This window comes from Miscanthus floridulus, chromosome 16, assembly GCF_019320115.1.
Source record: "Miscanthus floridulus cultivar M001 chromosome 16, ASM1932011v1, whole genome shotgun sequence".
Taxonomy (NCBI): Eukaryota; Viridiplantae; Streptophyta; class Magnoliopsida; order Poales; family Poaceae; genus Miscanthus; species Miscanthus floridulus.
The window spans coordinates 14,337,992-14,482,170 of record NC_089595.1 but is presented as its reverse complement, the minus strand read 5'-3'; the positions used below and the strand labels follow the sequence as shown (position 1 = coordinate 14,482,170).

Here is a 144,179-nt window from a genome sequence, read left to right as displayed (position 1 = left end):
GGTGTAAATATACACTGGCACTTGTTAATGCTTCGGGCATGACGAGAACATACAATCATTCCTCTCATTCTTTTGACAAATAACACTCTGTTTATTATTCAGACAAACAAACAAGTGACCGGTGGCCTGGAAAGGTGAAAACCAGCCTCTTCTGAGATGATTTTGATCAAAACTCTATTGTTTGGTGGCTAATTATGTCAAAACTCACAAAGCTTGGCTGGTTAGATGTTTGCAAACTCCACGGAATAGATAGGATTAGTCATATTCAGGTAGTCCTGCAGCTTCACTAGTCTAGCTGTACAGTATTTGCTTCTTGCCTACTTGGCCTCCTCAAGCACTACCAACAAGTATGCTATATTGTTTGCATCCCTCATGCAAATGGCACTGGAGTTGATGAAAACCATATAATCAATACAAGCAAAGCCTTATTTGCACTCCACTCATCAGCCCGTACTAGCAGGAGCAGCATGCTCTTCCTGATGTTGCCTTGGCATGATTGTTCTTCAGTTGCTGCAGGTGCAGGCATGCAGATGATTACTTTGGAGACTCCGTAAAAGGTTAATGCAGAAAACATCATTTAGTGGCGACATGATAACTTGTAAGTAGATTCCCTTTATGTTCATACAGCTTTTTTTATGATACAAAGCTCATGGTCTATGTGCTCAACAAAAAGAGTTAAGTTTGGCTCTGTAATGAAATGGAAGGTGCTTATTTGTTTCAGGGAAGAAGAAAATTGCTGTGTAACTACAGGTACCTTTGTGAATTGAGCTACCGTATCTCCATTCCTTCCTCGTAGTATTTGTATAGTCGTATGTGCTCTGTCTGAGGTTATCAGTATTCTGTTCCACAACATGCTGTCAGTTTTAGCTTGGAAATCTGAAAACGTACTTGCTGAAGTTTTGTTTGCTAGCATTTGGATTTGTTTGCATATGATGAGTAGGAAACAAGAACCGTCTTCCATCTGCTCATGTGAGACCTAGCTTTAGCAGTCTAATCTACCGAGATTAAGTTAGGGGAGGCTCTCTAAAAAAGAATTGATATGGTCAAGGATTGTGGGTTCCTTGGAGGGAGTTCTTGGTGTTGAAAAGGTACGTTGGGATATGCAATGCATTTAGCCGCTCAACGCGTCCTAAATCCGGCGCCGCGGTTCGTCACCCATATTCTGCCCAATTTACATAGATAATTTAACGAGGCGAGAACAAGCTTCGTGTCTCGAGGACAAGCTTTAGCAAAGGATAAACACTTGTCTCTTCTGATACTAGAATATTCTTTCTTTGTCAACGGAACACTTCAACCAAACTTTGGCACCTGCCATGGCACTATATTTCTAGTGTAAGAGGAGTATTTGCTAAACAAATGCCGGTGAAATTACACAGTCCTCAGTAATCCTCGAGATAGAATTTATTAAGTCTAATTAATCCGACATTAGCACATATATTACTGTAGCATCACATTGTCAAATCATGGACTGGTTAGGCTTAAAAAATTCATCTTATAAAGTAGTCGCAATCTGTGCAATTAGTTATTTTTTAGTCTATATTTAATAATCCATGCATGTGTCAAACATCCGATGGAAGAGTGACTAAATTTTAGGGGAGAAACTAAACGAGTCCTTGTTTATCCAACTGCCATGCACAGTTACTTTGGTTTGGAACATTGGACAAGTGTATCATCATAGACGTATATCTGGTAACATTAACACCCAGATATTGATTTGCAGAGAACATTTCAAGAACAAGCTGCAGTAAAGGATAGATATATAGATAGATAAATTTGTTGACTCCAAGCCAAAGCCAAGCCATCGGCTGTGGGCATGAAACCAGCTGAACCAAGATCCTCACCACAAAGCAAGAAATGTTGGCTCTAATCATGCTCCCATATCAAGCTATGAACAGCCTTAAGACGACACTGACATGCCCAAAAATGAAAAATGGAAGAGAACAGGAAAAAACAAAACCCGAGCAAGTGTGATAAAACCCTGCTATTCACATGGATCACATTATCATAATTCAGCATCTGACTATACTTAGTTACTTCTATGACTCAAGAACACTACTATGCAGTTAGCAGCTAAACCACCATGGCTTTGTGGAAACATTTTCACTCATCGTCATCAATAGAAGACGGTGGATCCCGCCGTCACTGGTGAGTGGGCCCACCACGTCGGCCGGCGACCAGAGGCTGTCAGTGCAGCCTCTGCCGCTTGGCGATGAAGCCCGGCGAGCAGCTGGCGGCGGGCAGCATGGGCGTCAGCGGGAGCATGGACATCGGCCGCTTCATGCAGGCGCTGGAGGCCAGCGTGACGGCGTCGGAGCCGGCGGCGGCCACGGGGGCGCCGACGTACCCGACGCGGGCGGCGCCGAGAGGGAGCGTGTCTGGGGCGCGCACCGTGGGCGGGTTGCGCCACCGAGGGAGTTGCCCGGCGACGAGCAGGTTCTGAAGCAGAGGCCCCGCCTCCATGACGGCGGCCAGCAGGCGGCCCTTGTGCGGCAGGGGCCTCTTGCTGGCGAGCATGTCGAGCACCGCGTCGGCCGCCGACCCGACGCCGCCGCCGCCGCCTCCGGGCTGGCACTGCCGTTTGGGCGCCACCGCCGGGGGAGTGGCGGGGCTGAGCTTGCCGCGCCTGTCGGCGGAGGTGACGGGGTCGAAGAAGGGGTCGACGGGGGACGAGACGAGGCTACAGTCGGAGTCGGTGACGCTGGAAGTGACGAGCGGCGGCGCGGGTGCCGCCGCCGCCTGGGCGGCCAGGAGACGGAGGCTCTGCAGCTGGTCCCGCGCGTCGTCGCGCTCCTTGGCCACCTCGCGGACCAGCTCGGCCAGCTTGGCGATGCTCTGCTCCTTGCGCTTCAGCTCCTCCCTCGCCGCCTCCAGCTCCAGCGTCGTCGCCAGCAGCGTCTGCTTCAGCTCCGCCACGCTCTGCTCCACCACCATTAAACGATTCAACAAGGTCAGTTCTTTCTCCCTTTTTGTACTTGCACAAGCAGTTTGCGGCATAGAAAAAATCGAAATTGGAACAAATTAAAAGGAAAATATGAAATCCATAAGCAAATCTATCTCCATGGCTTGGAAATTGCAAGAGAGAGACGTCGCGGAACACAAGGTGATGGGTGGACAGAGACATGGCAGCACGATCTAGAGAGCGAATGATTTGGATTCCTGCAAATGATTGCACCATACAACCACCTACTCAAGTCCGTTGGAGACTTGGGAGCACAAATCCACCCTCTTCTCCCCAAAAAAACCAAAACTCCTTAAAAAACAAAACTTTTTCTTAGATAAAAAAACAAATAGGCATAGGCATGCATCAATAAAAAAGGAGGAGGAAAAGGAAAAAGAAAAGCGTCTGAAATCAGAGTCACACACAGGGGCCCAAGGCAGAACAACACCATCATTGAACAGCATCTCGCCACAGTGCCCAGCCTTTTCTTTCCTTCTTTTCTTTTGGTTGAAAAAAAAAATAAAACAAGTGTGAACCAACCAACCCGAAGCAGACGGAAAGAGAAGTTTGGGAAGAGGAGGATGTCAGGAGGGTGTGATTTTTCCACGAGGCGAGCCGAACATGCAGGACCATGACAGAGAGAGATTAGGGAGGGGAGGAGAAGAATTCCACCACGGTAAACTAGTGTCAAGGCGTGTGCGTGGATGGAGCCGGAGCACCCCGCCCCCCTAATTCGCCGCCCGCCTGCCTAACCCCCCTTGACCACGGTAGCTAGTGGTAGTAAATGTGACGCTGGCGGTGCAAGGAGGTGAGGAGATCCCCTGCGGCGGCCATGCCCCACCGACATCGACCCATCGTCCCATGGCGGCCGGCGGCCACCGGCCAAGAAGAAGAACAGGGAAATGCGGCGGCGGCACAGGGAGTAATCTGAGAGGGATTGATGGTTGGCTAAAGAAAAAAAGAAGAAGAAAGAGTACCTCTTGCGGGGGCTGCTGCAGATCGTCGGGGAAGGAGGACCAGAGGGAGGAGAAGAGGGCGGCGTCCAGGCCGTCGCCGAGGATGAGAGGAAGTTCCATGGCCATCGCGCGCACGCTTGATCGCTGCTGCTGGTGGCGGCGTCCGTATGCGGCCTGCAGGAAGAGGAAGGGGGGAGCAGAGTCGAGGGCGAGAGAGAGATATATATATATACATGTATAGCAAGTGTTGGAAAGAAAGGGAGGTTGATAAGTAGTAAATCAGGAAGGGGGGGAGGAAATTAGGGGGTTAATTATATGGGATGTTCGCCGACCTATCATCTCTTGCCATCTGCTAGCTATGCTCCCCCCAATTTTTTTTATTTTTGCCTTTGCCTTCTTTTCTCTGGAGTGGGGCCAACCACTTCTGTGTCTCTTGTAGTCTTGTGTCGTAGTACTCCTAACCTTGGACAAAGTTTTATTGTTTTCTTCTTTTCTCCATTCATTCATGGCACTATCTAGGCCCGGTTTAGTTTCAAAAAATTTTAACCCAAAGTGTCACGTCGAATCTTACGGTATATGTATGGAGTACTAAATGTAGACGAAAAAAATTAATTGCACAGTTCTTGGCAAAATTACGAGACGGATCTTTTAAGCCTAATTAGTCCATGAAAAGCCTTACGTGCTACAGTACCCACATGTGCTAATGACCGATTAATTAGTATCATTAGATTCGTCTCGCAGTTTCCTGATGGATTCTGTAATTTGTTTTTTTATTAGTATCCAAAAACCTCTCCCGACATCCTTCCGACACATCGATGTGACACCTAAAAATTTTCATTTCACGAACTAAACACACCTTTTTGGCCAATTTTGCATATGGTCAGGTGCTCAGGTGGGTATAATTTCCCTATTGTAACAAACCAATACACAGGAGCGCAAATCACCTGCGACGCTGCATGCACACTTTAAAAGCAGAAGAAACTTGGACCACACACTTGAACTACGTATTTGTGAGCAGTATATATAATTAATTACTCCCTCCACTAATGAACTCATCAATCACCCAGCCAGCCATCTTCCCTCCAAAGTTTGTAATTTGAAAAATGATCTAGCAGTAGATTCAAATGTTAATTTGACCGGGTTAATTACTACACGCCCACCACCATCATTAGGCAATGACTTGGGTTTCTCTGCTGGAATGCATGCATGCATGCATCCTCCGCTCCTTCCCATCTACTCTAGGAGCCTCCCGTCTATCTACAATTAAATGCCTGGCTGTGGTTGGCAGGTGTAGTTCTCTGGTGTTTCCTTGAGCTGTATTTCAATTTTCAAATGCTAATTGGGTTAGCTTAGCGCTGGTTGATTCCATGTGTGCCCTGTTTTCCTTCCGTGTTTGTGTAGGGGAAGAAAATGGAACTTGCCTGTCCTTATTTTAATTTACAGCTGTCTCACAGCAAATCCTTGGATGGAAAGTGGTGTGAACATTGACTGCCATGTGTACTGGGAGGAGAAAAAAATGAGTCGGTTAAGCACACGGTTTCGTATCCCTTAGCTAGGAGCATGTCATTAATAAGACGTTGTAGCTTTCGCTATGCACTTATATATAAATTATGTCCATTTAAAAGCAATATGTCTAAAAAAAAACTAAAACGTTAGTGTATATATTTTGTAAATCAGTCCTACGTTGTTGTACATGAATGCATACATGATTCCTTACATGTACCTGTCTTTTTTAGGATCTCTTAGCCGGAGGTTCATCTCTCGAAGGCAGTATAGAAGAGTAAATCGTTGTCGACATGATTTTTATCTATTTGTAATTATATATATGCTTGTATGTACGTACTATGAAGCAGTTGGCATATCTGAAGGTAACTATTGGTTGTACAGATGCATATATAGAAGAAACCAGCGGCAAATTTAAATAGACCCAAACTAATTAAACATGGTATATATAGTATCTTAAGGTAAAGTAACAGTACCCAACGGTCTGTTTGGCTGGTATTAAAACCGGCTGGATTGAAACTAATTTGTTGTGAGAGAAAAATACTATAGATTCTGCCGACTCAAGCGAACATGCCCCAAGTAGTACGTACTATATACATTTATTTTATTTTGTTTGTGTCCATGTCCAGGTACGCTTAACGTCGTCCATGCACGAATATATTTATTTATATATAATATGGGACAGAAGAAACTAAGAAATGTGTGTGTGAGGTGGTAGTAGATTACATACTGTACCAGCTGTATATATATTTATATGATAAACCTGGAGACAATCATGAGGGTGAGGACAACCATGGGGTGGTTTTGGTTGCCCCGTGTCCTCATCACACTCACGGTCGCCATTGGCTGGACATGCATCATCCTTGTGTAGTCCCTTCATCCTAATTTAAATGTACTTTTGGCATTTGAAATTTGTTCCAAAATAAATGTGTTTTATTTGTTGAAACAAGAAAGGAATATAAATGTCAATATGGTGGATTTGGCAATGCGTAGTGTAGTCGACCAGAGAACTGAATGAATTGATGTGATCCAGTATTACTGTTTGTCGACATTGAAGGGAAAAAAGAGCTTAGTTAGCCATTCGGTGCAGAAATTTGAAAAAGGAAAGAAAAAAACAATTACTAGTGTACTCCCTCCATCCATAAAAGAATGCAATTCTTACATCTTAAGGAGTCAAACAATTCGAACTTTAACTAGAATTATATAGAAAAATACTAATGCTCCTAAAACGAAAATAAGTATCATTAAATTAGTTATAGAATATATTTTCATAATAAATTTATTTAGATATTTAAATGCTAATATTATTTTTTATAAACTTAGTGAAACTTAAACGACTAGCACGCTTCCTATAGCTATGTTTTTCTCTAGAGAGAGAGTAGGACAAGAGCCGAGAGGAAAATAATGTGTTGAGAGGGGGGGGGGGGGGGGGGGGGGGGGGGGGGGACGAGGAGTTGACGGACGGACGGAGCGAGGCTGAATGAAGCGTGCGTGAAGTGAAGCAGAGTTGACCTTGGAGCAACCAATAATCGTTGGTTGGTTGGTTGCCGGTGCTGTGCATGCCGGCCGTCTGCTCTGGTGCTGGTGGTTTCGTTTCTTCTGTGGGTGCATGGACACGTGTGCTACGTACGTACGCTGCGTTTGGCCAAAGCCAAGACGGCAAGCAGCAGAGAGCTCAGAACGAAGCGAATCAATGGGGCCAGAAATGGATCAAACAAAGCGAAGAATATATATATTTTTTATTTATTTTTAACACTTTTTTAAACTATTTTTAATTCTAACACTATTTTTTTCTTCAAAAGTAACATTTTTGGACGTGCTTGTTTGCATGGCGCGGTAAATTCACGCTGCCACGCCATGCATGGCGGCGTGGCATGGGACGGTCAACGGCCACGGCGACCGCTGACGTGGCGGGGCCGACACGCCGTGCATCATGGCGCGGCGAGGCTTTAGTTACCCGTTGCTGCGCTGGCTCCCTCCATCTGTCTGTCTGCCCGACTCGATGTGAGGCCGCTCGCGGCGCCCACGCCATTGCCTCCCGGCTCCCCCACGGCCGGCCACCGACTTTTCCTCCCTTGCCGGCCGCCTCTCCACCTTCCTCCTCGGCCTTGTCAAGGTAATGAAGCTCCTCCTCGGCCTCCACGGTGGATCGAAGAATTTGAATGAGTAGTTAGGGTATAGAAGAAAATATGAGTTCGTTAGAACGTTGGATTGAAGGATTAGGATTAGGATTGCCAATGTTAAGGTTAATTGGTTAGTTAGAATTATGATTACCATGTATTCTAATGTCAATTTTTATATGAATTTTGCTTGTTTGAGTTTGCATCTCAACTTTTATATGTGAATAAATATATAGACATACCAAATTTTATTTTTTAGTGATCAAAGTATAGTTTTTATATAGTTTGCATGTTTACATCTAAGATAGAGTTTGCACCAAAGTGTAGGTTATATTTTATTTGTTGTAATGCAAATGGTTCTCATTGACATTAATTTATGATGTTTTGATTTTGTTTGTTAAATTACAACCGTTTTGTTAGATGCAAGACATGTATCAGGAGGAGTTTTGGCGAAATCGGGGTCGTCCTATAGAATTATACCCCGACGCGTCTAGCAAAGATGCCTCCATCCCTCCTGACCTCCCTGTCCCTAACTGTGACTGTGGTTTCCCGGCCGACGTGTTTCAATCGAGACATCCAGACACAGCGACGCGTTACTTCTACACATGCAGTCGTTTTAATGTAAGTAATTATTTCAACTATCTTTTTTTCTTCATTTGTGTAAGTAGACTACTAATATTTTATTGGAATCTTGTTGTGTAGGCCCATGAGAGGTGCTTTTTTAGTGGATCGACTATGCAGACAAGTTTGACCCTAGGTACCTTCTTTTCGACGATTGATGTAGAGGGAGACATCCACGTGAGCACTTCAAGCGATGGGTTCCACCCCCTAACCCCCCGCTAATGACGGCTAAGGAGAAGCACCTAGCCACAGTTAGACGACTCGAGGAACCTCCTCTGTGCGAATGCGGAGATCGGGATATGATGAACCCTGAGAATACGTTGGAGTTTGTATGTCCGAATAAACACGAAGTAAGTGGAAAGTGTATCTGTTTAAATGTTTATATCTATATGTGTGTACTAATATATTCTCTTGTAGCGTTATAGATTTGTGAAGTGCCATTTCAATGAGTGGCTCTACAGTCCTAAGGCAATAATCCATCTACAAAAGCATTTCAGATTCATCAGGTCATCAAAATCATCGTGCGTACTAACTAACTGACTACACCTATACCAACTAACTATACTAACTAGTCTAATATTAATACCTATACCAACAATTCTAACTAACTATACTAACTAACTACACTAAACACATTAATATTAATACCTATACTTACTATACTAAGTAACTTTACAAACTATACATATCTAGCTAACTACAAAACTATACATAACTTATATTTACTAACTTCACTAAATATCTTTGCTAACTAATTATATAAATCTCTATCCACTCAAACTAAATTTGAACCCTAACCCTAGCAAAAAAATTGACAGAGATACATAAGAGCATTACCTCAACAAAGATTATGGGTCACCACAATCCACCGATGGAAAGGAGATGGCCACTGGCGGCAATGGCCGACCGGTAGTGGCCTACTTCTGGAGGGTGGCGACAATGGCCGGCCAGCAGCAATCCCCCTTCTGGAGGACGATGATGGGCAACGCAGCAATGTCCTTCACGGCTCGAGATAGTGTGGAGAGATGGAGGGGCGGCGACAAGGACGGGCAGCACGCGATAGTAGGGAGATGGAGGCGTGGCGGCGGTAGTAAGGGAGGCAACAAGACATAGGAGATGGAGATGGAGTGAGGGAGGACGGGCACACGGCGGCGGGCTAAAAGCTCTAGTTTAGTTTAGGTGAATTGATGAAACCCTAAGTGCTAACCTAGCTCATCTAAGTGGTCATGAGATAGGTAGCATTATTCCAAGTGGTGAAGCAATGGTGAAGATCATGATGATGGTGATGCCATGGTGATTATCAAGTGCTTGGACTTGGAAAAGAAGAAAGAGAAAAATAAAAAGCTTAAGGCAAAGGTGGAATTGATAGGAGCTTTTCAATTTAGTGATCGAGACACTTAGCGAGTGCTATCACATTTAGGATCGATAGCCATACTATTAAGAGAGGTGAAACTCATATTGAAATACGGTTATCAAAGTGCCACTAGATGCTCTAACTCATTGTATATGCATTTAGGATCTAGTGGAGTGCTAACACCCATGAAAACATTTGTGAAAATATGCTAACACATGTGCACAAGGTGATACACTTGGTGGTTGGCACATTTGAGCAAGGGTGGAGAAGTTGGTGAAGTGAAGGAGGTGATAGTCACTGAAAAACAGTGATCGGACACCGATCATGTGGTGATCGGACTCGGGGGAGTAGCGTCTGGTCATTTATAAAATCAGTGGTGTGCTCAGGCTACTCTCGGCCTGAGACTGGATGTAGGTAACCAGACTCTGGCTGAACACTGTTCAGCATCTGGTCCTGCTGATGTGGCGGCACGCAGAGAAGAGGAGGAGCGGACGCACTAGCGCGTCCGGTCATGGTGGACCGAATGCGTCCGGTCATGATTTTGCATCTCTGGAACCTTACTGGAAACGACCGAACTCCAGTGGTGGAGCGTCTGATCATTTTGAGCAGTGCGTCCGGTCGCAACTTAACACATGGCATGAAGCAGACTAGCCGTTAAGATCGGGCGCTCAACATTTGAGGCTGATGACACATGGCGAGCATCGGGCGACCAGATGCTGGGGTCCTGCGTCCGGTCAACCTGACCGGCGCGTCCGGTCAGCCCATGTTTCACTGGACAAAGGAGCCAATGGCTCTATTCATGGGTGCTCTATATTTAAGCCCCATGACCGGCTCAAGCTTACTATCTTGGATATTTGCATTGACATAGAAACCTTGTGAGCTTAGCCAAAGCCCTGCCACTCATCTCCATCTTTGATTCATCATCTTTGTAAGATTGGGAGAGAATCCAAGTGCATTGCTTGAGTGTTTGCATCTAGAGGCACTTGGTATTCGTATTTCGTTGTGGGTTTGGCTTGTTACTCTTGGTGGTTGCCGCCACCTAGACGGCTTGGAGTAGCGAGGATCATCGAGCGAAGGTTGGTGATTGTCTCCGGCTCTGATCGTGGTGATTATGAGGGGTTCTTGACCTTTCCCCAGCGAAGAGCCAAAAGGTACTCTAGTAAATTGCTCATGGCTTGTGTGATCCTCATCTTGTGTTGGTTGTGCGGCACCCTTTTGAGGGTTTGACGTGTGTTGCCAATTAGCGCGTGAACCTCTAAGTGAGTGAATCGTCACAACGAGGACTAGCTTGCCGGCAAGCAAGTGAACCTCGGTAAAAAGTTATTGTGTCATCATTTGATTCTATGGTGATTGGTCTTCATTGGTATTTATTCTTATGATTAATTAGTTCATTCATCAACCCGGCGGTATAACCATCTTGCTCTCTCTTTACATTGCCGCAAACTAGTTATCAAGCTCTTTAGTGTAGCTAGTCGTGAGAGCTTGTTAGTTTGGTTAGTGTGGCTCTTTAGTTAGCCTTTGAGAGCACACTAACTTAGTATAGTGATGTAGCCATTGTGTGGATAGAGACTATAGAAACTAGAATTGTGGTAGGTGGCTTGCATTTTTAGTAGGCTAGCGTAACACTCGTTTTGCCTCATATTTGTCTAACCGGCTTGCTAAGTGTTGTTGTAGAAATTTTTAATATGCTATTCACCCCCCTCTAGCCATTAGGACCTTACAAGTGGTATAAGAGCCATGGTCACCGTGATTTAAGACTTAATAACCTTTGGTGTCAAAATAGCTCAAATCAACAGCGCCAAGAAGCCACCCCAATTTGATGTCTCAAACTATCCATATTGGAAGGCTAAGATGACAGCATATATCAAGGCAATCAATAGGAAGGTTTGGAAAGTGGTGGAGACCAAGATTGAGATAGAAGATCCAGAGAATCCCACAGCCACCGAAGAAGTACTTCTCCAAAACAATAATATTGCTCTTAGTGCCATTCATAATGCTATTGATGAGAGAACATTTGAGCAAATCAAGAACATTGAGATGGCTTATGAGGCTTGGAAGAAGTTGGAGAAGTCATTTGAGTGTACTCAAGCAGTGAAGGGTGCCAAGGCATATATCCTCAAGGAGAAGTTTGCTAGTTTCAAGATAAAGGAGAATGAGAGTGTGCCAGAGATGTTCCATAGGCTTCAAGTGTTTGTCAATGATCTCAAAGCACTTGAAGAGAAGGTGGAGGACAAGGACTTTTCCCATAAGTTCTTGAGTTGCCTACCTCCAAGATTTGGCACATTGGTCACTATTCTAGTGAGGAGTGGTTTGGACACCATGACACCAAACCAAGTGTTAGGAGATATCATGACCGATGATACATATAGAGACAATGATGAGAAGGAAGAAAAGAAGAAGAAGAAAGATGAGAAGAAGGATGAGAAGAAGAAGAGTGTGGCATTCAAGGCCACATCATCCAAGGGCAAGGCAAAGCAAGAATCATCAAGTGAAGATGAAGACTTAAGCTTTGATGAGATGGATGATGAGAAGATGGCTCTCTTTGTCAAGAGATTTGGCAAGTTCATGATGAAGAAGGGCTAACATGCTAGAAGAAAAAAGTCTTCATCCAAGAACAAGGAAGAGTCAAGAAGGTGCTTCAATTGCGGAAGCAAAGATCATCTTGTTGCTCAATACCCATACAATAGTGACAATGATAATGACAAGAAGAAAAAGAAAGAGAAGAATGACAAGATGACCTTCAAGAAGAAGAAGAGTGGTTCATATATGGTCACTTGGGATAGTGATGCCTCCTCAAGTGATGATGATGATAGTGATGATGATAAGACAACCAAAAAGAAGGCACTTGCAAGCATTGCTATCAATGAGAAGCCTTCTCTCTTCGACACTCCATCATGCTTCATGGCTAAGGTCACTAAGGTATAAACTTATGATGATGGAAGCAATAAGGAACATGATAATAAAAATGATAGTGATGATAATGAACCAACTAAGGATGAACTACTTGACATGCTAGATGATGCTAAAGAACACTTTGACATTAAGAGAAGGGAATGCAAAAGCCCTTAAGCAAGCCTTTGGTGAGCTCAATGCATCTCATGAGAGGCTAGAGGAAGCCCATGAGAAGATTAGCAAGGCTCACAAGAAGCTTGAAAAAACTCTTTCCACTTTGCTTGATGAGCAAAATGAGAAGAATCATGTTGAGACATATAATGTAGGGTTAACTTGTGGCCTAATTGATGAATTATTATATAAGCCTACTATTGTTGCTCCCACTAACCCTTCTTGTAGCACTTCCACTTCCACCTCATCTAATAGTGATGGTTTCACATGTAATGCCTCACTAATGGTTGAGAATGAGACCCTCAAGAAGAAGGTCAATGAACTCACTCACATGTTGGCTAAGGCCTATGGTGGTGAGGACCGCTTGCTTATGTACTTGGGTAACCAAAGAGCTTCTCTCTACAAAGAGGGATTGGGCTATACCCCTAAGAAAGGCAAGGCGGCCTTTGCTCCTCACAAATCTAATGAACATATTAGATCTCATCTATCGTTATGACCAGTGGAGCATGAGGCAGAATCATGCAGGTCATAGAAACAACGATAAATTCGATGACCCTAACTTATTACTAATATCAGTGGGGCATAGGGCAGAATCATGCAGGCCATAATACAATAATAAGATCATGGGGCTAACACATCTTTCAACCTATCTTTACTTCAACGGTCGCATGATGTGAACTGCATATGTGAAAGGACTCGATATCGGCTAAAATAGCCAATTCAGGCATAGCGCATAGTTAAGGTCATGCCCTATTAGGAACAGATCTACCAAGTAATGATCTCCACTCCATGGTGCTAACAGTGGGGTGTGAGGCAGAATCACACAGGCCGTGATAACGAGCCATGAAACGGTTTTTGTTAGCTAATAGATCTATTCAAGACTAGACATGCCTTAACCGCACACTATGCACGATCAAGATTGACATAAAACAATCGATAAAACATAACTCATCATTTAAAGTGTTGATTAGATCTGTTTAGATTAATAAACGATGGGTTAAACATGATATAAGTCCGATCTAGATCAATCCCAATCGGGCGAAGTGATATTGTTGTAATTAAATAAATAATAAAAGCAATAAGCAATATCGGTAACTTAATAAATCTATCCAAAGGATGCCACCCTTAGATAGAGCCGATAACTTGACCTTAATCTAGTTTGAGCAGTGGAGGTCGACCGGATCGATGCAGCCGTACTTGAACTAAATAAGAGTCGATAACTAGCTTATACCAGAGTCACAGTGGAGGTCATCCGGATCGATGCAGCCGTATGAACAGAAGTATAAGCCATGATGGTACTTACAGACAAGCCAGAGGTTGGCCGGACCGATGCAACCCTACTCGCTAAAGAACTCATCGAGATCTACTCTACTCCTACTCCTAAGGGGTGACCAGAGCGAATAAAGTAAGTAACTTGTATTTGATTGATTGTGTCCACTTACAATAGTCAGGGTCCAATATTTATACCTGGAGCCTAAACATGAATTCTACTCGAGCATGACTCATTACAATCGTCGACATAGAAGAAAAGATTCATAATTTAAGATAACTTGGATCCTAATCTTTTCCTTTTTGTAGAGTCCGATATGTAGTTTCCTAGCGCCAACCGTAGATCATCATCGCTATCTGCTGACGTCGTCCAAAGAGATCCGATTCTAGAGTCGTATCTGAATCAGCTGATATCGATCCTTATGCAATCGATTCCTTGATCGACACAATTTTGGAAGCTTCGACTTCCCGTGTTTTTCTCTCCAAATTTTGGTGTAAACAATTATCAACCGCCGAAGCTGAATACATATCCGCCAGTAGTTGTTGTGCACAAATACTTTGAATGAAGGCCACTATGAGTGACTTTGGAATCAAGTTCAACAAAGTACCATTGCTATGTGACAATGAGAGAGCAATCAAGTTAACCAACAATCTGGTTCAACATGCAAGAACAAAGCACATTGATGTCCGCCACTATTTCATAAGAGATCACCAACAAAAAGTGGACATTTGCATTGAGAGTGTAGGCACCGAAGATCAACTTGCCGATATATTCACCAAGATATTAGATGAGAAAAGGTTTTGCAAGCTAAGGAATGAGTTGAATATATTGGATTTCTCAAATATGTGTTGATGCACCCCCACTTATATGACATGCCTCTCATTCGAGTAATCTAAGGTAAAAGTTGATTGTCATGGCATACATCCGTGCTAAGGACATGTTTAGAGCATCTAGTCATCTTTCACATTTAATAGGCTCATTCATGAAAATCAAATTATTTTCATGTTTGTATGGTACCAGTATTGCTTCTATGCTTAAATTGGTCTAGTGGTAGCAAATGACATGTTTGGAGGCCTGTAAACCTAGTGTTTGATCTAGAAAATAAGCTATAAGTGTTTAACTCAATATGGTATAAGATAACCCTTATTGGGAGGTGTGAAGAAGCTTGTCCTTGGATCAAATCGAGTTAAATATCTTTGGAAAATGTTCCAGATTGAACTAAATTTGGGAAAATGGTCCTCGCCCCATTGATTGACATTGATAATCTCAACCTATCTACATTTTAAACCTTTGTGGCAATTGATGACAAAGGGGAGAAATAGTATACAAAGATAGTGAAAAGACACAAGGGGGGGGGGGGCGAGAAATAAAGAAGTAAGTGATAGGGGAAGAATTTGACATAGAGGGAGAGATATGACAAAGGAAGAGGATCAATTAAAATTTTTGTAACACCCCTGGTGTTACGATCTCGTTTAGCACCGCGATTTAGGCCTAAGTAAAATTTTCAAAACGAGTTTCTCATGTTTTTAATTTAAAACATACTTGAGGCGATAAGCGAATCCTGTGTGACTTAGTTTCGTGGACTCAAATAAACGCCCAAGTTAATTACTCTGTGCGTAGAAATATTTAGAAATGTCCGACGGCGATTCTAACAAACGGTTTGTTCGGTTAGATTAAGCATAAAAATCAACTTTTATAAATAAAATAAAATCCATTAATAAATAGAATGATGCATATATATATAAAAACTCACGGGTTTATTTTGTTAAGCACGAACGGACGAGAAAGAGAGCGCAGCAGCTTCGTTTATTTTTCCGACGTGCAACGTACTCGCCTGGCATTACTTTTGATTACTGTCTCGTTCTCATCGTGGCCCTGCAATTTGCTGCATTGCAAAGTCTCCTCATCCATCCGCATCCATGCTCTCTGGTTTTTTTGCTTTGTTTCTCTCTGACTTTTACTTTTGTCTACATTTGCCGAGCCGCTCATTATTTTCCCTCCCTCACTGCTTGTCTCTGTTTCTCTGATTGCCTGTCTTGCTTGTCTCTGCGGCCGCGGTCTTGTCCGTGTCAACCGGCACACCCTGTCGGCCATGTTGGGCCTGGGCGTTCTGCCGTCGTGTTTAAAAAGTAACCAAGCCTGCACATGTCTCCTTGCTTGTTCGTCTTGAGCTAGTCTGCGAATGGTCTTCTCCTTCCCCCTTCTTAAGTTAATTAGCACACGTACACTCGAGTCCAAATCCATCATGAATCAACTAGCCCAGTTGACACGTCGAAAGACCAAAGACCACTCAAGTCCACGCGAAATCCAAACGCGGTTCACTGCATCTTGCAGCCTTGCACGTGGCACTGTAGCACGCAGAAATCACTGTAGCGCGAAGTCAAGCCAGGCCAGTGAGTCTTGCACGGTGTGCATCACGCAGGAATTACTGTTCATCCACAGAAAGTACTGTTCACCCGTAGAAAACACTGTTCACCCGAGCCTCGTGGCATGAACCAGAGGGCTTTATTACCTTTAAGCAAGCTAGTTAGCCGCTAACCTTACGATGCGTCGCTGTCGCGCCTTCACGTCTCCTGTCTTTAAAAAGGATACGCCGAGCTGCCGAGCCGTTCCGTTCCGCTGTTCACTTGTTTCTCTCAACTCCAGTTCGTCTGTTCTTGTCCGAGAAAGCCGCGTCTATCGTTTTCTCCGCAAGCTGAAATCGACCGAGGTAGCTAGCCTCCAAGAATTCCTTCATTCTCCTTCTCCATTATTTTTGACCCAACGGTGCAGTGTTTGAAAGGAGACCAAGCGAACATTAATTTGTGCATGGCAGCCAGGCATACAGGCTTGACTGACTGAGCTACTTGTCTTGCCCCAAAATTTTGATGGCAACGACTTGTCTTGGCCGAAACTTTTGACGAGAGGGCCAACAGAGAGTTAATACGAGAGATAAATGACGCAAGCATCCGTGCTAGTGCATTCAGCAGCCATGCAGAGGGAGAGGACAGTGGCATATGCAAATTGCTTCCTGTCGTGCACGGTGGAGTGCCCCGGTACTATGCGAAGGAGAGGAGACCAATTAGTCTTGGGTTCGTACATGAAAGCCAGCGCACTAGCAGCATTTTTATAGCACCAGCAGCCAAGCAACGCAAGCTGCATTAGGCCATTTCTTCTTCGTCTCCAACCACGCCCTGCACCACAGCACGTCGTGCTACTGCCACTGCACGCCGGCGCAACCACGCTCCGGTTGCCTCTGCACGCCCGCGGCATAGCGACGTCCACACGTGACTCCGTCTCTGCCGACCTGTTGCCCTGGCTAAGCTCCAACTTATCTCTTTCGTCTTTTAAATATCTTGTTTATGCATGTTTTCCTTAGACAAGCATATTGCAAAGATGTATACCATTTAGGAGCGATGGTGGATTAACTGGAATAACCAAAAGAAGGCATGATGGTGACCACACATCGACGGAGGAACGATGAGGGATCGTGGGATCAACTGGAGTAGCTGAAAGATGATGCTATGGTGATCATATCACGAAGATGGAATGCTAACTTTTGGTTATATTTTACCAAGGCAAGCCCCGGTGCATAACCCCTACTTTCTGCAGTTTAAATTATATTTGTGCATTAAGTTTCAAGGAGTTGAATGAAACCCACTTGCATATATATCTTTATTCCTATGAGTTTTACTAGTATGATAGGATCGTGTAGATTGCTATGCTACAGGACTCCGGTAGAAGTCGAGTGATTGTTTGTCACTCGCGAGAGATAGGAAATATATTACCAAATTATTATCACTTGGAAAATATAAAATGGTGGAAAGGAAAAATGGTGACCGGGCAGGGATATGGTTTGGGTATTGGTGGGTGTAAGAAGTTGTGTCGCCGCGGAGGCGGGTCATAGCTTGGTTACACCGTTTTTCCCTGTCTGGTCGGTTAAGGACCGATCGTTGCATATGACTCTAGGCAGGTCACAGACTTATTATCCCGAGCACATACTTGTGTATAGGCGCTTGGAAGACTTGTTGCTCTCTTGTCGCGGATCCGGCTCTTTCCGGACCGACTGTTAGGGTTTTATTTTGGTGGAGGAGGTCCTTGCACCGCACTGAGTTCGGGACTCAGGGGCGGGGGCTTGGAGTCCCAGTTTGGACGGGGACCTAGACACTCGGGACAGGAGAGTGATGGGTTGGTCCTGCTTGTGCCTTGGGTACAAGCGGGGCGTGTGTTTTCGGGGTACCCAGCTGGGGGCATTGATTCATGAATCGCCGGGCTATCCGGTACGGCTTGTCTGCGGTTTAGCATCGTAGTAAGAACTGAAGATGAAAGATGAAAGATGGAAAAGGAAATCTGATTGCTTACCACCTGCTTGAAAGTAGCACAGGTGCTTACATAGAATGGTTAGTTAATGAACCAATGCGGCTATTAATAAAAATCAAATATAAGGACGCACGCTTAGTAATGCTTCATGCAAATGCAACAAACCCACAAGCCAGATAGCCTTGCATATCCTTGGAGTCTTTTTTCCCCCTGTCGGCTAAGTCTTGCTGAGTATAATTGAGTACTCAGGGTTTATTCCCCCTGTTGCAGGTGACAGGTGGATGTTTGAGCTGACTATTGTGTGTGGATTCCTCCTGATGGGCTCAGCGAGGATTCCTTTACGCTGCGATAGTAGTCTTTATTTACAACTCTCACCAAATGCTTTTAGAAATGAAAGTTTTATAATATGTTGTCATAGTTTATATATCAATACTTTATCATATCGTGATTAGCTATTTATTTCCGCTGTAATTCTGATCACATGTTTATATTCCGCTGTTATATTAAATTGTTCATAACTCTGATAAGATAATTACATTCCGCTGTTATAATAATAAATGTTATACTTTGATGTACATGTAAAGTGATGTAAGAAATGGTTAAGAATGATGTAAGCTTTATTCTCTCATTTGTGATCCTGGTGGCAAAAATGTGGATTTTCGGGTTCTCCCTTGAGGTGTATCCGACGGAACCGAGTAATTTGGTGTTCTCCCTTGGGTGCTTAGTGTCTAATGGAAGATGAGCACTCCTGTGAGGCATTAGATTAGACGGTTCTGCCACAATTTTAAGCACATAAGTAGGGGGGCAAGCTCATGAACTTGTATGGTGCATTTGAATGTGCATTTCATATATTTGCTTGCATAGCACAAGTTTTAAATTTCAATATCCATGCTTCTGTGGTATATGCTAGTTGTAGGATTGAATGATGAAATAAAAATCTAGCATGCATAGGTTAAGAAACTAGACTTATATTCATTTTATGGAAACTAGACCCTTGGTTCTAATGTTGATCTCATGGGACATTCTAGTTTTTGTATATGTCTAGTTACTAATAGTGCTAAGGATGGTATTTTGGTGCACTTCGATTGGTATCACGCTTCAAAGGTCCATCTCTTATACCTTAGCATCATTTGGCAGACATTGTCTTCTATATTTCCTATCTAAACATATGTGCAAGCTACAATCCAAACTCTTAGCACATATATAGGGGGAGCAATTGCTACCATTCGGGGTTCATGAAACTTGTCCATATCCTTTTATACATGGTAAATATGATTGGGCAAACAACATGGATTCCATTAAATTTTAATTCATATCTTTGTGTAAGGGTTGTCATTAATTACCAAAAAGGAGGAGATTAAAAGCTCTAGTTTGGTTTTGGTGAATTGATGAAACCCTAAGTGCTAACCTAGCTCATCTAAGTGGTCATGAGATAGGTAGCATTATTCCAAGTGGTGAAGCAACGGTGAAGATTATGATGATGGTGATGCCATGGCGATGATCAAGTGCTTGGACTTGGAAAAGAAGAAAGAGAAAAACAAAAGGCTCAAGGCAAAGGTGAAACTGATAAGAGCTTTTCGGTTTAGTGATCGAGACACTTAGCGAGTGCTATCACATTTAGGATCGATAGCTGTACTATTAAGAAGGGTGAAACTTGTATCAAAATACGGTTATCAAAGTGCCACTAGATACTCTAACTCATTTTATATACATTTAGGATGTAGTGGAGTGCTAACACCATTGAAAACATTTGTGAAAATATGCAAACACATATGCACAAGGTGATTCACTTGGTGGTTGACACATTTAAGCAAAGGTGGAGAAGTTGGTGAAGTGAAGGAGGTGATAGTCACTGAAAAATAGTGATCGGATGTCGGTCATGTGGTGATCGAACTCGGGGGAGCAGCGTTCGGTCATTTATAAAATCAGTGGTGCGCTCAGGCTACTCTCGGCCTAAGACCGGACGCAGGTGACCGGACTCTGACTGAACACTGTTCAGCGTCCGGTCCTGCTGACGTGGCGGCACATAGAGAAGAGGAGGAGTGGACGCACCTGCATGTCCGTTCATGGTGGATCGGACGTGTCCAGTCATGATTTTGCCTCTCTACAACTTTACTTGAAACGACCGGACGCCAGTGATGGAGCGTCTGGTCATTTTGAGCAGTGCGTCCGGTCGCAACTTAACACGTGGCGCGAAGCAGACTAGCCGTTAAGATCGAGCGCTCAGCATTTGAGGCTGATGACACATGTTGAACATCGAGCGACCGGGTGCTGGGGTCCTGCATCCGGTCAACCTGACCGGCGTGTCCGGTCAGCCCATGTTTCACTGGACATAGGAGCCAACGACTCTATTCGTGGGGGCTCTTTATTTAAGCTCCATGGCCGGCTCAAGCTCACTCTCTTGGCCATTTGCATTGACATAGAAACCTTGTGAGCTTAGCCAAAGCCCTCCCACTCATCTCCATCATTGATTCATCATTTTTGTGAGTTTGGGAGTGAATCCAAGTGCATTGCTTGAGTGTTTGCATCTAGAGGCAGTTGGTGTTCGTATTTCGCTGCGGGGTTCGCTTGTTACTCTGGGTGGTTACCGTCACCTAGACGGCTTGGAGCAGCGAGGATCGTCGAGCGGAGGTTGGTGATTGTCTCCGGCTCCGATCGTGGTGATTGTGAGGGGTTCTTGACCTTTCTCCGGTGAAAAGCCAAAAGATACTCTAGTAAATTGCCCATGGCTTATGTGATCCTCATCTTGTGTTGGTTGTGCAGCACCCTATTGAGGTTTTGGCGTGTGATGCCAATTAGCGCGTGAACCTCCAAGTGAGTGAATCGCCACAACGAGGACTAGCTTGTCGGTAAGCAAGTGAACCTCGGTAAAAAAATATTATGTCATCATTTGATTCCATGGTGATTGGTTTTCATTGGTATTCATTCTTGTGATTAATTGGTTCATTCCTTGACTCGCTGGTATAACCATCTTGCTCTCTCTCTTTATATTACTGTAAATTAGTTGTCAAGCTCTTTAGTATAGCTAGTCGTGAGAGTTTGTTAGTTTGGTTAGTGTGGCTCTTTAGTTAGCCTTTGAGAGCACACCAACTTAGTGTAGTGACATAGCCATTGTGTGGATAGAGACTATAGAAACTAGAATTGTGCTAGGTGGCTTATATTTTTAGTAGGCTAGCGTAACACTCGCTTCGCCTCATATTTGTCTAATCGGTTTGCTAAGTGTTATTGTAGAAATTTTTAATAGGATATTCACTCCCCTCTAACAATTAATACAGTATATGGGCGCGGCGGGGGGCGAGGCGGCCGGGGTCACGGCGGCGGGAGCGCCGTGCGGGGCGCGTCGGTCGCGGGTGCGCTGGGCGGGAGTCGCGACGGCGCGTTTTCTCGTCTAAGGACGAAGACACTGAGAGAGGGAACAAGAGGTCTGCCGCGTCTATGATGCGTGGCATGGTAGGCCCGCCACGCCGTGACGGGTGGCACGTTAGACCTGCCATGTCAGCGGTTACCGCAGCCGTTGACTGCACCCTACCGCACCGCCATACATGGCGCGGCAGAGTGAATTAGCCGCGTCGTGCAAACATACACGTCCATAAGTGTTAGTTTTGAAAAAAAAATTAAACAGTGTCAGTTTTAAAAATAATTTAAAAAAATGTTTAAAAGAAAAAATGCAATATATACATACATAATATCTATATGCTCTTTTGCGTCATTGTACGTGCATGCATCCATCCATGCGTCCATCGGTCCATGCAGTAGTAACACGTTACACGTACCGGGAGAAAGAGAGAGGAAGGATGTAGTAGAGTGTAGTCCGTCCGTCCCAAAATATATAACGTTATGAGATATGAGTAGTTAATTTTTTTTTTAACTTTGACTAGATTGATAGAAAATATGTATACATTTATATTTTCAAATAACTTTATTATAAATATATGTTCAACAATTTATCTAATAATAGTAATTATGTATTATAATTATTAATATTTTATATATATAATAAATCAAAGTTTAAAAAATCAGACTTCTTAGAAAAAAAGAATGAACTTTTATATTAGGACAGAGGAGTACGTGCAGAAAGAAAAGAAAAGTGGCGAGGCGACAAAAGTTTGCATGGGAAAGGGCGCCATGTGGTGGGCCAGCAGCAGGACCTTGCTTTTGTTTACCGGCTGGGGCTATGGCTATGGCACGCGGTCGGGTCGGTTGCATTGCATGATCGAGGACTTAAGGCCGGTTTGGATAATAGGGTTAAAGTGTAGCCTACTCCTTTTAGTCCTCATAAATCTAAATAAAAAGGCTAAAAATAGGGGTCTAAATTTTAGCCCATATCTTTTTCATCGGCCACTTCAAGATGGGCTAAAGAGGACTAAAAGTGACCCCTTCATGACAAAAGACGCATATTATCCTCACCCACCCATTTTAGTCATGTGCGTGAGTATTAATTAGAGACAAATGGAGTCATGGTAGAATATGGCTAATCTTTAGTTACTGCATCCAAACAACCTTATGAACTAAACTTTAGCCCTTTTATTCTAATAAGGGCTAATCTTTAATCTTGGCTAAAGTTTACCCTTATGAATCCAAACAGAACTTTATTCTCAGCTCCACCAAAGTCCATCCACCACGGGGAGGGAGGAAGACGAAGACAATAGGAGAAAGATGAGGAAGGGTGCTAGTAGCTCCTGCCTGTGTGCTGCATTGCATGGCATGCTAACAATGAAGGCCCCGTTTGCTTGAACTTATCAGCCGTACCTTTTCAATAAAATACTAGTATTTTTTCTCACAATAAATATCAGCACCAGCATTTTTTCAACGAGCTCAACAGAGCCAAAATATGCTATGCGCCGCCGCGGCCGCGCCTACTGGAAACGACCAGTTCTTCTTGGCCAGCCTCTCGCCTTGTTTGCTGGCGCCGCGCGCCGGCCTGCATGCAGCAGCAACAACTCACCACTCGGCAGGCACCAACGGCCAACGCATGCAATGCAGTTCAGCAGCAGTTAGGAGGAGTAGAGTAGGAGTATGCAATAACCACCTCTCCGTCGTCTTTATACCCAATAATATAGTACAAGCTACAACGATCTTTGTTTTTAGCTCCGCCAGCGCGGCGGAGCCACGCGCAATGCTCCGGTCCGCTTCCGGCCGGCGGCTAGCTAGCTAGCTAGGACGACGCCGACGATCGACCTTGCAATAATGCTAGGTCCTTGTTTAGATTGCAAGTTTTTTTCACTCTCTCTTCGTCACATTAAATCTTTAGATATATATATGGAGTATTAAATATAGATAAAAAAATAACTAATTACACAGTTTAATTGTAAATTATGAGACGAATCTTTTGAGCCTAGTTAAACCATGATTGAATAATAATTATCAAATACAAACGAAAGTACTATAGTGCCAAATACTGATTCCTAATCTCAATCTAAATAAGGCCCAGCTTAGCTTCCTCTTGGTTTTATTTGGAAACAACTGCCGCTACTGCAATCTACTGCTTCTCCTTCCATCTCAAATTAATGCCGTAGCTAGTCTTGTGTTGGCACTACAAGAATTACGCCTCCCATTTATATTGGCAGCTAAAAAATTAAATCCGTTCATCATTGCTCTCCATTCAAACCCCACAAAAATAATTCTTAATCAATTCCCACGTGCTTCTCACCCTCTGCTCCCACACCAGAAGCACATCACTCCATCTGAGAACCAACGAGCTGGAGCTAAGAATTGAGAAGTAGATTGGAGCCCTACTAAACAGCCCCTAAGTAATTCTTACAAACATCATGTATGAAAGCATAAACTCAGAAACCTCCTTTTCTTTTCCAAATTCTATGGACCTTTGCACTTTGAATACACATATATCAACCTCATATATACTATCAACCATACAACCTTTATCTATTAAATGCGTGAGCAAAATGGCAAAAGATCCATTAAGTTCGATCGAAATGTTTCCTCTCACTACTACAGAATGAACTTGTTGTCCCGGCGGTAACGGCCTTTAGTCCCGGTTACCGCGCTGGGACAACGATCCCGGAACTAAAGGTGGAACCTTCAGTCCTGGGTCATCGAGCCGGGACTCAAGAGGGACCTTTAGTCCCGGTTGGTGTTACCAACCGGGACTAAAGGCCCTCCACCGAGCAAACGTGGCCGCACCCTTTAGTCCCGGTTGGTAATCCCAACCGGGACTAAAGGTTCCTTTTCTTTTTCTTTTTTTTTTGTTTAATTTGTTTTCAGTTCAGTTACACATATTTGTTTAATATATAATATGTTTTTATGTACGTATTCTACGCTGCTAATATAAATACACACACGCATATAATTACATCTAATTCTCATCTCGAGCATTATTATATTTGAATAAAGTATGAAACTATATATATTATAGATATATATGTATATATACAACACTTTCATAATCTTGTTCTCGAAAATAACGATATCAATAAACATTTAATTTACATCATTAGTTCCTTAGGATCAAAGTAGAACTCGCCGTTGAGATTTAGCACTTTTTCTAGAAGATATCCTGCTATTGACTCTTGAACTGCTTTCAGATGGTCTTTTTGCATGACCCTTCGTTTCAATCATTCAGTCTTGCATTTGAAATAAAAGGAAAAGTATTAATACATATATATATTCATTTAAAAATAAATAAAAAATTGATATATACGTACTCTAAGGACATCTTCAGGAGTTCTTCTTATGTGTGCAGTGATAAATTCACAAACATAGTATCCACATAAGTTATTACCTGGTTCCTGCCGCAAACACCACTGTACGAGAAGAAGATTATTCTCATCATCTCACACATAAATTGAAGTACGATATAATAATTAAACACGTGGGGAAGTATATATAGTACAACTTACTGGTATTTCAACTACATTAAGTGGTGGCTTGCAATCCTTGCGGTGTTGCCGAATAAACTCTTTCCAAACCCTGTGCGATCAATAATGTACGATCGTTAATAAATTATGGCAAAGTCTATTCAATAATAGTTGTGCGCGAGAGATCAAAATTACCCCTGTATAATGTCTATCATATCTTGGTATAGTGCTCGCTCTTTTCTCAATGAGTCCAAGATTACTAACTGACTTGAGTTTAACTCAATAACAATGAGTATCCAGTGAAACCTGCATTGGTTTATACACACACGTACATGCATATAAGTTGTATTGATATTACATAAAATGTGTAGACTACATTATTATTAACACTTACTCAAAGTTGTACGGGAAAAGTATTGTTGTCTTGTCGTGCTGCTTCACGAAGAACTTTATAATATTCGTCTGTGCTTCAGATACCCAGTGCTCCTTGACAATAATATCGGTTTTGAATACGATATAAGGATCAATGAAGCCAACACTAGTGTCTTGTATTCTTTGAAGCTCTGACATCTGGAATCTGTATATAAATATAAGTTACATGTGAGGATAATTATATACACGTACGCATGGAAGTGAGTTTATTAAATAAAAGTAAGAATCACTTACAAATAAAAGGAGCTAATGATTGATTTGTCCAGAGCGTCCAAGTGGTATAGTTGATGCAATTCTTCGAAACTAATATGTAAGATGTCATCGCCACGGAAGTAAGGATGGTCTCTAAATCTGACAAAGATCCACTGCTCACCCCTGCCACACGTCTGCATGTACCACTTGTTGAGCAAGTATATTTGCGTACCCAATTCATTCAGAGCCGCAAGGTTGTATAGACTTTTGCCAAATTTATAAGTCTTTCAGGTATCAACTTTTAGGTTCTGGATTAGAGCTTTGCCCGTCACTTGATCCAAGGTTAAACTAGTTTATTCAAAAAAAGCATTAAGGTCTTGAACCGACACTTCTCCAGAGTTGTTTGGTCGATAGACTTCTATGTTGAAACCATATTCATTAGCAACAACAAGATTTTGTATTGGTTGCTTCTGTTGTCTGAGCTGTGGGACATCCTTCCCTGATGCTCTTTTCCTTTTTTTATGTGCATCATGTGACTTCACGAGGGAGCGGTCATAGTCTGATAGTGGCGGAGGCTTATGAACTTCAAGCATCTTTTTCTTGTGAGCTTCGACCTTCTGCCTCAGCTGATCTCGTGGTATGTAAAAGTACGACTTCTCCTTAAGCTTCGCTTGTCTCTGCTTTTGGATATCTATAAAAAAATCTTTCACTTTTTTGTCTTCTTCAGCTGCTATTTGCTCATCAGTCTTTTCAGGAAGTATTTCTTGAGAAATAACTCTTTTTTTTGGGTCTTCTTTGCCGCTAGGACCTTAGACGTCTTTGTAGTGCGTCGCTGTGGAGGGGGTAGGGGCGGTGTTGGAGACCGGCGTGGAGGCGATGAGGCCGGTGTTGGAGTCCGGCGTGGAGGCATTGGAGATCGTTGTGGAGGTGGTGGGACCGGTGTAGGAGTTGGAGATCGTTGTGGAGGCGATGGGGCCGGTGTAGGAGTTGGAGATCGCCGTGGGGATGAAGTCGTCTCGCCTCCCGTGACGCTGTGATGAGATGGGAAATGAATGATTGGGTTAGGCTAGGGGGAGACCCTGATGAGGACATCACTCCTTTGGATGTAACAGCTGATCCTCCAACCGTCATGCGAGGTCTAATGATCCGGGCTCGAATGCGTCAACTCAATTTACAGGTGAGCTCGTTCTTAAGCGATCCTTTTCATACTTTTGAGAATAGACTACTACCTAATGATGTTATCTTGCTTAGGAACATTGGAGAGGGTCAAGAGGGACTAAGAGGACGTGGAGGAGGTGATGATGACCAGCAAGGACGTCCAACACAAGCCGGAGGCCCAGTCCAACACGAATTCGAGTCTGCCTCGGCCTCCAGGACCAGTCTGCCTTAAACTGGTTGCCCAGGACGCATCTGGACTCCGTTTTCGATGATCCACATATGGATGGAAAGCTAATTTGATAAGGAAGCCAATCCAAGTGGTTTCACATCAAAAGCTATTTGGAATCAACAGAAATCGTCGAAACAAGTCAGCGTCCAGAATCTGCCAGGGTGCTGCGACACCGTCTTTTGGTCCGTTGGACCATGTATCGAGTTTGGGCCCATTAGGGGCGCATCCAGGGGTCTTGCACGACCCTAGAGTCTTCATAAACAGCCACCGCCCCTCCATTAGGGTTTAGGTTTTGCTTAGATTATTCTGTCAAGAAACAGTTTCGCCGTTCTTCGGTTTGTGAGACCCCAACTCGTGAGATTAATCATACATCTGCAATTTGGTTGCGATCTTTCTTGTTCTTGCTTGTGTTCTTCGTTGCGTAGGCAGGGATTAGCCTTCTTGGCGAGGTCAATCTGGTCCGTGACTCGATTGATAACCAGAGGAGCTGTGGTGCTAAGATTGCAGGGTTCGATCTTTCGATCTGAAGCCAGATCGGTGTGTCATTCTCCGCCACAACGATAGTTACCATCACCTGACGGAAGATCGGGATCCCATCTCCATTAGACCCTGCTACAAAAACAAGTTGTGGGTCAATTATTTTTGAAGCCAATATAAAATTAATGAAAAATAATATTTCATTCACTTTCATTCGTACCTGCTCGATATCGGCGAGCTCGCGAGCGTTTAGGTTGCCGAGGATAGTAACATTTGTAGATGACATTTGTAGGTCTGAAGTTATCAAATATCCATCAAATTATAGCTCAAAAACATGTTTCAATAAATAACCATCCGTACTAGTTGACCTTGCTTATGTGATCATCTCGGCGAGCATTTCTCCACCGGACGGCACCGTACTTGGCCAAGGAAGAGCTCTGATTCTACGAGAAAGGGAATACGGTCTTCCACGACCGTTGCCGCTCTCCCTCATAGAATCAAAGCTCCTCCTTGACGTTCGTTACCGCTCAGCAGAGAACATGCTCGTCGAGCTGAACACGGTCCGCAAGTTCAACTAGTATGGATTTTCTACAATTTTCTAACTATTTTCTAAGTTTTTCATTTTATGGAAAAATTAATTCTAAGATCACGTAAGCCACCGGGGACGAGGATGGCGCGTGCTCCAATGAGGACGAGCGAGGCGTGATTTTGATGAACTAATTTAACTTTTATTTATCCAAACATATATGCAAATCATCATGTGATTTTGAGCTAAAAATGACATATAAAATCATAATAAAGTCCAACATATAAAGTTACACATGCATCTACATCGCAAAATGAGATAAGCTACTGATAAAACATAAGAGGATTAATTTTGTTACCTCTAAAATCGAAGAGCAACACCAATGGAGAGGGAGAGAGCAAGAACAACAGCAAGCTGAAGAACAGAGGCAGTGAGTTTGAATGGAATGGCTCGGGCTCGGGGAGGAAGAAATGAGCTGGTCTATAGGCCGGGATAATTAGTACCAGTTAGGGGGCCAAACCGGGACTAAAGATTAATCTTTATTCCCGGGGCATCAGTCAAACCGGGACTAAAAGCTTTAGTCCCGGCTGGTATTACCAACCGGGACTAAAGATAAACCTTTAGTCCCGGTTGGTAATACCAGCTGGGACTAAAGATCCCTGCCCCGCGGACGACCGTTAGGCAGGGACCTTTAGTCCCGGGGGCAAAATATGCCGAGGCTAATGCCAAATTGGGACATTGTTCTAAAGTCTGTTCTCTAGTAGTGTCTCTTTCAAAATACAAGGTGCCGTCTCACTCGGTTAGGTCTTCGAAAGAAAATTTATGCCTTAATTTCTCTTATACCGCAATGGGTTACATGAACAAAATCACAACCATAGGAAATTAATAAACACAGTAAAATACTTACAAATGCAAATTTAACAATACTCCCTCTATCCTTAAATAAATAATTTCTAAATTTATCATAAGTCAAACTTTCTTAAGTTTAGCCAATTTTATACGACAAAGTACTAAAATCCATGACACACAAAAACTATGGTACGGAAACACATTTCATCATGTATATAAAGTTGTACTAATTTTATGTCATAAATATTTATCTTTTTTCTATGAATTTGGTCAAATTTTAAAAAAGTTTGACTTACTACAACTCCAAAAGTTGATTTATATTATTCAGGGAGGAAGAGAGTATTATTATTATCTTCATACAACAAAAATTACATTTAAGAGTTTAATTATGGTCACCGTGTGCATTCTGTTGTGAACGTCTAAGTCTATACTGTGATTTGAAAAGGAAGTTTGATCGTTGATTAAATATTTGAGGTATGAATCTTGAAACAGCTGTATATATGAAAAGAAAAAGTAGATCAGAGAGTACAAGCTCAATCAAAACACACAACACTCAGCAGTACAACGCATATAGGACGGCTGAGTAGCTATCTATAGTCTTTATATATAAAGGTTGTCTCCATATGGAGAACGGTTACGCAACCAAATCTAAAATAGGTCTTCAATACAAAATCTATAACTTTCAATAGAGTATCTATATAAAAGATACATTTTATGTGTTAGGAGAGACATAACCCAAATCTAAGTATCCTCTCTCCTGAAGACTCATTTGCAGAAATGGTTATCTTTTGGGTATTATTATTGCAGAAAAAAATAGATATTAAATCATTTGTCTATAACGTTATCTAAAGGACGAATGATTGTTGCAGTCTAACTTACTGCCAGGGAAATCGTCCGGTAGCAAGTTAATGCACAAGAATAACAAAAGCAAACAGGTAATATAGTTGGTAGGGGGAGCTGTGGGGAGGGCCATATGCATGCATGTCCGTGGCTATGGCACTGTTTAGTTTCTAAAAATTTTCGCACATCAAATCTTACGGCATATGCATAGACTACAAAATATAGATGAAAAAACTAATTGCACAGTTCTCGGCAAAATTGCGAGACGAATCTTTTAAGCCTAATTAGTCCATGAAAAGCCTTAAGTGCTACAGTAACCCCACATGTGCTAATGACTGATTAATTAGTATGTATTAGATTCGTCTCGCAGTTTTCTGATGAGTTCTGTAATTTATTTTTTTATTAATATCAAAAAACCCTCCCGACATCCTTCCGACACATCGATGTGACACCCAAACATTTTCATTTCAGGAACTAAACACACCCTATATTCAATTTCCCAGTGCTGTGTGCCTGTGTGACTGCATCTGCATGAGAAGACGACAATGGCCGTGGGGGACACAAATCTCGAGGGGTCATGTACCTTGGATCTCCCCACCCCATCCATCCATCGCCGTACGCTTTCTTTGGGGGGGTTTTCTTTCAGCAATGCAGCACGTTGGTAAAGCGACGAGTGCCTTTCTTTCAAGTTTCAACCTTGCTGCATGCATATGCTGCATTCGCTCTTTTTCTTTTTCTTGCATCTTCTGTCCTCTCTCTCTCTCCATGAGTGCAGCATAAGCTAGCTAGGGTTCTGGCATTGGGACATGTTTGCTAGCTCTGGGTCCCAATAACCCATGGCAAATAATGCAATTATATGGGGGCATGGCCAGCAGGTAGTGGCCTCTTGGGCCCTCAGCAGCTCCTACTTGTTTTGCCTTTTTGCATTAGGGCACTCTGTGAGTGTGCAGCAGGGGAGAAAAGGCAGTGTGAGTGTGCGACCCCCTTAATAGTATATGTTTACTTATGGGATCTTTGCTAGTTCCCATCTTGCTCTTGTCCCATGTTATCTTCCAATTCTTTATTTTTTCGTTTCTTGTGTGATCTCGAGGTTCAACCACACAGCAGTGCAAAAGCTAACCTAGCTATATGTTGAGAGCGTAGATGTGTAACACTATATGTGCATCATTATTTTCATGCTCAAGCAAGTCAAGCGCAGGACCAAAAAGGGTGTGGTGCACACTACTAAAAAAAACATTTGTAGAGGCGGTTGGTAACCCTTTGTAGGGGCGGTTTGCCTAGCCACCCCTATGCAAGTGTCTCTACAAACCATGTATTTGTAGGGGCGGTTCCCAGGCCGCCCCTACAAATCGATTTGTAGGGGCGGCTCGTATTACCAGCCGCCCCTATAAATCGATTTATAGGGACGGCTGTAGTACCAGCCGCCCCTACAAACAGGTATTTGTAGGGGCGGTTTAATTAAGAATCGCCCCTACAGTACGTTTTCCCGCAAAAAAAATTCAAATTTATAATTTAAAATCACGTTGCCGAACGCCCCGCGACCAACGTTCCGAACCGCGTTCGCGTTGCCAAACGCTCCGCGACCAGCGTTCGTGTTGCCGAACGCCCCGCGACCGCGACTACAAGCACAAGAGTATTCTATAAACTACAATTACAAGTCCAATTCACAAGAATATATATAATCCATCATTAAATATATAAATTCCATATATATTGTTATCAACGTCCTAGAGCTAGCCTTTCAGTCTCACGAAAGTGTTGGTACTGAGGATTTGTACCTAACTCAGACTCTCGGTCATGGTAGGCGCCTCTGACGTGTACAATCTGGTCCAATATGAAGTTGTAAAGGTCGCTGACAAGCTCTAAGAGTTGGTCATCCTTGTATGGGTCTCTTTTCATTCTTTTGTCTTCTCTCCACTACAAGAGAACAAGTTTCGGTTTAGTATTTCATACCATGTACGGAGTTTTTATACTACAGGTGAAGAGGGATGTCTCCTGTAGGCACCGGTGTTACTCATCATAGAACATATATAGTATTCACAATGTACACTCCCAGGCCTCTGCTTGGGGCATTGTGTGTTTTGCATATGAAAATATTAAGTAATGCTTTTGACAGCCATGTAACGGAGTACTGAAGAAGTAAGTTACACTTACCACACATAGTGTTTTTATAGGAGAGGAGAGGGAAGATTTGGCAAAAAAAAAAGCAACAGCTGCTTAGCAAACATAGAGAGGAAAAGGTGTAAAAAAAGCAGCTGCTGCTTCCTAAATATAGAGGATAGGAAAAATAACCAAAAAACAGTTGACTGCTGCCACATGGTTGGAAGACCCCTGCAGATCAAAATCTGGTAACTTAGTAGAGGAGTAGAGTAGAGGAGGAGTAGAGAAGTGTAGCAGCCAGTAGTTAAGAGTAGCAGCCAGCAGCTAGGGAAGAGAGTAGAGTAGCAGCCAGCTAGTAGGAGTAGGAGTAGTAGCAGTAGCAAGTAGAGTAGTAGTAGTTCAGTAGAGTAGAGTAGTAGTAGTAGTTCAGTATAGTAGTAGTAGTAGTATATACAAATAGTTGTATCTAAAATAATCAGCTATAAGCACCAGTTCATTAAGAATTACAAGATAAAAACAGTGTCATCCTGGGAAAACATAGGTATTTGGAAACAATGAAGTGGAGTAAGTTCATTAAGAATTACAAGATACGTTTCAGCACACTAGTTTTAATTTTGAGTTAAGACCACATCATAGTACCTTCTGAAAGTAATATCAGCACAAGGTAGATACTATATGTTGGAGTACCTTTATTTTTGGGCTGCTAGATAAGTCACTGCCAGTAGAGATAGACATACAGGTCTGCGGCTATAGCTAGATGTAGTGATGTCATAATGTCTCTAAGTTCTATCTATATAAAAATGGCTGGATGTAATTATGTCATAATGTCTCCAAGTTGTATCTATATAAAAATGGCAGTGCAAAAAGAAGTCTTTAAATAAATAGGACTCCTAATATGTTTGTATATGGTTGCAGACCTAGTATATTCAATTCATACAAACTTACACATACTGACATACCTATATATGGAGACTTCACGAGCCAAACCATATGACTAGTGATAGAACTGCACGGTCTATAGCTAGATTAATGCCATAAATGTCTTTATAAAGGGCTAGATCGGCATCAATGAAAAAAAGAAATGAGTCCTATTTTATCTATAATTCATTACTGATGCTATAGATAGACATACATGGTCTGCTATAGCCAGACTGATATCAAGGTATCTTCAAGTGCTACAAAAAAGAAAGTGTAAAGAAATGAGTTTTATATATTAGTAGGACTTCTTAGAAAAAGATTCACAAACCAATCTACTACATCATGTGCTATATTTTCCATCTGTGTCAACATGACTAAAGGGGAATTGGTAACTGGTGGAGCAGCCATCCTTTAATTCCTCGATGTTAAAGGGGATTCCCCAATAACCAGTTTTAGGGATTTGAGGAAAGGAGAGTTGTTGGAGATGTTCAACATGACTAAAACAACATACAGGCAATGGCTTAGATCATCCACATGTCCTAAAAGACCTCAACAATCAATTAACTTCATCTATGCCAATGCTCATATACATATTAAGAGTTTAATTCTACTGATGAGCTGCTATCTCACACCCAACAATCCATGTGTGGTTAGATACAATTATTTATTCTAAAGGACACAGTCCACCCTCTTTGCCACAAGAAGTTTTTTCACTCATGATGAAATTCAGGCATGTCAATATAACAGAAAATTAGCTAGGAGCACAGATAATTTAGGTAAGCCAAGCACGGTGGGAATATGGAGTGGTTGTTGGGAGATCTTGGTCCTCATGAGTGTCGTCCACTACTGTTAACCATCGATTCAAATTAAACACCCTACAATCCTTGCTCTAAAAGAACTCCAATGGTTTGGGCCTTTGGGGCCGGCCATCTCACTTTTATGATGACCATCTACTCAATACTATGGATCAAGTCCTTTTCAGCAAATTTAGAAGGAAAAAAACAACACTCTGACTTCAAAGACATGTCTACTAAAATACTCCCTTCGTCCCACAATAAAAATGCATGTAGTACTGGGGCTCCCAGATTAGTGAAGCTGACAAATTACACTGCTGCCTCTGTAAAGATGTCTGATAGTTCAGAGGATTGTTCACATATTCAGAGAGGACAGTAGGCTGAAGTCATGGGCAGCTTTTGAATAGAGCCTCCGTTGATTTTTTTTTGTTTTCTTTTTTTCTTTTGATGGGATTTTCTTTTCTCGGTCCACCCCGAACTGGCGTAAAGTTGCTGCTGTGCTGTCACGCTGGGGCCTTAGTAGATATAGTAGCCTAGTATATGGCCTATATGTGCCCATTAATTTAGAAAAAAAATTGAATCACAGATACACTTTTATTTTGGGACGGAGGGAGTATTTAACAACATTTATAAAATCTCCCAAAAATCCCCATAAAAGCTACGGTAATTGTTTCCTAGTTCAAACAAAAGAGTCATCGAAAAAAAATACCTTGGCAGACCAACTTCGCACATCTCTACCTCCAAGATTCATGTTAGATCTCTAATTTATAGGTTAAATTAAAGCGGTCTAGATATTGATATCTAGTCCAAACTATAAATAAATAAATCATCTATATGTATCTCTAGCTAGAGACCTAAGATTTTTAGGTGCTACAAATAACTGAATTTCTTAGAGCTAGAGCTCGTTCAAACGGCATTCAGTGAACTGTTTAACAAATCTTGTATCTACTCATCGATCAAGTTTCTTATTGCTCACACGGTTGCCTTTCTTTCGAGTTGCAATTATGATCTTCAATACATCTATTGACTTAATATTTTATAGTTGTTTATTATAATTAATTTTTTTATAAGTCTTGTGTTAGGCTTTACAGTTATAGAAAATGACATATAGAAAGCATCATTTTTTTCTAAATGAGAAAACATGATTTTAAATGTTGTAAGACAAGAGTAATTAAAGTGCACTAGCAGCTCTTTAACCTTGTCCGATGATGTCATCTATCTGGATTCTAGACTGCTAAACTTTTACAGTGATATATGCCTAAACGAATTAACTGTGAAAGGTCCTATCTCTTCTAATCAATGGCAACAGAGTGAAGATGTCAAAATCTTCCAAAGAACACAGTCGAACCATCTATATAATCCATATGTCCACAATTATTTGTTGACCAACTTTCACATGCCTTTCTAATCATTGACATGCAGTTTTATAGAGTTAAATTTCAAGACAGATTTACACCTATCATTTTATAGAGTTAAATTTCAAGACAAATGACACGCAGCTAATAAGGAGTTTGGGTCAATGCCACCGAATACATATACTGGTTAAATTTTAGCTTTCCAACATAAATGAAAATTACCCAACAAAACAAAGACTAAACCCATCAAACTGTGCTATAGGAGATGATTAAGGACATTGAAGGGGGCCATCAGTGTACAAAATATACAGAAAACGGATCTACAGCACGTCATCACCGATGCCAGGTTAAACCAGCGATGGATTCAAGCCACAATGACCCTACAAAATCGCTGTGCCGGTGGCATAGATTGTTGTTCCCAAAATACACTAATAATAACATTGTTAATGCATAAATGCTAGAATGACCACCAGAAATGAGAAGCTAAGAATCATTGCCGTTGGGAAATGGAACCTAGCTACCAGAGTTCGTAGAGCAACCAGAGTTCGCAGAGCAAGCAGAGATCATACTTCATAGAGCAAGCAGAGTTCGTAGAGCAAGCAGAGATCTGACACTTACCGGTCTAGATGGATGCTGGCGTGCGAGGGCGGGACGCTGGGCGCCGGGGGCCGGGCGCGGGACGCCGGGGGTCGGCGCGCGGGGGTAGGCGCCGGGGGCCGGGTGCGGGACGCCGAGCGCCAGGGGCTGGTGTGGGCGGGCGCGGGACCAGTGGCGAAAACCGTAGGCGTCGGAGGAAGAAGACAGCGCCCAGACGATGACTCCCGTGCGCTTCTTCCTATTTATACTCGCTACTATTTATAGGGGCGGTTCCTGATCCAGCCGCCCCTACAAATCAAATACATTTGTAGGGGCGGTTCCTGATCCAGCCGCCCCTACAAATGCATTTTTAGGGGCGGTTCGTGATCCAACCGCCCCTACAAATATTTTCTATTTTTTAAATTATAAATTCTATATTTTTTATATCATAAAAACACAAAGTAATATAAAAAAATTGTGTATATGCACAAATATAATATTTTGTATTATTCTATATATGAAGAAATATATCACTTTGTCAGATGAAGAAATGATCAAAATAAAAGTTGTAGATCTTGATGAGTTATATAACTTTGGTATTTATCACTTTTTCAACTGAAATCATTTAATGATTGCAAATTTCGTTCGAACTTGTCATTTTTTTTAAATTTGAAAATTTGAAGTGCTCAAATTTTGTCAAATGAAAAGAATGACCAAATCAACATACTAACTTGATAGGGCAAGATTTTAGAAAATTTTAGGAAAAAAATCATCACATTTGGAGTTAGTATGAGGGAGAAAAACTAGTTACAAATTTTACCCAGAGATTAAAAAGTAAAAGCACAACTGTTCATGATGATCAATGATGAACAAGTGTGATTTCTCTTTTTAATCTATGGCAGAAACTTGTAACTAGTTTTTCTCCCTCATACTAACTCCAAATGTGATGGTTTTTTCCCTAAAATTTTCTAAAATCATGCTCTATCATTTTAGTTTCAAACCTGATTTTCAAACACTAAATGATTTCAGTTGTAAAGGTGATGAATATAAAAGTTGTATAACTCGTCAAGATCTCCTACTTTTATTTTGGTCATTTCTTCATTTCATACAGTGTTAAGTGATTTCATAAAGTTTTAGTAGTAATAGTGTGGATATTTAAATAGAGTCATCTGGATGTTGTAAAGGGTAGTCTCACACACATGCATAAATGTAGTCTCACACACATACAAAAATATATAGTCTTACATACATACATAAATATATAGTCTCACACGCATCCATAAATGAAGTCTTACAAACAACACTTATATAAATACTCCACGTTCAACAACTAACTAGCCCGCTGTAACGACTTTCCCCTTGACACCTTTTTGTTCCCATGTCAATATGTCTTTGGGGAGGTTTTTTTCCACAACACTGATCTTCTTAGGAAAGTCTATGAATAGCGGTATCTTATCGTAGTTATTGTAAGCTTCAACATCGTCCACACCATCAACTCCAATAATGTGCTGTTTCCTAGAGGCGACCACGTGCTTTGTCTTCTTCTTCGAGGGGAGGTTACTTTGTGGGTCAGACATATAGAAAACTTGTGCGACACGTGAAGCGAGCACCCAAGGGTCATCTTGGTAGCCTAGATTCTTGAGGTCCAGGACTATCAATCCGATCTCATTCAGTTGGTGTTGTTTGATCCAACGGCATCGAAATAGGGCCACCGTTATATCCCTTACATAGTCAAGTTCCCATATCTCTTCAATGATACCAAAGTATTGGATCTTTCGCCCCAATTCATTGAGAGCCTCTATTCGAACGCCGCTATTTTGGTTCACATATTTACTATCCTTTGTGTGGGTATACTACGTATACCCATTGATATCATAAGCATTCCAAGATGTCACCTATCTCGATGGCCCCTCTGCCAACCTACTAATGGTAATAGAGTATGTGGTTTCTTCAGGCGGTATGTTTTGGTCCTTCAACCATGTAGTTAGTCGTTGCTTGTGTTGTTTCATGACCCAATCATCCGAACGGCCATTTCTCTCCGCCATAATGATAGCCAAGTGTTCATCAATGTACAGTTGCATCAGTTGTGTACCCTGCAATACACTGTAATGCGCCTAACTCACCTCTTTGTAATCATGGTCGATGAACACTTTTCTACCACTAGTGCCCTTCTCAGCCAGCCTACCCTTGTGACGAGAATCGGGTTTACCAATCCCTTTCTGTACTTTTAGGTACTCTTGATAGCACTCGACGACTTCTTCAGTACTGTAACCCTCTATCATGGAACCCTCTAGGTATGCTCGATTATGCACGTATCGACTTAGAATCGACATGACCCGCTCGTAGGACCACATTTCATGCAAGTAGCAAGGGCCCATCGCCTGTATCTAATGAACCATGTGAATCATGAGATGTGGCATTATATCAAAAAAGCAGGAGGTAAACACATCTCGAGTTGGTTTTGTGTCTCCACCATAAATTCATGTAGGTCACTCTGCTCTTGCTTGCCAATCGTCTTCTATGAGATCTTCAAAAAGAAGTAGCACAAGCGGGTGATGGCCATTTTCAAGAACTCTGGCTTTATGACCCTGATTGCAATAGGTAGAAACACTGTCAGCATCACATGGCAATCGTGAGCCCTGCAGTGTGTTATTGACAAGTCCTTCATCAACACTAGCTTCTTAACATTTGCTGAAAACCCAGTCGGGACTTTGATCCCCCTTAGGAAAGTGCATATAGCTCTCTTCTCGTCTGGTGTTAGGTTGAAGCACACCGCAGGGAGAGTATATTTTCCATTAGCCTCAGGTACCGGGTGAAGCTGTGGCATCACGTTTAGCTGCACCATGTCTTTTCGTGCTTTCAGACCATCCTTTGACTTGCCTGTGTCCATCAAGGTAGCAATGAGACTCTCAAAGACATTCTTCTGCACGTGCATAGCATCAATGGCATGGGGGACCTCCAAGTCTGGCCAATAAGGCAGATACTGAAAGAAGATCGATTATTTTTTGAAAGGTACACCTTCGACAGGAGGTGTGCTTCTATCTCTGTTCGTCCCATCCGGATTCTTCTTTCCATAGACGACGCGTATGTTTTTCACTATTCTGTACACGTGTTCTCTGTTATGACGTCTCTCCGGAGGGGGTTTAATCTCTGGGGCATTGTCATAAAATCTAAAGAACAATTTGCTATGGTACTTGTGACTTGTCTTTAAGAAGCGTCGGTTCCTTAGGTAAACTATCTTCTTGATGCATCCAGGTACACCCATGTAGTACCATCTAAGCAAACCAAGCATCCCATCTTTCCTATGATCTGTCAAGACAAAGCAAACAACGCTGGGTAATCATTGGTAGTAACAAATATTATTGCTCTACATATGAAGTTCTCCTTTTAGAACGCATCATACATCTGCTCCCTATGCCTCCATAGCCTCTCCATTTCTTGCATCAAAGGCTCGAGGAACACGTCTATATCAATGCCTGGTTGTTTAGGACCAGAAATAAGAATAGTGAGGAAAAGGTACTTTCTCTTCTGACACAACCATGTTGGGATGTTGTACATGGTTAAGATCACTGGCCATGTGCTGTGGTCGCTCATTCTCTCATTGAAGGGATTCATTCCATCGGTGCTCAAGCCAAACCGTACATTCATTGGGTCATCACTGAATTCTTTGTGGTTCTCATCGAACCTTTGCCACTGACTACAATCAGTTGGGTGTGCAATCTTATCATCATCCACCTTGCGCTCATCATCCCACCATGTCATGAGTGCGGCTTCTTTAGGGTTTAGGAAGATATGTCTCAAGCGGTCGGTCACTGGCAGGTACCGTATTACCAAGGCAAGAATTCTTCTCTGCTTTGCATCGTTGCCTAATGGAGTGTCCTCTAGGGGCTGAGATTCGTGTACCACCTTTTTTTGTACCCTTCTTATTTCTCTTTTTCTCCGTGGAGGCTTCATCCCCACCGTAAAGGTTATTGTTCTTGTATCGGCTGGCCCCACATTGGGGATATTTATTTAGTGACTTGAATGTTTCACCATGAAAAAGTATACAGTGGTTGGGGCATGCATGTATTTTTTCAACCCCCATTGTCAATGGACTTAAGACCTTCTTCGCTTGGTATGTGTTGGCGGGAACTGAGTTTGGTTGTGGCAGCACCCATGACAGGAGATACAATAGATCATTGAAACTACAGTCTAACCAGCCGTACTTAGCCTTTAGGATGAGCAGCTCAAGCACAAAACGTAGCAATGTCCAATGTGTCGGACAGCCCTTTTCAACACCATACACAGTCTCCTTCGTTGCTTTTGTCACCCTTTTCAAATTTTCTAGACTTTTTGGGCTATTTAGTAAAATCTCTGGTCCAAGGGCTCGAATCATGTCCTCCAAATCATCTTCATCCCCGACACGTGCTCCACCATCATTATTGGCACCACCTTCGTCGTTACCATCCCAACCACCAGTATCACCACCTTGTTCATTGCTAAACTCGAAATCCATTCGTGCATCAAGCTCTACTGAATATTGGGACAGGGATTCTATGGTTTTGTCGTCGTATTCCTCCTCATCCTCGTCGTTAATAATAATTGTTTCACCATGATGAATCCACACTATGTAGTCCACAACAAATCCTCGCATAATCAAATGTGATCTGATGATAGTCACATCTATCTATGCCATATGGTTCTTGCAATCTTTACAGGGGCAAATAATTGTACCCTTATTCTGTTTCAATGTCATTGCATGCTTCTTTGCGGCTTCAATAAATTTATCCACCTCTTCACGGAAACCTACCTTGAACCTTAACGAACCATACATCCAAGAGGTCCTGTACTCCATCTTTGACAACAACAACAAAACAAACATTAAAGAAAAATAAAACAAATTAATAATTACTTGAGAATAATTGTATATACTTCAGATATATATGAATATAAATATAATATAATTACATGAAGCATACAAACACACCATGGTAGAGGAAAATTAATTAATGGCCCATTTATCTATAAATAATTAAAATACATATTTATTGATTAAAATAAACAATTTCAAAGACAACAATTAGCAACAATTATACTTTACCCAATATCTTTCATACAAACCCTAGTCCAATTTCATCAAACATAAATTTACAAAAATAAAATTAATAAAAAAACCAAACCCTAGATCTAGATCCACATGCACATGAAACATCCATAAAACTAACTAATTGTTCACTAAAATCAAGAAACATGGACCAAATAAGAGTACGATCTTGTTCCCCTCCCTAATTTACCCTAGTACAATTAAAACTTGGGTCTAATTTGTTTCATAAGTAGCTTAAGCACCATAGAAGAGAGAGAAAAACAAAACTCTAATTACTCACTAACCAACCATTAAAACTTCAAAAAAAAAGTGTGGAATAGCATTTTATTACCTTCTACAATCTTTCCATCAAAGGATTTGAGAGCAAAACCTTCCCTCCTTAGTAAAACAATTTTTGAGAGGTGCCCAAGGCCTCCCCACCTTTCTTTTACGGGTTGGAGTGAGTGACCCAAGGAGAAAGAAGGTACAACAGCTGTTTTATATGTAGGTCATTTGTAGGGGCGGCTGGTGATTGAACCGCCCCTATAAATCGGAGCTATATATATGGGGGCCCCCGTAAATATAGCTCCAATTTATAGGGGCGGCTCAATCACCAGCCGCCCCTACAAATAGCATTTTCAGGGGCGGCTGGTGATTGAGCCGCCCCTACAAATAAGACCCTATTTGTAGGGGCGGCTCGTAACACCAGCTGCCCCTACTGTTCCATTTGTAGGGGCGGCTGGTGTCTGGGCAACCGAGCACGCCACTATAGGGGCGGCTCCATCACCAGCCGCCCCTACAAAAAATTGAACCGTTGCTAAAAATCGTTTTTACGTAGTGGCAGTGATACTGGGTACCGCATGTGTCACTGTCTATCTTTATATTATTTAACTAGAGATCTTGATCGAATGAAGTCTCCACACATTTATTCTTATGAGATGAGCTTAAAAATTCTCACAATAATAAAAAACATCTTACTTTTTCGGTAGACTCTAATCACTATCACCAATAATAACCATTGCATCTATTCAATTTAAAAAAAAAAACCACCTATATCATTATGAAAAATACATAAAACAACCTCTAAATTAACCACTACAGCCATTATAAATATGAATTAAAATAATCCTATAAAGTTAGCATATAGATTACCCACATATATATTCTATTATAAATGACAATTTAAAATAACTCTCTAAACTTGCATCAAAATTAACTAGCTCTGCTACTGTAAAAGATAATTTTAAATATCCCTAAAGTTGATTTTCAATTAGCCACATATGCCATTATGAAAGCTGACATAAACCCCTTTGAATTGTATCTAAATTATCCACGTCTGTCATAATAAAAATAAAGTAAAATATCCCTCAAATCTACATCAAAATACCAACATAATTAAGTTACTATGAAAAAATAATTTCATAACCATGCTATATATGTGTTTTAGGCCGTGTTTGAGTACGGGTCGCTCGGCTAATATAAACTAATAGTACTCCTTGCATTTTCTAAACAATGTTTATGGCAAGCTAATGGTCATTATAAACTAACAAGCAAATGTGTCCATGCGTTGCAACTAAACTACATCTTGTTGCATGGTCACCTTAATATATGACTTGTGACTCAGAGGTTTATGTAATAGCCATGTCATTTATTCTAATATTATTTGAATCGGACTCTATACCGTCGCTGGATGATGCACGTACAACACGTGCGGTTCGAACTCATATGAGCACGGGTTGTGAGCCGAATCTAAGATGAGGTAAGGAGAAACACAAGGGCATTATGAAAAGTGAAAAAAATACAAGAGTCGTCTTAATATTAGGTATATGGATTGGAATCGAACTTCGTAACATCCCTGAATGCACAAATACGAACATCCCTGAATGCACAAATATGAACGGTTCTAACTCGCATGAACAACATGGATCATGAGTCGGAGATAAGAAGAGATGCAAGAACATTGTAGGAGGTAAAAGGACGCACGAAAGCACCATTTTGCTCTTTAGTATTAGATATATAGATATGGAATATCTAGTTTGTCCTAAACAAATATCATATATTTGAAAACATAGTAAGTACTATATGCGTACATATCTGAAACTCATAGGTGTATATGTACCCATACACCGCAGTTGACTTTTTTAGCTCTAAATGTAAAACACGACAAAAATTCTTATACGAAGATAAGGTTTATTGTGATTGAGCACCACACCATTTAGAGGAATCATGCATGTCCTGGATCATTTATTGTGATTGATCACCGCACCGTCAACAACAAGATAAGTTTTTTTCTTTTCTTTGAAACATTGTGTTGATGGCTTCCTTAGAAGTAAGCCTTATCTGTCAGTAAATAGCATTTTTTGAATGAGACATCCTGGTTTGCATCGTGGTGCCCTAGCTGAGCTGGAGTAGCCTCGCTCGAGTCAGGCTCTATGGCAAAGCACATGGAGCCCATATCCCGCGACCTAGATTTGATTGCCATTTTTGCATCATCCGAGACAGGCCGAGCTAGAGATGTAGTCATCCAACAAGCGCAGCTTCTCACAGCAGTGGCCAGGTTAAGCAACCAAACACACACGCACATGCATGCTATGATCTTCTTCGTGTGATGTACTATATGGATTATGTGTGGGTAGCTTAATTAGACCCATTTTCATTGCAAACCCAGGGGTCCTCTGCTTGCCCGCTGTAGCTTCACTAAATTGGTGGCGACGATGGATGATGATGTATATATTCCACACTCTCACCATGTAGGAATAGGATAGGATGAGAGTTACAGCAAGCACTGTGCCATATATGTGCACATCAGCACATGTCACATGTGTGTGTATGCAGACAACCTAACGATCACACGTACAGCTAGGCTCGTGCTAAACGTATAGGACGAGTACGTCATATATATGTAGCAGGCTGCTGCTGCTATCAAGGTTTGGATTCAGGGCGACGAAGGATGCATCACACTCACCCAGCGAAACATTCCGCCCGCATTTCCAAAAGACTAGACGCATGTACATCGATGCAGTAGTACTGGTGTTGAGAGGGGGAGAGAGAATTAAATATGTTCCTTAATCTTTGAACCAGGGATAATTACGCCTTATATATACTATAAGTAGAACGGATGGAGTATAAAGAAACGGCTTCAGTTCCACTTAGGCCTCGTTTAGATGCTGAAAAAATTTCAACCCGATGAATAGTACCACTTTCGTCTTATTTGACAAATATTGTCCAATCGTGGACCAACTAGGCTCAAAAAATTCATCTCGTGATTTTCAACTAAACTGTGTAATTAGTTTTTTTTTTACCTACATTTAATACTCCATGCAAGCGGCTAAAAATTGATGTGATGGAGAGAAAGTGAAAAAACTTGGAATTTTGATGGCATCTAAACAAGGCGTTATTCCAATCCTTGTAACAAAAAGAAAAAGGATAAATATATCCATATTTCTAAATTAAAGCAAACATACGCTAATAGATAATTGAGCAGAGCATGTCACAGCAGCGATGATAATGGAAGGAAAACCGGAGTTCGTCGGGGAACAAGGCGACCAGGAGGCGTGGACCTGGCTTTAGGCTTTACGCCAACGACGACGAGACGTGGAGACGACGACGCTGCCTGAGGCTCCGAGCCGGCGACCTCCCAACGGCTTTACCCGTCAAAACGACGAATCATAGTGGCCGGCCGATCGACGCAAAACCCCACACCCATTAATACCCCCTCCACTCACCTCCAAAGTTTCAGTTTCAGCTACCTGCTGCCTACCTACTAGCTATATACCACTATATACACACTTGCCGTGTCTTCACACTAGTACCTGGCTAGGGAGTATAGGCCTGGTTTAGTTTCGCGAAATTTAAAAATTTAGCTACGGTAGTATTTTTGTTTTATTTGTCAATTAGTGTTTAATCATGGATTAATTAGACTCAAAACGTTCGTCTCGTGATTTCTCATCAAACTGTTCAATTAGTTTTTTTCGTCTACATTTAATGCTCCATACACGTATCGCAAGATTCGATGCGATAGCTACTGTAGCATTTTTTGAGAAAACTTTTTGGAACTAAACAAGGCCATAGTACTTCTCTTCGTTTTAAATTGTAAATCGTTTTATTAGTTTACTGAGTCACGAAGGAGTGATCATGTCAAGACTCGAAGATGGAAACTTACTCTCAAGAAATCCGAAAGCTCGAAGACACGTTCGATGGTCTCCAAATCCATCGTGTCATTCGATGGGATAACTTCGCAGTAGATATACCTGCAAAGATTGGATTCGGTCGGGATCCCATACTGAATGGAGTTTTCTTGATGAACTCCAAAAAACCTCCATCCGTCCTAAAAGGAGGAGAACGAGGAGAAGCCAGAAAAAACCAAGCAGTAGTCACACAGCGCTTAAGGAAGAAGCTGTCATGGTTATCAACCCCGAGTGGACCGAGGCAGCTAGCCCAACCTGAACTACCTCATCGGAGACACCCTATCACAAGATCGATCTGAGGCAAGATGCCTCGCAGAACGAGCTAGGTCTTATGTCATGATCTAAAAAGAGTTGTATAAGAAGAGAATCTCCAAGTTCCTCGATCCAGTGGTGCATTCCACAAGATCAGGGAAGCAGGTGTTATATAATGTGGACTCAAGCGTATATGTTATCATGCATCATGCGACACCAAAGTCGCTCGCCGGGAAAGTCTTTTGACAAGGTTTCTACTAGCCGACTGCAATCGTAGACACTGATCAGATTCATGCACCCTTGCGAAGATCGACACCGGCAAATACATGTGCCTGCTTAGAAGCTCCAAGCGATTCCCATCACTTTGGGCCTTTGCCGTGTGGGGCCTTTTCATCTCGACGGAAAAATTGATGAGGTGGATAAAAGCGAAGATAGTTACCAATATCACCGCCGATCAAGCGGGCCAATGACTTCGGCCCTGTTCGGCAGGACTGTTGCGGCTGATTTGTAGTGCTGATTTATTATGAGAAAAAAATATTATTCTCATAGCTGAAAAGTAGGACTAATTCTTGCCGATAAGCTCATGCGAACAGGACCTTCTTCCTCGACGACGTCGTACATAGATTCGACATATATCCCAAATTGCTTCCTTCATTTAATTTAGTTCATGGGGAAGGCTGGCTTTCCTCAACGTCTTTTAGGTAGGGATGCACTACTAGAGAACAGACTTTAGAACGATGTCTTAATTTAGCATTAGCCTCGATATTTTTTACTCCCGGGACTAGAGAGGCATTTAGTCCCGGTTGGTGTCTCCAACCGAGACTAAAGGTCCATGCCCAACGGCTAAACCGAGACTAAAAGTCCTCCAACCTTTAGTCTCGGTTGGTAATACCAACCCAGACTAAAGGTAGACCCTTTAGTCCCGGTTGGTAACACCAACCCGGACTAAAGGACCCTTTAGTCCCGGTTGGTATCCCCGGATGGGTTAGTTCAAAAGAAAAGCATCCCATTCATTGTTAGATGTGTTGTGTAGGTGGGGTAGTAAACTACGTGCGAGGCAGTGCATGAGGTCTTGAGTTCGAATCTCATGAGGCACAGCGGTGGGAGGCATTATTTTTTTAAAGCTGGGAGGATCTCTAAAGAACAACACCTTTAGCCCCGGATTGCTAGTCCCGGTTGGGAAACCGGGAGTAGAGCTAGTTCCCAACCGGGACTAGATCTCATTTCTGTAGTAGCGATGAAAACGGTACGGATATTTTTCGACCGTATTCGAAACCGAATCCGTTTAGAGGGGTTGAGATCTGTCCGTATCCGAGTCCAGATATCCAACATCCGATACCGTATCCGTATCTGAATACTCAAATCGCATATTTATGATGTCGATATCCAATCGTATCCTATCCGACATAGTTGACACTATCCGTATTCGAATTCGAATCCGAACAAAAATATAAAAATAAATATAATATCGGTGATATCCCTTTCATGAATTCCACATTGGAGTCAGCTGGGTCATCATGGCACATCCATCCATGGACGAACAACCATTAGACTCTTGGAGCACTTGTTGCAGAGTCGTACCGGCGTCGCGAGAAAGAAAAGAATTGCAGAGTCGTACCGGCGTCGCGAGAAAGAAAAGAATTGCAGAGTCGTACCGGCGTCGCGAGAAAGAAAAGAAGCAGTGCTACTCTACACTACTCCTACCGTAGTGGATAGAGCAAATAATAAAAAAAAGAAAAAGAAAAAGGAGGAAATGTCGGTGGGCCCGGCCTCTCGCGGCGCCCGACGCGGTTGTCGTATTCGCCGCGATGCTCCCCGCACGCACATGGCCTCCTCCATCCATGTGTACGTGCTGTGTGGCGCCTGCGGCCTGCCTGCTGCGTCTCCCCGGAGTCCCATAAATGCGACGATGGAGAGTACGTAGTACGATGAACGACAAGGGAGAGAGGGGCTAGATGCGAAGAACCAGCAACCACTCTGCCAGCGACCGGCGTCGCTAAACAACCCGTTTCACATGAGAGCGATGCCCTTCTGCCACGCACGTACTTCACGTATATACATGCATATATGTAAACCATAGCTGTAGCAGCATGTATACTCTACTTGCCATTGACTGATTAATTAATTTGGTTATTAAGCACAGATGCATGCATGATGATTGGCCAGCTGCTAATCATTGAAGTGTCTTGCTCAAGAGATTTTGTTTTATACTACTACTAGTACATACTCCAAGCACCAAAGTTTGGACGGTACAAACTACATATATGTATATTCTTATAGTATCAATGTACTTTCGACAAAACAAAATATATCTATAGTCGCAAGTCGTTGGATTCTTTACTATCAGCTCTAGCACATATAGTAAAATACACCACTAAAAAAGTATTTATAGAGACGGCTGGTAAGTCTTTGTAGGAGCGGTTTGGCCAGTCGCCCTTACCGAATCATCTCTACAAATCATGTATTTGTAGAGGTGGTTCCCAGGCCGCTCTTGTAAATCGATTTGTAGGGGCGGCCGGTGTTTCTAGCCGTCCCTAAAAATCGATTTCTAGGGGCGGCTCGTATTACCAGCCGCCCCTACAAATACATATTTGTAGGGGCGGTTCAATCTACGTTTTCCCACAAAAACAATCAAATTTACAATTCAAAATCGCGTTGCCGAACGTCCCGCGACCAACGTTCCAAACCGCGTTCGTGTTGCCGAACGCCCCGCGACCAACGTTCCGAACCGCGTTCGCGTTGACGAACGCCCCGCGACCAACGTTCCGAACCGCGTTCGCGTTGCCGAACACCCCGCAACCACGACTACAAGCACAAGAGTATTATATAAACTACAATTACAAGTCCAATTCACAAGAATATATACAATCCATCATTAAATATATAAATTCCATATACATTGTTATCAACGTCCTAGAGCTAGTCTTTCAGTCTCACAAAGGTGTTGGTACTGAGGTTGTACCTAAATCAAACTCTCGGTCATGGTAGGTGCCTCTGACGTGTACAATTTGGTCCAATATGAAGTTACAAAGGTCGCCGACGAGTTCTAAGAGTTGGTCATCCTTGTATGTGTTTCTTTTCATTCATTTCCCTTCTCTCCACTACAAGAGAACAAGTTTCGGTTTAGTATTTCATACCATGTACAGAGTTTTTATACTATGGGTGAAGAGGTTCAAACTTACCCTTAAGGGATGTCTCCTGTAGGCACCGGTGTTACTCATCATAGAACATATATAGTATCCACAATGTACACTCCCAGGCTTCTGCTTGGGGCACTATGTGTTTTGCATATGAAAATGTTAAGTAATGCTTTTGACAGCCATGTATCGGAGTACTGAAGAAGTAAGTTACACTTACCGTATATAGTGTTTTTATAGCCAGCTTTTCCTTCCTTGCTGGATCATGCCTTCCGTGATGATTAGTGACATAGAACCTAAATGTCCTGTTCGAATTATTTTAGCAAATACAACTTGTTAGAATCCAAAAGTGAATGTTACAAGTACGTATACAAACATATAAGCTAATGAGGATTGTCGATATGTATACGTCTTGAGAATCGATATGAAGTCTTTGTATGTCACCGGGTCCCTATCTATTGAATCGAAGACCCATGCCATGCTCCTTCCGATATTGACGGCTATACAAATCCAGTGGTTGCTGCATGGATTTAATCATAGAACTAGATAAGCTCTTTTGTATCGAATAAAATATATTGAACAAAGCTTTAAGTATAGAGTTAAACTTACTCGAAGTTGTATGGTAGCCATATAGTAGAGTGTTGTTGGAGATTTTTGAAAGCCAAGGCAATGTATGCCGCAACCTTAAGGGACTGTTCCCTTAGTTTTGTCGTACGGATGCACTCTTTCTCCCGAAGAGTCTTTGCAGTAGCTAGCTCTTTGGCATCTAGTGTCCACCATTTAGGGTAATTAAAATTTGTTTGGACTATAGCTTGAGGGTCTAGATACCCGGCTTTCACACTCGACATTTGTTTGACAATGTGCACTTGCATTCTACAAATCACGGCGTGTGTTAGTTACAACAAACTTTAAAGATTACATTCATATCATATTGGGAGGACAAGGACTTATAGGCACCACGTACGAATTAGATTCATCTCCATTTCTCCCAGGTGAAAGCATGTGTGCATGTCATTGAAGTCAAAGACAATTTTTCTGGCTGGGCTTCCAAATGTGCCGGTGGGGAAGCATGCTTGTATGAGATCTATGCTCGTTGGGAGAACACGCAAGTACCAATCATGGAACCTTCTCATTCCAAGTGATAGGCGCTGGATGTCCCGGTTTGGTAGGAAGGGCTTGCCTCTTTCATATGTTTTTGGGCAATCCTTTGACCATTCGATGGCATCAATATTTGGATAATGCTTTATAATTTGGTGGAGTTTGCTAGTGACGGCCTCCTTAGAACCCTGTGATGGAACTTTTTTAACTTGGTTCTCAGGCTTGAACTGGTCATGGGAAAACCACTTGGACATCGACGAGACGTCTTTGATCAGAACATAAACTGGCCTTATGGTGATTGGATGCTTCTTTTGAAGTTCCCATTCAGGCACGTCCTAATCTTTTTGTGCATCACCTTCTTCAGGAGGCACTCATTGTTCATGTATCGGCTGTGCTTGTTGAGAAGACTATGGTATCTCATGATGCACTTGCTCGGTACGAGCTAGAGAAGGTTGTGGCATCTCATCAGGCACATGCTCGCTAGGAGGCGGGGAAGAATGTGGCATCTCAGGAATGTGGTGGTCACGAGACGGTAAAAATATCTCCCCAACCTCAACAACTCGCTCCAAATTTAGGAGAGAGGGAGGCGGCAAAGAAGCAGTCAATATAATGTCCCGTTTGTGCCAGAGGATGAACAACCCCATAACATCTCCGAGTAACACCAGCCCCTTGGGAGTTGCGTAGTCTATCCTCCACTACATGAACTCGGGCTTCACTATATGCACCTCGACCCTAGTGTAGTCCGACGGTATCTTATTATTGTGGTGTAAGCCACCGGGATGATGTGCCACACCCGTTGCCACCTCCATCACAGTGTTTTGTCGGCCGCTGAGAAACACCAAGGTGCAACTAGTTGGTTCCCGTATGCGATCGACGGGGGTTGTGGCTGCAGTGGAACCTTGGCCGCTAGGAACTTTTGGAGGGCTGCCAACTAATGCCAGTTCTCCCGGCGGCGTCACTAATATCCATGGCTCAGTAGACAGTCCTTGCTCCTCCAGCGCCTTCGCAACTAGAGCCTTCACTTGGAGCTCAAGGCTAGTCTCCTGGTCTCTGCCATGTTTCTTGTACATGTGCCTGTCCTCTTCAAATCCTTGCTTCCATGTCGTCCTTTTCCCTAGCCCCCTAGTGCGGCCTGTGTGCTCCTTATTTCTCAAGCCAAGGCTAAGCTCGTCCCTCTCTTTGGAAGGATTGAATGAGCTCGTCTCCTTGTCTTCAGCATATTTCAGTATCCTTGATACTGCCTCTTGAGTCTCTAGCTTATCAAACTTAAGATTACCGCTGGATGATTTTGTACTCCTCGCATATATCGAATTCCTTGAGCGTACCTTCAAATTCATCACATCGATATTCCCAGCAGATGCGGCCTCTTCGTCCATCTTCCTAAACTGCCCTTCCTTGGCATAGTAGCCATCGGGGCCTAGATGATGGTGGTGTTTGTTCCTCTTCGCCAGCTCGGTGTTATGGGCACTGAGCTCCAATGCCTCCAGTGAAGTCTTTTGAGCCACGAGCTCCTTCCATTGACTAGGAGTTATTTTGCTGAACTCGTTGAAGGGAGTTAACCCCTTTTGGATATACTTCGTGTTGAGCTCGGACCTCCAACGTCGGAATGACTCTCCCATCATCCTGAAAGCATTTTTTTTACCAGTTCGTGCTTATCCTCCGAAAATCTAAAATTGAACTTCAGCTGCCTATCCCATAGTACATTCTTTGTGTTCTCTGATACCTCTTTCCAGTTAGGGATTGCTGGGTTCAATTTATCTCTTACTAGGGCCCCGATCGCATTACGAAATTATCCTCTTAATTTCTTTGGCTCAAGGATCTCTCATGCTGGCCCGACCTCCGTTATCACATAGCATGCCTTATCTGGATATAGATTTCCTTTTCTATCCCCTTGTTTCCTCTTAGGCTTGGTAGTTGTGGTTATGTCTTGAGGTTGTGGAGTAGAGGCATCGTGATCCATCTCTATGGCTGTTGCCTCTGCTCTCCTTTCCTCTACTCTGTCTTGTCCAGCAAGATGTCATGGACGTCGATGTCGTCTTTTCGGTCAAAGTGTTAGCAGAGGTAACACAGCCAAAGCTTTAGCAAAATTTATAAGCTAAGGCTTTTTTCCTACCTTCTCGTTCAGGTCAAAATCCTTATCCAAATCTTCCTCCGTTGGCCTCCTTCTGGCTTCACGTGGGAAAGGATCCTCAGGACTTTCATATCCCTCTTCATCATCATCATCATCCTCTTCTTCTTCGCCTTCAGCAGCCTCTCCTACTCTTCCTTCTGCTCCCCCTTCCTCCTCGTCACACTGCTCCTGAGTAAGCATCACTTCTAGATCCTTTTCTAACTCATTATCAAAATGCTCCTGAGTTAGCTGGTCCTCTAGTGCTTGCTCCTCATAGGTTGGCTGCTCATCATGCTCGGGGTATCGGGCTGCACTATCTGGTGTCTGCGGCATTATTTCATGCTTTGTTCTAATAGATGCAAGAAAGTGTGCTTTAGGTACGCGAGAAGATATAAGAAATAAAATGGTCTATAAACTAAAGTAGTCCTATAAAACAACAATATATCAAAAAAATGAGTAGTAGCAGTAGTAGAGGCCTCAGAAACATGTCAATCGTCATTTGATCATGAACTTGGAGCATCAAGGCATCATAACAGAGAAGAGAGGAGAAGGTAATGTAGGGGCGGCTGCTAATGATGCCAAGTTCCTCACAAGTTCTTGATCATCAACTCATATTCCATTTAATGTATGGACTTGGACAATTTTATCATCGGCAAAACAAAGGAGAGGAGAGGAGAGGGGAGATTTGGCAAAAAAAGGCAACAGCTGCTTAACAAACATAGAGAGAAAAAGGTGTAAAAAGAGCAGCTGCTGCTTCCCAAACATAGAGGATAGGAAAGGTGGCAAAACTAGAGGAGAGGGGAGAAGTGGAGTGGAGTAGAGGAGAGTAGTAGTAGAAGTAGCAAAAAAAGCAACAGCTGCTTAGGAGAGGAGAGGAGTAGAGTGGAGTAGAGGAGAGTAGTAGTAGAAGAGGAGTGTAGAGTAGTAGAAGAAGAGCAGGAGGACAGTATAGTAGTAGAGTAGTAGTAGGAGTAGCAAGTAGTAGTAATAGGAGTTGTAGGAGACCAACCAGCAACCACTAGTAGTAAGAGTTGATAGAAAACAGAAGATAATAAGTAGCAATAGTAGTAAGTAGAGAGAGTAGTAGTAGAAGTAGCAAGTAGTAGTAGCAGCCAAAGAGAGACAAAGAGAGTAGTAGTAGTAGGAGGAGTAGCAAGTAGTAGCAGCTAGCAGCTAGCAGCCAAAGAGAGAAAAGCAGCCAACCAGCAGCCAGCAGCCAGCAGCCAGCAACAAAACTGTTCATGGTAAGTTGGTAACCTTGACACACAAAAATAATCTAATTCTGAATATAACAAGCATATTACTTAGAGAAAGGCCATATAAAAATGTGATATAAATTCATAGGAGGTATTCGAAAGCTTGTATAGAATAAATACAGCTACTCAGGCTCATATCAACATTAAAAATGGCATGTAGATGAAGGAGGCAGATAAACAACATAAACATATTTGTTTATTTATATTTGCTCTCAAATCAGTGGGTTGCTGCACAAGGCAGCTTTCCAACGCTTGTTGGTGATTTCGGATCATAGACGAACGTGACAGTCCGCCTTAGCAAATTATAGGGTTTTTAGATAAAAGATTAAATGCCTAGAAAGACAACAATATAATTGAGGACCAGGTTACTAAAGTTTTAGAACAGTACACAGATATTAAAAGTAACACAGGTTTTTTTTATTACAGTAACACAGGTTATATGCTCACAGGTTTAAGTAACTGATCAGCAAGTAATCAGTTCAACAGTAGAGATAAAAATACTAGGCAGGTAATAAGACAATGCTGAAAATAATCAACACTCTAAAACCCTTGGCTGTCACGTTGTCTCGCTACACCGCATTGTATCATCGAGCAATTTAATCCGCCCACACAATTGCAATCACACCCAAGTAACACAGTACTAGTAGATTGCACATATGTAAATATCTGAACTGAAAACCGAGAGGGGCAACTATGATAGGGCTAGCCCCATCCATTTGATAAGTAAATTTAATGCATAATTCACATGTAAGACAATGTTTTAGACAATCCCATTACGTAAAATGGATGGGGCTATACCTGGATGTACGTGCTGCATTTAACTTAGTGCCAGTAGAAGATTGCAGTCATAGATTGAATAGGTTGATGGCTATGTAGAAATCATTACTAGTAGCAAATGAACCAAACAAGTGAAGCAAATGAACCAAAGAAGCGAAAGAGATTTACTTCAGTTGTTAATGCATAAAATATAGAACAGGTGTTTTCGTTTTTCCACTTTCATATTTATCATTGCTTACTTAAGTTGAGAGGAACTCATATTTCTTAGTTATTCATGCATCAAAATGTATATATCATTACTGTAGTTGGATGTTTAGTCAGCTAGCTCTCCTACTCTGCTCTCTTCAGTTCAGAAGAGACACAAAAGATTTTGTTCAAAGAAATAAGTTGTTTAGAAATATTTCACTGAGGGCAGATTTATTTTTGTGAGCAGTCAACTTATGGAACAAGAACCTCATGGTACCATTTGGGGAACTTGTGCCCTGAAGATCCCACTCAAAGGTCAGGACATACAAAAGAACAACAAAGGAACACTGAAGCAACCTTTCAGCATTGACGCTTGATGCAAAGCGCTTGCTGATATGGTTATAATTGATGAGATGCCTTTTAGAATAGTTTCAAGAGATATTCCAAAATGCTACAGCCCCAGTTTCAACCACCTTCTAGAGTCATAGTACCAAGGGATTGTTGGTAGTGATATATTGAAGAAAAAAAACCCAAGTTGAAGAAGGTTTTGGCAAATCAAAGAATCTGTCTAACAGATACTTGGACATCAAATCAAAATTTAAATTATATGTGTGTCACTTCACATTAGATTGATGATGAATGGAGGTTGCAGAAATGACAGTTCTAGATTATCATAAAGGAGTAACCCCTAGAAAAAGAGTTGAAGAATGCTTGCTGGAGTGAGGTATCAATCATTTATTCACAATCACAGTTGACAATGCGAGCTCCAATGATTGGTTGATTCTATATTTGAAGGGAGTGTGTAAAGACTGTAAGAGGGTTGTGTTAAATAACAAATCCCTTTCATGTAGGTGTTGTGCCCATATAGTCAACCTATTTGTGAAGAGAAACAAAGATTTTAACTTATTAAATTATTGGAAAGTACCCTATATCATCTCTTCTAGCAAAAGATGTGCTTGTTGTGCCTACTTCTACAGTGCCTTCGGAGTCGGTTTTTAGCATGGGTGGGAGGATTATTGACCCACATTGGTGCAACTTATCAATTAGCACAGTTGAAGCCTTAATTTGCACACAAAGTTGGCTGCATACATCTCATAGCAAAGCAAGTGTAAGAGAGGCGGTTGAAGACATTCAATCCCATTACGTAAAATCGAAAGAGTGGCAATCAACACAAGTAGGCAACATTAGAAATCCTACAACAGGCCCATGAAATTTCTAGATTCCAATACAAATTGATGGCCAAAGGATAAGGTATGCTATGACCCAATCAAAAGTAGCACTAAATCAGCATGAATACATAAACCGATGCAGATCATAGCAATGATTCGTGATTAGGCAAGCCAAACAGTGAAGAAGGAAGGGGAGAGAAGGGAGCGAGCATACCTGGTGGGTGATCGTCGCCGGTGAAGAGGTGGCGAAGTGGGGCAGGGTTCGCCCAGCCGTTGGAGGGGGCGCACAGGTGCAGAGATGGGGCACGCGGGTGCGCTGTCGGTCGGGTGTGCTGTGGCAACTCAAGCTCAGAAACCCTAGCTCGGAGGCCGCCCGCCGGTGGAGGTGTGCGGACGTCGGTGGAGGTGCGCGGAGGCCACCTGCCGTTGAAAACCCTAGGGCGGGGAGCAGGCGCGCGGGTGCAGGTAGGGGGCGCATGGGTGCGGGGAGGGGGGCGCGCGGGTGCGCCGCGGCACCTCAACATTGGAAACTACCGTCGTCGGTCGGTCAAAAACCCTAGGTGGGGAGGAACAGGCACGTAGGTGCGGGAAGAGGCCACGGGTGCGGGGAGGGGGCGCGTGGGTGCGGGAAGAGGGCGCGGGTGCGGAGATGGGGCACGCGGGTGCAGGGAGGGGGCGCGGGCTGGCGTCGGTGGGGCAGCCTGACGGCGTCGGAGGAAGAAAACAGCGCCCAACAGGTTGACTCCCGTGCGCTCTTGTATTTATACTTGGGACTATTTGTAGGGGCGATTCCTGATCCCGCCGCCCCTACAAATGCATTTGTAGGGGCGGTTCCTGATCCAACCGCCCCTAAAAATTCATTTGTAGGGGTGGTTCCTGATCCAACCGCCCCTACAAATATTTTCTACTTTTTAAATTATAAATTCTATATTTTTTATATCATAAAAAATAGAAAGTAATATAAAAATTGTGTATATGCACAAATATAATATTTTTTATTATTCTATATATGAAGAAATATATATATAAACAATTGTAGTCAAAACAATATAGAAAACAAAAAAACAAAAATTAAAACTTCGACTATAATTTTATGACATTAAATGAAATAAAATGAAAATGTTGTAAACATAAAGGTTGTATAACTCATCAACATGTACAACTTTTATTTTGGTCATCTTGTCATGTCACTTTGTTTGAACGATTCAAATTTTGAAATTCAAACAATTTCAACTTTAAACAATATTTTCAAGGAGTAAATGATTTCAGATGAAAAACTCAAGAATACCAAAGTTGTAGAACTCATCAATATGTACAACTTTTATTTTGATCATATTTTCATTTGACCAAATTTGGACAGTTGAAATTTTGAATTTCAATAAATGGCAACTTCAAACAAGATTTTCTAACCTTAAATGATTTCAATAATAAAAGTCGTGAACATAAAAGTTGTTGAACTCATCACTACCTACAACTTTTATTTGGTCACTTCTTCATGTAATAAAGTATTAGTAAACATTGTTCATAAATTCACGTATGACTCATAGTTTCATGAACTATACGAGAAATATGTTGATTTGTGAACAATGTTTACTATCACTTTATCAGATGAAGAAATGATCAAAATAAAAGTTGTAGAACTTGATGAGTTATACAACTTTGGTATTCATCACTTTTTCAGCTGAAATCATTTAATGGTTGAAAATCTCGTTCGAACTTGTTATTTTTTTAAATTTGAAAATTTAAAGTGCTCAAACTTTGTCAAATGAAAAGATTGCCCAAATCAACACACTAACTTGATAGGGCAAGATTTTAGAAAATTTTAGAAAAAAAAATTATCTTACAAACACGCATGCAAAAATATGTAGTCTTACACACATAAAAAAATATGTTGTCTTACACACGTACATAAATATATAGTCTCACATGCATGCATAAATAAAGTCTTACAAAAACACACTTACACAAACACTCCACGTTCAACAACTAGCTAGCCCGTTGTAACGACTTTCCCCTTTACACCTTTTCGTTCCCATGGCATTATGTCTTTGGGAAGGTTCTTTTCCACAACACTGATCTTCTTAGGAAAGTATGTGAATAGCTGCATCTCATCGTAGTTATTGTAAGCTTCAACATCGTCCACGCCATCAACTCTAATAATGTGCTATTTCCCAGAGGCAACCACGTGCTTTGTCTTCTTCTTCGGGAGGAGGTTACTCTGTGGGTCTGACATATAGAAAACTTGTGCGACACGTGAAGCGAGCACTCAAGGGTCATCTTGGTAGCCTAGATTCTTGAGGTCTAGGACTTTCAATCTGATCTCGTTTAGTTAGTGTTGTTTGATCCAGCGGCATCAAAATAGGGCCACCGTTATATCCCTTCCATAGTCAAGTTCCCATATCTCTTCAATGATGCCAAAGTATTGGATCTTTCGCCCCAATCCATCAAGAGCCTATATTCGAACGCCGTTGTTTTGGTTCACATATTTACTATCCTTTGCGTGGGTATAGTACGTATACCCATTGATGTCATAAGCATTCCAAGATGTCACTTGTCTCGATGGCCCCTCCGCCAACCTACTGATGGTAATAGAGTCTATGATTTCTCCAGGCGGTATGTTTTGGTCCTTCAACCATGTAGTTAGTCGTTGCTTGTGTTGTTTCATGACCTAATCATCTGAACGGCCATTTCTCTTCGTCATAATGATAGCCAAGTGTTCATCAATGTACGGTTGCATCAGTTATGACTCTGCAAGACACCGTCATGCGCCCAACTCACCTCTTTGTAATCATGGTCGATGAACACTTTTCTACCACTAGTACCCTTCCTAGCCAGCCTACCCTTGTGATGAGAATCGGGTTTATCAATCCCTTTCTGTACTTTTAGGTACTCTTGACAGCACTTGACGACTTCTTCAGTACTTTAACCCTCTATCATGGAGCCCTCTGGGTATGCTCGATTATGCACGTATCAACTTAGAACTGACATGAACCGCTCGTAGGACCACATTTCATGCAAGTAGCAAGGGCCTAGCACCTGTATCTGATGAACCATGTGAATCATGAGTTGTGGCATTATATCAAAAACAGTAGGAGGTAAACACATCTCCAGTTGGTTTTGTGTCTCCACCATAAATTCATGTAGGTCACTCAGCTCTTGCTTGCCAATCGTCTTCTGTGAGATCTTCGAAAAGAAGTAGCACATGCGGGTGATGGCCATTTTCAAGAACTTTGGCTTTATAGATCTGATTACAATAGGTAGAAACACTATCAGCATTACATGGCAATTGTGAGCCTTGTAGTGTGTTATTGACAAGTCCTTCATCGACAATAGCTTCATCACATTTGCTGAAAACCCAGTCGGGACTTCGATCCCCCTCAGAAAAGTGCCTATAGCTCTCTTTTCGTCTGGTGTTAGGTTGAAGCACATCGTGGGCAGAGTGTATTTTCCATTAGCCTCACGTATCGGGTGAAGCTATGGCATCATGTTTAGCTGCACCATGTCTTTCCGTGCTTTCAGACCATCCTTTGACTTGCCTATGTCCATCAAGGTAGCAATAAGACTCTCAAAGACATTCTTCTACATGTGCATAGAATCAATGGCATGGGGGACCTCCAAGTCTGGCCAATAAGGCAGATACTGAAAGAAGATCGATTGTTTCTTGAAAGGTACGCCTTCGACAGGAGGTGTGCTTCTATCTCTATTCGTCCCATCCAGATTCTTCTTTCCATAGACGATGTGTATGTTTTTTACCATTTTATACATGTGTTCTCTGTTATGACGTTTCTCTGGAGGGGGTTCAATCTCTGAGGCGCTGTCATAAAATCTAAAGAACAATTTGTTGCAGTACTTGTGACTTGTCTTTAAGAAGCGTCAGTTCCTTAGGTAAACTATCTTCTTAGATGCATTCAGGTACACCCATGCAGTACCATCTAAGCAAACCAAGCATCCCATTTTTCCTTTGATCAGTCCAGACAAAGCAAACAGCATGGGATAATCATTGGTAGTAACAAATATTATTGCTCTACATATGAAGTCCTCCTTTTGGAATGCATTGTACATCTGCTCCACATGCCTCCATAGCCTCTCCATTTCTTGCATCAAAGGCTCGAGGAACACGTCTATATCAATGCCTGGTTGTTTAGGGCCAGAAATAAGAATAGTAAGAAGAAGGTACTTTCTCTTCTGACACAACCATGTTGGGATGTTGTACATGGTCAAGATCACTGGCCATGCGCTGTGGTCACTCATCCTCTCATTGAAGGGATTCATTCCATCGGTGCTCAAGCCAAACCGTACATTCATTGGGTCATCACTGAATTCTTTGTGCTTCTCATCAAACCTTTGCCACTGACTACAATCAGCCAAGTGTGCAATCTTATCATCATCCACCTTGCGCTCATCATCCCACCATGTCATGAGTATGGCTTCTTTAGGGTTTAGGAAGATATGTCTCAAGCGGTCGGTCACTGGCAGGTACCACATTACCAAGGCATGAATTCTTCTCTGCTTTGCATCATTGCCTAATGGAGTGTCCTCTGGGGGCTTAGATTCTTGTACCACCTTTTTTGTACCCTTCTTATTCCTCTTTTTCCATATGGAGGGTTCGTCCCCACCGTAAAGGTCATTGTTCTTGTACCGGCTGGCCCCACACTGGGGGCATTTATCCAGTGACTTGAACATTTCGCCATGAAAAAGTATATAGTGGTTGGGGCATGCATGGATTTTTTTCAACCCCTATTGTCAATGGACTTATGACCTTCTTCGCTTGGTATGTGGTGGTGGGAACTAAGTTTGGTTGTGGCAGCACCCATGATAGAAGATGCAATAGATCATTGAAACTACAGTCTGACCAGCTGTACTTAGCCTTCAGGATGAGCAGCTCAAGCACAAAATGTAGCAATGTCCAATGTGTTGGATATCCCTTTTCAACACCATACACAGTCTCCTTCGATGCTTTTGTCACCCTTTCTAAATTTTTTAGACCTTTTGGGTGATTTAGTAAAATCTCTGGTCCCAGGGCTCGAATCATGTCCTCCAAATCGTCTTCATCCTTGACACGTGCTCTACCATCATTATTAGCACCACCTTCATCATTATCATCCCAACCACCAGCATCACCACCTTGTTCATTACCAAACTTGAAATCCATTCGTGCATCAAGCTCTGTTGAATATTGGGACATGGATTCTATGGTTTCATTGTCGTATTTCTCCTCATCCTCGTCGTTAACAATAACTGTTTCGCCATGATGAATCCACACTATTTAGTCCTCAACATATCCTCGTATAATCAAATGTGATCTAATGATAGTCACATCTAACCATACCATAAGGTTCTTGCAATCTTTATAGGGGCAAATAATTGTATCCTTATTCTCTTTCAATGTCGTTGCATGCTTCTTTGCGGCTTCAATAAATTTATCCACCTCTTCACGGAAACCTACCTTGAACCTTAATGAACCATACATCCAAGAGTTCCTGTACTCCATCTTTTACAACAACAACAAAACAAACATTAAAGGACTACTTATTTAGATATATATAAAAATGAATCAAATTAATAATTACTTGAGAATAATTGTATATACTTCAGATATATATGAATATAAATCTAATATAATTACATGAAGCATACAAACACACCATGGTAGAGGAAAATTAATTAATGGCCCATTTATCCATAAATAATTAAAATACATATTTATTGATTATAATAAACAATTTCAAAGACAACAATTAGCAACAATTATACTTTACCCAATATCTTTCATACAAACCCTAGTCTAATTTCATTAAACATAAATTTACAAAAATGAAATTAATAAAAAAAACCTTCCCCCCTTAGTGTGGAATAGCATTTTCTTACTTTCTACAACCTCTCCACCAAAGGATTTGAGACCAAAACCTTCCTCCCTTAGTAGAGCAATTTTTGGGAGGTGCCCAAGGCCTCCCCACCTTTCTTTCACGGGTTGGATTGAGTGACCCAAGGAGGAAGAAGGTGGTGCAGCTGTATTATATGTGGGTTATTTGTAGGGCGGCTGGTGATTGAGCCGCCCCTACAAATCGGAGCTATATATACGGGGGCATTTGGAGGGGCGGCTCAATCCCCAGCCGCCCCTACAAATAGCAACTCCAGGTGCGGCTGGTGATTGAACCGCCCCTACAAATCAGACCCCATTTGTAGGGGCGGCTCATATCACCAGCCGCCCCTGCTGTTCCATTTGTAGGGGCGACTGGTGTCTGGACACCCGAACACGCCACTGTAGGGGCGGCTCTATCACCAGACTCTCCTTCAAAAAATTCAAACTGTTGCTAAAAATTGTTTTTTTACATAGTGATATGATCGTTGAAGAGAGGAGCAATATCTACGTATTATAAAAGGGACTAAATTAATTTACAAGCTGGTCTCTCTGAACCAAAGTGCCTTCATTGAGAGAAGAAGCATCCATGACAACTTCATGGTCGTCCGCAATGCAACAAGGCGTTTCCATAGAAACAACACTCCAGCCCTTTTTTTAAAATTAGACATCAAATAAGCATTTGACTCGGTGCGCTGGGAGTATCTACTCAACCTCATGCGAAAACTTGATTTTCCTTCTAGGTGGCGAGATTGGGTTGCTGCTTTGCTCTCCACTTCGTCATCACGGGTTCTACTCAACGGAGTACTGAACGTGCCAATTAAACATGGTAGTGGTCTACGGCAAGGAGATCCGCTCTCTCCCTTGCTCTTCATGCTTGCCATCGACCCTCTTCAGAAGCTAATTGAGCTAGCTAACCTAACATAGGCAGAGCATGGCTCCCGACCCCCCCCTCGCTCCACCACCACCCACCGCCACTGCCGCTCCAGGCGTCGCCGCGCATGCTCCTCCGTGGATTGGCAGCGTCTTGCGCTGGTCCGCTGGTCCCCATCCATAGCCGCCTACTGGAGCTAGAATTAGATGAAGACAACGCCGATGAGGTGCTGGTGGTGGATTCGCTGCCACTGCTGGCCCGGTCAGGCACCACCCAAGCGCCGCCACCACCAGAGATGCTGCCCAAGTTGCTGCGCCATCAAATAGAATGGTCCTAGGTGACCTAGAACTTTCAAGTTAAAAAATTTCGAGGTGGTGTTGCCGGACTTCAAGGAAATTGTGGAGTCATCCTGGTGCACCATGACTGAACATCACAAGCCATTTCACATCCTTCATCACAAACTTCTGGTCACCTCAAAAAAATTGAGAGCTTGAGCAAGGAAATTATTTCTAATGTTAGAAAGCAGCTCCACATGCCCCATGAAGTCGTTCTTTGGCTAGACATATCACAGGAAAATAGAGTTCTCACTGAGGAGGAGCTTAACCTCAAAGCCAAACTCAAGAAAAGAATCTAGGGGCTAGCAGTAATCAAAAGGGCCAGAAGTAAGCAAGCCTCATGGATCACTAATATCAAGCTGGGAGATGCAAACACAAAATATTTTCATCATAGGGTAAATGCGCGGAGAAGAAAAGATCACATTCAAAGACTTCGCAAAGGGCATGGCTAGGTGACTGCACATGATGAGAAGGCACTGGTCGTCTAGGATCACTTCATAGAAGTAATGGGCCGACCACCACAATGACAAAAGCGACATTAACTAGGAAAGCCTCTAGTTACAAACACATGATCTGAGTGACCTGGACGTGCCTTTCACAGAAGAACTCAAAGGCGCCATACAACAAATGCCCTCGGATAAGGCGCCTAGGCTTGATGGGTTCACCGGTGCCTTTTTTAAGCAATGTTGGGACATAGTCAAAGCAGATGTTCTAAATGCTGCAAATGCCTTCCATTTGCTAAGAACTACCAACCTGCCCCTATTGAACTATGCAAACATCATCCTGCTGCCCAAGAAAGATGGTGCAGACTCCATTAGTGATTTTCAGCCAATCAGTCTCATTCATTCCTTGGCCAAAATAATCACTAAAGTACTAGCGTTGTGACTTGCACCACATATGAACAAGCTGGTCTCTTCGAACCAAAGTGCCTTCATTAAGAGAAGAAGCATCCATGACAACTTCATGGTCGTCCACAATGCAACAAGGCGTTTCCATAGAAACAACACTCTAGCCTTTTTTTTAAATTAGACATCACAAAAGCCTTTGACTTGGTGCGCTAGGAGTATCTACTCAACCTCATGTAGAAACTTGGTTTTCCTTCTAAGTGGCAAGATTCGATTGCTGCTTTGCTCTCAACTTCCTCGTCATGGGTTCTACTCAACAGAGTACCAAATGTGCCAATTAAACATAGTAGAGGTCTACGGCAAGGAGATCCGCTCTCTCCCTTGCTCTTCATGCTTGTCATCGACCCTCTTCAGAAGCTAATTGAGCTAGCTACTGAACTTCAAATGTTAACAAGGTTGCGCGGTAGGATAGCCACCATTTGTACTTCAATGTACACTAATGACATGGTGATCATTGTCAACCCGGTTAAGGAAGATGTCACCACCCTAACCAACATTTTAAATAATTTTGGTGAAGTATCAGGCCTCCAAACCAATGGTGAAGTATCAGGCCTCCAAACCAATTTCCAAAAGTCAATCGTTGTCCCGATTCGCTGCGAGGCCATTGATCTTAAGGATGTCCTTTCAGAACTTCCAGCAAAAAGAGATCATTTTCCAATCAAATATTTGGGTTTGCCCCATTCACCTAGAAGGCTCAAGCGGGTTGATTTCCAACCTCTCATTGACAAGGCAGTGAATAAGCTCACCTTCTGGAATGGGCGGGACATCAACCATGTTGGACGCATGACCCTCGTTAAATCTGTCCTCACCTCATAGACTATGTACTTCCTCACCTCCTTGCAGGCACCAAAAGCAACACTAAAGGAAATTGATTGCAGACGGAAACAATTCCTTTGGGCTGGGTCAAAAGCATTAACCGGAGGCAAATGCAAAGTGAATTGGTCGCATTTCACCAGACCCAAAGACTCTAGAGGGCTTGGAATTCTGCACTTGGAGAAATTTGCTAGGGCCCTGCGTCTTCGATGGTTGTGGAAAGAATGGGACGAAGAACAACAATTACAAATTGGGTCGGATAACCCATGCACAAATAATGACAAGCTATTATTTGCAGCCACAACTTCAATTATTGTGGGAGACAGCGACAATATTTCCTTTTGGCATAGTGCATGGTTTCAGTGTCTTCGCCCTTGTGATTTTGCAACCAGTGTCTACAAGTTATCTAGAAAGAATAATAGATCATTGAAAGGTGCCTTAGACAACAACAACTGGATCTATGATATCAACCTTCAACACCTAGGTTTTACCGCCCAAGTCTTCACTGAATATACGCAATTGTGGCGTGCAGTTGCGCAGGTGCAGCTGCAACCAAACTCAAGGGACGGAATCACCTGGAAGCTAACCAAAGATGGGAAATACTCAACGAGCTCAGCTTACAAGGCTTAATTTCTAGGCTCCTGCAAGACAAATTTTTGCTCCCTTATTTGGAAGACTTGGGCACCACCAAAATGCAAATTCTTCAGTTGGTTAATTTTACAAAACAGAGTTTGGACGTCGGATCGCTTTGCTGCCCGTAATTGGCAAAACTCCGGAAATTGCCCATTGTGTTGTCGTTGCAAGAGTCCAGCTTGCATCTTTAATTTCCAAGATTGTCGTTTCACTAGACGGTTGTGGGAAGGCATTGCAATGTGGGTTGGTGTACCTGGTCTACTACCTGTCAACTAGGTCCATGGTGAAAGTGTCCTCGAATGGTGGAGTAACATGGTTCGTATTCACTGTGCGGACAGAAAAGGTTTGCGGTCTCTGATCATCTTAGTGTGCTGGGAAGTGTGGAAGGAAAGAAATGCAAGAATTTTTTAGCATAATGGAGCAACAATTCAACAAGTACTAAGCAAGATTAGAGATGAAGCGAGGCTTTGGAAAGCGGCTGGAGCAAAACATTTGGCAACTCTTCTACCTTTTTCTTATCCTTTTCTGGGTATATTTTACTTTGGAGGCGTGACAGGCTAAAACGCCTTGTATAGTGCTACTGTGGCCGTCTTTGGCTTTATCCTTTTTAATATAACAGGCAGCTCTCCTGACGGTTCATTTAAAAAAAAGTATATATCTAATGCCAATCAATAATAGAAGGGGCAACAACACAGGCATAGATTTTTAATCTCAGTTGAGCTAAGGCCACAAGCCTATAAGAAACGAGTGCCTTTTAATTAATTTAGACATGCATGCAACACCTGGATTTTGAACCATTACATATGCAACCAACATGACAGATTCAATGCAACCGGTGATGAAAGGAAGATATTACTCCCCCATTCCAAATTATAAATCATTCCAACGATCTTGGAGAGGCAAAGCATCTCAAGTTTGACCAAAATTATAGAGAAAACTACAAAAAATTGTTACATCAAATAGGTGTACTATGAAAATATACTTAATGAAGAATATAATGATACTTAGTTGGCATCATAAATGTTATTATCTTATCATATAAATTTGGTCAAACTTGAGATGCTTTGACTCTCTAAGATTGTTGGAATGACATAATTTGGGATGGATGGAATATTAATTAAAGCACCTTAGCACACAGGCAGTGGGGGAGTAGGGTTAATTCATGTAATTGAGATCTAAACACCCATGAATAGTACTAGCATTTTTGTTTACTCAATGAAGTTTAAATTGAGCACGGGGGCCATGGCCCACCTTGGTCTCAACTAAGCTTCACCCCTGAGCACAGGGGCGGACCTAATTTGATGCACAAGTAGGATGTGCCATATAGCCTAGGTCTAGCCCTGACAAAAAAAAATACTATAGTAGTATAAATTCATCCTATTTGCCTATGCGCGTCCACTCCATATTACGAAATTTATGGCCAAATCATTCTAATTTTTGTGAGAATTTCTAGCATGTCTTAGGAGCATTAACGTGAAGGCACTATTGAAGACCTCTAGTTAGCAATACCAAGATATGCGTTTTCATGTTTTTCATTGCACCCAGCGGCGGATCCAGGAAATATTTCAGGGGGTTGAACAACACTGCTGCTCGATCTTAAGTCTCAGCCCCCTACACTATAGAACTTTGGCTGCTCGATCTTAAGTCTCAGCCCCCCACTATAGAACTCTGGCTAAAAATTCATGGGTGCTCCACAGGGGGTTCCACTGTTCTGGTATGGGTAGGGGGGCTCGAGCCCCCCGCCCCGCCATTGGATCCGCCCCTGATTGCACCATTGTGGGGGCTTCATTATCTGTTTAGTTAAAACATAAGGTTCAATTATATAGGTCTTGTTGCATCCGTTTCTGTGATATCATAAAAATAAATTCTAGCTTTAAACTTTTGATCTTTTAGTTGTTGTAATACTTTTATCCACTAAAACCCTAGTGCTTATTATATTTTTATTCAAGGTTTTTTCTTTTGTATTTAATTTAAAAATGTTCTACTCCCTCTGCCCCAAAAAGAATCAATTCCTAGCAAGTTTCAAACAAATTAGTATAGCTGCCAAATGACAATATTACCCTAGATTAATTTGAGTTCCACCATTAAGTTGCACACTAATCGGTGTTTGGGTTATGCGCTGGTCGCATCATTTACTACTCATCCGGCGAGTGCGCGGGCGAGCATGCGGTCGACGTCTTTGGGGAAGGAGGTGGAGCAATCAAGCGGATGTGCGCGTGGCGACGGCGATGGGTGGCATCGAGCGCGGAGTTCCGGCACCACAACATGGCCCTCTTCCTCCGAGTCCAGCACAGTCTTCTTCTTCCTTCAAGTCCGGTACAACCTCACTGTCTTTGATTCTAGGGCTCCAAGCCTGGATCTTGGTTGCTTTGGAACAGGTTGTGGCCGCGGGCTGCGTCCACGTCCATGACGACTGATGCAGCCATGCATGCCTAGATCCTATCGAATCTGGGAGCTTGGAGCCTAGATCCCGATGTTGCCACCAAAGTCGGTGTTGCCGAGCCCATCGTTGCAAGCACGGCCAGGGGCGCCGCCGCCACGTGCATGCTCTGGATCTCCTTGCTCCATTGTGCCACCGTGGGGAGATTTGGGGAGATTTTGGATTGGAGAGTTGGGGGCGGTAGTGGGGAGAACGAAGATTTTGGGAACTGTGGAGATTTTGGATTGGGCAGCGGTGGTGGGAGAATGACGAGTACGTTCCGATCAAAGCAAGGAAGAGGAGAGGGAACGGGTGAAGGATTTGATTAATGCAGAAGGGAGAGGCGCGGGGATGCATGGCTTCCCGAGGCGGGCCGGTGGAGTCTACACCGTAGGAATCGATTCTTTCACGGACAAATTTTTGGCCTAGGAATAGATTCTTTCAGGGACAAAGGAGTAGATCACAAAAGTATACTCTTAGTTACTTCAAGGGCATGAAGAATCATTTTAGCCTACATCATGGAGTCAAGACGTTGGGCTTGTCATTGAATTTGCCATATTGAGGGATGGCATTTCATAACTTATATTATTCAATTTTTAGGGATGGTTTTAAAACCGTTTTAGAAAGTAACTTATTTTTACAATCAAAATGACAAAGTAGCGGTTCTGTTGACCGGCTCTAAATATCGTTTTAACCATCTATAAAAAACGTTTGTGTAGCTAGTAGTAGGTAGAATATACCTACCAAACATATAAATTGGAGAGGATCTTTTGTCTGACTCCCTCCCAACTCATGCGAATTAGGGCGTATGAGCCGTAATGCAGCTAGGCAAGCCCTAACGGCGGCAATCAACGTAGTACGCACATTAATTTCATGTCAAGTCGTGGCGTCCAAATCAAAGACCCCAACGCAAAATTGAAAGGAAAGAGGGTACTGCTACGTGCGTGCGCCGTGGGCCTCTCTAGCAGCTTGCGCTGAGACCTCCAGTCTACGAAAGTGATCACATGTGGGGATGTCTGGGTTTTTGGCATCCGACATCACAACTTGCTCGAAACCTTGTCAATTTTTTACCATAGCCTCCACATGCGATAACACGACGCCTCGACAAGTTTCGTGATTTTCGGACTTCGTTTGCATTTTATATAATTTAAAATCACATTTCCGGCAAGTACCTCGACATGTTACGTAGACGAGATGCTTGAGATTTCATGTGAGTTCCTGGATACGGCCTAAACATACCCTAAATATCATGAGTATCAATTTTTGGATGACCAAAGTCCATTATTCCATGTACCTGCGGTTCAAATTTGAAATATCCCAAAAAATTCGACGAAACGAAATAAACTAATGAAATATATCAAAAAAGTCAAAATTGCCCCAAATTTTAAAATAGAGTTTGAAATACTGTCACAAGACCCCAGAAAAAAATTTGGGCCCAAAATCAAAATTTTTTTTTGCCAAGTGCCATGGGGGGCACTCAGCAAAGTGGGCTTTACTGAGGGCTGGCCCAGGGGGCACTTGGTAAAGTTGAAATAAAAAAACTGGGCACTAAAAGCCCACCGGTCCAACCCCTGCGTGGCCCAACCCTAAGTCACGCCCCAACCACCTGCCCGCTCCCCCGCGCCCACCCCAGCCGTCGCCGCGCCCACCCCCACTGCTGCCGTGCCCTCGCCAGCGAATCACCGCTACCGGCGAGCCCCGCCCCCGTGCCCATCGCTCGTCGTGCCCACCCCCATCGCCGGCCATGCCCCGCCCCTAGCCGCCGGCCGCGCCCCACCCCGACAGCTCCCCGTGGCCCAGCCCCCCTCGCCTCGACCGCCCAGAGGTGGCTGGCTGGTGCCGGCCGGCCATTTCCGACAGCGACAGCCGTGTCCCGGCCGTCCCTTCCCTAGCCGTGTTGCCCATAGGAGCAGGGGAGGTAGGAGGAGTAGGGGAGGAGAGAGAGAAGGGAAGGGGAGAAGAGGAGGAAGAGAAGAGGAGGAAGAAGGGAGAAGGGAGGAGGCAGAAGGATGAAGGAAGAAGGGAGGGAGGAGAGGAGAAGAGAGGAGGAAGAAGGAGAAGGGAGGTGGAGAGGAGAAGGGAGGAGGAGCCCCGGCCGCTGTTCACGCCTCGTTAGCGGTGGTGCCATGCCCTCGGCACCCCGCTCCTAACTCCGCCCACCGTCGACGAGCATGTAACAGAACCGACCAATTATACGAAATTAAGTAAGAAAATCATCCGCCGGAGCAGATGATTTAGCAAACTTAAGCCCGTATAACCCGGTAGTCTGTGAAATCATGAAGGATTTCAAACCAACTCACATCCCAGCCAAGATCGTAATAAGTTTAGCGGTCACCATCACATATTACATAAAAGTTCGCATCACAGATACATCAGAGTTTAAACATAGTTATTACAAAATGAGTTCAAATAGAAGTAGCGGAAGCCATTTGTTCAAAACCACACACACTGACATGGAGTTCAAATACAGTGCCAGCTAATGATCATCTCCAATAAAAGCATCAGATGAGATGTAAGGAATGACCATGCCCATGGTCCTAAACATCACCCATCGCAGGATAAACGCAGTTGATACAGTAGCCGTAATACATCTGTCCATCTACAACAAGTGGAAATAAAACCCTGAGTACGAGAAGGTACTCAGCTAGACTTATCCGACATAACCGAAAATAAGGGACACCAAGGATTATGAAGGGTTTTATAGTAGTGCAGCTGACTCATTTGCAAAAAGAAGTATTTTGAGCATTTCAAGAACCTTTCCAAAAGCATTATTGTTAAGTTAATTATTATTAACCTGTCGACTAGATTTGCACCTATACTAGAGCAAATATGTGATTAAGCAAATAATGATAACCCATGATCATCAACAACTTCCATAATGTCATATTCATTATAACTGTCCAAGTGTTCCATTAACATTACTACGATGAAGTAACTCAAGTCAAGTGCTCACTATCTAGGAGCGATGGCGATTCGAATCGATTCCTAACCAGCTGGTGATTTATTCCTTACACAAACCTCACTCACCCGCTAAAGTGAGGTATCGGTCACCGAATCAACTATCCAGGAATCTCGAGTTTGCTAGGAACCACATGTACCCAGGGGCCGACCGACTGCACTTTGGTCTTATCATCTCGCCCCCGTGTCCTACCACACCTGCTCCGACACAGTGCGCTGCAGGCAATCTACTTGGCCCGAATAATCTCCTAGCTTCGCGGTCGAAAGGTACTTTATTCGGCCAGCTAAATGTAAGGCATGCGTTCAACATGACTCGAGGCCCAACAACGGTCAGTCCTTAATCGACACAGATAGAAAGCACTACAGTCCAAAACTCTATAAGTCTCTATCCGGTCTCAACTTCATTTAACACTTAGTTATACCCTGCCTACATAGTTATCCAAGAAGATCCAAGTAACCACCTATAGCTCGTAGGTGACAAGAAATCACCCGACTTCTACCGGTCTAAGCCAGCTAAGCATTGACTCGACTGTGGATACTAGGGTAATAAGGATATAGTATAACAAAGGTAGACAAGGTATAATGCAGCAATGGTTGCAAACAACTCCTGAACATAATGCATCAATTAAAGTAAAGCATTTAATTAATAATTGCAAACCGGGGGGAAAATGCTCTGGGGCTTGCCTCTCTCGAAGGAGCTCGGGCGGTGATCGGGGCACTCCGGAAGTTCCTCAACGTCCTCCTCATCGGCTTCGGTCACTTCCTGCGGCTGCACCTCGAGCTGTTCCTCGGGCTCCTCGGGTATGACGACTGGGTTCTCGGTTTGTGATCTTGTATGATGCATGTGCGTAAGTGCTTATGCAAAAAGTGCATCGGGTGAAATGAATACAATGGATATGCTTGAATGCAAGGTAGTCAACATCATCCAAGAATATGTACTACTAGAACATGTCATCTACGGCATTCTCTTCTACTACTAATATGCTAAGTCAACTTATCTCATTAAATGCTTCAAAGATACACCAAAGCTTCACTAATTTCTTAATCATACATAAAGCAACACTTGATTAAACCCTAATTAATAATAGGTTTGAATAGCAACATCTATTTTTATTGCTTAGAAAAATCTTAGAAAATTACCATAGCACAGTACTACCCTAAGTAGTCTACCATCAGATTTTATGGCATTTGGATAAGTCGAATAGCCTACACAAAAATGACAAGCTTGGACCTAATTATGAACATGAAAATACTTTGTATTATGAAAAGTGTCAAACAACAGAGGAAATATTTTTCCTATGTTCTACACAGCAAATAATCACTGTACAAAAATTATCACATGCATGTTTTATACAAATTTTGCTTTCTAGCAAAAATAACAAAAATCAGCCATTAAACGCACTTGAACTACATCTCACAATTTTTCTACAGGACATGCATGGCACATATTTTTCCTAGGAAGTACATTACACAAGAAGAGTAACAAACTTGGAATCATATTTTTCTGATACATATAGGATTTATTAACCATTTTTCAAGATATCAGCAATATCAAGAATTAATTAAAGCTCTGCAGCAAAGTATCTCAAAAATGATATTCAATATTTTTATCATGTAGATCTGGTGACAAGGAACCTAGCAAAATTTGTTTCAGCTAATTTGGAGCAAATTTGAGCAAGTTATAAATTTCCAAAGTATTTAACAGAATTCTGAAAAGCATTTCTTAAATCCATTTCAAAACCAGCCGACACAATTACTGGGTGCACCCGGTGCTGTGCACCCGAAACTTCCACCGCCCATTGTGGCTGGGCCCTGCAGCCCCATGGGTCAGTGACCCGAGAGCAGGGGAGGAGCTCCGTCGACCGGTGCTCACCGGCGGCGAGCCCTTCCGGTGGCGCGGGCGGTGCCAGCGTGCACACCACGTTGAGCCGCACCGACTGGGAGGGTGGCGTTGGCCTAGCGGCATGACAGACCATGCGACCATGGCAGCGCGCTCGCCGAAGAGGAAGGAGGCAGCCAAGCTCGGCCCTTACCTCGACGACAGCGGCCACGAGCGAGCGCAGGCAAAGCAGGGACCCAAGGCGGAGCTACTGGCGGCAGGAATCAAAGAATGAAGGCGTGGAAGGAGGGTACGTCACCGGTGGGGCAGCGGCGGCGTTCGGTGGTGAGAGCGGGCGGCGCTGCTGCTGTCGCGGCTTCTAAGAGAGCGGGAGTGCGAAGTGGGGAGCGCAGCGGGGGCAGTAGATGAAGGCGAGCGCGTGGAGGGCAAGGCAGGCCAGGGCTACCGCGCGGCGTGCGTCGCCGGCGCATGGCGGCCACGCGGCGAGCGCGTCCTGACGCGGTCGGATGCGGCGCGCGGGAACGGCGCGGCGCAGCGTTGAGGCAGGCCGAGCGAGCAGGCCAGCGCGGAGGCAGGCCAGGCGCGCGAGTTGGGCTGGGCCGCAGTGAAGGCGCTGTGCGGGACGGCGTGGAGCATGGGCCAGCTTCGGCTAGCGGGCCAGAAAGGAGGCGGCGGCCCGCGAAAGGAGAGAACCCTTTTTCAAATTCTATTTTCAAGAAATTTTCAAATACCAGTTTTCAAATATCATTTTGAGCAAGAAAATGACATCTTTTGAAAATGTCCCAAAAATAAAAGTTGCTTAGAATTTAATCCTCTACAACTTTGCTTTAGGGACCAACTAAAAATTTTGCATAGATTTTGAATTGGGAAGCAAAAGCTAAAATGGAGAATTTTTTACCATTTTCAATAAAGATTTCAAATGCATATTTTGTCAAAAGCTTGAATACAAACTTTGCCCTTCCCTTTCTATTCAAATCGTGCAATGGATGTCGGCCATTGAGCCCTTGTTAGTAGTAATAGTTGTTGTATGTGGTTTTTGACCATCGAGCCGTTGTTTGTGGATGTTGGCCTTCGTGCCGATCTTTTTTGTAGGTTTTTGAAACCTCCCCGTGTAGGGGAGGTTCTGTAAAAATTTTCAATTGTCACTAATGTATTGCCTTTTTATGCAGGAGGAGGCCCCGACGGAGGGACCTCAGTGACCCCAATTGTCTTCGTTAGCGTTGCGGGTCTGCCTGCACCGCGTCGCGGCGCCACTGCACCGACTCACCATGGCCCCGCTAGCCTGACCTCATCGGCACCCTAGGTATAACCCCTCTATCCATATCATGGTCTTAGGTCATTGATCCCAGTTAGGCGTCTCCCGTCCGAAAGAGATACGGTCGGAGTTATGCAGATCTTTGCATATCTACGAGCGTTTCTATTTCGGATTGTCCATGTTTTTTGGATAGCCCATGGATGCGTAGATGGGTTAGTTTCCATGGTCTACTTCAGTCCGAGGCGGTGTTTCGGCATCACCCCCCTGTTGTTCTCCGGATACACACTCTCCCTTGCAGGACATGTATCAGGAGAATAGCGGGGAGGTGCTGCCAAAATTTCATCTCGGATAGGAGCGGAGCATGGAAACTAACCTCATCTATGGATCCGTGGGTGGGATTAGGACCTATCCTCGACACCGCATAGATGCAATTGATGGTGACTCATATGTGCTGATACATCTGTTAAAGGATGGAGGACCATGAGTGGATGTACATGCTCTGGAGAGACGAGCACGATTATGACTTGCTGTTTATAGTCAAGGTCGAAGAATTCTTACAGCATGCATTTGGCGAGAGTGCTGGAGGCCATTCTCTAGTGGTTTGTCCATGCAGCGGTTGTGAAAACAGAAGAAGGAAAGATAGGTTAACCATGGGTAAACATATTGTGAAGTTTGGATTTACTCCAGGCTACCACCGGTGGATCCACCATGGTGAAGCCGATCGTATCAGGGAGGAGGTGGTGAGACCACGGCTCGAGGCTTTCGATGATGATGCCGGGGTAGCAGACATGCTGGATGACATGCACCAAGCTCAGTTCGTTGAAGGACGTGACAAGGAGGAGATGGAGGCTGTCGTAGATGCCTTCTACCTGATGTTGGACTCGGCACAGAGACCCCTTCACAATCATACTAATGTTTCTCAGCTGGATGCCATTGGTCGCGTAATGGGGTTGAAGGCCGAGTTAAACCTAAGTCGAGAAGGCTTCGACAAGATGGTGGCCGTGTGGAGCGATATGCTACCGAAGACACACATTATGCCAAAGAACTTGTACGAGTCAGAGAAGCTCCTTCTTGCACTTAAGATGCCTATGACAAGATACATGTGTGTCCGAAGGGGTGCGTCCTATTTAGGAAAGAACATGCGGATGCAAAGTACTACCCGAAGTGTAAATCCTCCAGGTATGTGGAGGTAGACTTAGGCGATGGCCAGAAGAGGCAGCTTAAGATCCCCATGAGAGTCCTACGACACCTTCCGTTCCTACCGAGGCTCCAACAGCTATTCATGACCGAGGAATCCACAAAACAGATGACATAGCACAAAAACGGCACACGGTACAATCCTGAGAAGATGGTACATCCATCCAATGCTGATGCATGGAAGTACTTCAATTCACGGCATCCTCTCAAAGCAGAGGAGGCTCGTAATGTATGTGTCGTGTTGGCAATAGATGGGTTCAATCCATATGGCATGATGGCTGCACCATACACATGTTGGCCTGTGTTCGTCATCCCCTGAATCCCCCCCCAGCGTCTCCTTTCAATGGCATACCATGTTCCTATCATTGATAATCCCTGGACACCCGGGGAGTAATATGGGTGTCTTCATGGAGCCTATGATAGATGAGTTGATCGATGCTTGGGTCAAAGGGGTGTGGACATATGACCGAGCTATGAAGACTAGCTTCAAAATGCACGTCTGGTACCACTACTCCCTGCATGACTTCCTGGCGTACGGGTTAATGTGCGCCTAGTGTGTTCTGGGGAAGTTCCCATGCCCAATATGTAAGGAAGCTGTGAGGTTCATATGGTTGAAGAAGGGTGGCAAGTATTCATCGTTCGACAAACATCATCAAATCCTCCCTCTTGACCATCCATTCAGAGAAGACGTCAAGAGCTTTATGAAAGGTGTCAAAGTGACAGACCCTAGACCACGCTTGAGGACTAGGGCAGAGGTTCGTGCTCAGATAGATGCTCTCGTGCCCAACGAAGATGGTGGTTTCATGGGATATGGTGAGCAACATATGTGGACTCATAAGTCTGGCTTGATGAGGCTCCCCTATTTCGATGACCTTCTACTACCCCATAACATTGATGTCATGCACACTAAAAAGAATATTATCGAGGCACTTTGGGCAATGCTCAAGGACACTGACAAGTCTAAGGACAACCCTAAGGCTAGAGTGGACCTGGCGACGTTGTGCGATAGGCCAAACCTAGAGATCCGTCCTCCTGCAACAGGAAAGCAGTGGAGAAGGCCTAGGGCCCCCTATGTCTTGAAAATCGATCAAAGGAGGGAAGTACTTCGATGGATCAAGAATTTAATGTACCCTGATGGGTATGCAGCAAATCTGAGCAGGGGAGTGAACTTAGAGACTCTGCAAGTCAACAGGATGAAGAGTCATGACTACCACATATGGATTGAGCGGATACTTCCATCGATGATTCGAGGCTATGTCCCTGAGCATGTCTGGCTAGTGCTGGCAAAGTTAAGCTACTTCTTTTGCCAGCTTTGTGCCAAGGAGCTATCTTCGACCATCATTACAGAATTGGAAACTATGGCACCTGAGTTGGTCTGTGAGCTTAAGAAGATCTTTCCACCTGGCTTCTTTTTGCCAATACAGCATCTGATTGTGCACCTCCCAACCGAGGCACGATTGGGGGGGGGGCATGTAGGCCCGTTGGTGCTATCCAATCTTGGTGCTATCCAATCGAGCGATGTCTAAAGACTCTTCGCAAGAAATATACAAATAAAGCCAGAATTAAGGCTTCCATTGCAGAGGCAAGCATTCGGGAGGAGGTTGCAAACTTCACGACATCCTACTACAAGCTGAACCTTCCTAGCAAGCATAATCCACCCCCTCGTTATAATGCTGGCAAAGTTAAATCGACCCTCAGCCTTTTCAAATGCCAACTAGGTAGCGCAAGTGGATCGACCCCCAAGAGATTAGATCTAGAAGAGTGGCGCAGAATCACGCTATATGTGTTCACCAACCTTGTCGAGGTTGCGCCATTCATTAAGTAAGTTCTCAACGAACTTCTTTCAATATGACGTCACTATTCTGTATCAACCCCATTGATTCTCTTTGGTACAGGGAATTTGTTCGTCAAGAGTGGCATCAATCAAGGGATCCTACCCCGCACGGACATGATACCCTTCTTTCAGAGGGTGTGGGAGTTGGGAGGCCTGATTTCATTTCTTGGTTCAAACAAAAGGTCGTACGTTCATCGATATTCCTTAGTAGCTCGTACATTCTAATAGTATAATGATGTATCATGCTTGAGCTTGCAGGCACAAACCAATGCGTCCATGAGTGATGAGTTGAGACAGGTTGCAAATGGCTTCAAGTTAAGGGTGAAGTCATATACCAGTTATGACGTGAACGGATATCGCTTCCACACGTCAAGACACGAGCAGACTCGACCCGATCAGAAAACCACCAACAGCCAAGTTTTTACGCCGGGCACTAATGGCGTCGAATACTATGGAATAATTAAGGAGATCTATGAACTTGAATATGAGGGCCAGGTACCTCTTACTCCTGTCATATTCAAGTGCCACTGGTTTGATCCTGGACGAACGAGACGGACCCCTCATCTTGGGCTAGTCGAGATTAGGCATGATTCCGTCTATAAAAGAAAAGATGTCTATATTGTGGCTCAACAAGCCGTGCAGGTGTATCATACGTCATACGTGTGCCAAGACAAAGACCATCTTAAGGGTTGGTCTATTGTGCACCAGGTATCTTCGCATGATAAACTACCTATTCCAAACGATGAAGATTACACCTTCGACACAAACATATATGATGGAGAGTTCTATCAAGCAGATGGGCTACAATGGAGCTTTGAGATAGTCTTACCCGGTGTGACGACCGCCATGGAAGTAGACAATGAAATGGTTGATGATGAGGACCCTGGAGATGTAGTGCTAAATCCGAAGGACATTCAAATGCTTGAGCGATTCCATTTAGGCAAAGACAATGAAGCAGACACAGAACCTTCGGATAGTGTTGCCCATTTGGACAATTTTGACAATGATGATGAGACCTATGACCCCAATCATGAAGATTATTCCTAAACCATGTAATACTATGTTTTTTTATTAAATTTTGTTATGTTTATTCATTTTTGAACTATTTGACATGTATGTACTAACGCTTGTTGTTCATTCTTTGTACATTGCAGGTGACAGAACAAAGATGGTGGGCAACCGTTCACCGAGGCAAGTGCTCTCGGTGTACCAGAGGCTACGCCCTCCTGATGGAGGCGAGGGGGTGTCTTCGCCCCCAATGGTGAGAGCAGGCCTGGGTTGCCCCAGCATGGGGAGGGGGAGGGGGAGGGGGAGGGGGAGGGGTCACCCCAGGAAGGACCCGCCTCCTCCCCCAGCTCTCGACCAGCCGGAGGACCCATCTCCTACCCCAGAGGACCATGTGGCGGCCACGGGCATGACCACAGACACTCTGTCGGGGGACGAGGGGGCTCAGCAGACGGAGGATAGTTCTGCTTAGTCGGCTCCCTACCTACGAGGTCCCACAAGCCTTCCTCCGGTTCTGCTTCCTGACCGACGCCCACTGGTTTGTCCTGTTTGAAGAAGGTAGGTAACTATAGATGTTATCACTAGTACTTCATATGATACGTTGAAAATCAAAAGAGAAACTGATAATTTTTCTTAATCACTTATGCAGGGGCTGGCTAGTTCTATCGAGTGCTCTTGACCCCCCATGCACCCCTGCTACTGTTCTAGGATGTCTGTGCAGGAAACACTTCCCCGGCCTTGTGGACTTGAAAGAGAGGAGGTGGGAGTCGGCCTAGTCGTGGGACAGGTACAAGCTCGGCTTGGATGACGAGCAGGACAACAAGCAAGAGCGGGTTTTGGCGGACTTTTGGGTAAGTGTCTCACAACATAGCTCAATACATCTCCTCCATTGGTTAAGTCTTTTATTGAAATAATGAATGGATACATCGTGTTTGTATGCAGAGGTACTTCAAGGCCGAAGAAGGTCGAGAGACCCTAGCGGATCAGACGGCACACAGAGCCTGTAAGAAGTACGTCAGCGACATGATTCACAAGGCGCGACTCTAGGCCCACGTCGACTACTACAGGTCCATCAAGAAAGAGCCCCTCAACAAAACCGGTGCAAGAAAGGTGGCGCTGACTAAGGAGCAATACCTTCAGGTAGGTGAATAATATTGATTCGTTTTGAGATTTAGTAGGTCCAGAATTGATCTTCTTATATGTCAAACACTTGATGATGTGTAGGTGCCGGCCTCGTGGTGCATGTCGCATAGATCGGCATGGTCGAGGATCATGGACAGGTACCTTGACCTAGTGTACATCGCAAAGCACGAGCAAGGCAAGCGGAAGCAGGCACTGAGGACCGGTCCAAGTCACCACCAAGGCAACCGCAACCTCCCCGCATTCAAGCAGGCACTTGTATGAGATGTCATTTATCTATTCTAACGCTCAATTTTGCCTTATTTCTAATCATCTTGACGTCTTTCTCGCAGGAGGTGGCACACCCGAACGTGCCGGTGTCGGAGTTTGGGGCATGAGCTGTGTCCCACATGGGCCCAGTGAAATCCGGTGTTGTCTTCAACCCGGATGCCACTGCTCAGGCTTACTCTGACCTGAGCGTCCACGCTAAGGTCAGAGACTACGCGGAGGCGGTTAGGGCGCTCCATGGCTCAGATCACAATCTGAGCACTGAGCCCCTTAAGACAGAGGTGATCGTGAGGCTGGGGCAAGGCAGGAAGCACAGGCGGTTGTGGATTGCAGACGGCGCCGACTCCTCGAGCTCTGCACCCTCTCTCTCCGATGTGAGGGCACGGAGCACGGCCAGAAGCCTTCCCATACGTGCACGGCCTACTCCAACATTGTCGCGGGTCGACGAACTTTAGGTAATTTCAGTTTTACTCGTCGTACATTGAACGTTACACACATTGATCAGATTTGCAATACTAAAACATGTGATTGAAACACTACAGGCCGAGCTGGCAGAGACAAGGGAGATGTAAGCGTACCTGACCGCAGAGCTGGAGGCCACGAAGAAGCAGATGGCGGACATGTATCAGATCATGCAAACCATTGGGCAAGCATCGGGTGTCCAAGTGCAGTTGCCAGCTCCATCTCCGGTTCGACACTTCACTCATGTGAGTATGAAAGTTTAATGCGTTCGTGCCGTTGGGATTGTCGGCCTTCGTGCCGTTGTGATTTTTGGCCTTCGTGCCGTTGGGATTGTCGGCCTTCGTGCCGTTATGATTGTCGGCCTTCGTGCCGTTGTTTCTTGCAGGTTGGAAACCTCTCCGTATAGGGGAGGTGCTGCCGAAATTTTCAATTTTGAGTCTAACACATGCAATCTCTTCTCTTTTGTGCAGCCTCCGTCGATGGGTTCAAACAATCCCGCTACCGTGTCATCGACGGCTGATCGCGTCAACCCTTCGCCGCAGTTCGGGGGCCACACCTGCGGTCTCCGTCGCCGCAGTAGGGATGTTGAACTTGTAATAATAAACTTGTGATGTTGAACTTTATTGCATTTGTGATGGATTTATTAAATATGCGTGTGCTTGTGATATATAATGCATGTTGGTGATATATATATATTGTCTGTTACAATGGAATGTAAAAAAATTATAATTCTCGGGGTCTTTGCCGAGTGCCATGGACAAGGCACTCGGCAAAGATTTTTCAAAAAATATATATATAATTTCTTTGCCGAGTGCCTTGCCGCGGCACTCGGTAAAGTATTTTTTTAAAAAAAATTCAGAAATTCTTTGCCGAGTGCCTAAACAGGAGCACTCGGCAAAGAAATTATTTTTAAAAAAATAAAAAAAAACTTTGCCGAGTGCCTGGGCAGGGGCACTCGACAAAGTAATTTTTTAAAAAAAATAAAAAAAAACTTTGCCGAGTGCCTGGGCAGGGGCACTCGACAAAGTAATTTTTTTAAAAAAATAAAAAAAAAACTTTGCCGAGTGCCTGGGCTGGGGCACTCGGCAAAGTAATTTTTTTAAAAAAAAAATTGCCGAGTGCTGGGTCGGGCACTCGGCAAAATAACCGTTAACGGCCGGCGCCGCAACGGCCGAAAATATTTTGCCGAGTGCCGCCCCAAGCACTTGGCAAAAAAATTTTTATTTTACCGAGTGCCCAGATAAAAAGTACTCGGCAAAGACCTTTTGCCGAGAAAAATTTTGCCGAGCGGACTTTGCCGAGTGCTACACTCGACAAAGCCTTTGCCAAGTGCAAAGAGCTCTTTGCCAAGTGTAAAAACACTCGGCAAAGCCGTAGCCTCCAGTAGTGATCTCCATGCCGCCCTGGTGACCAGCTGAGCAGGGGCCATGCACGTCGCCATCCCCGCCCCCCACATATTTATAAAATAAACAATAAATCTACAATATACAGGGAGAGGACAGAGAAAAATCAAAACCTAGCTACACAATAGATTTATTATTTTCTGCACTTTACTGGTTCTTTTCCCTCCTTTGCCCCTTCAAAAGTCCTTGTGTTTTTCTTTTCATTGTACTGCCTTGCTCCCTCCCCTTATTTATATCATTAATTAGATGTCCTTCTACTTGCCTCACTCACATGGTTTGTTTGTTATTTTTTATTATTATTCTAGGAATTACTATTGCACTACTTATTTTTTACCCTATTCATTCTAAATTATATGTTGTTTTATTATTTTTTATACACAATTTTTATTATATATCTAAACATATCATATATCTAGGTCTATAGAAAAAACTATGTACCTACAAAAGCCAAAACGGCCTATAATGGTATTACTTATCACACAAGCATGCATTCTTTTAGTTACATATGAAGATGCAACTGTACCTTATACTCCCTATACCTAACTTTAATTATGTGTTAACTGAAACTCATTTTAACTCTGGCCAAGATTATAGAAAAATAGACCAACATTTACAAAGTCAAGTTAGTTCCATTAAACAATTCACGAAATAGATTAGCAAAAAAGAAATACTCCACAAAATATGTTTCAATTATAGATGCCAATATATATTTTAACCAAAGAATTCGTAAAAGTTAATTTTTTTATTAACTTAGGATAAATTTAAAGTGAACTATAATTTGGAATGAATGCGGCATTATATTTTGTAATGCAGGGAGAGTATATATATTCGTGGTCCATGCATGCATTCTTCTTGTGGCATTGAAGCCTGCTGAACGGAAACCAAATGATATGTATGGACCAGGGATATGCTCATATGCACCACATAATCAAAACTCATTATTTATTTCTTTTGGATAAGGGTCAGGCTGAAGATCGAGATATATATACTCCAGATGATATGATCATGTACGCATGCATTAAATGGAGTTCTTCATCTGCTCCATCTCCTGCACGTCGCCTTGTCTGCTCCCTCTGCTGGACCACCCGGCCGGCACCCGGCAGCCGACTGCTGGTAGTTGCTAGCTAGCTACCATACGACAATTGTCCATAATCCAATTCCATCAGTCCCGGTTCCCTTGGTTTTAAATTTGCTGGTTAATTTATTTTTCTCTTTTGTTAATTTTTGGCCGAAGGACTACTACTTGATCTCTTTTTACGAACAAGCATGTATAGAAATAATCCTAATTTTGTTTCATTGATGAAAAAGAGTTCCACAATGTTCAAAAAAAAAAGGGGAAAAAACAACGGAGATTGTTTGGAACACAAGGGATTCACCGGAATCAGTTCAATTTCACGAGAAATCAGGTCGTAATTAGCCCCTACTTAGGTAACATAGTTAGAGCCTTTTTGACATGGTTTCTTGTGCCTCTGGCTTCCCAAACAACAGTACTGTAGCACATTGGTTCACAGGAACATACTGTTTTTCTCTCTATTCGTGAAATGAACGTGGAGTCGGAAGAAGCTGGTTCCTTCAGCATGGTTGCGAGGAACCGGAGCCTAGCCAAACGGAGCCTTTTGGACGTGGGCGCACCGCAATGTGTGTACTGTAGCAAAAGGTTTTCTCTCTCTCAAGCTCAAAATATACTGTGAAGATGGAGAAGATTGTGAAGCCAGGATTTAGAGGCTTTATCGGCTTCTACTATCGGCCTGTTTGCTGGTTGGTTTCTGGGCTGGTTTGGGCTGGCTGGTGCTGGTTCGTTGTGAGAAAAAAACACTGTTGGCTAGCTGGTTTGGGCTGGCTAAAACCAACGAGCGAACAGGGTGTATATATATAGTGCACTACAGTACCAGACAGTGGTGAAGCTGAAGCTAGGCAGCATAAACCTTGCCAAAGAGGTCCTTAATAGTAATGACAAAACGTGCTTCCAACAGTCTATTAGGTAGGTTATATTAGCCTCGAATGCATGCATGCACGCACGCATGTATCAATCCAATCCGGGCCGGGGAGCACGCAGAGGACCACTGCATGCACACCGTACCCAGGGGGATTTGAGAAAGGATCTGAATGAAAAGGATGCATGCTGTGGACTGCAAATAATGGATGCGTGCCGTCTATCGATGTATACATCCATCCACAAGATTTGTGGCGTATGTTTCACCAACGTACGTACATCATACCCTGCTGTATGTATGTATGTATGTATGTATGTATGTATGTATGTATGTATGTATGTATGTATGTACAGGGGCGAAGCTACATAGTAGCTTGTGGGTGCCCATGCACCCACAGAAATTTGAAAAACCTTTATTAGGAACAAATTTTTATCATGATTGTAGATCAAATTTTCACACCTATAACAGAAAGGCACCCCCCTCTAATGTACTCTAGCTTTGCCGCTGTGTATGTATGTGTATGTATGTATGTACACACATTATTCAATTCCATCTACATTTATTCGACACTGTACACATGCAGCACCATACACATCTCTTCGATCACTTGGTCTGCACTGCACCTCCTGTTGCCATTCATTCATCGCGTGCCCACAATGCTCAAGCAAGTCACGTCTCAGGTACTATACAACTCCCTCTGTTCTAAATTATAATTCGTTTGATTTTTTTTACCTTGATCACTCATCTTATTCAAAAAATTTATAAAAACATAGTCCAATTTAAGTCATTCTTGAAGAACTTTTGTTAATAAAACAAGCCACAGCAAAAGAAGTGATATTTTGCACAAATTTTTGAATAAGACGAATAGTTAAACTTGGGGCCAAAAAGGTTAAACGAATTATAATTTAGAACGGCTTTAGGATTTCCCTTCCCCATGAAACTAAAAGTTTTAATTTTCATCGTCCTAGAATTTGGGTCTCTCTTAATTAATGTCTGATGGTTGTGCAGAAAAATTAATTGACGAGCCTATATATCAACTGGAGTACGTAGCTTTGAAAATAAAGGTGAAACCGTGGAAGTTAAGTTTCTCCAAGAAGTGACAAAGTCTTCTTTTTTCTGATGCTGCTCCTTCCGTCCTAAAAGACAAGATATTAGGTATTTAAAATTTGTCTCAAATTATAAGATTTTTTGGAATTGCTCAACCCCATCCATGCGTGTCTGCAGTGGGACACTCAGGACCCAGCATGTTAGTTTTTTTGCTAACTGAACTAATTAGTGAGGGGTAATTAAGTTTTCTTTACTAGGCTACTACTTATCTGGCCTTAAAATAATTTGGATATCTTGTATTTAAGGACGGACAGAGCAGTGATGAAATATGTTCAGTTTGGGGCCAACAATAGTCTACTGACGGTTCACATCAGTAATAAGTCGCTGTCTACCGAATGATAAAAAACGGCAAGTCAAAATACTAGAGTTGTCTGTTTTAACCGCTCATGCATATGCACCTTTCTAATCTCAGTCGATCATAGGAATAATGATATGATCTCGCTTTCAGCAGCATGCATGCGGCAGCCGGCAGGCCTCATTTCCTGTCAAAGCTGACTACTACGCGTTGCTAATTAAACAGAGAGACTGTTCAAAGCATACAGGTGATGAGGTCCTGATCGACCAACCTGCAGGTAGACGAAGAAAGATCATCATCAGTCAGACAGAGGATCTCATTTCTTCTTGTGTCTTTGTTTCGGTGTGTGCTGTTTTTAGGCAGCAGGACGACCTAGCTGCTGCATGCACAAGCAGAGGTTGGGTAGTTAGTTAAGAGGCTGCTGACTCACTCATGACTTCTTCAAGTCTCTAGAAGCTAGCTAAGGGCATGTATATGTGTAGAGCCAAGTTGGACTCTGATGACTTCCAACCATCTTCCAGCAAGTGAAAACATATAGTTATTCTGATTTAAAATAGGACTCTCTGATGACTTCCAGGCCTCATTATTTAGGATGGGTTGCATAGTAAGAATAGTCTAACTATGCCATCACAAGCAATGCTATTGCTGTTAGGCCTAAAGCTTAGTTAGTTTACTGAATTATACATCTGAGAAATCAGAGTGTTGGTGTGTGCAAAGTGGCAGGAGAGGATGATTTAAAATAGGACTCTGATGACTTCCAGGCCTCATTATTCAGGATAGGTTTGCATAATATAATATGAGAAATTTTGCATCTCAGAAATCAGTGTTGGTGTGTGCAAATTGGCAGGATATGCATATGCCCCCCGAATGGTCCATCCATGATGCGGGGGTTTTCCCTTTTTTCTAAGGGAACATCCATGATGCGAGTGGATGCATGCGATTGAGAGCCGGCGGCCCAGAGGATGATGCTGTCTGCACTGCTTCACATCAAATTTATGGGCCTGCGGCCCAGCCCAAACTGATGTTTCGAAATCCTGTAGGCCCAACCAGCAACCGTCAAAGTAATAATAATGATTATAATACTACTTACTGTATATGAAATGAATACTACTTCTGAAAGCATCTGGAACTATAGCGCGACAAATAAAGACAAATGAGAGAACGCGCAACAAAAAAACTCAGTTAAAAGTTTAACGATGGCACATAGACCAGACAAAATATGAGCCACCACATACTCAACCAACCAATAGGTTACATATACACACAATATAGTTCAGACATATAATAGTTCGTTACAAAAAATTATTCTCGGAAGGGGCTCTCTACACTTCTACGATGAAGAAACACAACACCCTAGGATTTTAGTTTGCTCATCTAGTAGGTGCGGTACATATGGCGGATCAGGTCGATCACACGGGTGCTGGGAAGAGATGAAATGAAAAACAAGTTAGGATTTAGAAATTGAAGTGCACAGACAGAAGCCCTAGCCAATGCCAGATATATAACACTCAGTAGAGGCTACTAACCTGTATCCCCACTCGTTGTCATACCTTGACACAAGCTTCACGAAGTTGCCATTCAAAGCAATGCCGGCCTTAGCATCAAAGACGCTAGACCTGTGAGTGAGAGAGACAGTTACCAAAAAAACATTGTAAGTAGGCCGAGGGACCTAATTAATAGTTAACAAATTATTATCACAAAATGGTAAAGATTATTAGATCATAGTATGTATAATACTAATACCTGTTGTCACCCAGGAAGTCAGTGGAAACAAGGTCCTCATCAACATAACCCAAAATGCCCTTGAGGGTACCCTCTGCCTCGGCCCTATGAAGAATAATGGAGATGTTTGTACGAACATCAGAATGACCATCTAAAACAATTCAATGTGCATTTGAATGTTGGCCAAATACTGGGCATTACGTAAACTAAAACTCACTTTATCGTAGCCTTGATCTTGTCATAGGTAGCTGACTTCTCAAGCCTAACAGTCAGATCAACGACAGAGACATCAACGGTAGGAACACGGAAAGCCATTCCAGTCAACTTCCCATTAAGGGCAGGAAGCACTTTGCCAACAGCTTGCAAGAAATTAAGTAGTCAGAAACTAAATACATTAAATCCACAAAACAGAAGTGATTCTAACAAAAATGTAGGAAGATGTATTTCTATTTTTAGAAACTTTGAAACTCTATATACACCATTTTACATTACACTACTTTTCTTTTATGCAAAGCATGAAGGTAATAACATTGTAGCATATTGTGTAGTACACAAGCAAAAGAAACAAGTTCAATTTCCTAACCTTAGCAGCTCCGGTGTTGCTGGGAATGATGTTGAAGCTAGCAACCCTTCCACCCCTCCAGTCATTAGATGAGGGTCCATCAACAGTCTTTTGGATAGCTGTAAGATTCACATGTGCCCCATTACATAAAGACAAGAAATATATAACTACACAAATTTCCCTCTTAACCTATTCAAAAATAAGCTTACCAGTGATGGCATGAACGGTGGTCATCAGACCCTCCACAATGCCAAACTTGTCATTGATGACCTACATGGAACAAAAACAAATGACCAAGGTAAGATGATATATATAGGATCCCAATTAAATAGCAGTTTATGTCAGCGGTAAAACATCATAACAAGAAAGCACCTTAGCAAGAGGAGCAAGGCAGTTGGTAGTGCAGCTAGCATTAGAGACAATGTTAATGTCAGACTTGTATTCCTTCTCATTGACATCGACGACGAACATGGGCGCATCCTTGCTAGGAGCAGAAATGACGACCTTCTTAGTACCACCCTGTAAAAGAACATAGAGAAACCACCAGATCCTTTCAACACTTAGGAAGAACTAATATATAAGAACCTTAGAATAATGAAGCACTAAGAATAAATAAAAAATATACCTTCAAGTGAGCCGCAGCCTTGTCCTGGTCAGTGAAAATGCCAGTAGACTCAACAACATAATCAGCGCCAACCGAACCCCAAGGGATCTCCTCAGGGTTCCTACAAACATGTCGTTAGCGATTAGCCCACAATGGTTGAATTAGGTATGAAATATATTAATAACGAAAGGAATGGTAACAAACCTGCAGCCAAACACAACAACCTCATTGTCACCAAAAATAAGGGTCTTTGAGTCCTTCACCTTGACATCATGGTGCTTCCACTGTCCATGGACAGTGTCATACTTGAACATGTAGGTCTGCAAGAGCAAGATGAGACTCAATTGGTGTAGGTAAGCTAATCAAACTTGCCAAATGTAGGAATAAGAAGATTCAGAGAATTCAAGATCTACAAAAAAACATAGATTTAGATACTTTGAACCTATAACATCAACAATGGAATATATCTAATGTAATTCGTTCAGATCATAAAATTCGGATGAACCTTAACATGGATCAATATAGTGCACAACCCCAAATATACACCCCCATCTAACAAGGTCCAAATCATATAAAATGTGCATATATACTACCATCGAACAAGCATGTAGGTTCAACAAATCAAGCTCCACGCACTCCCATAAGTAACAAAAGAAGCAAAATATTACAAAGACGAAACATACCATGTAGTCGGTGCTGATGAAGGGGTCGTTAACGGCGACAAGCTCGACATCGTTGCTCTGCAGAGCCACCCTCGCCACAAGCCTACCAATCCTACCAAACCCTGCACAAAACCAAAAATCCACACCAACTAAGAACTCAGATAGACCAGCAAAACTGATCAGATTTGTAAGAGGTTGTGAATAGAACTCACCATTGATCCCGATCTTGATCTTCGCTGCACACCGGACGGAGCAAATTTAAACAAAAACCAACCAAACCAAGAAACACATTAGATCAACGACAACCGGTATAATTTTCGCAACACCTTGGACCTTGCCTTTTCTGGAAGCTGCTTTTCTGGAATGAGCTGCTTTGGCACATTATAATTTTCGTAGCACCTTAGACCTTGCCTTTGGTGTTTGGTTTTCTGCTATTCCAAATGGGTGGAAATAGAGCGATGTTTTATAGCTGTTTCAAGGGAGATAAAGAGAACGGACAGTTTTCATAGTTGTTTTAACCAAACAATCTAGAAAATTTTAAGGTGTGTGGCTCACAATCTTTTTTTTTCACAGCTCATAGTTCACAATATTTTTGTTACGGCTCACCGTTCAACCAAAACCCTATATTAACCTCATGTAGGCAGGCATGAATGCATGCATATCATTCTGGCCACCCATCGTTCCGCAGCAGGGAGCACTATGCACGCACACAGACCTAAGAGGGACGTAATTTGAATAAACATCGAGCTGCAAATCCTAAGATGACCATGCAACGAGATTAAGGACAACAGGTATATTTGCTAGTATAACATCTGGTGGCTACGGTCTACACGTCACAGGCAAGGATAGGTTTGAAGCAAAGGCCATGCCTCGAATGGCCCAGCCCTCCTATGCGGATGCATGCGAGTGCCCGGATCCATGGCGACGTGTGGCCCAGCCCAAATTGACGTTTCGAATGGAGGCCCAAAGTTTATATACCCATGTTCTGATGACAGCAGTTTTGTCTCCTTTTTCTTTTCCTTTTCCTCGTTTAATTTTTCAAAGCATGTTTTAATCCGCTAGAGATTGGTCTCATATATAATAATGGATAAAGTACACTTTATATAACATATGCGGAGATTATTAGATCAAATTATTTTTTGTAAAAAAATAGTATTCATGTCTATATGTGTGCACGCGGTTTTTTTTTTCCTGAACCTGTATCGTTACATGTGTAATCGTGCATCGTCGTGTCGATTTATACCTACTGATTCAGTTAAATAAACATTTAGATCTATTCACATCTTCGGATTTAAGAAAACAAAATTGTACGGAAACTCGAACAGTAAAGCCCCGTTTGGCACGGTTTTTCCACCGACTTCATGAGCTGTTCGGAGTCATTTTGTGTGAGACTGGGTAAAACCAAACGACTTCATTTTTGGGAGTCCCTTAAACATGCTCTCGCATGAGTTTAAGGTGGGATGGAGATAAAAATAATGGTTTTATTCACTCAGCTCCAACCCGTGCACGTGGACCCTACCATGCGGGGGTGCCAAATTTGCCCTAACTTGGGAGGGGCACGTGGGTGTCACGCGTGTGGCCACCAAGACGCGCAATCACCGAGGCGAGGCCGTCACCGTGCGTCACGACCATCTTCTTGAGCTCACGAGCAGCGGGGTCGATGCGTGGGCATGCGGAGGAAAGAGAAGTCCCAGGAAAGAGAAGATGGGAAACACAGGAGGAAGAGAAGGGTATAATAGTCAATTTAAAGTTTAAAAGCTGTTTTTTTAACCTGTGGAGCTGTTTTGCCAAATTTGGTCTAAAAACAGCTTCAGCTCCACAAGAAGAGTTGTTCGTGGAGTTGAAGCTAAAAAAACGACTTCCCTAGTGAAGTGGAGACATGCCAAACGTGACCTAACTCTAAGGGCCTTTTTGGCCGGGCTCCTTTTGGCTCTCTGGCTCCGTGCTACATTGGCCAAGGAGTCGGAGTCGGAGGATCTAGAAATACTAGCTTCTCCTACTGGCTCCTATTTCATTTGAGAGAAGAGAAAAAAATGACTTCGATGAACATTGACATGAATGATACACAATTACTCCCTTCGTCCTTAAATAAATCAATTTCTAAAATTCGTGCCAGTCAAACTTTTTAAGTTTGATAAATTTTATAGAAGAGAGTAACAACATTTATGACATAAAATAGAACTTTATGAAAATATATTCTATGATAAATCTAATTATACTAATTTAATACCATAAATCTTAACGTTTTTTTCTAGAAATTCAATCAAAGTTTAAAAAGTTGGACTTATCAGGGACGGAGGGAGTAAGTTGAGAGTTGGAGCCCCCTGTAGCACGTCTGTCATGTACCATCTATCGGCCTATTAAGCGTCAGCTGATTTAGCTTCCTTGTGAAATCTACGTCTGTGCTTTGCAAAAAATATAAAAAAAATGGGCTGAACCTTTTTTTATCACTTTCCAGTACCACAGAAAGTGGCAAGAATAATAGAATCCAAGATGTACAGATAATCGGCGGGAAAGATGGAACTTATTCAGCTGTTGTGTGAATAGCATTAATTTGAAGAATAGACAACGTACATGGCCGTATTTTTCACGCCATACTTTTTATTATCTAACGCATATTTATTCCTGAATAAGTTATTTCTTTGGGGGCAAAATAAGTTAATTAACACTAGGCAAGCTAGCTAGCTAGCTAGCTTTTAATGTAACGATGAATTAATGAACTAGTTAAACAGAGTTCGTTGTAGTGAAAGAAAAGAAAATGCCAATTAATTTGTTTCATATGGGAATAAATTATAAAAAACAAGAAAAATAAAGGTCAACGGTCGAGAATTCGAGAAGAGCTGGTCAATGGGGAACAAATATTTAACGGATGTGATGTGATGTGATGCGATAAGCCGATGGTGCACCATGCATCCGTGTCCGGGCCTGCTGTCCGTACGTGTCCATGCACTCACGCGCACTAAACAAGGCTAGCTGTGTGGTGAATCCACCACTAACACTGGTGGCTTTTCTGCTAGTGGATGTAAATTTTTTTACGATGATGATAATGCTAGGTTAATCGGGATTGGGCCAAAAGGTAGGCATGCATGTCTATATATAAGGAGAATATATTCAGTAGCCAACTATAAAATAAATTATTCTGTAGTCATCTCCATTTACGATAATTTTATATACTAATTTACGATAATGTCAATACATATTTACGATAGTTAGACTACTATAACACATGGGGATATTTACCATAACGTTACAGTAAACCACTTAGTAAAGAGTTACTTGTCGGTGTTTCGGACCGGGGGGTCCTCTACCAACCAGTGAATTTATTCTGCGTGCTCCTAATTCCGGATGGTGATGCAAAGAGACACAAGGTTTATACTGGTTCAGGCAATCGAGGCCCTACGTCCAGTCTGAGAGGTCGATCTTGTATTCCTTGCACCGAAGTGCTCGTAGTAGGGGGTTACAAGCTAAGGGAGAGAGGGAGCTGGTCCCAGGTCCCGGCAGGGTGTCGTGCGGGCCGCTTGAGGCGTTGCTCTCAGGCGGTAGGGATGTGCGCGCGTGTGTGTTACAAGGTGTTCTCCTTTCTTCCCCAAAACGACTCAAGTCCTCTCCTTTTATAGCCTGAAGGGAGGACAAGGGCGGTACATGAGCTAACTATACGGCGTCGTGTGAACAGAGGCGGCGTATCCGGGCCCTGTAGCCTGTTCCTGTGGCGGCGTGGTCATCGGAGTGGTCCGTCCTTTGGAGCACTGGGGCGGCGTGGACGTCCCATCAGATACTGTGCGTCGTGGGAGCCCCGGGACTGCCTCGGAGTGGGTGCGGCGGTGAACGTGCAAGCCATTGTGGACGGACTGTGCGCGAGGCCGAGACTTGGTCGGTGCCGAGGCTGCACCGCGGTGGAGGGGTCTCGGCAGGCACGAACCCCAAGATAGCAGAGACCTTGATGTACAGTGCCGAGGCCTCGAGTGGGCGGCTGATCGTGGGTACAGCATTAGGACACAGTGGCTGGTAATCCCCGCCGTACCCTGTCCCAGCCGGTATGGCGCTGATCGTGGACACAGCGTTAGGACACAGTGGCCGGTAATCCCCGCCGTGCCCTGTCCCGGCCGGTATGGCGTTGATCGTGGACACAGCGTTAGGACACAGTGGCCGGTAATCCCCGCCGTGCCCTGTCCCGGCCGGTATGGCGTTGATGCGACATCGGGTCCCATCGGCCATTCTATGGCGTTGAGCCATCGTCCGGCTGAGATTGCGGGAGTGGTTGAAACATTAATGAGACATGACGCGCTGTCTGAAGGGTCGGTCGAGGCGGGGGGTGACGGGCTGCGGACGACCTAGCCTCGAGCGATACGGAGAATGAGGCCTCGCGCGAGACGGAGATCGGGCTCCTTGCCGAGGCCTTGCGTGAGACGCCTCGCGCGATACGGAGAATGCACCCCCTGCCGAGGCCTTCCGTGGAGAGCCTCGGGCGAGGCGGAGACGGCGTTCCCTGCCGAGGCCTTCCCTGAAGAGCCTCGCGCGAGGCGGAGTTTGCGTCAGGATGCCGAGACCTCCTGCTCGAGGCTCGAGGCAAGGAGGAGGAGGACCCCTCGGGCTCAGTCGTGGTGGGTGAGGGGCCCACGGCTTACCTTCTAGCTTTATTTTTTAGATGGGACTTGAGCGACCCATTTGATGTTTGCTTGGGGTACCCCGTTCTAAGGTACCCGACAGTAGCCCCCGAGCCTCGAGGGGAGTGCGTGCACTCTCCCTAAGGGTTTACCGAGGCTGGGTTCGTACCTGCTCCGTAGGAATTGGGGTTTGTTTTTTTTAAGGTTCCGGTGGGTGCGCGCGAGCGCACCCGCCGGGTGTAGCCCCCGAGCCCCTGGAGGAGTGAAGTTACTCCTCTAGGGGCTTTCTCCGTTTTCGCGTTTGAGCGAGTAGTTCTTATCGCATTTGCCGAGCCCATAAGCGCAAGTTCGGGTTGCGGGGGCCTCGGCGAGGCTACAGGAAAAAAAGCCCTCTAGCCTCCGCACGGAGCGAGAGGTTCGTCAGGGGCCCCCTGACTTTGGGTATGACCCTCACGCTTCCTTTCGCTCGGAAGGAGGGGTGGAATGTGCCAGGCTACCCTCGATGGGCGCGAGCGTGGACACTTCCGGTGAGCTGTTATCGGGTAGTCTGAGTGGAGGCCCGAGCCCCGTTCGCTAGGGGACGGCTAGCGGTCCAGAGACGCACTCCAAAAGTACCAGAGGGTTTCTCTAGTGGGTGCCAAGTCCGTTCGCTGGGCCTCGGTGGCTCGGTGCCTCCCTACGATGGGATCCCATTCGGATACTTCCCTGTCGGTCTCGGACACGACTTAGGACGCCCCGAGCGACTGTTCGCTCAGGCCTGGGCCATTCGTAGGCTCGCCCCGAAGTCGTCCCTGACTCTGTTGCCCTGGGGCGGCTGTCGAAACCTCTTGGAGGCCCAACCTTCAAACCCCTAGACCGTAATGGGCTCGGCGCCCTTTATCATGTTTTGTAATGAAACCTCTAGCATGGGCTTGGACCGTTTGTTTTGGTCTTCGGGTGCAAGAGGAGCCCCCGAGCCTCCGCCTGGAGCAAGAGGGCGGTCGGGGGTCCCCTGACTTTTTCGTCCGCCCCTCACATATCCTTTTCGTTCGGACGGAGGGTTTGTTTGCCGAGCCCATACTGGTCTCGGCAAGGTTGCAGGAAGAGCCCCTAGCCTCTATGCAGAGCGATAGGGCCGTCGGGAGTTCCCCTGACTTTTTATACGCCCCTCGCGCGTGAGGGTTTGTTTGCCGAGGCCCCTTTTGGGCGTGAGCCCGAGTTGTGGGGTCTCGGCATATTTGCAGGAAGAGCCCCCTAGCCTCTGCACAGGGTGAGAGGTCCGTCAGGAACTCCCCTATCTTTTTGTACGACCCTCACGCTTCCTTTTCGCTCAGAAGGAGGGTTTGTTTTGCCGAACCCCTTTGAGTGCGAGCTGGGGTCGCTGGGTCTCGGCAAGGTTGCAGGAAGAGCCCCCTAGCCTCTGCATAAACAAGAAGGCCGTCAGAGGTTCCCCTGACTTTTTGTGCGACCCTCACGCTTCCTTTTCGCTCGAAAGGAGGGGTGAAATGTGCCTCACTACCCTCGATGGGCACGAGCAGTGGCACTTCCGGTGAGCTGTTATCGGGTAGTCCGAGTGGAGGCCCATACCCCGTTCGCTAGGGGACGGCTAGTGGTCCAGAGACACACTCCAAGAGTACCAGAGGATTTCTCTAGTGGGTGCCGAGGCCGTTCGCTGGGCCTCGGTGGCTTGGTGCCTCCCTACGGTGGGATCCCATTCGGAGACTTTCCCCCGGTCTCGGACATGACTTTGGGCATCCCAAGCGTTTCGATTGCTTGGGCCTCAGCCCTGTATAGGCTCGCCCGTGGTCGTCCCTGACTCTGTTATCCTGGGGCGGCTGTCGAAACCCTTTGGGGCCTAGTCTTCGAACCCCTGGATCGTAATAGGTTCAGAGCCCGGTTCCTTCATACGAAAGGAATAGGCCACAGGGAATATCTTCCCTATTGGCTTGGCACGGGCGGCGTGCCTTTTGAGGCGGTTTCATGGGGAGTCAAAATGATGCCTGCTGCCATAGTGGCCGAGCGTGACATGGTGGATGGGACATAACTGTCCTCGCATTTAATGCGGGAGACGTGGGCGCGTGGGTCGATGAAATCGGCTCGTGGTTAACTGCGCCGGACGGGGGGAAACCTCCCTGATTTCGTCGCCCGTTCGTTTTGCCTTCTCCCTGCATAAATACCCGAAGAGTCTTGCCCCTCCTCATCTTACCTTGCCTGCATTAGCACCGCCTCCGTCGAGCCGTCGCTAGAGCAGCGAGTGCCGGAAAGAAGAGGAGAGAGGAGCGAGCCTAGGGAGAAAGCGAGACAAAAGCGAGAGCGTGGGAGAGAGAAAAAACTCACCGTCGCCCTCGATTCCTCCATCGCACCCATGGCCGGCGACATCGTTGTTGTCGAGGCGGACCCCTGGGATCCGTCGGACGTCACCGAGGACATGCTCTAGTCGCTTGTCGACGGTGGACTCCTCCGCCCGGTGACAGATCCTGCTAGGCCAGAGTGGATTGCTCCGTACGGCGAGCCGGAGCCAAGGCCTCGCGATGGCTACGTCGTGAGCTTCGTCTCCTTCCACGAGCGTGGCCTCGGCGTCCCGGCGAACCGGTTCATGCGGGCGCTCCCGCACTACTACGGCGTGGAGCTCCATAATTTTAATCCCAACTCCATCGCTCAAGCGGCTATCTTTGTTACCGTCTGCGATGGGTATTTAGGGATTGCTCCCCATTAGGAGTTGTGGCTCCATCTGTTCCGGGCGGGGCATACTACCAAGCCAACGGGCACGTCGGGTAAGAGGAAGGTGGCGAGGGCCGGAGGCTGCACTCTCCAAGTGCGTCAGGACCGCCTGCACCTCTACATCCTGGCCCAACTCGCGTCCTCCAACCGCCGGTGGTACACGAGTTGGTTTTACCTCCGCAACGACGACGGAGGGTTTCCCCCCCTACACTGGGCGGATTGTGGGGAGTTGCCCGGAGAGATGGAAGTGGGGTGTCCCAAAGGTCGACCAGCCCAAGCTGGAGCCGCTCCTAGAGGGGCTGGCGAGGCTGTGGGGCCATGGCCTCACCGTGGCCGTGGTCGTGGCCGCCTTCCACCGCCGGAGGGTGCTGCCGCTGATGGCTCAGCGGCGGCGGCTATTCGAGATGAAGCCGGGTGAGCCCATTGAGGGCACCCGGATGTCCTCCTCCGCCCTTTTCGATGAGAAAATTCTTCGTCGGGTGGGGGAGACAGTAGAGGCGAAGCTGAGGGGCAGCAACTTGACCCCTATCGCGATGCGGCCGTCGTGGGGGTTCCTATCACTGGTAAGTCGTGTGCCGCTGTAGCATCTGAGCCTCCTTAGTCTCCCCTTACCCCTTGTTCCCTTATGCATGTTTGTCATTCCTTCAGGAGATGAGTGACGTGCGCTCCTCTCCGCCGCCCGTTCCCGAGGACGCGGGGCGGCAGGCGATCAACCGCGCTCACGCCGATGCGCAGAAGAGGCGAAAGGACGCCAAGGCGGCGAAGCGCACGAAGCACATCCTCGCGCGCGAGGAGCTGGATAAGCGCCGTCGTCAACAACGGAAGGATGGTCTCCCGTTGGAGGAATCCCCGTCGACGTCGTTGTCGACGGAGGCCTCGGACAGGAACGACAAGGGTGAGGGAGGGCGAGGTCCCCTGGACCACCTTCCTGATGTCGTGGAGGTGGCGCCTGGGGTGTCGGCAAGCAGCCCGGCGCCCCCGAGAGGGGGAGGAGAAGTGGACCCGGGGCCGGTGGTTGCCCGCTCCGAGGCCAAGGCCGACACGCCCGAGGCGCGGGCGTTAGGCAAACGCGCCGTCAGCCCGGTAGGCTCGGCGGCCGTGGTGGAGTAGGTGGCGGTGGAGGCGATGCCACCGCCCCTGCAGAGGACCGAAGGGGCGCTGGGATCCGCTGAAGACCGACTGGCGCCGATGGATACGGAGGCGACGCCTCTGCCACCGCCTCCACCGCTGCGGATGAGGTTTGTCGTGGTGAAGCGGTTGCCGCCCCGTTCAAGGCAAGTGTATTCTTGGCAGGGTCATAGTGTCTTCCATTCGCTCTTTTGGTTTCACGCTGACCCTGTAGGTTAATTTTCCTTAGTCGGAAGCGGCCTGCGGACGACCTTCCCTTGGCGCCCCTTAAGGCGCTTAAGCGAGCCCTGGCTCCTCCGCCCACTGGGTGGCGGAGGCACAAGCCGCCATCCACCGTGGCGCGCCGTCGGCGAGGGTCGACCTGAAAGAACCGGCCGCCCAAGGAGGGGCTGCCGAGGTGGCCCCTACACCGACGAGAGAGGGACCGCTCCCATCCCGCGAGGGCGAGGCTCACGAGTCGGATGGGGCCGGCGTGCCCTTGGTTGCCGAGGCCCCCGGGGTCTCCGAGGCTGAGGCAACGGAGGACAGGGTGCCCAAGGCCGTCGAGACCGCAGTCCTCCGAGGCCACGATGGCGTAGGCTGGAGCCCCCGAGATCACCAAGGTCGTCGTAATGGCGGTAGGGCCGTCCGTCTAGGAGGCAGAGATGAAGGCGGCGGAGACCTCGGTGGCGCCCTTGGCTTAGGGGCCGCCGTTGTTACGAGAGAGCGCCCGGGAGGTGGAGGTCTATCCGATCTCTTCCGACGATACCTCCTGAGCGCGGGAGGTGGTCGACGCCGAGGACGCCGGTGCCGTGGAACAGCCGGCGCCAATCTTGGACGAGGAAAGTTCGGCCCTCATGCGGGCACGACCCGAGCCTTGTGGGTGGGACCACCCGCGGGTACTGTGGCGGAGCCGAGAAGACCCTGAGGGGAGCCTCTGTTCGCCCTCGAGGACGCAGCCGAGGGCGGGCGGTGGGGCACCTTCGAGCAATACCGCCAGCTGGCGAAGCGGTCGCTGTGGACGGCCTTGTCTGTGGTGGCCGATGAACTGCCCAGAGTCGCCCAGGTTCGCGTTTTCCTTTCTCGCGTGACGTCGTTCTTTTCTCGGTTTTGTTGCAATCGACGACCTCTGTTCTGTTTCCTCAGGAGCTCGAGACCCGGTCCCTCGGGAAGTCGGTCTTTCTCCGGCGGGAGAGGGGCATCTGGGACCAGCTTCAGCGGCAGAAGGGCTTTCTTGCCGATGCTAACGAGCTTCTGTCGGTGCGAAGCGTGGAGGTGGAGGACCTCCGCCTTCGCTGTGTCGACGCGAAGGTCAAGGCAGCCACGGCCCAGACGTAGCTTGCCCCTTTGGCGGCGCGGGTCAAGGAGCTGGAGGAGGAGCTTACCCGCGCGGTCAGCTATCAGGATGCCTTCCGGTCCCGGGCCGAAGAAGCGATGGCCTCGGGCAAGGCCCTTGCCGAGCAGCTGGGGGCAGAGGAGAGTGCGCACCGGCTGACAAAAGGCGCTCTGAACGAGGCCCTTGCTGTGGTTGAGGCCTCACAAATCGAGGCTGTGGTTTTGAAGGGGGTGGTCGAGGGTGAGTTCCAGTCCCCTTGTTTTGTTTCCTTTTCCTTATGTTCGCTCCCTGACTTCCTTGTATGACGCAGAGCTAGGAAGTGAAGCTTCCAGGGCGGCCGAGGCCTCTAGGGTCGAGGCCCAGCGGTTGAAGGAGAAGGCCGAGGCCTGTCAAACCGAGACCCAACGCTGGGAGCAGAAGGCCAAGGGTGAGTTCCGTGGGCTTCCGTCCCTAACTTAGGTTGTTCTTTCTCTCGCTCGACCTCATTCCATTTTCCACGGTGCAGAGTCAGAGGCGGAGATCATTCGGGCCGTCGAGGCTTCTAGCATGGTGCAGACGATGCTCGAGACCGAGATCGGGGAGCACGAGGCGCTGAAACGTGCTGCCCTTTCCGCCTGTGAGGCCTTGGAGGTTGAGGGGGTTCAGTCAGGCAGCTCCCTTGGGAGCCGCTTGATTACGCTGAGCAGGCAGATGCGCGAGCGGCTCCGAGGGGCACTACACACGGGTGTCAAGCGGGCGTTGGCCGTCATCTCCTCTCACTACCTTGGCATCGACCTCCCGGCCATCAGTGATGGCTATGTTCTGCCTGATGATGACGAGGAGGCCGACGCGGCGGTCGTGAAGCTGATGGAGGCGGCAGAAGGCCCTAGCATGGCGCTGGCGACACTCTTCGAAGAGGAGGTGGTTCCTTCCCTACCATCTACCGGTGCTGAAGGCCCTGAGCCTTGATCTGGGCCCCGGGGGCTATGTAAAAATAGAATAGGGGTTATTTTTTGTATCGTAACGCTTATGGCCATCGAGGCCTTTATTTTTGAAGTACTTGTGTTTCTTAGTTGTTTTTCTTATGTTTCCGAGCCTCTGCCCTCTGTTGCTCCTGATCGGATTTTGTTTGCAAAACACCCCCTTGGGGCCTAAGCCGTCCCTTGAGCGAGAGGTAGTGAGGGAGTGCCATAGCCCGAAGGCGTAGGCCGTCTCGCGACTCTACCGGCCTCTTGCTTAGGAAACAGACCTTGGTCCGAGGAGTTTTTACAACTGATTCGTCAGAGCCTGCTAGGGACTTGGCGTAGGAATTTTTGCGAAAAACAACTGAAGAATGGTGCATGGGACCTAGGGGACACCTAGGGGGTCCCTATCTCGCCCCCGAGGGAGGCTTGGTTCTGCCGAGGCAGAACCGAGTCTCCCTTGCCATGTTACTGTATTGCCGAGGCCTACGATGGGCTCAGGGGGGTTTCTCGAAAAGTTAGACCAACTAAAGAACGCTTTTTAATTGTATTTCGAGAAACGACATATACAATGCTTGAAAATTTAGGGATAAAAGCGACGTAGCTGTTCTATGTTCCAAGCGTTGGTGAAGACTTCGCCCTTTCTCGTTGGCCAGCTTGTAGGTCCCGGGCTTCAGCACTTGGGCGATGATGTACGGTCCTTCCCATGGCGGGGTCAGCTTGTGGCGACCCTTGTTGCTCTGTGCTATCCTCAACACTAGGTCGCCCACCTTCAAGTCTCAGCCTCGGACGCGTCGGGCCTGATAGCGCCGCAGGCTCTGCTGGTATTTGGCCGAGTGTAGTAGCGCGACGTCTCGGGCTTCCTCCAGTTGATCAAGGGCGTCCTCTCGGGTGGTGCGGTTACTTTGTTCGTTATAGGCTTGCAGCCTCGAGGAACCATATTCCAAGTCGGTGGGGAGGATGGCCTTGGCCCCATAGACTAGGAAGAAAGGCGTGAATCCCGTGGCTCGGCTTGGAGTGTTCCTCAGGCTCCAGATGACCGACGGGAGTTTGGCGAGCCATTTCTTGCCAAACTTTTTCAACCGGTTGTGAATCCTTGGCTTGAGGCCTTGTAGGATCATGTCGTTGGCACGCTCTACTTGGCCATTGGTCCTTGGGTGTCCTACGGCCGACCAGGCCACACGGATGTGGTGATCGTCGCAAAACGTCAGGAACTTTTTGCCGGTGAACTGCGTCCCATTGTCAGTGATGATGGTGTTGGGGACCCCAAACCTGTGGATAATGTCAGTGAAGAACAGCACCGCCTGCTCGGATTTGATTCGATTGATCGGACGAGCCTTGATCCATTTAGAGAACTTATCGATTGATACCAATAGATGGGTGAAGCCCCCGGGGGCCTTCTGCAGAGGCCCGACCATGTCGAGCCCCCATATGGCGAACGGCCACGTGATGGGGATGGTTTGCAGGGTCAGGGCTGGGAGATATGTCTGCCGGGCATAGTACTAGCATCCTTCGCAGGAGCGTACTAGCTTGATAGCGTCGGCAACTGCCGTCGGCCAGTAGAACCCTTGGCGGAAAGCGTTCCCTACGAGCGTCCGAGGCACCGCATGGTGTCCGCAGGCGCCTGCGTGTAAGTCCCGAAGCAGGGCTTGGCCCTCCTCGGCACTGATACACCGTTGGAGGACACCTGAGGGACTTCGCCTATACAATTCGTCATTGTAGAGGGTGTAGGTCTTGGCTCAGCGCGCAAGCCGTCGCGCTTCGGTTCTGTCATCAGGAAGCTCCCCCCGATCAAGCCAATCGAGGAATGGAGGCTCGACGTTGACTTCCATGACCTCGGGCTCGGTCGAGGGGGTCTCGGTAGTAGAGGGGGCGTCGAGCTTTGCCGTGGGTTCCACAAGTGGGCCCTCCTCTGTTGCCGAGGTGTAGCCAATGGAAGGTTTGTGGAGATCTCTGGCGAAGACGTTCGGGGGGACCGGGGCCCATGCCGAGGCCATCTTTGCCAGCTCGTCGGCGGCCTCGTTGTACTTCCGCGCGATGTGATTTAGTTCGAGACCGTCAAACTTGTCTTCTAGGCGTCGTACCAACTTGTAGTAGGCCTCCATTTTGGGGTCGAGGCAGTTTGACTCCTTCATCACTTGATCTATGACGAGCCGCAAGTCGCCTCGGACGTCGAGGCATCGCGCCCCAAGTTCGATGGCGACTTGTAAGCCATTGATGAGGGCCTCGTATTCGGCCACATTGTTGGAGGCGGCAAAATGGAGCCACACCATGTAGCGCATGTGTACTCCGAGGAGCGAAATGAAGAGCAGACCCGTGCCTGCCCCGGTCTTCATCAGGGATCCGTCGAAGTACAGGGTCCAGCACCCCGTCTGAATTTGAGTAGGTGGTAGTTGGGTATCTGTCCATTCAGCCACGAAATCGGCCAAGACCTGAGACTTGATCGCATTTCGAGGCGCAAAGGTCAAGGTTTCCCCCATAAGCTCGACAGACCACTTGGCTATCCTGCCCGAGGCCTCCCAGTTATGAACTATCTCGCCCAGGGGGAAAGATGATACCACAGTCACTGGGTGCGACTCGAAGTAGTGACGCAGTTTGCGCCGGGCCAGGACCACGGCGTAGACCAGCTTCTGGATGTGGGGGTAGCGTGCTTTGGTCTTGGAGAGCACCTCGCTGATGAAATAAACAGGTCGTTGGGTGGGCAGAGTATGCCCCTCTTCCTGCCTCTCTACTACTACGGTAGCGCTGACCACTTGGGTCGTTGCGGCGACGTAGAGTAAGAGGACCTCGTCCATGGCCGGGGGTATCAGGACGGGAGGATTCGTGAGCAGTGCTTTGAGTCCGTCGAGGGCTTCTTCGGCCTTGGAAGTCCAAGAAAAGCGCTCGGATTTTCTCAAGAGTCGATACAGAGGCAAACCTTTTTTGCCGAGGCATGAGATGAAGCGGCTCAGGGCCGCAAGGTATCCCATGACCCTCTGTACTCCCTTGAGGTCTCTGATTGGTCCCATGCCGGTTATGGCCGAGACCTTCTCTTGGTTGGCTTCAATGCCGCGTTCCGAGACTATGAATCCCAAGAGCATGCCTCGGGGGACCCCGAACACACACTTCTCGGGATTGAGCTTGATGCCCTTCTCTCTAAGGCATTTGAAGGTTATCCTCAAGTCATCGACGAGACCCTCAGCCTTTCTAGTCTTGACCATGATGTCGTCTACGTAGGCCTCGACGGTCCGCCCAATGTTGTCGCCAAAGACCTGGGTCATGCACCGCTGGTACGTGGCACCTGCGTTTCTGAGGCCGAAGGGCATCGTCATGTAGCAGTACATGCCGAATGGTGTGATGAAAGAAGTCGCAAGCTGGTCGGACTCTTTCATCTTAATTTGATGGTAACCTGAGTACGCATCAAGGAAAGACAGGGTCTCACACCCTACAGTGGAATCAATGATTTGATCGATTCGAGGTAATGGGAAGGGGACCTTTGGACAGGCTTTGTTCAAACCGGTGTAGTCTACACACATCCTCAATTTCCCATTTTTCTTCTTGACTAGCACGGGGTTAGCCAACCACTCTGGGTGGGACACTTCCTTGATGAACCCGGCCACCAAGAGTTTATGTATCTCCTCACCGATGGCCCTACGCTTTTCCTCGTCGAAGCGGCGCAGGCATTGCCTCGCGGGTCTAGATCCGGCCCGGATGTCCAGGGCATGCTCAGCGACCTCCCTTGGTATGCCCGGTATGTCCGAGGGACTCCATGCGAATATGTCGGCGTTTGCACAGAGAAAGTCGACGAGCATGGCTTCCTATTTGATGTCGACGGTGGCGCTGATCCTCAGCGCTCGGTTGTCGGGGCAGGCGGGATCGACCGGGATGAGTTTGATGGTTTCCGTGGGCTCGAACGCCCCCACGCGACGCTTGGAGTCAGGCACCTCACCACCGAGTTGGTTGAGGTGGGCGATGAGGGTCTCGGCCTTTGCAAGAGCCTCGGCGTACTCGATGCATTCAACGTCGCAATCGTATGCATGTTCGTACATGGACTCAATCGTGATGACACCGCTAGGGCCTGGCATCTTGAGCTTGAGGTAGGTATAGTTGGGCACTGCCATGAACTTGGCGTAGCACGGCCGCCCCAGAATGGCGTGGTAGGCTCCCCTGAACCCGACTACCTCGAAGGTGAGGACTTCCTTGCGGTAGTTGGAGGGGGTGCCAAAGCAGATAGGAAGGTCGATGCGCCCGAGGGGTCACGTGCGCTTCCCTGGCACGATGCTGTGGAAGGGTGCGATGTCGCCTCGGAGCCTCGATCGGTCGATCTCTAAGAGCTCCAGGGTGTTAGCGTAGAGGATGTTGAGGCCACTGCCTCCGTCCATCAACACCTTGGAGAGTCGGGTGTTGCCGATGATCGGGTCGACAACCAGTGGGTACTGCCCGGGATTCGGAACATGGTCAGGGTGGTCATCTCGATCGAAGGTGATCGCCTCTTGGGACCAGTCGAGGTACTGGGGGGTGGCCACCTTGACCGAGAAGACTTCTCGGTGTTCCCTCTTGTGCTGCCGCGCCGTGAGGCATGCCAAGGGCCCACCGAAGATCATGAAGGCGTTGCGTACCTCGGGGAACCTGTCGTCCTTGTCCTCATCCCGGTCGCTGGCGCCCTTCTGCTTGGCGTCATCGTCGGGGAGCCCGAGCCTGGCGTAGTAACGCCGTAGCATGGTGCAATCCTCGAGAGCGTGCTTGATCGGGCCCTGGTGGTAAGGGTAGGGTTTCTTGAGCATGTCGTCGAAGGGCCTAGGGCCTTTGAAGCCTCGGGGGTTCTTGCCTTCTGCGGCCACGACCAGATCAGCCTTCAGGACCTCCTGCTTCCCCAGGCGCCCCTTTTTCTTTCTCTTGGGGAGGTGGGAGGCTGAGGCCTCGGGGGCCTCGTCCCTCCGCTTACCCCTGGTGTCGGTGTCGGGGAAGATGGCTCCAACAGCCTCTTCACCCGAGGCGAAGCTGGCGAAAGCTCTAGTTTGGTTTTGGTTAATTGATGAAACCCTAAGTGCTAACCTAGTTTATCAAGATGATTATGAGATAGGTAGCACTACTCCAAGTGATGAAGCAATGACGAAGATCATGACAATGGTGATAGCATGGTGATGATCAAATGCTTGAACTTGGAAAAGAAGAAAGAGAAAAACAAAAGGCTCAAGGCAAAGGTATAAAATATAGGAGCCATTTTGTTTTAGTGATCAAGACACTTAGTGAGTGTGATCACATTTAGGATAGATAGCCGTACTATTAAGAGGAGTGTAACTCGTATCGAAATACGGTAATCAAAGTGCCACTAGATGCTCTAACTCATTGCATATGCATTTAGGATCTAGTGGAGTGCTAACACCCTTGAAAATATTTGTGAAAATATGCTAACACATGTGCACAAGGTGTTTGCAGGGTTGAAAACAAACAATGCATGCACACCCTTGAAATTCGGTGCTTTTAGGAAAATGAAATGTCTATTTTCTATTGCGCCGAATGCAAAATTCTTGGTGGTTGGCACACTTGAGCCAGGGTGAAGAAGTTAGAGTTGAAATGGAGTTGGTCAAAATGATGCTGGCATCGGTCTACTGACCGGACGCTGGGTCACTCAGCGACCGGAGCTGAAGGGCTGTGTCCGGTCGAGCTGTCAGACGGCACAGTCGCTAGGGTTGAGCACCGGACGCTGGTCTGCGTCCGGTCAAGGTGGACCGGACGCGTCCGGTCGAAAAAACATGCCTCAGGGAGCTTACTAGAAACGACCGGACGCTGGGGCTTCAGCGTCCGGTCAGTTTTGACCGGAGCGTCCGGTCAGCTTCACAGCCGTTGAAATCTAACGACCAGCGTTTAAAGCTGGTGACGCGTGGCGTCCATCGGGCGACCGAACGCTGAGGGCCAGCGTCCGGTCAGTATGACCAGAGCGTCCGGTCAGAGCGTGTTTTGCCCAGTGAAGGGGTACAACGGCTCTATTTGATGGGGGCTCTATTTATAGCCCCATGGCCGGCTCAAGGGACAACTCTTGCTCATTTTCATTGACATAACAACCTTGTGAGCTTAGCCAAAGCCCTCCCACTCATCTCCATCATTGATTCATCATCTTTGTGAGATTGGGAGAGAATCCAAGTGCATTGCTTGAGTGATTGCATCTAGTGGCACTTGGTATTCGTGTTGCGCTGCGGATTTCGCTTGTTTCTCTTGGTGGTTGCCACCACCTAGACGGTTGGAGCAATGGTGAAGAATCGGCACGAGTTGGTGATTGTTCATGGCCGCCTTCGGTGATTGTGAGGTAGATTGGGAGATAATCCAAGTGCATTGCTTGAGTAAATTGCTCGTGTCATTGAGTTACCTCACTTGTGGGTCGGTTCTTGCGGTGTCTAATTGTGTGGACGAGGTTTGTGAAACACCTCTTAGCCGTCGAACCACCAAGTGTTGGTCGACACAACGGGGACGTAGCGTGTTGGCAAGCACGTGAACCTCGGGAGAAAATCAATTGTCTCTTGTCTTTGGCATTCTCCCGGTGATTGGCTATATATTCATCTTGTGATTGGTTCATCCCCTACACGTCGGTATAATCACTCTACTTACTTATTTACATTCTTGCAAACTAGTTGACACAAGCTCTTTAGTGTAATTAGAATTAAGAGCTTGCTTTATTATTTATATTCATCTAGTTGAGCTCTTTAGAGTAGCAAGGTTGAGAGCTCTTAGTGAGTAATTACATAGCAAGTTTGTGTGCCTAAGTAATCATTGCAACTAGAATTATTGGATAGGTGGCTTGCAACCCTTGTAGAGCTAGAGCAAGTTTGCATTACGCTATTTGTCATACTAATCAAATTGCTCTAGTTGATTTGTAGATTTTTAAATAGGCTATTCACCCCCCCCCTCTAGCCATATTAGGACCTTTCAGCTGGTGGCGATGTCGAGGAGCGCGGTAGCAGAGCGTGGCACATTCCAACCTAACTCTCGAACCAAGTCCCGACAAGTGGTGCCGGAGAGGAAAGCCTAGACGATCTCCGAGTCGCCGACACTGGGCAACTCGGTGCACTGTTTGGAGAAGCGCCGGATGAAGTCTCGAAGAGACTCGTCCGGCTTCTGGCGATAGCTCTTAAGATCCTAGGAGTTCCCAGGGCACACGTATATGCCCTGGAAGTTCCCGACGAAGACCCTAACCAAGTCGTGCTAGTCGTGGATTTGCGAGGGAGGAAGGTGCTCGAGCCAGGCTCGCGCTGAGTCTGACAAGAGCAAAGGGAGGTTGCAGATGATGAGCAGGTCATCGTCCGCACCACCTAGCTGGCAGGCCAGGCAGAAATCGGCAAGCCAGAGTTCAGGGTTGGTCTCGCCACTGTACTTCGTGAGATTGGCTGGTTGCCAAAACTGGGTGGGGAAAAGAGCAGCGCGGATGGCCCTACTGAAGACCCAAGGGCCTGGCGGTTCAGGGGAAGGACTGTGGTCCTCCCCGCTGTCGTAGCGATCGCCTCGGTGTGGGTGGTAGCCCCGAGCGGGCCCCTCGTTGTCGTGGCGTCGTCGCCTGCTGACCACCTCATGGTCTCCCTGTACCTCGCGTTGATTGCCGAGGCGGTCTAGAAGCACAGGGGCCCTGTGGGCTATCGGCGCTCGGTCGGGCTCAGGACGAGCTAGGGCTTCCCTGTCCTGCCGAGGCGGTGCCGTGGGCAGGTTCGAGGCGCCCCCGTGTCGTCGGGAGGCGGAACTCTCAGCCTGCTGAACCGCGGCGGTCTCTAGGAGATCCTGGAGCTCACCGCGGACCCGCCGCCCCTCCATGGTAGAAGGCTCGGGCATTGCGTGGACCAGCATTGCCGCAGCCGCGACGTTCTAGCTAGCGCGATTGAAGACTGGGGGTTGCTCACTCCCTTCGTCGTCATGGATGTGGTGATGCACATCGCGGGCCCTCCGTCGGGCTCCCCCGCCTTCGCCGTGACCTTGTTGTTCCTGTTCGAGAGAGTCTCGAAGCTGCTGCAGAAGGAGTTGGTCTTATTCGACCTTGGCCTGGAGCTCACGGAGCTGTTCTAGGTCTGGACGCTGAGGTCGCGCAAGAGCGACGTTCTCATTTCGTGCGGCCGACAGGACGGCGCGTGGAGGTGTGGCGGCGCCCACACCTGGGCGAAGCGGGGAACGGCTACCTGCCCCCTCGTCCTCTTCGCACGCCCTCGGCATCCCGAGCCCGACGTGAAAGCACTCGCGAGTGGGGTCGTAGGTGCCTTCGTCGTCGGAGTCGGAGTAGCCGAAGCAGTAGTCGCTTGCGGCCAAGAACTGGCGCAAAGCCCCAGGGTCGTTGAGTCCAGAGAAATCCACTCCGGGCCATGCCTCGTTCTCATCCGAGGAGTCGGCGTGGGTGCTTAGGTCGAGAGCGAAGCGCTGGTGGCGTTCCGAGGGATGCTCATGAGCGGCAGTGTAAGCGTAGGCGTAAGAGGCGGCGGCATTTCTCAACCCAAAGGGGTATGGAGATGGTGTCGTCGCCAGATTCTGCCCCGTCGGGGTCGGTTCTTCAAGGAGTGGTGGAGCGGAGCTTGACGACTAGGCATCGCCGCGTGCCGTAGGCGACTTTCCTTTGTCCAAGCTCAGGCTAGACAGGTCCCCAGTCAGGGACCCTGTGCCAACAGCTGGTCGTAGGATATCGGCGGGGGGTGGCGTGCCGCCCTGGATTCATGTAGCGTCGGGGTGGCCTTGTTCGTGCCGTGCTTGGCGAGCGCGGCGAGAGTGGCCGCCCGGGCGCCGCCTGCGCCTGGGCTGCCGGTGCGTAACTTCATCGTCGGACGATGGGGCTCGAGGGGTGAGGAGTATCATGTCGTACTCATGCCCTAGAGACATGAACTCTAGGCTCCTGAACCAAACCACGGTGCCGAGATGCAATGGTCGTACAGGATCTGCCATCCGGAACCTGCTGGGATGACGAAATTGACACGCAGCGGCCCCTACCTGGCGCGCCAACTGTCGGTGTTTTGGACCGGGGGGTCCTCTACCAACCAGTGAATTTATTTTGCGTGCTCCCAATTACGGATGGTGATGCAAAAAGACACAAGGTTTATACTGGTTCAGGCAATCGAGGCCCTACATCCAGTCTGAGAGGTCGATCTTGTATTCCTTGCACCGAAGTGCTCATAGTAGGGGGTTACAAGCTAAGGGAGAGAGGGAGCTGGTCCCAGGTCCCGGCAGGGTGTCGTGCGGGCCGCTTGAGGCGTTGCTCTCAGGCGGCAGGGATGTGCGTGTGTGTGTGTGTTACAAGGTGTTCTCCTTTCTCCCCCAAAACGGCCCAAGTCCTCTCCTTTTATAGCCTGAAGGGAGGACAAGGACGGTACATGAGCTAACTATACGGCGTCGTGTGAACAGAGGCGGCGTATCTGGGCCCTGTAGCCTATTCCTGTGGCGGCGTGGTCATCGGAGTGGTCCGTCCTTTGGAGCACTAGGGCGGCGTGGACGTCCCATCAGATCCTGTGCGTCGTGGGAGCTCCGGGACTGCCTCGGAGTGGGTGCGGCGGTGAACGTGCAAGCCACTGTGGACGGACTGTGCGCGAGGCCGAGACTTGGTCAATGCCGAGGCTGCACCGCGGTGGAGGGGTCTCGGCAGGCACGAACCCCAAGATAGCCGAGACCTTGGTGTACAGTGCCGAGGCCTCGAGTGGGCGGCTGATCGTGGGTACAGCGTTAGGACACAGTGGCCGGTAATCCCCGCCGTGCCCTATCCCGGCCGGTATGGCGTTGATCGTGGACACAGCGTTAGGACATAGTGGCTGGTAATCCCCGCCGTGCCCTGTCCCGGCCGGTATGGCGTTGATGCGACCTCGGGTCCCGTCGGCCATTCTATGGCGTTGAGCCATCGTCCGGCTGAGATTGCGGGAGTGGTTGAAACATTAATGAGACATGACGCGCTGTCTGAAGGGTCGATCGAGGCGGGGGGTGACGGGCTGCGGACGACCCAGCCTCGAGCGATACGGAGAATGAGGCCTCGCGTGAGACGGAGATCGGGCTCCTTGCCGAGGCCTTGTGCGAGACGCCTCGCGCGATACGGAGAATGCACCCCCTGCCGAGGCCTTCCGTGGAGAGCCTCGGGCGAGGCGGAGACGGCGTTCCCTGCCGAGGCCTTCCCTGAAGAGCCTCGCGCGAGGCGGAGTTTGCGTCAGGATGCCGAGACCTCCTGCTCGAGGCTCGAGGCGAGGAGGAGGACCCCTCGGGCTCGGTCGTGGTGGGTGAGGGGCCCACGGCTTACCTTCTAGCTTTATTTTTTAGATGGGACTTGAGCGACCCATTTGATGTTTGCTTGGGGTACCCCGTTCTAAGGTACCCGACATTACTATAATCTTGTAAATTAACATAGTAATTATCGTAACTCAAAGTGGCTACAGAATAAGTTATTTTGTAGCCAGCTACAGGGTAGTAGTTATATATATATATATATATATATATATATATATATATATATATATATATATATATATATATATATATATATATATATATATATATATATATATATATATATATATATATATATATATATATATATATATATGCAGTTGTTGCACAAGAAGAAAGAAAGAAAAGGTGAAGCATGCATGCATTGTTTGTTTGTGCGCAACCTTGAGAGAGAGAGACTAGCTTCCTTATCACCGGCTTTAGTTTATTTATTTCTATTCTTTTTAATACATTCAACCCCCTTATCACAAAAGCCACTTGGCCTTTTTAGTTACCTTCCATTCAACTTGCAAGGACCGGCCCCTACAAAGAGAACAAAGCGTGTCGGCACCTACGTACTCCCTCCGTCCCAAAATAAAAAAGACTCAGTTTTTTCAACATCATTGATCCAACATCCCTGGTGTTTCTTCTTCCTGCTTGTCTTCCCCTCTAAAAGTATCGTTGATCTTTTTTTTTTTGTCAACCCCCGCTAGCAAACTCATCTATGCTGCCATGACACGGTATCCTCCTCACTGTCATTGGCGGCTACAGTCACACTAACCCCTCTCAGCTCGATGATGGCCCTGCCTACCCTATTCCACCGTACCAACCGATGATATACCAACGCAGCCTTGCCTTGCCTTGCACTGTCGGCTCTATGCCCGCCACCACCGCTAACCCTTCTTGCAGTCAGCGACCTTCCTTCTAAAGGTTGCCACCTCTTAGAGCAACTTCAAGTGTCTCTTTATATCCTTCCATATTGATAGAAATAGAGATTTTTAATTTGGTGGAAAAAAACATTTCAATGGCTTCTTCGGTTGGATCTCAAAATATTGCCATATTAATTCTATTCATGTTTTCTCACTAGTTAAAGATGAAGAGTGGGGATCGATGGCTCTCCAAAGTGCGGACAAGATATAGAGAAACCCTTAGAAGGTGGAAAGATATATATATATATATATATATATATATATATATATATATATATATATATATATATATATATATATATATATATATATATATATATATATATATATATATATATATATAATGATTCTTATGCAAATGGCTTTCCAAATGAGGATTTAGAGAGTGAGTTTAAGAAAAACTCTTGGCGATGCTCCTGTCGATGAAACCCCAAACTCCGAATCCTAAATTTCAAACCTTAATCTCGTTGGATTTGGAGCCTAAAAAACTGTTGATAGGCATCAAAACACTCATCTGCATCTGAGGAGTCCCCTTATTATAATAAGGAGATCATATATAATGGTTGTGTCACTTAGGTGTTGCTTACTTAGTTATTACTTGAATGTGGTTGAAAAATTGAATTTTATGAACCACCATGGTTGTAGCGGGGGTTTTACAGAGAAAGTCATATAAGAAGCTTTTTTACTAAGAAGTTCATTTAAATTTATTCCCCTAAATGAATGTCCGGAGTGTAACCCTTAATCTTTGATTTGGTCTCTTCACCCTTGTTTCTTAAAATAAGGTCGTTAGAGCAACTCCACCAGATTGAGAAAAACAATCTCCTTTTCCTAAAAATTGGCATAAAGGATAGTGAGGTGAAAAAACTGCTCCAGCGGATCCAATTCTCAACCCTCTTTCCCTATATTGTTTCTCAATCCCTCAAAGCCTCCCCCTCAATTCCTCAAACAGAAGAGAGTAAGCAGTTTTTTTTTCTAAATCCCCTTTCCTCCCGTCTGTCACTGACACGTGGGTCCATGTAATAAAGGTGATGAAGTTTCCTCAATCTGCTGCAGTAGCCCTTCCCTATATGCTGCAATTCAGTTTTTCTCAAATCCCTATAGGACATTTTAATATAAGGAAAAGAGGATAGAAGAACTGGTGGAGTTTTATCCTTCATTTACAATCTAAGGTTACCACGGCTAAGCATCGGCAGCTACAATTTTAGTATATATGCAGTGTTTACTGGCAATAGTCACACAAGTTCGTCTACCAAACTTCTTATCCTCCTAGTCCACATGATGGCATTGGATGTACACTTGTCTGTTCAATCTTCCTACCATTGCTGGGTCTGGGAAGATGGGGAAGCTCATCACTACCAATTACCCTCTGTCAGGTCTGATTTTGGCATTGATGCTGGTTTGGACCTGTAGTGATCCATGAAGACTAACCCAAGCAGGTGAAAACAGGAATTGGCTCACAAGCAAAGGTGAATATTTATCCGATTTTAAGAAATCATAGGATTAAAGTAAACAAATTCCTGATTACTGGCTCATGTCGGCAAATTCCTCATGGTTTGCTGTCTGGAATTGCATTCCTACATGTATTTGAGTAATTCCTGATGGTTTTAGGCATCAGAAATTTTTAGGAATCCAATAGCTTTGGGTTAGTGCAATCCATGACTTACCCCTCCGCGGACGGCTTTTCTGGCGTCCGCTTGCTCAGATTTCCCAGACTGACCATCATCCCCTCCCTCGCCGCCCGCACTGCCCGCCGCCGCCGGCGCAGGGGGCTTCGACCCGCCCTGTGTCGCTGCCGCGGCGTCGCTGGAGAAGAAGCACGCGCGCCCGAGGAACCCAGCTCCGAACATCTCAGCGCCACTCCCACAAGGGCGAGCGGAGATCCATCGCTCGACGCACGCCAAAGACGGGGGAGAGCCGTCGAGTACCTGAGGCAGAGCGCGACCGCGAGGAGGGAGGCTGGGAGAGAGCGCTCGCGAGAGGAGCGCGCGGAGATGGGACGCGCGGCCTCTCATCGCCTCCTCAGTCGTCACTCGCGCCTCGTCGCCGGAGTGGGAATAGTGGGGTGCTTGTCTCCGCAAGCTCGTGACCGCGGCTGCAGCGTGGGTTTTGAGGGGCTTTTCTACCTGCTTTGCTTCCGATACGTTTCGATATTCGCAGGCAGCACAGGGTTTAAAGGCGTTTTTTTATAGAAACAAATACAATACATAATATATAATACAAAAACTACGTCCCAGAAAATTGTTGAAACATGTATATTATAGATAATTTTTTTGGTTCTCCTTCCTGTTTATCTACATTGCTGCTGGATCCATCCCACTGTTTCCAGCCAAAGTAAAGTCTGATTTGGTATTGGTTGGGGTGCGCCAGTCCCAGCCAGCAGTGCAACGGCCAAGCGACGCTCGAGGGGCCCAATGGCAAGCCACTGTGGTGACCCCTCCCCCACAAAAAACAAATTTAATATCGAAATGAGCACATGGCCCACATATCAGATATTAAACTGATAAGAACAGATACTACACTTGATCTTAGCCAAAAGGCCGAGAAAGGTATGAGTTGGACAGAGCCCTGCGCCTTGTTTTATAGCGCGTTCGACCGCCTCATGCCCCTTCAGCTAGCGAGGTGGTACTAACGTGGAGGGAACCGGAAGCGGGGGCGGAGCTGCGGAGCGCAGCGCTGTGGCTCAGCCGCTCAGCCGTTCGGAGTTGGATGTTTGCTTACGGCCCGTTACAAAATTTGCAGCCCACGCTGCTCGGACGGCCTAGCAGGTCGCCTTCTGCACTAGGACAGGCTGGCTGTCTCCGCTCCCATGAGAACTAACCTCGCTGACATGTGGGCGTTCATCGAGCACGAGCACACATATGCTCGCAACGAGAGGATAATCATCAACCGAGGAAGCGACGATCCTAACGATGGTTCCTAAGCTCGAGTTACTCAACTCACTTTGTCATTAACCGAGGAAGCAACGATGGTTCCTAAGTGATGGTCATTGGACCGTGACTAAAAATAAAAGCGTTCAGGGCATTAGACCAGAAGTAAGAAGCGGAGATCAAAAGTGAATCATTTCTCTCCATTTCGGACAACGAAAGTGTTAAGCATTGGTTCAGATCATAAAGCTCCCAGTCTCCGCCTTTTTTCGCAGATACCTGACAGAACCAATCTCTCCATCCCTTAGGTGTGTTAGGCCAGTTTCTGAAGAAAGTTTTGTTCCAGGAGGATGAATCCACTACATATTGTTTAAAGGGGATCTGGTTGGTTTCTTGGCGAATAAAATTGGATGGATCAGAATCACCCATAGGCCCGAGAAAGTAAGCATTAGGGACGACAGCTGATGGAATCAAGATCTCGTTCCTCATTTCCTAGAAATCAGATAAAAAATAAATTCAAGAAAAAGAAGATATGGGGTGCCGGTCGATACTCAAAAAATGGGGACTTGGAGATATACCTCGGGGACGTGGTCGACGGTCGCTATTGCGGTCGAAAATTGGTTTGGAACTGGCGAAGATTGCTTGGACGATGGTTCGTTGGAACGGATGATCTGCTAGGGTTTGAGGCCTCGTCGATGATGGCGTCGGCTGTTTGAAGTTGGCGTAAGAAGAAAGGAGAAAGCGAACATGCCGAGTAAGTTGCAAGATATACTATTAGGATGTTATATGGAACTCAGGCCAGGAAGTCAGGAGTCGTGCGTATATCTCGGATGGTGCAGTTGCAGCATGGTAAACCAGTGAACCGGAATTTCGGGATAAAATCATTTAATCCCGAAATTGGGGGGCATGTGTTTACACCAAAATTTGGGAGGAAAGCGCGGGAACTCGTAGGCTTCCAGACTTATGCCAATCAAGAAATCGATAGAGTAAAGATTGATATCTGCTGGATCGAATGCGACACTGGATCCATTCTCTTCGAATGACGTCAGTAGATAACAATGATAGAATATGATTGGTGCCAAGAAAATACATATCGGACTCTACAAAAGGGGAAAGATTAGAGTCCAAGTTGTCTTAAGATAGGAATGTTTCCTTCATACCAAAGAATTGTATTGGGTCGAATTCGAGTAAGGTTCGTTTTTAGGCTCCGGGTATAAATACCAAACCCTGGCTATTGTAAAATCATCAACCAATCAAATACAAAGTCAATTACTTTTTTTTGGCTCCGACCACCCCTTAGGAGTAGGAGTAGAGTAGATCTCGGCGAGTTCTTCAGCAAGTATGGCTGCATCGATCCGGTCGACCTCCACTGCTTGTCTGTAAGTACCGTCATGGTTTATACCTCTGTTCATATGGCTGCATCGATCCGGTCGACTCCCACTGCGACTCTGGTATAGGCTAGTTATCGACTCTTATCTAATTCAAGTATGCCCTGTGTGATTCTGCCTCACACCCCACTGCTTGAATTAGATCAAGGTTAAGTTATTGGTTCTACCTTAGCATGGCGGTCTTTGATAGATTTATTAAGTTACCGATATTACTTATTGCTTTCATTGTTTATCTAATTACAACAATATCATTCTACCCGATTGAGATTGGTTTGGATCGGCCTTACATCTTGTTTAACTCATCGTTTGCTAATTTAAAACTGGTCTAATCTACATCTTAAGCGATGAGTTATGTTTTTATCGACTGTTTTGCGTCAATCTTAATTGTGCATAGCGTGCGGTTAAGGCATATTCGATCTTGAGCAAATCTATTAGCTAATGAAAACCGTTTCATGGCCCGTCATCACGGACTGTGGGATTCTGCCTCTCACCCTACTGTTGACACCGTGGAGCGGGGATCGTTAGTTGGTAGACCCGTTCCTGAGAAGGCATGACCTTAACTGTGCGCTATGCCTGAATCGGCTATTTAGCCGATATCGAATGCTTTCACGAACAGTTCACATTACGAGATCGTTGAAGTAGAGATAAGTTGAAAGATATGTTAGTCTTATGATCTTGTTATTATATTACGGCCTGCATGATTCTACCTCATGCCCCACTGATATTAGTAATGAGTTAGGGTCGTTGAGTCTATTGTTGTTTCTACGGCCTGCATGATTCTGCCTTATACCCCACTGGTCATGACGATAGATGAGATCTAACATGTTCATTAGATTTATCTTTATTAAATGGTTAAGTGATGTTGAATTATTTCTTTATATAAAAAGGAGTTCGGTTACTTATAATCATTGGCTCAGTACAAACTGATCACCGTTGATACCTTATTGTCATTGATTAATATTTGCTTAAATAACATTTATCTTGAATGATAACCTATTCTTCCTATACAACCCCATGAGTTTTAACCGATTCATTCTTGTAAATATGCTGGGATCAACTATTTAGTCGATCTCCTCTCATATCGCCTCTTAGAGCCGCACATTCAGGACTGTCTGGCAACACCGGCCCGTTCCGCCCTTAATTACTGATGAGCTTTCTCTCATTGTCAATTGCAGGGTCAAATTAACTGGCACGTCTCGAGAGGATTGCGCAGGATCGACCACCCTTGCATTGAAGCTAGGCGGATCTGCTCCATCGAGCGGACCCTTCTGGCTTGCTGCGTGTGTCCTCGGCACAGAGACGAAAATTTTATGTCGACAGAGCTGCTTTCGCGCAGTATAATTTTCGTAGCACCTTGGACCTTGCCTTTGGTGTTTGGTTTTCTGCTATTCCAAATGGGTGGAAATAGAGCGATGTTTTATAGCTGTTGCAAGGGAGATAAAGAGAGTGGATAGTTTTTATAGTTGTTTTAACCAAACAATCTAGAAAATTTTAAGGTGCATGGCTCACAATCTTTTTTTTTTCGCAGCTCATAGTTCACAATTTTTTTGTTACGGCTCACCGCTCAACCAAAACCCTATATTAACCTCATGTAGGCAGGCATGAATGCATGCATATCATTCTGGCCACCCATCGTTCCGCAGCAGGGAGCACTATGCACGCACACACACCCAAGAGACCTAAGAGGGACGTAATTTGAATAAACATCGAGCTGCAAATCCTAAGATGACCATGCAACGAGATTAACGACAGCAGGTATATTTGCTAGTAAAACATCTGGTGGCTACGGTCTACACGTCACAGGCAAGGATAGGTTTGAAGCAAAGGCCCAGCCCTCCTATGTGGATGCATGCGAGTGCCCGGATCCATGGCGACGTGTGGCCCAGCCCAAATTGACGTTTCGAATGGAGGCCCAAAGTTTATATACCCATGTTCTGATGACAGCAGTTTTGTCTCCTTTTTCTTTTCCTTTTCCTCGTTTAATTTTTCAAAGCATGTTTTAATCCGCTAGAGATTGGTCTCATATATAATAATGGATAAAGTACACTTTATATAACATATGCGGAGATTATTAGATCAAATTATTTTTCTAAAAAATAGTATTCCTGTCTATATGTGTGCATCGCGCATCGTCGTGTCGATATATACCTACTGATTCAGTTAAATAAACATTTAGATCTATTCACATCTTTGGATTTAAGAAAACAAAATTGTACGGAAACTCAAACAGTAAAGCCCCGTTTGGCACGGTTTTTCCACCTGCTTCATGAGCTGTTCGGAGTCATTTTGTGTCAAACTAGGTAAAACCAAACGACTTCGTTTTTTGGAGTCCCTTAAACATGCTCTCGCATGAGTTTAAGGTGGGATGGAGATAAAAATAATGGTTTTATTCACTCAGCTCCAACCCGTGCACGTGGACCCTACCATGCGGGGGTGCCAAATTTGCCCTAACTTGGGAGGGGCACGTGGGTGTCACGCGCGTGGCCACCAAGACGCGCAATCGCCGGGGTGAGGCCGTCACCGTGCGTCACGACCATCTTCTTGAGCTCACAAGCAGCGGGGTCGATGCGTGGGCATGCGGAGGAAAGAGAAGTCGCAGGGAAGAGAAGATGGGAAATACAGGAGGAAGAGAAGGGTATAATAGTCAATTTAAATTTTAAAAGCTGTTTTTTAACCTGTGGAGCTATTTTGCCAAATTTGGTCTAAAAATAGCTTCAGCTCCACCAGAAGTGTTGTTCGTGGAGTTGAAGCTAAAAAAAATGACTTCACTAGTGAAGTGGAGCCGTGCCAAACGTGGCCTAACTCTAAGGGCCTTTTTGGCCGGCCTCCTCATGGCTCTCTGGCTCCGTGCTACATTGGCCGAGGAGTCGGAGTCAGAGGATCTAGAAATAGTAGCTTGTCCTGCTGGCTCCTATTTCATTTGAGAGAAGAGAAAAAAACGACTTTGATGAATAGTGCCATGAATGATACACAATTACTCCACCCGTCCCCAAATAAATCAATTCCTAGAATTCGTGTCAGTCAAACTTTTTAAGTTTGACAAATTTTATAGAAGAGAGTAACAACATTTATGACATAAAATGAGCACTTTATGAAAATATATTATATGGTAAATCTAATTATACTAATTTGATACCATAAATCTTAATGTTTTTTTCTAGAAATTCGATGAAAGTTTAAAAAATTTGACTTATCAGGGACGGAGGGAGTAAGTTGAGAGTTGGAGCCCCCTGTAGCATGTCTGTCATGTACCATCTATATCGACCTATTAAGCGTTTAGGTCCTATTTGGTTCATGCAGTGCCTTCTAAAATTTCTGTCACATCGAATGTTTGGACACATGCATGGAGTATTAAATATAGACTAATTACGAAACTAATTGCACAACTTGGGACTAATTTACGAGACAAATCTTTTAAGCCTAATTAGTCCATGATTTGACAAAGTGATGCTACAGTAAACATGTGCTAATGACAGATTAATTAGGCTTAAAAAAATCATCTCGCAAATTAGCCTCTATCTATGTAATTGGTTTTGTAATTAATCTATATTTAATGCTCCTTATTAGTATTTAAACATTCGATGTGACATAAATTTTATGAGCGACTAAAGAACCAAACACCCGTTAGCTTCCTTGTGAAATCTACGTCTGTGCTTTGCAAAAAATAAAAATAAAAATTGGGCTGAACCCTTTTTTTTTATCACTTTCCAGTACCACAGAAAGTGGCAAGAATAATAGAATCCAAGATGTACAGATAATCGGCGGGAAAGATGGAACCTATTCAGCTGTTGTGTGAATAGCATTAATTTGAAGAATAGACAACGTACATGGCCGTATTTTTCACGCCATACTTTTTATTATCTAACGCATATTTATTCCTGAATAAGTTATTTCTTTGGGGGCAAAATAAGTTAATTAACAATAGGCAAGCTAGCTAGCTAGCTAGCTTTTAATGTAACGATGAATTAATTAACTAGTTAAACAGAGTTCGTTGTAGTGAAAGAAAAGAAAATGCCAATTAATTTGTTTCATATGGGAATAAATTATAAAAAACAAGAAAAATAAAGGTGAACGGTCGAGAATTCGAGAAGAGCTGGTCAGTGGGGAACAAATATTTAACGGATGCGATGAGCCGATGAGGTCACCATGCATCCGTGTCCCGGCCTGCTGCTGTCCGTACGTGTTACTAGCTGCTATACCACACGCACTAGCGCTACAACCTACAAAGAGGACCGGCAGGCATCCATGCATCACTCACGCGCACTAAACAAGGCTAGCTGTGTGGTGAATCCACCACTAACACTGGTGGCTGCTCTGCTAGTGGATGTAATTTTTTTTACGATGATGATAATGCTAGGTTAATCGGGATTGGGCCAAAAGGTAGGCATGCATGTAGATAGTGTGTGTGTGTATATATATATGCAGTTGTTGCACAAGAAGAAAGAAAGAAAAGGTGAAGCATGCATGCATTGTTTGTTTGTGCGCAACCTTGAGACAGAGAGAGACTAGCTTCCTTATCACCAGCTTTAGTTTATTTATTTCTATTCTTTTTAATACATTCAACCCCCTTATCACAAAAGCCACTTGGCCTTTTTAGTTACCCTCCATTCAACTTGCAAGGACCGGCCCCTCCAAAGAGAACGAAGCGTGGCGGCACCTACCTACTCCCTCTGTCCCAAAATAAAAAAAGACTCAGTTTTTTCAACATCATTGATCCAACATCCCTGGTGTTTCTTCTTCCTGCTTGTCTTCCCCTCTAAAAGTATCGTTGATCTTTTTTTTTTTGTCAACCCCCGCTAGCAAACTCATCTATGCTGGGTTTGGACCTGTAGTGATCCATGAAGACTAACCCAAGCAGGTGAAAAACGGGAATTGGCTCACAAGCAAAGGTGAATATTTATCCGATTTTAAGAAATCATAGTATTAAAGTAAACAAATTCCTGATTACTGGCTCATGTTGGCAAATTCCTCATGGTTTGCTGTCTGTAATTGCATTCCTACATGTATTTGAGTAATTCCTGATGGTTTTAGGCATCAGAATTTTTTTTATATGACGATAGTGAAAAGTAAAGTTTAGGAGGTCAGGTGGACATTGTTTTTGTTCCAAAAGGACTACAAGAGATTTGTCGTGCTATATTATTAGACAGGAAAGCAAAAAAAAAAAAAAAAAAAAAAAAAAAAAAAACTAGCCAAAAACAGGAAACAAAAGGAACAAAAAGGCTGATGTGGCGTAAATTAAATGGGCATTTACCTAGATACTTTCTTTTTTGTGTGTGTGCGTGTAGCATTTTCATTGTCCAGCATATGCTCCCACGTACAGGCGATGTGGATCACCCACTAATCTCCATCGATCACTCTCACACATACACTTGCTATAAAGTATCAAAAATCTAGTGTTAGTTTGCGATGGGGTTTGGAATCTGACACGATTGGAGGGATGGAAAGGTGGCAGCACTGCACACGCAACGAAAAAGTTTGGATAGGGACCTGCACCAACAATGGCGCTAGGCCAGCCTCCTGCTGCTCTTCTTCCTCCTCCTGTTGCCTGCTGGCTCTCTGTTTGATCTCTCTCTCCAAGCATCTCTTCTCTCTCCAAGCATCTCTAATCACAGATGCTGGTAGCTAGAGAGGGTCCCATTATTAGATTCCCATGCAGCAAGCAATCAACCAGTGCCGCCATGCATGCATGGATGCATCATGCGTGCACTCTCTTGGAATTATTCCTTCCATGCATGGTATAAATTTCAATTTCCCTGGTGCAGATTCTGTACTAGTCTCTACAATTATGTTATTTATTTTCTTTGCAAGTCTGCATATATATTGACACGCGTCACACGTACGCCTGGCACAGTTTATATATCTGTCCGTGTGCTCCTGCAACGATCGAGGAGCGGTCAAACTGAAATTATTCCATCATGATCGAGAACACTTTCGTTATTAGTAGCTTCTAATGATGAATATATACCATCTTAGTCAAGGCAAGCTTTAGTGAAGTTTTGATGGATCAATAGCAATTTATTTTCCTTGTTGCATGACATAAATATTTTCACTTTCATTTTGTGTTTCTTCAGTGGCATGAACTTATGATAATTAAGTAGCACATATATAGAGCAAAAAATGGAGTGAGAATCTATCTATATATACTCTGTACTCGCTTTGGTGAAATCACAACTGATTATTGTTCTGCTTGCTCTCAGCTTATTCTTTTGTCACCACACCTAATAATAATACTAATAATCATGAAGAGTGCAAACATATAACTGCAAATGCACATGGTAAAACTCGATCACCGACAGATTTCATATCATCCATCTTTTAGGCCACAACAAGCTAAGTAGTAACTAATAAGTAGAGGTTACACAATATATAAGTATCGTCGATCAGGAGATCGATCGATCGATTCAGACAAATGCAAACTATATATATTCAGTCGATCACACTAGTTTGAAACCACCATTAATACAAAGTGCTCTCATCCCACCACCATGATCTACTAAATTCATAATAAGCTCTTACTAAGATATATAGATGATCTATCTATCTATCATCCCTACCACTCAATAATTCGTTCCTCGCTTGGATGATGAGCAAATTGACAGAGCACGTACTACCAAATTAAGCGTGTAGTGTAGGTACGTGATGGATATGGATACGCCTGGGGATGATCATCAGGAGGAGTCGAGCATCTTCTTGTAGTACTCTTGGTCGTCGATCCTCCAGAGCGAAAAATCCGAGCCGCAGTACTCCCACTCCCACGGCGGCGACGCCGGCGGCGGCTCAGCGGCAGCGCCATAGTAATAATGACCAGCTCCGCCCCAGCAGGCGTCGCCGACAAGGTAACTCATCGCCGCCGCATCGGCTGCTGCGATCTCGCTCCACAGCTGGTCCATGCTGGAACCGTAGTACTCCTGCGGCTGCTGTTGCTGTTGCTGTTGCTCATGCTTGGTTGCCGGCGCCGCGGTGGGCGTGGACGCCTCCTCGAGCTCGCCGTCACCGTCGCCGTTACCGTCACCGCTGCAGCGCCCTTCGCACAGCGACGACGACGAGCCCGATGAGGACGGCGTGGTGGTGGCGGCGCCTCTGGTGGGGGATGATCCGGGGCGGCGGCACTCGGATGTCGTCACCGAGGACGACGACGACGCTGGCTCCGCCGTCGTCGCTGTCGCGGCCGCACCCGCACCCGCAGTGGCCCTCCTCTCGTCAAGCGCCTTCTTCCTGGTCCGCGTCCTCCAGAAGTTCTTGATCTCGTTGTCGGTGCGGCCGGGGAGGCTCCTGGCGATACGCGACCACCTGCTGCCCCACTGCGCGTGGAGCTCCACGATGCGGCGCTCCTCGTCGGCGGTGATGCGGCCGCGGCGGAGGCCCGGGTGGAGGTAGTTCACCCACCGGAGGCGGCAGCTCTTACCGGTGCGCCGCAGACCTGCGTCCATCCACAAGAGCCGCATGCAGACGCAGAGAGAGGGAGAACAAGAAGAAGAAGAGGCAAACGGTTAACGGCACTGCTCGATCGAGACGTCACTGGGTCGACCGATCCTCCTCATGCATGCACGCAGATCATATTGAAGATCGCTGGCATGGCGATGCATGGAGAGGGATCGATCGAAGCACCCGCCACCGCGCAAACCTGACACCTTTGCTAAGAAATCCCATCGGCGTTCGCCGAACAGGCGCACGAACCGTACCAGCTGCTCGTCCTCCTCGTCAGTCCACGGGCCCTTCCTCATCGTCGCCGCCGGCGTGCTGATGATGATCTGTGGCTCGCCATCGTCCTTCTTGTTGTTCCTGCGGCTGCACAGCAAGGACGACATGGTAGTCGATCGCTACGTCCAGCGACAGACTGTACCTGCCTCGATCGACTAGACAGAAACAAAAGACCAAGCTTGTTTGATGCTTGATCGATCGAGAGGAGGAAGGAGGAGGCCCGGAAGAAGAAACAGCGCGCAGGCAGCTTGCTATAGCTCGCTTGATTCCTTGGGCTCAGCTGGCCTCCCCTTTATATCATGAGGTCCACTTGGGTAGTTGGGCTAGAGGGTGAGATGAGAGCTAGAGCTAGTCAGCTAGTAGAGCATAGAGCATAGTATAATGCATGGTGGATATGGCGTATGGATGGCTAAGAGATTGAGATTATTGAGCAGAGGGCAGGTGAGTGCGGAATGGTGCGTGGTGACGCTCCTCAGTGCCGCCCGCATGATAGAGGCCATATATATCACATCTAATAGTAATAATTATCGTATTTATTTATCTAGCATTCTAACGTAATTATTCTCAGTCCATCCAGTATTCCAGTCATCAATAAGTGTCGATTTTGGATGGCGATATAGTCACAAGACACTACTACACCTTAGGGCATCTAGATTGTTGGCGGGCGGAAAGATATATTATAATGGAAGGATTAGCGCTCGGACGTTGGGACGCCCCGCGACTGCTCTGTTTCCCCTTGGGGACAGCAATGACGCAGAGGATGGGTGGGGAGTGGTAGCAGTGCACAGAGGACAGGAGCACGCACGTTCCGGGACGGAGCGTCTGGGCGCGGATCTTGGCGGCAAAGTGGAGCCGGCGACGCGGAGCTCTGCAACACGCAGAAGGCGGCGCGCCCCGGAGCTGGGCGATGATGCGCAGATGGCAGGATGGGACGCGGCGACAGCGCAGATAACGGGAGGGGGAGGGTGCCACCGACGCGCAGAGGGTGGGGTGGGCGCGGCGACGACGCAGAGAACGGGTGGGGGCGGCAATGGCGGCAGTGCGCAGAGGATGTTGGCTTCCGCACGGACGCCCTTGGAGCCCACCACTACAACATTAATGAAACATGCCCCGATTACTATTGAAACATGTACAATATCGTTGCTGCAAGGCGATATACTACTGGAACATGCCCATATTACTGTTAAAACATGTATAATATTGTTGTTGCAACATCCGTAAACACAACTCCTGCAACATGTACCTGAAGCACCTGCAACATGCTCTTGAAACAATTGAAACATAGGCTTCCAATATAGTCTTTCAGAGCAACATCTCCTAGCAACACAACACCTGCAACATGTGCCTAAAGCACATGCAACATGCGCTCGAAACACCTGAAACATTCGAAACATAGGCTTGCAAATTGCAACATAGGCTTTTTAGATCAACATCTCCTCCTACTTGGGCGAACGGAGGCTCATCGGCACAGAGAGCTCAACGGTGGTGCGTGGAGCTCGGGCGGTGGCATGGATGTTGGTGGCACGAATCGCGGCGGCCTAGAGCTCGTCGACAACACAGACTCAACGACATGGAGCTCGCCGACAACGTGGAGCTCGGCGGCGCGCAAAAGGCGACGTCGCACGAGCCGCACGGAGCTAGGCGACGACATGTAGAGGGCAGGGTGGGGTGGGCAAGACGACGCAGAGGGCAGGGTGGGGCGTGGCGACGACACAGAGAACAGGTGGGGGGCGGTGGCAACGACGCTTAGACGACATGCGTTGCATTTCGGACTGGAGCGTCCGTCCGTTCGGACGCTCAGGCCATATCATTATCGTATATATAAAGAACGTCTTTTTATTCAAATGGCTCTCCAAATGATGACGTACATAGTGAGTTTAAGAAACACTCTTAAGGTCTTTAGCGGTCTTCATGACTTTGATGCCCTTAGTCAAGTCATACTCCCTCAGTTGAAATTGTACAAGACTTATTTCATTTGGTCCGGACAAGTTCTGATTTGTTCTACCAATTAATGTATAATTTTTGCAACGAAAATTGATGCCATTACATTCTCTTCTTAAAAAGTTACCTACTCATTATCATAATTTTGTATGATTGTATCACATGGATGAAATATTCCTAGTCTAATTGTCGATCCAAGAAGTCTTATCATAATAAAACAAAATTCTCCTTGTAAAAAAAAGCGGGAGTACTATTTGCAACTATTTTCCAAGATAAATCTAGTGATACTTTTTTTTTCTACGTAGTTTAGTATTAGACTAGACAAGTTGAAGAGATGTTAATAATGGTCCAAGTTTAAAGTGTACATAGTTTTTACTGTATTGAGTATCAAAACTATGAACATCAGCTGGTGAGATTGAGGACACCTGTTTCTATCCGAGGACAAGAAACTCCTACACGGAACAATAAAGAATAACTCAAGATATGACACTCTAATCAGTGTCGATTCAGGATAGATTCGTGACTTTGTGTCTCTACAATGCTAAGTTACCATTGCTTGGAGAGTCATATCCTTGATTAATTATCATGAACAGTATAAAGACACTGATAAGTACTGATAATTATGCAAGTAACAAGGCTTACTCCATGCATGTCAATATCTGATAGGAAGTGAAACAAAAGGATCAGACGGTAGACAATCTTAGTCGCTTAACTACTGAGGAGTACCCTCATCGTCATCAGATCCATCCATCCTTGATAGCCCTTGGCTTATCATTAAACATCGATGTGATTCTTTCAGTACTTCTAGATGATTACTGAATGATGATGTCCAGCTTATCACTAAGCATATTCACTGACGAGTGATGGCAACAGCTGAAAAGTTTCTACCATTGAAAGGTATTTCCACAAGATCCAGGCCCAAAATACAATCATTGAACAATTGCATTTCACCTAAGTCCCTTCCTGGTTTATTTCTATTTTCAGCAGATCGAATTAAATTGAAATCACCAGCCAGGAGCCGGTCATCAAAATTGCTGGTATCCAGGTTGGTCAACCAAGTAACAAAAGCCATCTTTTCAGAAGAGACAGAAGGCCCATAAATATTAGTCAAGTGGAAATCCTTGTTATCCAATGTATTGTGGAATTTTACAGTTACAGCATAAGCATTAGATTGGATAGTACGTAGTGCCATCTAGGACAGCTGTTCCATATGGTTATAAGACCTCCAGAAGCCCCAACCGAAGGGGAGAAGCTGAAGTTGTCCGGGTACCTGGGGCAAAACTTTTTCGGAAAAAGGGGTCAAAATTATTACGCTTGGTTTTCTGCAAGCACACAATCTGACATGCACTCTCTTCAATTTTACTACGCAAAGCATCCCATTTCGCTTGAGAGTTAATGCCTCCTATATTCCAAACCAGAATTTTTGTTGTTCTTTTGTTATGATTCATGATCAGAAAACAAAAAGATATTGATGGGCTCTAGCATGTACATACCAAAGCCAAGAGTGGAACACTGATTGAAGTCAGAGCAAACGACAGTCACATAAGAGCAACAAACAGGAAGGAACACGTTAGAAATTGACAGAACCCAAAGGGTAGGCTCAACAGGATAAATATGATAAAGCTTAAACTGGTTTGGATTAAACTTAAAGCTCTCGAGAGAGGAGCAACACATGTCTGCTCAAACTTTACATTATTTTTTCCTCGGCACGCAGGCCGGCAACGAGAGCTAGATAAGTTTTCTGACAAAAGAAGCACCACCAACGCAGTGACAGGTGCTGGAGCAAACACATTATATGTTCTTGTCATCGTTCACATCCTGGTCCAGCAAAGCAGCGGATACCACACTAGGGTGGATGGTTATTTATTTATTGATAGTCAGATAAAAAAATAGTACATATTTTAGGCACATATTTATGATACGTATATTTACGTATTCAGAAGATGTAGAATCATAGTCGTTTAGTTAGAAAATATTACTCTATTTGTTCTATAATTTGCTATAGGAAACTATTCAGTGGGGTATTCGTTGATGGACATCGCTCAATGTTGTCTTTTCTAAATTTTTAAACCATGAATTTAAATGATTTTATTTTTGAGGTTATTTTAGGTCTAAACAGCTTACTCAAAAACTTGAATATAGAATTACAGAAGAAAATACTCCATCAGTTCCTAAAATAAGTGATTCTCATTTCTCAAGAAGTCAAACATTTTTTAATTATAGATATGAGTACTATAATAGATATACAAATTATAATTTTACAAAAGGGTATGTCACGTAAAAAAATTACATCTATTTCTTATAAAGGTTTATGTGTAATATTAAAATCTTTTAGATGTGCATGCAGGCTCATTCTTATAAATGCATGCACGCACACCTTAGCCTTACGAGCACTTACGAGAGTGACAAGTTGGATCAGTAGGAGGATATTTGTTTGCCTGGTCCAGATGAGCCATTGAGCCTAGGGGGTGCAACCCAGGCTGTTTGTTTGCTTAGACCAGCCCACGAGCCAGGCTAGCAAGCCCCTCAAAGCACCCCTGGGCATAGCCCTAGAGAAACGAAAAATTCTTTCGTTCCTGCCGGGCTCGGCTGTAGCGGGCAGCGACGTTCTCATGACCTCCTTTTGTTTACCATGAAAACCTCCCCGCCGCTGCCAACCCCGTCATTGAGTGCACACAGACTCCAGCTCAGCGCGACGACTTCCCCTCCCTCTCCAACGACTCCCCCTACCTTTCCGACGACTCTTCGGCGACCTCTGACCACAGGCTGGCTCATTCTCATCCATGAAAACAAACATGGCTGGTTGCACCACCACAGGTTGGATCACAAGATGCAGCCTTACTAAACAGAATAGAACCGATAACTTTGATTAATATCAAATCTAGCAAGAGATCAAATGATGTAGCCTACCAAAGAACTTGCCGAGAATTACGTTACTCCTATTCCTAGTGCGATGACGTGAAGCTGGAAAATAGATTGTGCATTGATCGAGAGATGAAAAATGTTACAATAGCTGAGATCTATATTTGTACCCTGGGCTGATACAGAGTCCTAGACAATTCTTAAGTAAAAAGAAAATAGTCTAATTTAAACTCCACGAGTCCGATTCTGCTACGCCTGAGCCGATACTGCTGACATCATTCCAAAAATTTGGTGTAAACAAAAAGAAAAACAAAACATCCTAAGTACGCTAAAACTTATGTCACACCACCGTTACGAATTTACCTAGCTTCAAATTTCAACATATCGTCCTTGATTTAAAAATAATATATAGAATCATATTAGAATAGCATACCCATGGAGTAAGCCTCTTAGGATTTAGATTAGTGGTAATAGGATAAATAAGTCGGTGTGCAAACTGATTTAGACGAGCTGAAAAAAAAAAGAGTCCATTCGAGCAAGACCTGTCGGGCTGTCGGCACACCACGAGCTTATATTACCAATCTCGGCCTGCCTGGTGCCGAGAAGATTCCAGTGAGGAATCCTCCCGCCGATTGGTATAGAGCAGGAAAAAAACAAAACCGGAAAATAAAAGCAAAGAAAAAAATGAAAAAAGAGAAAAATAAAAAGGGGAAAAATAAAAAAAATTAAAATAGAAAAGTGAAAAATAAAATAAAAAAGAAAAATTGTAAAAAAAATATCGCGTCAACTACCGTGGCCAACAGTGGCCGACGCCCTGAGAGGTCAGGGATTCTTGGAGCGTTAAAGAGAGTAGCTGTTATAGTTACGACTGGTTAGTGGGCATGCCAAGTTGTCGGCTGTCGAGTAGCCAAATCCTATCAGACTTCAATTTCTTAAAAGCCGCCTGTCGGCTGGCGAGTAGCCGATAGGGGGTACCCACCCTATCGGCAGCTCAATTGCCGATAGGTTACTAGATTTGCAATTCCTTAAAAATGGTATCTAATTTTATAATTATTTATTTAAATAATATTATATCAAAAAAAAATCCATCTAAAAGGCCCAGTGTCGACGGCACGTGCGAGATGCCATTTGAGCTGGGTACAGTGAAATGTCATAAACACTGTTTTAGCTCTTTTTTCTTCCAATTAACTTGAACTTTTAGCGATTAATGACGGAGCGTTTCTAGCGAGAAAAACTCATAGGAAGAAGCCCCGGGCAGCCTGAAGAAGCAAAGACAATAATCACTTGCTGCTGCCTGCTACGGTGTTGCTGGCCTGCTTGGTTTTCGACGCCAGCACTAGAACTACCGATGCGCGTGCGCTCCAATCGGCACCACCGCCCATCCATCCACAACTCAACACATCAACCCAATCGAGTACCTGTGGCTGTGGGCTGTGGTATGGGCAGATATCGATCAACAAGCAGGTGGTGCGGTGTGGGCACAGAAGAGATGTGCGACTGTGCAAGGGTGCAGTGCCGGTCGTCCAAGGGCTCGCGCCGTCGGCCACCGCAGGGACAGAGCGATGGCTTCGCGGAGCAAGAGGCTGCGGACGGCGCCAGAGACGACGCTGAGGAAGCCGAGAGGGTCGGGAGCCACTGCCTTTGTCATCGGTCGGTGCCAGGCTAGCCATAGGCTAAATACCAGAACCAGCAGTGTATAGAGAAAACAACAACAGATTTGAGAATACAAATGTGATCAGACAAGAGGATACAACAACAAAGTGATTTTGATCAGATTGACCTTAGGACTAATTATTGTTGTGATGCATTAATTAATCATACCTGCCTCGAGATAATTAAAAACCAATGTGACAGAGAGATCAACCGCATAAATATGAGTTTAGTACATACAACAGCAGTCCAAAAGCATAACCAGCTAAGACATTGGTTCATGAGACACAGAACCAAAGCATGAAGGCAGGTAATGAAACCTAGGTTGTTATCATCATTGGCCTACACATTGCAATTACACGAGGAACACTTGTTTATCTTCATCCAAAGAGGAAACCACATGTCAGAAAGAGCCAATATTAGCACATTCTTCCAACAGCCACTCTTACCAATAGCTATAGGAATTCCTTCACAACAATCATCTAGGAGCAGCTGGGAGGGGAGGGGAGTTGCTGCTTCTAGAGATGCTTTGAAATCTCTAAGTGCATCCTTATAATTTTTGTACTTCAAATAACTTGCATTCTTGAATCCAAGGACCTGTTGAGTGCATTCATACCGGGTTCTATAGATTCCAAGTTGCTTCCCATGGAAAACCACATAGCAAGGTGTCATTTTCTATGAAATCAGAATTGTAATTAGCCTCAGTCCTCTATGAATCATGAAACAAGGCATGAGTGCGACATTGAAGATCTAGGGATTGATGAAAGAAACAACCCATGATCCTAAATGCCACACCGATGGCTTGGTTCATCTTGTTGAAAAGAAACAATTGACATCATAGGCTAAAAAAATGGCCTCAACTCTAGAATTTGGTGCTGCAATTTATGTAAGTACTCATCACAGGTGGTTACACATGTAGCAAACAAGTCCAGAAAAGCAGCAACTTTGGGACTGCAAATAAGTAGGAATAGAACATCAAGGCTGCCATGGAACCCATCTGGCCATCCATTCTCTGTCGTCATCCAATTGATGTTGCAAGAGAATGGATGGTTCATATGGATTTGATGACAGCCATGAAAATCAGCAAGAACAAGCCATGAAAAAACAATAACAACAGTAAACGGTTGTGCAGCCACCTCATTGTTTTTTTTCCACATTGTGCATCATAGGCCAGATCAGAAACCCACTTTAGGCACCAACTCATGAAAACACAGGTATCAAATCTAGAAAATGACAGAAATATATGAAAGCATGAAGTGAAGATTCAAACAAGGCCATCCCCGAAATCATGAAAGCCATGAAATCCATGGGCACATCCATTCACTGCCATCAGCATGGTATGAGCATATTGTTGCTAGGGAATGGATGTGTCCCACGGGTTCAATGACACCTATGAAAAGCACAATGTAATACAGTCCTCCCAATGCAACAGGAACATAAAGTGACAAATATAGTAGCAGTAACCAACAGAAGTTACTAATTAATACATCTAGTTTGTCTCCAAATAAAGGTTCAGCTCACAACACTTAAGTGAACTAACAAGCTATTGTTATTAATCAGCATGTTGCAATTGGTAAGCATATCCTTGCATCTTTTTGGATTAAAAGAATGAGGGGATCTGTTCTCTAGCTAATTATTGAGTGACCAGCCCCAAAATAGAGCTGCAAATCATGCATATGCTGGCGTCATCATTAGGATGCCAAGATATATGATGACTTTCTGCCTTCCTTTCAACACCCTTTTACATGTTTTTTCCTCTCCATTTGATGGTTACAGAAGTACTCAATTCAATTTCGTCTCCAAACCATTCACGGTGACCAATTGCCTTTTCAAGGGATACTAGTCACAAGAGGCATTCTGAAACACAACAAAAGGGCCTTGGGTGTTAAACAAACTTACAATGATGCATTGGAGTGTTCTCTGGCATGGTCAAGAACATACACACGGGCACACGGCTTTTTTCATTCAAGGACACGATGCAGGAAAAATATGTCCTGATACCAAAGGCTGCGACAGCGGCCTTGAATACAATGCAGGAATGATAATTGAACCTAGGCTACTCGGGTATGTTCATTGGAGGTTCCAGGCTCTCCACAAGAGTTCGCAGGTCTAGATCTTTACCCTCAAACTTCTTGATAAAAGGGTGATTCTGCAACGACATAAATAGCAACTCAACACAAGTTACCCAAATGAATTGTGCAACAGTAATAGCAAATAGTTGATTTAGGAGAAGCATGCTGACCAAGAGTTCTGAAGCAGACATCCTTCCGGCTGGGTCCTTTTGTATGCTGCAAAATAATATAGCAAAATATAAGACTACAGTGCAGCATACACTGATGATGAATCACTAACGATATTTTCTTAACATCTATGCGAAATTTAACACCACAGGCCAGAACTGGAAATATAGTCAGTATTACAAGAACAAAAGTTTTGTAGGGTAGATTCTATCACAAGTTCACAACCAAAGTCATGCTTTGTTAATCCAGAAACCATGTGAATTGTGGAATGGCTGGTCTCAATCAACTATTATTTTTTGACCTCAGACATAACGGTCAGGTGCAGTAAGGACCTACAAGTCTGCAACTAAGTGAATTGTCAACGACCCAGAATTCAATTTTTTTTAGTTCCTCGAAAAAAAAAGAATTCAAATTTTAGCTAAAGTAGTGCAGTTTCGTGTATCAAGGGCTCAAGGGGTAATCTACCTACCTTTGTTAAAGGTTACGACATAATTTTCAGTGTTCTTCTGTAATATAGCATGGCACAAAAATTAAGCCAGAACAACAGAACCAATGGGCAGGAGTATGTGTCAATTGAAGTGTAACCAACACATTGTATTCACAGCATTGAATCCTATGTTTTCCTTGCTTAATCCACCAACTACAGCTCCAGAGTGAAGCAACTTAAGCAATTACGTGCCAATTGCAGTGTGTTCCCAATAGTTACATTGCAAGATCAATTTAAACAAGATGTTTTGATTCAAATTAACTGGACAAGATAGAAGACAGGAGACTGGGATGTTTTTCGTACCAAGAGGAGATAAATGAGCAGAATTCTGGAGAGAACTGATCTGCAGGTGCAGAAGGTGGTGTCTGATCAACAATTGCTTCCAGTAGTTCATAAAAGCTTAGCCAACCTTCTCCTTCTGAAGGAATATAGGGGAACCGACCGATTGCACACTCAAGTAGTACTAAGCCCAAACTCCATGTCACTCTTGTAGTCATAAGAGCTTCCACTAATCCTCTCAGGCTGAAGAAGGAATCAAAACAAAAATTGTCACCACACTTTTAAGCATTCCAATTACTAATGAAAGAAAAAATAGCAATCACATGAAACAAATAACATATTCAACATACCGCCATATAGTTGTAGGTTCCAACAAATGTATCCCGCTGACCCATCGAACTTGCTAGCACTGCACTTACCCCGAAATCAGTAATCTTTACTTCACCCTTACGGTTGACTAACAAGTTAGATGGCTTCATGTCCCTGTGAATCACATGCCTTTCGTGATGAAGATATAGCAAACCCTCCAAGACCTGAATTAACCAGAATACTGTTCGATATTAGCGGTGTGACAATGTGGTTTCAAGTTTCAACATATGTTAACGACAGGACTTCCAGCTTATCTATATCTCTTATAAAGCAAAACCCCACTACAAATTTTGTCTTGCACCACAGCATTCCACGTCATTCAATGATGTAAACTGTCAGATCCAGTGTCCGGCCTCTCTGTCTCCCATAGACCTACGACGACCATACCCTTTCCAAGCCAAAGTGGAAGTCAGTTATTGGACTCCTCGATTCCTCGTGACGGACAGCCGAAGAGTTCAGAAGCCCACATTATTGTCGCCATCTGTAAGAGATTCATTCATCTCCTTGATTTCCTATATAAAGGAACGAGACGAACGATAGCAGCACCGGCACACCCCCTGTAGCCATCGAGGAAGAGAGCACCAGACACCTCGGCCGAGTCAACCAAGAACCTCTGCCACCACGGCGGCAGAGGAGGAGCGAGGAGCATGGAACATTCTTCTGGGCTTGAAGCTAGCACAGTGGCAGCGCGTGCACTACCACAGCAATGTGCATGTGGTGTCATCGGCGGTCCCAGGGGAGCACGCCCAGCACGAGGGGGCCGCGTGCCTGCACGGGGAGAAGTCGTACGTGCAGGATGCCCCCGCGCTCTGGATCTCGACAACCCACATCCTCGAACGACAAAGGCCCCATGTCTCGCAGCAGCGACGCCACGGCCTCCTGTGCGTTGAGGCCACGGCGCTCACTCCCTTGGCCGTCTGCGCTTCGAGGCCACGATTGCCCACTCCCTCACCCAACGTGCGTAAAAGCTACAACGGCGCACGCCCCCTGGCAACCCATACGTCGAGGCCACTGCAATGGTGCCTGTGTTGAGCAAGCAACAGCAACGGAGAAGGCGTGGCTCGGGCTGCAGATCCGATGAGGAGAAACGAGTGCTTAGAACAGAATGAGGTTTCTGAATTTTTTATATGATCCAATGGTTTAAAGTTTAAGCTGTCTCTGTTAGCAAAGTGCCTAACTAATTATAACAGCAATGAGATTATAAAGTGAGACCATATTTTCTGCATTAAATTTATTTTTTCTTCCATGACTTCCTGTCTTTTTTGTTGTATACAGAAGATGCATGAGCTATAACGCATTGAAGAATATCTAAATTTCACATTTGCATATGTCGTACAAATACCCAATAAAAGAGAAGCAATGATCTACTGTTTGACTATTCAAGGACTATGTTATCCAAAAAATATTTAAGAGAAAGATCTACTGTTTACTGCAATATTTCTATAAATATACTAAATCATTTTTAATCCATGCTTTGAAGAATATACTCAGATTTGTTTATGTTATGTCTAAGTGTCAAATTGCCATGGTCCTAAGAACTATGGAGAAACCTATCTGTCAGAGTCTATGGTAATTATTTTTTTCATGCATGTGTTTGTACGTAGACTTTTTACTTCATATTTTCTAGAAGAGTTTGACAGAATAATCTCTCATTAGTATTTACCCTTCACGCTGTAATTTCAGCTCTAAATCCCACGGCAACGCGCGGGGAATTCATCTAGTTCTAAAATATATAAATTACAAAAGAAACAAAGTCCAATTTTATTCGTACCTGCTTGCAAAGTACTGCAAGGTATGGCTCAAGAATAGTCTTCACTTGCTTAATGATGTCCGCAAGAGATCCACGATCCATGTACTCAAGAACAATATATATGACACCATAGTGGTAAAAAGATTGGTGGCACATAACTATATGTGGACACTGTGTTGCTTGATTTATTTTGAGCTCTTGTACTATTTGCTTGCGCACTGCTTCCTGAATATTCATCTGAATACCCTGCAGAAGGAATTGTGATACTGGTTAATAAACTGATTAGTCTCATGGGTGAAATGACACAGAACCACTATCACCAGGGACAGTTCTCAAATTTTTGTAGACCTGAATACATTACCTGATGACCTATCGTCCATTAACATCAGTGCTCATTAACTACTAGAAGTTTTTCAGGGATTTCATATGTAAACATAAGTTAGTACTAGATGTCGCTTTGACATTCACTTAGCATTCCCCATCTTATTTTACGAGAACACATCTTTGTGTACTAAAATTAATGCTGCCATGCTAATATACTGTTACAAAGTTGACGAAACAAACCAAATCTTTAGGTTCTAAGTGTTTACAAGACAAAACAAACAGTAAAAATGTTTGAATAAGTTCAAACATATAGATCCCATGTCCCATCTAAGATGAAATTGATTTGCATGCCAATAAAAAATACAGTAGAGATACATGGTAGGCAAAATACATAGTTTTCATTGCAATAGTGAGTGTGGTGTGCACCAGAAGAAATCATTGCACTGGAAATTACCTTCAAAGCATATAATGTCCCCACCCACTTGTGCCGCACGAGCTGGACAACACCACCACTTCCTTTGCCAATGACTTGAATCATCTCAAGATCATCCATTGATAACTGCACATCTTCCACCTTCAGGTTTGTTGATTGCTGAGAAAAGGTACAATACAGGTTCAGAAACAACTTGATCATTAACAAAATACTAGCAAACAGTAATGCAAACTGTTGACCAAGATAGTCCTATAGGAGTGGAAGTTAAATATGACAATCATTCGGGGAAACTGAAAACATATGCTGCTCCCACTGACTGGAAAAACTTCTTACGGTGGGACTTAATAACCAGGAACAACTAATAGTGTCCAGAGTATAAATTCCATGCATTTCAAATCCACATTTGATCTTCAAGGTTAACCAGAAATGGAAAATCAATAATTTTTAAAGATAAAGGTCCCTTGTATGAGTTGCATGGGTACAATGCATTCCATAAAAAGGGTAATTCAAAAAAGTAATTAAAAGGTTTACCAGTGAACTGATACAGGTGCTTCTATACAAATCATCAATGCGAAAATAAGCTACATTCCACAAGAGTACAGTTGGACTAATCAACAAACAGCAAAGGCAGTAGTTGCCGATCCAGGACTCACATTTTCATCTCCATTTTCCTCTGAGATAAGCCGCAACCCTCTTTGATTAAGCCGTAGTTCACCATCCTTGAATGTACCACTCGCCGTCCTAAAATGGGACCAGCGATAGAAGACATCAATTCTGGCAGCTGTTCAATAACTCCCAAATACTAAATTTGAACTCAAGGGGAACACAGAAGTTATGCATGATCCGGAACTAGATTGTACTAGTACTTGCGAATCAAACCATAAGGTGGTCAGTGGTCACTCAAATCAAAAGAGGAGAAAATTAAAGAGGGGGTAAAAAGATGCTATTTTTAGGCTAAGGAAACAAGGAGACGACTAACAGGAACTTGTCGACGGGGGTCTCCTGCGCCGGCACGGCCAGCTTCAGCTCCGTTCCCGGCTTCTTGCCCCTCATGGCCTCGCCGCCCCTCAGCCGGAGAGTTAGGGTTTCTCGGTGGGAGATGGGACTAGCCGCTCCGCGAGGATCAGAGAGAGTAAAGCTGGTTCCTGTAGCTTTCCGGGAGTAGTCCCAGCTCCGGGGAGGAGATGCGGCGGCAGGTGGGGCAGCGGGATCGGGTGGAAGCAGCGGCGGCGGCGGTGACGGGGCACGGGGCTCGGGAGGAGTGGTTTGGTTTGAGATTTTTGGCTTTTTCCCCTTTGTATTTCGATCCAACGGTCACTGTTACGGACCAGTGCACACTCGACTAGTCGACTGTGGTATTTTCTACTCCAAAAAAAAAAAAAATCGCTTATAACATAAGCTCAAAAAAATAGTGTAGCATTCACTCGAAGCTTACTAATTATGGTCTATGATTCATTTTATTATGTGTTTTTTTTTGCACTTAGGCTTAGGCCTTGTTTAGTTTGCAAAAATTTTGGTGAAATGGTACTGTAGCACTTTCGTTGTTATTTGGCAATTAGTGTCCAATCATAATCTAATTAGGCTTAAAAGATTCGTCTCGTGAATTTCGTCTAAACTGTATAATTAGTTTTATTTTTTTTATTTATATTTAATGCTTTATGCATGCATCCAAAAATTCGATGTGACGGAAAATCTTGAAATTTTTTGCAAAATGAGGTGGAACTAAACGGTACCTTAGTTTAGTTCAACAAATAGTCATGAGAGTTGTGCGTCCATAAAAATGTAGCTGAGGAACATTTCTTGTATACTGGAAATTATACCTTTTTGTATGATATTTCAAAGCTTTACTACCCTTGCGTCTTAGGGGCATTCGGCTGGTGCAAATACCAGAAGGAAAATATTGTTCCCCGATGAAAAACACTGTTCATGTTCTCACAGCGATTCCTCCAAATTTCTCCGAGCTAACAGGGCCTTAAATGTTCGATTTTTACTCCAAATGACCATAAAAGACCCTTATTTTACTCCAAATGCTGATACAAACCATAGGCTGATTGCCTGACTCAAAGCAAACCAATCATCTACACATGTATTTATCGAAACCAGCGGAAGTACAAAGCCATAATAGAACTAGATCAAGGGACAAAAAGAGACTACAAGCAGAGAACAATTAGCACCATGTTCGTTTGATCGTTTCTGTGACTTATAAACCGGCTGATACTGTTTTATTGTGAGAGAAAAACACTGTATCATAGCTGATAAGTATGGCCCTGTTTGGTTCAGCTCATCTGAGTCTCGCTTATAAGCTGAGTAGGATTATCTGATAAGTCGCGATACGTAGAATCTAAGTTGAGTGTTTGGCTGGCTCGATTATTTTGGGATGGATATTTTGCACTAGAAACCCTGACTTTTCTCAAACTATGTAGCACTGTTTACTACTATTCATGTGAGTCTATAGCCTTACCACTTGACCCAAATAAAAGTTTCTATTTACATCCAGGCCCTTCTTCGTGGGGGAGAAGCTACGGTGCGGGCTCCGAGAGGGGGAGGAGCTCCCGGCGAGGGGGAAGGAGCTCCGGCGGCCGGCGGAGCTGCGGGCTGGCGGATCCGTCGGCGGAGCTGCGGCTGCGGGCGGATGAGAGGGGGAGGAGCTTCAGGCGAGGAGGAGCTCCGGCGGTAGGCGGAGAAGCGAGCGGGCGAATCCGTCGATGGAGCTGCGGGGGGGTGGATCCGCCGGTGGAGCTGCGGGCGGATGAGAGGGGGAGGAGCTCCAAGCGAGGAGGAGCTCCGGCGGCCAGCGGAGAAGTGAGCGGGCGGATCCGTCGACGGAGCTACGACTGCGGGCTCCGAGAGGGGAGGAGCTCCCGGCGAGGGGGAGGAGCTCCAGCGGCCGGCGGAGCTGCGGGCGGATGAGAGGGGGAGGAGCTCCAGGCGAGGAGGAGCTCTGGCGGCCAGCGGAGAAGCGAGCGGGCGGATCCGTCGGCGGAGCTGCGGCTGCGGGCTCCGAGAGGGGGAGGAGCTCCAGGCGAGGAGGAGCTCCGACGGCCAGCGGATTTGCTGGCGTGCGGAGCTGCGAGCAGAGGCGGAGACCCGGGCGAGCGCTCGGGAACGCGGCTCGCGTTTTCCAAATCGCAGCCCTTCGGTCGCTTTTCCAATCGCCGTTGCGGAGAGGAAATCGAACGCGAACGCCGCGTTTGCGATGGAGACCGTCGCGAGCCGTTTGGCGGGATTATCCTGCTTCTCCCGTCGCGAACGCGCGATGAGCGGAACCAAACTGGCGATGGCTAATATGATCAAGCGAACATGGTGCGCCGACGACCCGGTGTTGTTGAGAGAAACACATGATGCAGCCGGTATAACTCGTACCGCCACCAAAACCGGAGCCGACGAAGCTGCATCCCGTAGACCCGTACCGGCCCAAATTCTGGACGATACCGGCTGTCTCGGGCCATTCCGGGAGCCTCGGCTATCCTGGTACCGTGGATGCGGAGACGAAGTCGTTCTACTTAAACCAACGAGCGAGATGCGCGGAGGAGGAAGACGCTGCCTGCTTCTTGGCTCTGCTGCATGCGCTGATGATAGCCGCCCAGGAATGAAAATGACGCAAAAGGCAGTGCTGGTCCTTCTTGCCTCTCCTGGAGCTTCTCACATTGGTTTGCTGGTTGGAGTACTAGGAGGTAGGAGGCGGCGGTGGAACGTATGGCCGGAGCTAAATCCGATTTGCTTTGCTACGTTGACTAGGGTAAAAGCCCAATGCTAGACCGGCTCAACACTACTTATTATTATACTGTTTTTAGTGCGTTCCTACAGACTGGCCCAAACATACCTCTTCTATTTTCTTATAAATATTCACTGATGGTCTAATTCCTCGTACTAGAAAAGGTTAGGTATCAAAAATAATTTATATATTACATAAAAACATAAAAATCCGGAATGGTACGTCCGAATGCACCGGTACCGAAATATACCATTCCAAAGAGTAAACTCGGAATGGAATTTACAAGTTAGAGTACATAGCAAGGGCAACACAGAGGAACAATACAAGGACAGCTCACGAGAGCAGAATATAGGGAAATAGGTAAAATAAACTTTGGGCTGGGCTTGGGCTAGGCCCAATTTCTTTCGCGCCTACCAGCTCGGCTTAAGCATGTCTAATAACTCGAGTAAGCCTACTTTTTTAGCATGGGCCATGGGCCACCTTTGGAGCATAGGTGGGCTAGGCTTAAAATGCTTAGGCATAGTCATGGCCAATTATCTTCCATTTGTGTTGCTATCAAAGTCATTGGCTCATAGTAGAGCATCACTGTCACGACAACCAAATTGTTGGCAACATGAGCTTCCCAAATAGCTTAGAATTGAATTAGCTAGGATTTCCCATGGCTAATTTAGAGATATATAGCGGCATTTCTCTACAAAGTTAATAGGGAGGAAGGGTGGTAAGTTGATGTGCATGGTACAATCTCAAATCTATCTACTAGTATAATACAAGCATAAAACTTGCTCCTATATACTAGTCTCAAATCAATGTACTAAAAAGGATCACAACAAACAAGTGTTATGGTCATGTTGTTTTACAAATCCTGTATCAATGATGAAGCAAGACTTCCTATTAAATCTTGGCTAGTACATCACCATGAGCAACTAAATCCTTAAAAATTATCATGTTTGTGCCTTAAAAAAGGTTGTGATTAACATCTAGTGGATGTAAAAAGAAAGCACATTGATAATGCTAGGTTAATTAGGGTTAGAAGGTCGGATGACAAAAGCAATTTTAAAAAGGAAGAAACAAGATAATATACTTACATTTGGGCATTCCTCTTATCACTATAGCTTTCTGCCTCTATTTTTCCTATATTCTACTTTCCCTATAGCGCTCCAACTTGCAAGGCTATCTATCTGCACATGTGGGTCCCCGAAGCATAGAAACTCATGTGGTACAATAATGTGTGGTTTTTTTTTTTTTTTTTTTTGCTTTTGTTTACTACTTCCTCTTCCTCTAATATGAATGGTTCCAAAAGTTTTAAGCAAACTTAAGTAATACTTAAATAATGCATGTAACCATGGGTTAAACCCAATTAGGGCATGTTCGGTTTGCACGGGATTGAGCCTGGAATATATTGATCCGGCCAGAAACGCTGTTGTATCTTATACGGTCAAGCATCACCAGGAACGGTTCCGGCCAGGATTGAGCCTGCTAACCAAACATGCCCTTAAGGAATTTCTTCTCAAATAATGATTTTATTATTAACAAACTTTGCCAAATATGAGTATGAGCACCATATAGAATGTCTTATATTTCAGTACAAATTCTAAAAGTCATAATGTACTATGTTTCAGGACGGGAGGAGTATTATATACAATAGTTATTTATTATATATTGGATGATCCACTACTAATCGTTCTTGGCTTGTTGTCAAAATGGCGCAAGTACTATTTGGGATATGGAAAGGTGGTGGATGCGATCGATGCACGGAAAAAGGTGGGATTGGAACTTGCACGTACGTATGATGGCATCGATTGGCACGGTCCACAGCTCTCTCCTCCGGCCAATGGCCAATTGGCCACAGCTTTGGAATGGATATGGATGGTTTATTTTGACGATGCTGCAATGCACGGCCCTTGTTCCTTCCATCATATTCATTCCATTCCATTCCATGGCATCAGTCAATTTAGATATATAGATTCCCATGCATGCACATTTGCAAGTCCCTGTTTGCAGTGCCGCTCTCTATAGGATCTTTGTTTTTTGTTTCTTGGGGTGGCGAAATTGAGAGCTTGGAGTGTAAAAGTTCCGAGATGCAGATTCTGCATTATTATTTGCAGAACCTAGCTTAGACAGCCAGTGCACTTAACCTATTTGGTTCATGGCCATGGCCTGCCTCAGGTTGCACAGAGCACCAGCTGGCAAGATTACTTGCAACTAATAAACAAGTCCTTATGGCATGTTTGCATCATTTTTGAATTCTTAGAATCTGAATTGTGAGAAGGATTATATTGTAATAATCTGTTTTTTTATCCTATATTATAGGTACTAGATTATTGTCCACTCATCTATAGGCTCCTGTTAGGACTTAGATGGATTTTCTAGGATTACAATAATCTATTAGTTAGAGTATTATATATAATCAAACTCATAATCTTAGATGTTTGGATCACCTAGGAATTATTCTATCTGATTATAATATCAAGCATGATCCAAACATGTCCTTAGCTTCATGTTTAATTTGGTGGTTAAATTGTTGGGTTAGTTAACTCAGTATTGAAGCATATATGTGCAGTATCTTCCTTCCACCATTTACATATAATCCTCTGGCCATCAGTTTATATATGTGGTCAGTCATAATACAAAGCAGAAACTAGCTAGTAAAAAGACATGATATTGTCTTAGTGAACTCATTCACACCTAAAAAAACGTACGGTGTACTGCAACACAAGAGGTAAAATTCAATTGCAGATCACCATCTTTTTTTAGGCTATATATGCAGGCTAGCTCTGAAATAAGTAGAGAGGTTGCCCGGGCATCAAGAGATTCAGGGCAAACATATAGAGCTCAGAAACTACTGAAGAATGTACTTGTCAATCTCACATATTCAAACTCATCATCACTTATAATCTTATTACATGAATATACATATTACATATATAAATATAGAAGCAGCATGACCCTAGCTACAATTGTTAAGTTTCATCTGATTCTTTCACAAATCACAAGACAATAATGATCTACATGTATGTCCTGATATGTTATACAATATGATCCAGAGTAGTATCATACATATATATATGCTTCAAGTTACTACGTATATGCTATATATAGCTACAGTATGCAGATGCAAATACATATGTACTTAGTATTATTATATATAACATACGAACAGATGCAACGAAATTAAAGGCAAACGTTTGAATTCATAGCTGCTAGACTAAACAGCTGAGAAAAACAAATAAGCTAATGATCGATATGCATGCAGATGGCTGAATAGATCAGGAGGAGTCGAGCATCTTCTTGTAGTACTCGTCGTCGTCGATCCTCCAGAGCGAGTAATCCGAGCAGTACTCCCACGCAGGCGACGAAGGCGGCTCGGCGGGATGACCGGGACCGGCTCCTGCCCAGCCGTCGATCAACATGTAGCTCGCCGCCTCCGCCGCCGCGATGTCGTTCCAGAAGTGGTCCGAGGCGTAGCACTCCTGCTGCTGCTGCTGCTGCTGCTGCTGCTGGTGATGGTGTTGATGCTGGCTTGCCGCGGTGGTGGTAGATGCCTCGTCGAACTCGGCGTCGTCGTCGCCGCTGCCGCTGCTTTGACGCAGCGCTGACTCGGTCACGGCGGACGATGACGTGGCCGTGCCACAGCTGCCGCTGCTCGGACTCGGAGAGCCAGAGCAGCTGGACGTGGTGGCAGTCACGGACGACGACGACCCCGAGAACGCCGACGCCGACGCCGTCTTGCTGCTCCGGCTGTTCTGCTGCTGCTGCTGCGCCGCCGCCGCCGCCGCCGCCGCCGCCTTCTGCTTCCTGGCGCGCGTCCTCCAGAAGTTCTTGATCTCGTTGTCGGTGCGGCCGGGGAGGCTTCTGGCGATGCGCGACCACCGGCTGCCCCACTGCTCGTGGAGCTGCAGGATCAGGCGCTCCTCGTCGGCGGTGATGCGGCCGCACCGGAGCCCCGGGTGGAGGTAGTTGACCCACCGCAGGCGGCAGCTCTTGCCGGTGCGCCTCAGACCTGCATCAGTACGCCGACACATGCGCATGCACAGAGAAGGAGAGAAACAAGGAAAGAAACTGGTTAATTAACACCCATCGCCATATCCCATTCTACATCAATCCCCAAGCATGCATCTATATACATATATGTATATATATATATATGTATATATGCATGCTTAGGCACCCGCCACCGCGCAAACCTGAGACCTTTGCTAAGAAATCCCACCGGCGTTCACCAAACAAGCGGACGAACCATACCAGCTGGGCGTCTTCCTCCTCCGTCCACGGCCCCTTCCTCATTGCCGCCGGCGGACTGTTGCCGCCGCCGCTGCCCCTACTACTACGCTCACCACCACCCTGCAGCTTCGCCTTGCTCTTGCTGCTGCTCATGCTTGCTGCTGCCGGTGTCGCCATCGACTGATGATGAGGATGATCGTCCATCGGTCGGCCTCCTCGATCTTCCTCCTACGGCAACGGTCAGGCGTTGATGGTGTCCTTCTCGCTCCTCCCTCCGAACTGTCCCCGTCGTCGACCGATCTGTGAGCTGCTTGGCGCTGGATGGACTTAATAGCTTGGCGGCTGGCCGGCAGACAGAGACAAAGGCCACCCAACGAAACAAGCTTCGATGCACCTATCAAGTACTCCCTCCCTCCTAAAATATCTGTCGTTGTCGCTTTTCGAGAAACAGCTTTAACAAAATATATATTAAAAAATATTATTATTTATGATACATAATTAACATCATTGGAAAGATCTTTGAATCTAGTTTTTAACAAATTTATTTGAAGATATAAATGCTGCACATATTTTATATAAATTAAGTCAAAATCGTGGCACAGATACCGAAAACGACAGATAAATTGGGACGGAAGGAGTATCAATTGAGAGGAAGAAGAAAGCGACTGCCGCAGATAGATGCCTCCACTACTTGTGTACGATATATAGATTCTAGTACTAGCTGCTAGCTAGCTAGAATGCTGGATGCTTTGCTGATGAGTACACTTGCTTGCTTATACCAGATCCTCTCTGTACTGCTAGCCACACTGCATATGGTTATATATATACACATATACAAAAGAGAGCTGGTTGAATTGCTAGCTAAAAAGAGAGGAGTGTAGTATAGCACTACTACTGGTGGGGTAGATCTGGCAATGCAAAATGCAAGGGTAGCAGCTGGATCGTGAATGAGTGCTGCTAAGACGACGATGGCAAGCTAGTGCGAGGTGAGGTCAGTGATGGGCACCCCGCACTCAGAAATGCTCCTATCATATGTTAACACTTGCAATTGAGGACTTTCTAGAGTCAACTCACCTCACCTCATCACCTCACCCTCTTGGTCTTACACTCTTGTTTGTCGTTGCACACATATGTGCACTAACAAATCATTAAGTTTTGAAAACTTGTTAACCACGATTGAAGTTTTTATTTTGTTCGATCGCGACCAGCGTTTATTCGGTTTCATGACATATATTTCTTTAGAAAAAAGTCCATCTTTGCCCATTTAACTATCTCTACACTGGCCCCGTTCGGCTTACCTTATAATCCGCACTATTCAGCTTGTTTTTTTTAACAGGAATAATATTTTTCTCTCACAATAATTCAGCCAGAACAATGTTTTTCTGCAAAGTTTCAACAAGCCAAACGGAGATTTTCGTGAGGGTTACATTTTTTCGTGAGAGTTTAAAACACACTCTCATGGAAATGATATTATTTTCACGAGAGTGGCGTAAATCCCGTCACCAAAACTCATTTTCATAAGAGTGCTTCAAACACAGTCATGAAATCAGCTGTTTCGTCAGAGTATGTAAGTACCCCTCATGAAAATGACTATCCCACCACGAAATTGTCCATTTTCATGAGAGTGATAATTTTTATGAGAGTCAAATTCCACCGCCACGAAATATGGGCTGCTGGTTTTTAGTAGAAAAATAATTGCTTAAATACGAGAAATTGAAGAACATGAACAAAAGTTTTCTCCTTTTAATCTGCAGTGAAATTTTGTAACTTGTCTTTCTCCCTCGTACTAACTTCAAATTTGATGAACTTTTTTTCCTAAAATTTTCTAAAATCATGCTCTATCAATTTATCGTGTTCTTACAGCTATTGTTTTTGTCATCTTTTCATGTGACTTTGTTCTATCAATTCAAAATTTGAATTTCAAAATGAAGGGGACCGTGACGCCTAAGAGGGGGGGTTGAATTAGGCAACTTAAAAATCAACTTCTTAAACTATGGCCTTTTTTTCTAATCCTAGCAAAACATATGCAATAGATAAATTATCTAAATGTGCAACTACGGTTTTGCTAGTGTATTGCTATCTCTACCGCTAAAAGAGTAATACAATCAATGTAAATGCGGAAGCTAAAGAGCAAGGTAGAGATATGCAAACTCCCATCGATGACTCCGGTATTTTTACCAAGGTATCGAGAAGCGCGCAAGCTTCCCCCTAGTCCTTGTTGGAGCCCCTCGCAAGGGCCAAGCTCCCGGTCGGGTAACTCTGTGGAAAGCCTCGGGTCTTCCCCATACGCAAGTGGGTCTCCGACGTGCCTTCCGGCAAGTCTCTCCCGGATGCTCCCCGCCGTCTTCACTATCAAGCTTCCGGCTGAAACGCCACAGGCCTTGTTCCCTCTGGTACACGGTGGCGGCCACACCACAAACGCGGTTGGTGTGATCTCGCAAGACTACAAGCTCCTCCGCTGTACAACAATGGTGCGCGCAAGCACCGAGTGGTAAGAGGTATGCAAACCTCACTAAACACTAGGCCTAAACCTAGAGCAAGCTCATAAGCGGTGGTCTAATCAACCTAAGCATTTCGCAAAGCACCTACTCTAATCACCTAATAAAACAGTAAGCACTATATAAGTGGAGATCATTAAAATGGTGTATCAACATCCTTGATATGTTTCCTCAGCTCCACTCTACTTATTTGACCGATTGGGGGTTGTATTTATAAGCCCCCACTGAGAAAGTAGCCATTGGGGATAAAATCTCGCTTTTCTGCTACTAACCGGACGCTGATCACGTCCTGATCGGACGCGTCCGGTCGTCCCGACCGTTAGAGCTGCGATCGACTAATCGGACGCTGCCAGAGTTTGGTCACCTGCCACTGGACGCGTCCGGTCGTAAGTTCGCTGCTCTAGAATCTCTCTATACTCGATTGGACGCTGTTGTCCTGCGTCCGATCGGTTTGCCGCTAGCGTCCGGTCACTTGCTGAGTGTGTTGTCGGACTGATGAACAATGCCATCGGTGCGTCCGGTCGATTCACTTGTTCAGCGTTCGGTCTCTGCTGCTGACGCCTGCTGTTGCCGAGCCACTGATCGGAGCGTCCGGTCACTTTCTTCTAGCGTCCGGTCCAGCGTCCGGTCACCTCTATGAGCTCGTTTCTTTGCGATCTTGCGTATGGCTTGGTTCCTATCTTCATGCTTGGACTTTGCTTGATATCTTAGGTCTTCTCTTGTGCTCCTAAGATCTTGCTTGAGGTGTTGATCATCGGATCATCACATCGCCTTCGTCCATGTCACATCTTGCACCCTATTGAACTATAAAACAATCACTTGCAAATTCATTAGTCCAATTTGGTTGTGTTGGTCATCAAGCACCAAAATCCAACGTAAATGGGCCTAGGGTCCATTTTTCTTATAATCTCCCCATTTTGGTGATTGATGACAACATGACCAAAAGC

General features: G+C 45.1%; 4 protein-coding genes, 1 long non-coding RNA gene, 1 other non-coding gene and 1 pseudogene across 8 annotated transcripts in view; 1 reads left to right on the top strand and 6 right to left on the bottom strand.

The window, feature by feature from the left end:
- Positions 1–2,177, top strand: part of LOC136513688 (uncharacterized) — a 3,308-nt gene extending 1,131 nt beyond the window's left edge. Inside the window, exons 3-5 of the long non-coding RNA XR_010773422.1 lie at positions 508–598; positions 722–750; positions 2,064–2,177. This is a non-coding gene — a long non-coding RNA (uncharacterized lncRNA). The remainder of the gene's footprint in view (positions 1–507; positions 599–721; positions 751–2,063) is intronic.
- LOC136513687 (uncharacterized) lies at positions 1,741–4,095 on the bottom strand. 2 transcript variants are annotated; one of them, XM_066507644.1, is made up of 2 exons: positions 3,916–4,095; positions 1,741–2,916 (listed from the first exon to the last, which is right to left on the bottom strand). In XM_066507644.1, the coding sequence occupies exons 1-2, from the start codon at positions 4,018–4,020 to the stop codon at positions 2,185–2,187; spliced, it is 837 nt and encodes a 278-aa protein (XP_066363741.1). In that variant the 5' UTR covers positions 4,021–4,095; the 3' UTR covers positions 1,741–2,184. The 2 variants fall into 2 exon arrangements, with proteins under 2 accessions (XP_066363741.1, XP_066363742.1); XM_066507645.1 differs by lacking the exon at positions 3,916–4,095 and adding an exon at positions 3,364–3,880.
- An 80,279-nt stretch (positions 4,096–84,374) lies between these two features.
- LOC136511633 (glyceraldehyde-3-phosphate dehydrogenase 3, cytosolic-like) lies at positions 84,375–111,033 on the bottom strand. Of its 2 annotated transcripts, XM_066505682.1 has the most exons (12): positions 110,175–111,033; positions 86,918–86,941; positions 86,727–86,827; positions 86,248–86,363; positions 86,065–86,164; positions 85,812–85,958; positions 85,649–85,709; positions 85,461–85,558; positions 85,095–85,237; positions 84,899–84,982; positions 84,682–84,771; positions 84,375–84,575 (listed from the first exon to the last, which is right to left on the bottom strand). In XM_066505682.1, exons 3-12 carry the CDS (start codon positions 86,727–86,729, stop codon positions 84,530–84,532), a joined length of 888 nt encoding a protein of 295 aa, XP_066361779.1. In that variant the 5' UTR covers positions 86,730–86,827; positions 86,918–86,941; positions 110,175–111,033; the 3' UTR covers positions 84,375–84,529. The 2 variants fall into 2 exon arrangements, with proteins under 2 accessions (XP_066361779.1, XP_066361780.1); XM_066505683.1 differs by lacking the exon at positions 110,175–111,033 and having other exon boundaries at positions 86,918–87,004.
- Positions 110,864–111,060, bottom strand: LOC136514517 (U2 spliceosomal RNA). The gene has a single exon (XR_010773676.1). It is a non-coding gene; the product is annotated as a U2 spliceosomal RNA (small nuclear RNA).
- Positions 111,061–119,129: 8,069 nt separating this feature from the next.
- Positions 119,130–120,901, bottom strand: LOC136512727 (transcription factor MYB59-like). The gene is made up of 2 exons (XM_066506728.1): positions 120,387–120,901; positions 119,130–120,182 (listed from the first exon to the last, which is right to left on the bottom strand). The coding sequence occupies exons 1-2, from the start codon at positions 120,568–120,570 to the stop codon at positions 119,431–119,433; spliced, it is 936 nt and encodes a 311-aa protein (XP_066362825.1). The 5' UTR covers positions 120,571–120,901; the 3' UTR covers positions 119,130–119,430.
- Positions 120,902–128,444: 7,543 nt separating this feature from the next.
- LOC136512152 (mitogen-activated protein kinase kinase 1-like) lies at positions 128,445–134,082 on the bottom strand (annotated as a pseudogene).
- Positions 134,083–139,519: 5,437 nt separating this feature from the next.
- Positions 139,520–141,530, bottom strand: LOC136511795 (myb-related protein MYBAS1-like). The gene is made up of 2 exons (XM_066505817.1): positions 140,698–141,530; positions 139,520–140,513 (listed from the first exon to the last, which is right to left on the bottom strand). Exons 1-2 carry the CDS (start codon positions 140,936–140,938, stop codon positions 139,780–139,782), a joined length of 975 nt encoding a protein of 324 aa, XP_066361914.1. The 5' UTR covers positions 140,939–141,530; the 3' UTR covers positions 139,520–139,779.
- Positions 141,531–144,179: the final 2,649 nt, after the last annotated feature.

Excerpts from the sequence above, each read along its gene's own strand:
- LOC136513687 (XM_066507644.1), bottom strand. The coding sequence starts at position 4,020 with ATGGCCATGGAACTTCCTCTCATCCTCGGCGACGGCCTGGACGCCGCC. Across the intron at positions 2,917-3,915 it reads TGCAGCAGCCCCCGCAAGAG|AGCGTGGCGGAGCTGAAGCA; the intron begins GTACTCTTTCTT and ends GTGGTGGAGCAG.
- LOC136511633 (XM_066505682.1), bottom strand. Across the intron at positions 85,959-86,064 it reads AGGCTGCGGCTCACTTGAAG|GGTGGTACTAAGAAGGTCGT; the intron begins GTATATTTTTTA and ends GTTCTTTTACAG. Across the intron at positions 84,983-85,094 it reads AAGATCAAGGCTACGATAAA|GGCCGAGGCAGAGGGTACCC; the intron begins GTGAGTTTTAGT and ends TATTCTTCATAG.
- LOC136512727 (XM_066506728.1), bottom strand. The coding sequence starts at position 120,570 with ATGTCGTCCTTGCTGTGCAGCCGCAGGAACAACAAGAAGGACGATGGC. Across the intron at positions 120,183-120,386 it reads TTTCTTAGCAAAGGTGTCAG|GTCTGCGGCGCACCGGTAAG; the intron begins GTTTGCGCGGTG and ends GGATGGACGCAG.
- LOC136511795 (XM_066505817.1), bottom strand. The coding sequence starts at position 140,938 with ATGGACGATCATCCTCATCATCAGTCGATGGCGACACCGGCAGCAGCA. Across the intron at positions 140,514-140,697 it reads TTTCTTAGCAAAGGTCTCAG|GTCTGAGGCGCACCGGCAAG; the intron begins GTTTGCGCGGTG and ends GTACTGATGCAG.